The sequence below is a fragment of the Phyllostomus discolor genome, chromosome 10, assembly GCF_004126475.2.
Source record: "Phyllostomus discolor isolate MPI-MPIP mPhyDis1 chromosome 10, mPhyDis1.pri.v3, whole genome shotgun sequence".
In the NCBI taxonomy this organism is placed as follows: Eukaryota; Metazoa; Chordata; class Mammalia; order Chiroptera; family Phyllostomidae; genus Phyllostomus; species Phyllostomus discolor.
The window spans coordinates 94,210,790-94,350,396 of record NC_040912.2 but is presented as its reverse complement, the minus strand read 5'-3'; the positions used below and the strand labels follow the sequence as shown (position 1 = coordinate 94,350,396).

Below are 139,607 nucleotides of genomic sequence, written 5' to 3'. Positions count from 1 at the left end.
GCAGCCCTCGGCCGCGGCGGTCGCTTTAACGGGCGTTACAGAAGCACAGACCTCGTCGAAGGAGGCAGCAAACTGACGGGAAACGGCAAGTGACTAGACAGTCGAATCGTGTTGCCACGTCTCATTGGATTTGCCCAGTGACATGGTTTACTGCCGCCTGGAGTACGGAGCCGCTGCCTCTGGTGGCCACCCCCTTGTGCCCACCCCCCCGCTGACGGCTGGATGAGAACGCCGCGTGACCACTCGGGCACTCGGTTTGAAACCTGCTCCCGAGCCCGCTGCCGTGGGCGCCCTGCGGGGGGCCGGGGGGGGCACTGTTAGAGCTGGGACAAGCGTCCTTCCGTGCCCTGACACCAAGGATGTCGCCGCCACCCCTTCCGCCCCACCCAGCCTCGCCGAGAGACGCGCACCAGAACGAGGGTGGAGACTCCCCGGGCTGAGGGAGAGCTCGCACCCATGGCACCCAGGACCGCGCCCCTCTTCTCAGGGAGAACGGGGCGCACGCAGGGGGCAGGCCCGGGCCGGGACGCAGCGGCGCAGCTGGCTTCCCAACGGGAAGCGCTGAGCTCGAAGGGACCCCGCACAAACCCACCAACACGGGGTCGGGGGCCGGGCGACGGCACGGACGACGGGTGCAGGGACAGAGGCCGACGGTGGGGGGGGGCACCGGGGACCGTCACCCAGGCTCCCTCTCCTCCCCCGCCACGGGGACAGGGCCACCTCAGAGCCTCCACCTCAAGGCCTCGCGGTGCGGGTCACGAGATCTTTGAAGACACTCTGCGTGGGGCATGCAGCACTCCGGGTCCACGCAGATCGTCACGAAAATGTCGTGAGGGGCCAGAGTGCCATGGCGTGTCATGCTCAGTGACACTGGTTAAGAGACCACCCTTAAGAGTAAGGGACACAGCCCTGGTTGGTGTGGCTCAGCGGATTGAGTGCTGGCTTGTGAACCAAAGGGTCACCGGTTTGATTCCTGGTCAGGGCACATGACTGGGTTGTGGGCCAGGCCCCCAGTAGGGGGTGCTCCAGAGGCAACCACCCATTGGTGTTTTTTTCCTTCTTTCTTCCTCTCTTCCCCTCTCTCTAAAAATAAACAAAACTTAGAAAAAGAAGAATCAGGGACACACCTGTGCTGGGGCCCGTCCCATGCAGGCCCACCACGGAGGCGCGTCCCCACTGGCTGTTGGCAGACGCAGAAACCCAGTCTCCACAGGAAGTGAGATTATTTAAATTAGCTCAGTTTGACGGACTGTCCCTTCTGTCCTCATTTAAAGAAGAGGCACATGGTAGCCCCACTCCGTTAATTTTTTAATTTTTAATCTTCACCTGAAGATATGTTTATCGACTTTTTTTCATGTGTTTTCTTTTAGAGTGAGAGGAAGGGAGGGAGGAAGAGAAGGAGAGAAACATTGACATGTGAGAGACACATTCATCAGGTGCCTCTCACACGCCCCCAACAGGGGACCGGGCCCACAACCCGGGCCTGTGCCCTGACTGGGGATTGAACCGGCGACCATCCGGTGCACCAGACAACACCCCAACTGACTGCACCACCCAGCCACCCAGGGGTCCATTCTGTTTAAAACCAGTTCAATCACTTCACACCCAGCTGCTCTGGCCTCAAGCGCATTTGCACCTCGAAGGTGGCGAGTCCTGCACTGAGACGCCGGCAGCCAGGGAGCCGGCATAAACTGCATAAACTCCAAGTTGCTTTGCACAGAGCTGGCGGGGGCCGGGGGGGGGCTCACTGCCCCCTTTCAGGACAGCAGTGGGGGGGGGGTGTTTGCTAGAGGAGGGTGGGGGGGCCAGGGCGTGCGGCTGCCCCGCCTGTCTCAGGGGCTGGGGTGCGGGACCCCAGGGCACCCCCCCCAACGCCACACTGGGCTGGGCCTCTCACAAGTGCCGGGAGGTCCCCGGGAAGCCATGCAGAAGCGGAGGTTGTCCCCGTGTGGGGCGGAGGAGCGGATGCGTGCACCCAAGGGACCAGGAGGGCACGCTCATGGGGGGGGGGATGAGGGGGGAGTCTGGAGCGTCAGCCACCCCCTGGAAGGGGACCGGTGAGCACCCTGGGCGTCTGTCTCCGAGGCCCGAGGAGGTGCGTCCTCCCTCCCTCCCTCCCCACGGCACCACGCAGGGGAGCCCGGCAGGCAGCCACCGGCCCCGCACTTGGGTTCAGGTCCTTCCGGAAAGCCCAGCCCTGAAGGGCCAGGGCATCCGGAGTCAGACGGGAGGACCAGCCTGACATTCAGGGGCTCAGGGTGCGCACCGCAGCCCTGTTGGGCGGGGGGCGGGGGTGGGTGAGTCTGAGCTCCCTTTGCTGCCCCCCTGGCAGCCAAGGAGCGTGGGCTGGAATGCGCACGTGTGAACAATGATGACCTCACTGTACTGGTCAGTGGGGGCGGTAGATGCTGTTGAGTGAGCGTGTGCACTGTGTGGTCGTCACATTCAAGATGACTGAGTGAGCAGAGCAACGAATCTGCATCAGATTTTGCGTGAAGCTTGAACGTTCCTCTGTGGAAACTATTTGGATGACGCAGAAGCCCACAGCTGTGGGCCACTGGCGATTGGCAGCTTCATCGCAACAACACACCTGCTCATGCATCACGTCTTGTGCAGAGATTTTTGGTGAAACACCAAATCACCCAGGTGACTCAGCCCCCCTACAGCCCACATCTGGTGCCCTGTGACTCCCAGCTTTTCCCAAAACTACAATCACCTTTGAAAGGGAAGAGATTTCAGACCATGGATGAATTTCAGGGAAATACGACAGGGCAGCTGATGGAGACTAGGGGAACTGTGTGAGGTCCCAAGGTGCCTGCTCTGAAGGGGGCTGAGGGGTCACTGTCTTGTGTGCAGTGTTTCTTGCGTCTTGTATCTCCTTCAGCAAATGTGTCCATCTTTCCCAGTACACGGCTGGACGCCTTCCGGACAGGCCCCGTACCCAGCCTCACACACTCACACACGTACAGCGGGAAGGAGACAGGACCGCTGGGTGGGGGTGCAGCCAGGCCCTGCCTGTCGGTTCCATCCCTGCGTGGGGTCCCCGGGCGATCCTCCCCAGGTGCCAGGAGGGCTCACGGAGCTCCCCATCGCAGGTGAGGGCGGCCGCGTCTCACCTGGGCCTCGGCAGCTGGGCACTGGGATGGGCGCCCTCCTGGGCGCGGGCCGCCTCCCCGCGGCGGGACCCCTGTCCGGTCCCACGTGTGGCCATGCTCCCTGGCCACTGCTCTGACGCCGCCCGACAACCGTGAGGGCCGCACACGCTGCAGGCGGTCCTGGGCCCTGGGCGTGGACAGAGGACCGGGCGGCGCAGGGAGGAGGAGGAGGATGGGCCGCCGGGGAGATGAAGGCCAAGAGCAGCACCCGTGGGGCCCACATGTCCCTGTCTGTCCCCTGAGCCGAGCCCCGAGGCCCACACCTGCTCTGAATGCCAGCCGGGGGGGGCACAGGGGGCCTGGGAGGCAAGGCCGGCGGGTGGGCAGGGAGAAAGGTCACCAGAAAGGCCCCCACTCCCGGAGACAAGCACGTCCCCGTCGGTGGGGGGTGCCGCCGCCCCTCAGGGGGGCACACCGAACACCCCGAAGGTTTGCCACCACACGGACTCAGCCGCGGCGAGGGCCGGGACCGAGGTCCTGGGTGGGGGGCCGAGGGAGGTCACTTGGGCCTTTGCCTCAGACGGTCACTCAGGGCGGGGGGGGGGGGGGGGGTGCGGGGCCTCCCTGCCCCGTGGTGCAGAGCCGTGCCTGCCCTGCGCGCTGCACCCCAGAGGAAGGCTCTTCCCCGCAAGCCCGGCTGCCCGGCCAGCAGAGGCCTGTGTGGCCGCGAGGCCTCCTCCCCGGCATGGCGGGGGCCAGGAGGCAAGGAGGCCAGCTGCCCAGGGGCTCTCTGGAAGTGGGAGGCTCACCCCTGGGGCCCAGGGGCTGCGCCCTGGCGGGCGGTCCCACGGACACGCCGGGGCGTGGGGACTCGACAACTTGCCGGGCTGGACGGAATCAGAGCGGAACGGAAAGGCCTGGCTGGACGGGAAGAGACGGCGCGGACGGACCCCCGGGGGAAGACGTCCCGGGGCGGTGGGGGGGGGGCCTGGGGAAGAGGAGACCCAAGCCGGGAGCCGGCCCCAGAGACGGGGAGTCCAGAGGCCCCGGAGGTGTGAGCGCTGCAGCCGCGGCCCCGACCTGCTGGCCCGGGGAGACGCAGGGGCCGCAGGGACGGGGGGGCAAGGTCAGGACAGGACGGCCCGGCCGGTAACCCCGCTCCCGGGGCTGCCCCACCCGGCCGGCTCCGACTCCCGGCCCGCGGAGCCCGCCTGACGGCAGAGCCAGGAGGCCATCTAGTGGCGGGGCCGGGCGGGGCCTCGGGGGCCGGGGCGGCGCCTCCCGGGGGTGGGGGCCGGAGGCGGGCAGCCACCTGTCCTCAGCAGGGATGCCGGTGAGAGATGGGGGGCAGGGGTGGGGGGTGGGGACCGCGGGGCGTGGGGCAGAGCCCAGCAGACTGGAGAAGGACCCCGAGGGTGCCCTGGGGTGTGTGGCCGGGTCACGCAGAGGTGGGGTCTGGAGCCTCCGGCCTGCACCCCTGGAAAGGAGGGGGCATCTGGTGTCTGGCGTCCGGGGAAGTGGGGGGGTGGGGAGACGAGAGGAAGGGGCTCCCTCCCCCAGGTGCCTGGCCAGTGCCCTTGCAGCCAAAGCCATAAACAGTGCAGCTTTGCCCAGGCTCCCCACCCCCAGCCCCCCCCCCCCCGAGGGCGGGGACGGGGGAGTCCTCAGACACAGGGGTCAAGGGCGAGGCTTTTGGTGCATCCTCATTTCAGTCCTGAGGATTTCCAGACCCCAGGCCAAGAGCAGCGCCATGCCGGGCGCCCCAAGCCAGGTTCTGGCTCCCCCCACCTCGCACAGGCCGCTGCTGCTGCTGCTGCTGGGGTGGCTGGGGCGAGGTCCCTGCATGCGCCGGGTCGCCGGCCCGGGGCGGGGGCGGGGGGCGGTGGGGCGCGGGACTCCCCTCCACCTCTGCTCACCGGCCGCGGCACCGGGTCCCTGGCCTGGGGCTGCAGGGTTGGGGCTGGCTGCGGCCCTCGGCCTGTGGCTGGGTTGGTCAGGGAGGGAGAGCAAAAAAGTGGGGGGAAGGGAAGGGACTGGGGCGAGGCCAGACGCAGGGCTGCGGCAGGGGAGGGAGAGCCAAAGGCCGGGGGTCCCCAGCGCCACATCTCTGCGTGCTGTGCCCCAGGCAGGCCGGCCCGCCCGGCGGGCCCAGGAAGGCGGGCCCTTCCCGCGTCTGCTCTGACCAGGAGCACCTGGCCCGGACCCCGAGGCCCCTGCACCTGGCAGGCCTTGAGAGCGGCTGGCCCACTGTGCCCAGGGTGGGTGTCCTTCCCAGCATGGCGACTCCCCTCTCCTAGGGCAGAAAAAGTGAGGACGGTGGGGTGGGGGACTGGGGCCCCCCAGGGAGGACTCGGGCCAGGCCCAGCTACGAGGAGGCTCCCGGCAGGCCCCCTTCCTCACCTGCACCGGAGCCCTGGTCTGCCGGCGGGGCCTGCCCGCCTGCGCGGCTGGGCAGGTCCCATTGTGCTGCGGCCCGGGCCTCAGACCGGCCTCTCCTGCTCCACACGGCGGGGCTGGGTCAGGGGACAGCCCTTCATGTCATGGGGGACAGCGCAGGGCCTGGCTGTCTTAGCGCCGGCATCTGCACCCCACCCAGAGGGCCCCGGCTCCGAGGCTGGTCCCAGAGCCATTCCTGCGAGAGTGGGAGAGGAGGGGGCACGTCCTGTGTGTGGTGGGGGGTGGGGGGTCTGACTTTATTGTTCTGCTTGAGTGGGGCTTTTTCTCTGAGAGAGACACGGGGGTAAGAACACCAGGGTTGCCAGCTCTGAGCGCCAGGCCCTCGTCCGTCCACATGCCCCGGCAGCCCCCAGCACCACTCCCCACAGGGACCCCCACCACGGAGAGCCGGCTCCGCAGGACACGGGGGGGGGGGAGCCTGCACCCCATTCTCTGCTCGGGCCTGGCCTGCACTTTGCTCAGATCGATAGGCAGACCGTGGGGGTGGTGTGGGTAGGGCCTTGCCCACTCCCCGCTGCCCCCAGGCACAATGGGCCTCTGCCCACCTCCCCACGGGCACCCGCCAACACCCCCCCACCCCCGCCATTTCTGCAGGCCGGGTGCCGCAGCGCCCAGACCCTCCGGGCCCCGTCCCGGGTCACAGCACCAGCCCCCGAGCACACCACGGCCAGAGGGTCCAAAACCGTGCCCTCACCACAACGCAGCAGGGGCCCTGGAAGCACTCGGAACCTCAGTGCTCTCCATGGTGGTCGGGGCGGGGGGACGCCCCTCCTGTCCGAGGGTGCGGGGCACCCCGCAACACGCACCGGCCCTCTGTGCCCAGCGGGCAGGGGGACCTGGCCTGCACGCTCCCGTCTCGGGGAGCACAGAACCACTGACATGAGACCGGGCAGCCCTGCCCCTCCAGCGCGGGAGAGCAGGCTTGTTGGATGGTCCACGCCGGCTCAGGGGGCAGGGTTCTGGGGGGGGGGTGCATCTAGGCTGGCCCTTGAAAACTTCGGTTGCTTTTCACTGAAGCACCTACCACTCTGGAGGCGGGGAAGGGGGGACAAGAGACCCGCAGAAAGTGGGGTGCTAGCTGGCAGTCCACTCGGCAGCCGCCTCCCCCACGCCCACCCCCGTCTTTGGAAGAGGCGGCTTTCCCCCCTGCCTTTTAACTCGAAGCCTTCAGGTGAAAATAAAGCCCCGGCAGCCACAGGAAAAAAATTCTAGTCTTTTTTAGGGTTAACATCAGAAGAGAAAGAAGCTTGCGTTGCCGCGGCCAATCAGATACGCCCCTGCCAGCTATAATATAGTACTGAAGGCAGGCCCCGCACACACGCTCCCCCGGCTCGCTACCATTGAAAATCAGACGCTTTTTGTCTCTGATTGCCGCCTCCCGCCCCAACTCCGATGTGCGGCGTTATCGGCCACCAGCAGCAGCCTGCCGCTCCAGCCCCCGTCTGGGTGGGGATCGGCCGCGAGTCCCCCGCGCCGGCGGCGGCGGCGGGCAGGGTTCTATAGAAAGAGAAAGAGCCAGGCGGCGGCGGCGGCGGCGGGCGGGCGAGCGAGCGAGCGAGCGAGGGAGCGAGGGAGCCAGCCAGCCAGCCAGCCGGCCGCCCGGCCAGGCAGGGGGAGCGCACACCCAGCCGCCCGCGCACCCGCGCGCACGGACCCGCGCGGGGACGGCGGGGGAGCCGCCGGTGTCCAGGGACGCGATGCCGCTGGTGGGGAGGTGCCTGCTGGCCGCGCTGGTCTCCTCCCTGCTGCTGTGCCCGGCGCTGGCGTGCGGACCCGGCCGGGGCTTCGGGAAGAGGCGGCACCCCAAGAAGCTGACCCCCTTAGCCTACAAGCAGTTCATCCCCAACGTGGCCGAGAAGACCCTGGGAGCCAGCGGACGCTACGAGGGCAAGATCTCGCGGAACTCGGAGCGGTTTAAGGAGCTCACCCCCAATTACAACCCCGACATAATATTTAAGGATGAGGAGAACACCGGAGCCGACCGGCTGATGACTCAGGTAGAAGCCGGGCACCGGGCGGGGAGCGGGGAGCCGGGGGCGAGCGAGGGGGCTCCGGGGCGCCGGCCGGGCTGCTCCAGACGCGGCGTGCGTGCTCTGCGGGCGGATCGCTCCGCGACTTCGCCCCGGCCTTCCCCACCCACCTGCCCGCCAGCCACCCCTCCCTCCCCTTGCAGCGAGTGCAGGTGAACGGTCCAGCCGCAGAAGTTCAGGGTAGGGGCGGGGAGGCCCCCCGAGACGCGGTCCGAGGACGGCCCTGATTTGGTCGCTCCGGCGGGGGTGGCCTTCGCGCCCTGCCTCGGCGCTGGCTGGTCGCCGGGGGAGACCTTCACCGGGGTGGGGGGGGGGGCGGGGGCGTGCGTCTGTCCTTCCCAAGTTTGCGGCGGACGTGGAGGGAAGGGGAAGAAACCTCCTATAAACAAGGACGGGCGCGCAGGTCCCCGGACAGAGGTAGCTTCTGGCATCAGACGCCTGGGCTCCCGGGTTCCCTCCTCTGCGTTGAGCTTTCCCACCCCCCACCCCCCACCTGCCACCGCGCCCCACCGGAGGCCCTCCCCGGGAAGAGCCCGGCGGCCGCTCCGACCACAGGGCTCCAGAGGCTGGGGGCTGGTCCCTGGCCGTGTCACACCGCCCTGCTGCGACCCCGCGGCGGCGGCACTGGTGCCCATCAGGGCGAATGTATCGATATTTCTTTAAGGATGCGCTTTCCTGCTCCCCGCCTGGTACCTGAGGGGAGGGACTTGGAACTTACTGGCGTCGCAGCGGTCCAGCTTTCCACCTGCTCGCCTGGGGACCAGGGAGGGGGCTGCAGCGAGGAACCACAGCAACCGCGCGCCGCGCTCCCTCCCCGCCGCCGCTGGAGACCGCGGGCTGCCAGTCTCCCGGCCCAGGGTGGGTTGTCTGAAACTCCGCGCACGTAGGGCTGAAGCTAGAAATGGATTTCCTGGCGAATATAGGTCAACATCCTTTTTATTGCCCTATTAAAATATTCAAGTCCTACCTTTAGGACTAGGAGCGCACCGCGGCAGCGCGGCTGATGGAGCGGCGCTGAAGGGGCGCGAGGGCCGAAGCGGTGGGGGTGGCGGGACCGAGACGCCACCTCCGGGCCCTCTGCGCCCAGCCTGAGCCCGGCCTGGCTGCGGAGCTCAGCCAGGACAAGGGCAGGCAGCCGGGGAGCCGGGGGAGGAGGGGTGAGGAGGGCAGCAGAGGAGAGGGCCCTTCGCCCTTGCGCTCTCCCTCTCTCATCTGGCCCGACCACCTTAAATCTGGACCTCGAGTGTGGCGGCGCGCGCGCCGGTGCCCAGAGCGGCGCGAGCCGCGGTTAACTTTGCGCAGGCCTCCGACGCACAGCGCGCGCCCGTCGCCTCCGGCGGGCAGTCCTCCAGCTGTCCCGGGCCCCGACCCCGGGCCACCCTGCTCCCCCGGGAGGGAGGGGGCCTTCCCGGGGTCCCTCGGAGACGGGGAGCAGGAAGGAGAGGCTGGAGCAGGCGGGGGGCGGGGACACCAGAGGTCGCCGACCGGGAGGGGTCAGCATCCACCCCCCGGAGTGCGGAGTGCCGACGCCGGAGCCGGGCCCGGGCCTGGCCGCGGGGCTGCGAGCGCGGAGCCGCGCGCCCAGGCAGACGCATTCGGCTCCACTTACTGCGGGCCGATCGATCCCGCGGCTCGGGTTTCAGCGCACAGGGCGGACTGCGGCCGCCCCTCCACGCGCCCTGCGCCGGTCGGCCCCGGATCGGAGCAGGGCCCCGACGGCCCAGGTCGCTGCGCGCGGGCGCGGAGGCCGGTGCCAGGGCGCGGCGCAGGTTCCTCCGGGGCCTGAGTGCCCCGCGGGGGACCCGCGGCCCAGCGCCCCGCACCGCGCCACTCTCGCCGCCGCCGCGTGCGCGGGCAGCATTTGAACTTCTGACCTTCTGTCAACTTCCCTCAGACGAAGAAACGAAAACAAATACTTTTTTTCCTTGGGCAGTGGCTCTTCCCGTTCCCGGGACAAAAGGACGGGGGAGGGGCAGCCACCGTGGGGGTGGGTGGGGAGAGCCAGGCCCGGTTGGGGTCGCAGACCCCCGCAATGTCCCTCAAAATCGTGGGTGGCGAGGGGGCGGCCTGGAAGGTGCCCTTGGTTTATCCCGTCCTGGGCTTCCTTCTCCTCTGATCCTACGAGTGGGGGGGCGGGGCAGTGATGGGGGAGCAGGGGAGGCCGCGGGTGCTGAGGGGCAGGGCTGGGGTGAAGGGGTGAAGCGGGGACCGCCCCCCAGGCCAGAGGATGTTAGGGCTCCTCCGGGGACCCACGCGCCCGCTGGCCCCTCAGTTAGGGCAGCCACCTGGACTCCGGGCTCAGGTGCGAGTCCCTCCTCCCCTGTCTCGCCGTCCCTCCGCGGCTCCGTGCGCCTCCGTCTCTCCAACGTGACTGCGGCCCGAGTCCCTCAACCATGGCAAGATCGTCCCCAGTGGAACTTTGAGAGCGGCTCTGGAACGCAGGAGCTGCTGGTTAATATTAACTCCGCGCGGGGGGAGCGCAGACAGACGCCCTGTCCCCGCAGGCCGCGGGTGCGCGGCCCGGTGCCGGCGGCCGGGGACTCGCAGGGGCCGGGGGGCCGCGAGGGCATCGGCCTGAGACGCCACGATGAGTCGATTTCTGGGTGCGTGGCAGCCCCGGGGCACCGCGCTCAGGTGTGGGTTTAAGGAGTGTTTTCCTGTTTTGACGGGAGGGGTCTGGTTTTCCGGAGTGGGGAAGGAGCTGGGGGGAGTGTGGGTAGGGACTGGGGGGGGGGGTCTCTTTTGAAGTCGAAGCGCCCCTCCTCCGCGCTGGGGAAGCCCTCGGGCCACGGGCAGTGCCGGTCCCTCGCCCTCTCCCTCTCGGGCGCTGGGCGCCCAGGGTCTGCGCAGACGGGGGAGGCGGCGGGAGCTCAGGCGTGGGGAGCCGCTCGGCTTCCGCGACACAAAGCGGCCGAGCGGCCCCGCCGGGCTTCACGGTGGCTGCACAGAGTCGGGCTTGATTCGCGGCACACGACCCAGTGAACTGATGGCCCGCTCCGGCGCAGCGCGTGCTCGCCGCCGCCCGCCCAGGCCGCGCCGGGGGGGCGCCGGGGAGGGCGCGGAGGCGCGGGGCGCGGACTCGGGCCTGCCTCGGCCTGCGTCCTCGCCCGGGTCGTCCACCTCTGGCCCAAGCGGCGCAGCTCGGGACGTGGGGGTGGTCGCGTGTCCTCCCCGCCCCGCCCTCCCCGCGCCCGCCGCTGCGGGAGTCGCCGCGGAGAGCTCCAAGCGCCCCCGGGAGACCGCCGCTGCGGTGGGATGGGGGCGCGGGAGTCCGGGAGTGTGCGTGTCGGCGCTGTGCGCCTGCGCCGCCGGCTCCACATCCCGGCTCTGCACTGACCCTGGTTTACTGATTGATTTTCATGTAAAACGCGTTCAGCCTTCAAGATGACCTCACTCAAACTCTGCCCTTCCGACTTTTTCTTTTCTTTTTCCTTTTCTTTTTCTTTTTTTTAAGCAAAGGACTGTCAGGCCCAGAGAGCTGCCAGCGCTGACCTGTTACCCCGGCCGCCCCTCCCCCACTTGTTGGGTGTTTAACTCTACAACCGTATCACTGGGTTTTATTGCTGCCCCGTCCACAGAGCTTTTCCTCCGGCGCAGTCCGTCCCGTCCCCTCCTGCCTGGGCGCCCCCCTCCACTCTTTCGGAAATGAGCCCCCCCCCCCCACGCGGTTATCAAGGTCCTGGATGCGCCCGCCTCTCCAGCCCAGCGCCCGCCGCCCGCGGGAGGCCAGCGCTGCCCTCTGCAGACCTCACCTTGAAACTGTCGCCCCCTCCCCTCGAGCGGACCTCTCCAGGGGATGCCCCCTCAGAACGCTCTCACTGCCCCCTCTTTGAGGTCCCGCACCCCTAATCAGGATAGGCGTCCAGAGAGTTCTGGCGGGGGGGGGGGCGGGGAGCCCACGAGCACACACTGGACTCAGCTGTTTTCCATGCTCCCTCGCCGGGACGCGCGTTCGTCCGCAGACCCCAGCTCCGCGCGCCGCCGCGGTGTGCGTGCCCCAGGCAGCTCCCCTGCGGGTGTGTGTTGTGGGGGGAGGTGAAGGGCGGCGTCCCGAAGGAGACTCCCCCAGGCGAGGGGCTCCCAGGCCGCAGGCCTTTCTGCTGGCTCCCCATCCCCCACCCTCCCGCCCCACCCCCTCCCTCCCCCGCCCCCCGCCCCCCGCCCCCTCTGAAGTTTGCTCTTCAAACTGGCCGGACACCATTCTGCGCCTCCGCGCCGGGCCGAGAAAACAAGAGGGGGAAGGGAACAGGTTAAGGAAAACAAGAGACACAATCAGAGCAGCCCAGAAGCGCCGGCAGAAGGAGTTCCGCGGGCGAGGAATGCGGCCGCCCAGATAAAGGGTGTTTGTGGTGCGCCCGGGGCCCGCGCGGAGGGTCGTGACTCGCCCCGCCGCCGGGCCTTTCCCGCGGCCGCTCCCCGCCCCTCCCGCCCGGCTATCAGCTCCCCACCGCCTTCCCCACCTTGGGCTCCATTCTCACCTCAGATAGGCGCGGGGCGGGGGGGAGGGTCCGCCGATAAGGCCGGGCTTTTAGCTCTTTGAGAAGCACGGCGTGTTTTGCTCGGTCCCTGCGGAGTCGCACCCTGGGCCTCTCTCTGGCCTCCTGGGGAGGAGGGAGTGCGCCCAGGGAGAAGGGCGGAGCCCCGCACAGGTGCAGGGAAAGGGGGCCGGAGCCAGGGCTGGGGGTGTGGTGGGGGGCACTCTGCAGAGGGAGGGAGGCATGGCCGAAGGTGCCCCAGGTGGGTTCTGCAGCCTGTGTCCACACACACACTCACACACACTCACACTCACACACACACACACACAGAGTTCGCTTGTTTCCGAAAAGTCTCCTCGGCGCCCCAGGCCCGGGTGGGAGCTCTGCGGGGTGGGGCCTGGGAGACCGGCCCTGGGTTCCCGCCTCTGAGGAGCTGCTCCTCCTGCAAGGACACCCCCCCCCCACCCGAGGCCCAAGGCCCAAGGCCACCTCCTCTGAGCCGACTGGGCCCCTTCCGGGCCCCGTCCTCCCCCCTCTCCCTCCGCCGGCCCCTGCCCCCGGGGAGACTCGGTGTGGGCGGGTGCCGAGGTCCCCACCCTCCTCTCCTCTCCACCCCGCAGAGGTGCAAGGACAAGCTGAACGCCCTGGCCATCTCGGTGATGAACCAGTGGCCCGGCGTGAAGCTGCGGGTGACCGAGGGCTGGGACGAGGACGGCCACCACTCGGAGGAGTCGCTGCACTACGAGGGCCGCGCCGTGGACATCACCACGTCCGACCGCGACCGCAGCAAGTACGGCATGCTGGCGCGCCTGGCGGTGGAGGCCGGCTTCGACTGGGTGTACTACGAGTCCAAGGCCCACATCCACTGCTCCGTGAAAGCAGGTGAGTGCCGGGGGCCTGCCCGCGGCCCCCCCCACCTGGGTCCGAGGCACGCCCACGAGGTGGCCCCTGCGTGCCCCTTGGCCCGACTGAAAGCAAAGCCAAAACACGGGGAGGGGGCTGCAGGCCAGGGCAGGGAGGGAGGTGGGTGAGGATGGGGACGGTGCTTTCTGGCGGCCACACACCCTGTGAGGCTCGTCCCTGGCCAGGAACGGCCCTGGGCCCTGAAGGCCGGAGAGGCCTGAGGCCCTCTGAGCCCCGGTGCCCAGGGCGTGCGGCCTCCTGGGCCATCCCCACCCCCGACCCCCGTTTCCGGAGCCCCGCTGCAAGTGGTGGACACAGGGAAGAAAGGGGGAGCGCTGTCCTGGTGCGAGACCGCAGCCCCGAGTGGTCAGCCAGGTCTGGCCTGGGCCTCCCTCTCATTCAGGGCCGAAGGAGCGACGGCCACCAGCCCCCCTGCCTGTCCCAGAACAGGAGGTTCCGTCCAGGCCTAAGCCCCTCGGCCTTGCCCCTCCCCATGCGCGCCTGTGGATTCTAAACTCACTTAACTCGCTGGCTAAGCCTTTGGGGAGAGGCCTGGTGGGAGGCAATAAACCCAGCAGTCGCCACTTCCAACATCTGGACGCCGCAAGCCCAGAAGCCCTGCCCGGCTCGTTAGGAGCCAGCTGGGCCGGCCCGCCGCCCGCAGGCAGGGCCGGGGAAGCGGAGGCTGCAGCTGCGGCCAGGCCATCCCAGCGCGCGCGCGCGCGCGCACCCGCGCGCCACTTCCCCCGGGCCTGCAACGCCGCACGCGGCCGCTGGCGAGGAATCGCTCTGAAAGGAAGGCTTTACGCCCACGCGCGCGAATATCTCAGCTTGGCGACTGTTTGTGCCACGTCTCGGTCTCAGCATAAGTTGGCGCATTTAGCAAAACAGTTCGCGCTGAATTCCGGAGGAACCGCGTCTTCCCCACCCCCCTCCCCGGTCCTGCCTGTTGGTCTTCGAAACTGGGTTTTAGTAGCAGATGTGAGTAGAAACACACTTTTTAAAGTGTCAAGACACACGCTTCGTAGATGAAGGAAATAGTGGCTTCCTTACACAACAGTGAAAGAAAGGAGCGTGGGGGACGGTGGGGAAGGGTCCCAGTCTTGGAGGAAGGGGAGGAGGCGCCCCCGCTTCGCGCGTCTCTGCCAGGGACGGGCTTCTCGCTTCCCCCGGCCCCGCACCCCTGCCCCAGGACTGGGCGCGCCCTGCCCGGCACCTCGCGACTCTGCTCCAGCGCGCGGGTGCGCGCGCGCGGTCCCCCTGGGGCCACCCCTGTTCGCGGGGTCCCCCCAGAGGGGGCGCCCCTGGCGGGGTGGGGTCCCTAGAGGTCTCTTCGCAAATGAGCAGCGGTAATCCGGCCCCAGGACCCTGCCGCGGAGCAGACCCCGGCCGCGCAGAGCCGCTCATTGGCATTCCGCGCACACGGGCCGGGGCGCGGCGCGCTGCGTGTCAAGCAGGGTCGTGCGACTCGACGACTCGGGCTCGTCTGCGTCCAGGGCCGCATTCCGGGGGGCTCCGGCGGGCCTCCCGTGGCCAGGCCCGCACTTCATGCCGGAGAAACCGATGAGAAGATTAAAAACCCTCTGTAATTCCAGCAGGAAGATTCTTTCTCGCGATCTCTATTTGCAAAAAGCCTGATCCCAGAGATTGGAATGCAAAGAAGACTGGGGCCTCCGCGCCCCTCCTCCCGGCCCCCCGCGCGCCGCCCGCTCCGATCATTGTCCTCGGGACAGAGAGCCACCGAGGGCTCGAGAAAGCGCGTCGTCAAGGGGCCTTGAGAACCCGGCGGCTTCCAGCGCTCTAGCAGGTCCCGCCATTTAAAATTCAAATACACATCTTGAGAGCCTGGAAGAGGGGCCTGGCTGTGCAAATAGTGCTGGCGAGGCCCGGGCTTCTGGAGAGCCCGCGTGTGAACGCCGGGGGGCGGGGAGGCGGTGCACCTGAGCAAATAGGGAGGGGGCGGCCGGGAGCCCCAACGGCGAGGGGAGACGTGGAAGTGCCCCCTCTTCCGAGAGCGTCTCCCTTCCAGCGCCGCCGCCGCCGCAACCGCAGTGCGCGGGGCCCTCTGTTGGGTTTTAACGGGACAACCCACACAAGCCCCGGGTTCTCACACCTCGGCCGGTTCTCTGGAATGTTTGTCCAGTTGCTGCAACTGCTGCAGCTGTTTTCACCCCCGCCCCCGGCCCCCAAAACACCGACCCCAGAGGCCCCCTGGCTGGGCGCTGGGGGCAGGCGGGCGAGGGGTCCCCGCGGCGCGGCCGGGTGCGGGAGCGCGGTGGGGGTAGGGAGCGGGGGGTGGGGTGGGGAGCGGGCGGGAAGGCGCCCGGGTGAGCTCAAGGAGGCTTCCCGAGGAATCCAAGTGGAGAGCAAATACCTTGTGAATTCGCGGCGACGTTGGGTGTGTGCTGAGCGGGGGGTGGGGTGGGAGGAAGGAGTGGGGCCGGCCAGCCTTTACCACCGCCCGCCCGACCCTGAAAGAGTCGTGAAGGAATGTGTCTGCGTGTGAAGTTTGTCGCCCAGGCGGCGGGGCTCCGGGAGGGAGGTCCTCGGCCGACCGTCCCCCGACTCTTCCCCGGAGCTGCGCGCGTCCCCGCCTGGGCGCGCGGCAGGCCGAGCGCGCGCCGCGGCCCACACGCGCCTCCGCCTCGGGACTCACCGCCCTGTCCGCTCTTCTTCCCTCCTCCCCGCAGAGAACTCAGTGGCGGCCAAGTCGGGCGGCTGCTTCCCGGGCTCGGCCACGGTGCACCTGGAGCAGGGCGGCACCAAGCTGGTGAAGGACCTGCGCCCCGGGGACCGCGTGCTGGCGGCCGACGACCAGGGCCGGCTGCTCTACAGCGACTTCCTCGCTTTCCTGGACCGCGACGCCGGCGCCAAGAAGCTTTTCTACGTGATCGAGACGCGGGAGCCGCGCGAGCGCCTGCTGCTCACCGCCGCGCACCTGCTCTTCGTGGCGCCGCACAACGACTCGGGCGCGGGGCGGCCGCCGGGGGGCGCGCCGGGGCGCCGGGCGCTCTTCGCCAGCCGCGTGCGGCCCGGACAGCGCGTGTACGTGGTGGCCGAGCGCGGCGGGGACCGCCGGCTGCTGCCGGCCGCCGTGCACAGCGTGACCCTGCGCGAGGAGGCCACGGGCGCGTACGCGCCGCTCACGGCGCAGGGCACCATCCTCATCAACCGGGTGCTGGCGTCGTGCTACGCGGTCATCGAGGAGCACAGCTGGGCGCACCGGGCCTTCGCGCCCTTCCGCCTGGCGCACGCGCTGCTGGCCGCGCTGGCGCCCGCGCGCACGGACCGCGGCGGGGACGGGGGCGGCGGCCGCGCCCCCCAGCCCGCGCCGGGCGCTCCAGGGCCGGCGGACGCGTCGGGCGTCCACTGGTACTCTCAGCTGCTCTACCAAATAGGCACCTGGCTGTTGGACAGCGAGGCCCTCCACCCGCTGGGCATGGCGGTCAAGTCCAGCTGAAGGCCGGGGACGGGGCGGGCGGGGAGCGCGGGGTGGGGGGCGGGGGGTGGGCAACAGCAAGATACAGCAAAAAGACACACGGAAAAAGCGCACGGAATGAGACGTTAATTATAATAATAATTAATAATAATAATAATAATAATAAAGTAGGACAGCCCAAAGTAGACTATAAGGAAACCAAGGCCCCGGGGAAGTTCTGGCATCGCGTTTAGTTCGTTTATTTTTTATTACTTTTTATTTTTTTGGTTATTCTTTTGACGGTTTTCTTCACCTCTCCTGGCTATTTATTTGTTGGGTATGAATAGATGTTTTAAATACTATGAACCGGACCTTCAAGAGCCTTAACGAGTTTGTTTCTCGGATAATTTATTATCGTCGTGTGAACTGCGCTCACAGGGGAGAGATTATTTTGTGAGGCCCAGCGACCTGCTCAGAGTCTATTTTTCTACGTGTTCCGGGCCCTGCCGCCCGGAAAGCCGCGCTCGGCGCTCCCCGCCGCCGCCGCCGCCGCCCGCGCCCCCAGCCGGTGTACACCACGACGCGCTTCGCGGGGGCCCACAAAGTCTATTTTTATACACAGAATTGTAAATTAGATTTTTTGAGAGATCAATACTTAACTGAATTACATTTCATTTTCGAAATAGTGTAAAATATGAAAATATATTATTTTTAATTTAACTAATTTCCAGCGTCACCGCCGTCTCCTCTGGCGTGATCTTTGCTTCGTCGTCGTCACCACTTGGGCCACGTTCTCGGGAGTCAAGACTGTTACACTCTCACACACACCGTTCCCTTCCTCCTCCTCCTCCTCCCCCTCCTCCTCCTCCCCGTCCTTTGTCTTCTTCTGCGTCCCCTTGCCCTTCCTCTTCTTCCTCCTCCTCCTTTCTGGACAAACTGGAAGATCTCTGTTATTTTTAACTTCAAAGAATTTATTAGAAAATGATATTTTTTAAAAGCGCACACAGCGATGAGCCCACGCGGATGGAGCCTGTAGTTTGTACAGAGATAAACAAGGGTGTTTTGCATTAATAATAAATTCAGGATAACTGCTGTAAATTTACTAAACTGTATTTTTGAATATTTTGTAATAGTTTATAGAAATAAAACGTGCCACGCACAGACTGGTCAGTAAGTAAGAACCGAGAACTCCTGTCGCAGCCCTTTTGTTTGTTCCCGGACCCCCCCAAACCCCCCAAACCACCCCCCATTTTAGACCCATTGCTTGCACTGTGAATTCTGGTCCCCACACACGCTGATGTCCATCCCTGCAGACACCCCAGCTCTGTTTGTTTGTCCTGCAGCTGTCTTCCCACACTTCGCAGTGTGGGGGCGCTGTGCTGGGCACTGTTCCCCCCCCCACCAACTATCTAGTGCAGCCTGATGGGTAGGCCTGGAGGTGGAGGAGGAGGAGGAGGAGGCCCAGGGGCTGTCACCTGCAGCTTCCTCTCTGGCTCCTGGTCGTTGTCGGTGGACCTCGCTCCGGGGCCTCGGCTGCCCGGGTTGGAGAGCCGAGTTCCCCGGCCTCATCGGAGGGTCCTTCGCTGCTTTGCCAAGTCTTGGGGGGCCTCTAAGGGGGGTCCCCCAGGAGAAGGCAGGATGCTGATCTGTCTTTCCTCGAGGCCCCCTGGGAGGCCCACACGGAGTGCGCATCCAACTGTGCTCTCCCGCCCGAGCCGCTGAGGCCTCGGGGCCGCGCTGCAGCCTCATGTCTCGCTCGTCTGTCCGGGGTGGCTGCTGAGCATGGACTTTCGTCCCCGGGGCCCAGCTCGGTGTCCATGGGCGCCTGCGTCCGTGGGGCTCGGGGAGGAGACCCTCCATGCTTGCTGCCCCGCCCAGAGGGCCCTGCCCCGGGAGGCCTTGGTGTTGCGGAGGCCGCTGCCACCGGAGCCTCCAGCTTCCAGCCCCGGCGTCTGCACAGCTGGGCTCTGCTGGGGTGGCTCTGCGGGCTGCTCCGGAGACGGCCACAGAGTGGGACCCGCCGGCATGTCTGGAGAAGCTGCTCCGGAGGCTGGGCCTGCGTCCCCGGGGGCGTCTGTGCTGAGGCTCTGGCGTGGCGTGGCTCCTCCAGGGGGCCGGGGCCAAGGGGAGTGGTCCTTGGTTTCCCTGGAGGAGATTTTTCTGGTCCCGTATGTAGGTGGTCGGCAGGTTCAAGGTTAACAGGCCCTGGTGGCGTCGGATGGTTCCCGGCTGCTGATTGCCCCAGCGTGCGGGGAAGCTGGTCGGAGGTAGACCAGAAGCCCGGGCACAGCAGCATCTCGGGCTGCGGTGACCTACCTGACTAATCAGCAGGGCGGCCCGTTGGGTCGGGAGCTGGCAAGGCCCTGAGGTGCCTGTGCCAGTGGCAGAGTCCTGGCCACCAGCCCTGGGCAGGGGCCCTGCGTGGCGCCCCCTGCAGGCCCGGCACAGTGGCCACGTCACACTGGTTACTTACCCAGCACCCCTCCCACCGCCCCGTCCAGCTTTCAGCCTCCCTGGAGAATTCTCTTTTTTATGGGCAGCAGAAGGGAGCCACCTGGCAGAGAAGCCACGCCCGGGGCATGGGGAGGGGGCCCGTTTCGCCCCGTGAGGCCCCCAGTCTCTGTCCGCCTGCCCGGCGCCGGTCCCTCCTGTCAAACACCCGCGTCAGAACGTGCTGGAAACTGCCCCCCTGTCCGAACAATGAAAGGAGTTACAGAGGCTTCTGCGTGTCCCTCCTGTGGCCGAATTCCCGCCCCACGCCGCCGTCGGCGAGCTCTCGCTTCCTGCCACGGGGCCGCCGCCCGGGGACCGTGAGAGGACGGTCTCGCTGAGCCCCCGGGGCTGCAAGTCCTTCTGGGGGGCCGGCCAGGCCAGGGGTCAGGCCAGGGGCGGGGGGGAGGGCTGGAGGCGCCTCATGCCCCCTTTGCCGTCGGTTCACCATCACATGGGAAATGCCGGCGGACGTGCCGAGGAGCCCGGTTAGCCACACGGTTTGGCGAGGACACGGCAGAGCGTCTGCTGGGCCGGCCCGGGTCTCAGTCAGCGGTCTGGGTTTCTGGTGGCTCAGGAAAGGGGTCCCCCCTCAAGAGAGAGCGGCCCACTCTAGGGGGCGCGCGAGCAGCCCAGGGAGGGGGCTTCCCAGCAATGTCTTACCAGCAAACTGCAAAACACCTCGGGAGCCCTGGGGTCTCCCCGCCTCTGATGGGGGAGGCGCGTCCACGGACCCGGCAGAGACGCCGTGGCCCAGATCCGGCCCTGGGCCTGGCTGTGCGAGGCCCGCCGGCTCGGACTGGCTTTGCATGTTCAGCGGCTGGGGAGAAGGCCCGCAGGAGGGCGGCGGCTCGTGCCTGCTGGGACGTAGGTGCGATGGGGCCTCCAGTGCCCATCGGCACAGCTGTGCTGGAGCCCAGGGTCCGAGGGGGCTGCCCAGCTCCTACGGGTGGGGTGGGGTGGGGGGGTGCACTTAGGAGGGGCACCAGGGGCTGCAACCCGAAAACACGGCCCACAGAGTCCGGAGTACTTGCAACCTGGGCCTTTACAGGAAGGCCCGCCCCCTGCATGGCCGCCCTCGAACCTGAACCCCACTGGGCTGCAGGCGGAGCATGGGCAGGGCCAGGGCTCGTGCCGTGGGCACTGTCACAGCACCGGCTGGACTGGACTCGGAAGGACCACCCCTGGATGGCGTGAGTCACTGTGCCGGTGGGGGCACGGGGAGGCCCGGGCGAGGGCCCTCAGGCCTGGCCTTCAGGCTGAACAAGCGGGAGCTAACCCGGAAAGGAGGGGACCCCCGGGCCCGAAACACGGCCAGAGGACCCCTCGGCCTTTATTCTCCCGACCCCGTGAAAACCGTGTGTCTTCGGAGAGAACCTCCTCTTCTCTTCCAGTCGAGCTTTGCATTCTCCAACTCAGAAGGAAACCTTAAAACCTACATTTTCACAAGGAAATGAGCTCCGGGTCCTCCGACGAGGACACGGGGACGTCTCTGGGGGGGTGGGGGGGGTGTTGTGTTCTCAGTGGGCGTCTCTGGTTTCCGGGGTGAGGGTGGCTCTGGTCCCAACCTGGGGAGCTGGTGTAGGTGAGGTTTGATTAGGAGCCCTATGACACCCGGAACCCAAGGAGAAACTCCCCCGACTGCACCGCAGGGCTTGGCTCCGGGGTGGGGTCCTGTGTCCCTCCGCTCTGGGCACCGACCGACCTGCATCCCTGGGGGAGGGGGGTGGGGCGGGGCTGGGGGGACTCCCATGCTCGGGGTCCCAGGGCAGACGCAGGGTTTCTTCCGGAAGCCCTGCAGCCTGCAGGCAGCAAAGCCACCCCCCGTCTCTGAGAGGGAGCCCCACCCCCAGGGCCCTCAGAGTCTGCCACCCTGCAGGCCCACCTCCTCCGAGTCCTAGCTGACACCTTTCAGCAAGCAGGAGCCAGCCCCCCTGCCTCAGCGCCGGGCCCCAGAAGGCAGGAGTCCAGTCCTGGGGGTGGGGGTGCCCACTGGCCGCCTGGGAAAGGGCGTCCGCGGGTCAGCATCAGTGCAGGGGTGAGTCTGGACGGCCCTGCCCGGGGACCTCGAGGTGCCGCCCTGCTGCTGCTGGGGGGGACGGGGGGGGGGCGCCGGTCCCAGGACTGGGTGGTATGGGTGATATCAGAGCCTGGGGCCCCTCGCTCCTGTGTCCCCAAAGTCCGGCGACCCCAAAGGCCTTGCCTGGAACCCCTTCTCTGCTGAGTGTGGCGGGGCCTGTGCTCACACAGCTCCCACTCTGCGTGCTTTCGGGGGGCTCAGCTCTGGGTCCACTGAGAACAGTCTCCTCCTCTGCCTGCCAGGCCCCGGAGGCCCCACGGGCAGGCCATGCCACGGGGAAAGCTGGCAGGAGGCTGCAGGCCTGATGCCGGTCCATGGACCGTGCGGGTCCTCTCCCCGCCCCCGATGCCCCCACCCCACGCAGGTCCAAGGGCCCCGGAGTTTGGCCTACTGTCCCCGAGTCCCCAAGTCCTGCCCCTGGCAGGATAAGCGCCAGGCACGAGAGGCTGCCAGGAGTGGCGGGGCGTGCCTGGGGAGATGCGGAGTCTCGAGCCGGGGCGGGGGGCCATGCTTCCGTTTGCCCCTGGTCCTTGGGCTCAGTCGCCAGAGCGTGCGCCCTTGGGGAGCCGAAGGAGGTGCGCGCCTGGGTGGAGTCCGAGCGCCCTCTGGTGGTCGCGGCGGGACAGCGCGGGCCCGGGCGCGCCCTGGCCAGGACCTGGGCGGGCGCCCCATCCCAGCGAGTGTCCTAACTGCTTCCGCAGAACCGAGGGCCAGGGGCCGCGGGGCACCGGCGGACTGCAGCGCCGAAGGCCTGGCGGGCGCAGCCAGGGTGGGCAGTGCCTCCCGTCCCGCGTTCCCTTAGCCCCCCCAGTGGCCTCGGCCAGCCATGGCAGCCGCACCGGGCCCCGGCCTGCCTGTCTGCGGGAAAGGGAAGCTTTGTTCTCAGAGACGAGCGGGCACAAAAAGGAGAAAGAAAAGCCACGCAGGGGACGCGAAGGCTGCGAGGGCGGCATCGGGAGGCCGCAGCTCTGGGGCGCAGGGGTGCCGGTACGACTTCCCGGGGTGGCGGGCCCGGCAGGAGTGGCTCACCCGGGCCTGGGGCCCGCCTGCCTGGGCCCTTACAGAGCTGGGGGCTCTCGGTGCTCCCCCCCACACACACACCCGCAGGCTCCAGCAGCGTCTGGAAGGAGCACTAGGGGCCTGTGACCCCTCGCTTAGCTGGGTGGCTTTCCTTCCTGGACATGACTTCCCAACACCTCGAGGTGGCAGATGGCCTGTGAGGAGGTTTGTGCTCGTGGGCAGTGGTCTCGGCGGCCTCTCTGGGGTCATGTGCCTCTTGCTCATGGACGCACAGCCCTTCCCAAGAGGCCACAGCGCCCCCCCACCCCACCCCAACCAGGACTGGGCCTGGGGGAGGCATCCCGGCAAGCGGCTGAAGGAGGCTCGAACTCACAGAGAAAGCCCCCTTCGCTGGGGGTCCAGAGGCACAGGTGCTCCGGCCTCACGCCCCTGTCCCCAGGCTGGCCCCAGTGGGGTCCCGGCTGCCACGCAGCCAGGTCCTGGGTGTCTGTGGCCCTGGCCCGGGGCCGGCAGTGCCGGAGGGACAACAATGGAGAGGCAGCCCGGCCCAGGGGTCGGGAAGGTGCCCTGTGGCCCGGCTGCAGGGCAGGGCGTGGCCGGAGCCGGTGCTGGGACAGTGGCCCTCGGGGGGAGGGGCAGCTGGCCGGCCATCGGAGCCCCTTCCTCCTGGCCGCGCCCGAAAGAGCCCAGGACCCCGATCTGAGGCCCCCGCGGGTCCCAGCGCTGCTCTGGGGCCGAGGGTCAGGAGGGGCCCGCCTCTCCACTCTCTCTCTCTCCAAGGGAGACGCTTCGGGAGGAAAAAGAACCTAACAGACGCAGGGCCACTGGCTGCTTTACGTGACCTGCGGGCCCACTGTGAGACGGGGGCTCTTGGCCCGCCTCCGGCTGTGTCACCACGGCCGAATTCCATGGCTGCCTGCCACGTGCTCAGATCAGGAGACCGAGCCGATTTCACATGCCTGCCCCCCACCCGGGCTCCTGGGGGGCGGTGCCAGAGACCCAGCGCTCCCTCAGGGATGAGACGCGGAGGGGGAGGCAGCCTCCTCCACCCAGCACCCGGCACCTCACCTCTCCCCTTCAGGACCGGACCCCCTGCAGCCTACCCCCCCCCCCCGCCCCCACGAGCTGGGTAAAGACCCCGGGAATGGTTCCCCGGGAATGGTTCCCCAGTGCGGGCCCCCAGGCGCGAGCACGGGCAGCCTCACGACCCCTCACCTCCCACACCGGTCCCCTGCTCTGCTCTCTCCCCGCAGGGCTGGAACTGTCCTTCCTCCCCAGGGCCGTGAGTGACCCTGAGGCCGGGCTGGAGGAAGCCGGAAGGAACCTAAGTACTCAGAACCAGGCGTGAGAACACCAAGGGGAAACCGAGTCACGCCTGGAGTTGGCAGAGGTGGGGGGGGGGTGCTGCCCGAGACCTTGCCCAGCAGTGACAGCGTCCCCAGGGCCGGGCAGGTGGCGCCAGAGTGGGGGGGACCAGGCGTCACCAGACCAGAGCCAACGCTCCAGGCATCGGGAAGCTGGTGGCAGGGACGGGGGTGTGCAGCGTCCCCCACCCCCCAGGACTGGGCCTCAGTGAGACAAGGCGAGGCTGGGGTCGGCCACGCCCCACGCAGGGGGGCTCGGGGACTTCGTGGCAGGACTGCATTCGTCCTACATTCTGTATCTTCCCAGGTGAGGAGCACGCCGTCACTGAAGGAATGGACATAATTTCAATTTGTGGAGCTGAGACCCTGCCTGGGGGCCCCCAGCCCCGCAGCCCCCGGGCTGGGCCACCCCACGGCTGTGCACAAGGGCAGGACGGGCAGCGGCGGGGCCTGCGGGTGACAGAGGCCCACCTCCTCTCTTCCGGGTTTTGTCACTGGATGTGAACAAGCCACGCACCCCCGCGGGGCCCCATGCCTGCAGGGGTCTGCGCTGCCTCTGGGACCACTGGTCCCCCGTTCAGGCAACACCTGGACAAAGTGAGGGTGTGTCTGTGTCTGAGGGCCAGAGCAGGCGGCACGGTGTCCCCTGGGTGCCGGGCTCCCCTCGACAGGCGGTGCTGCGAGGCCACCGTCCACTCAGGGGCAGCAGCGGTGCCGTCCACACCCCGCCATCGAGGGCACCCAGGTCCCGTGACAAGAGTGGCAGCTGCCACATGGAGCCCGCAGGGCTGTCTGCGAGAGTTGTCCCCGGGGAGCAGGCCGTACACGTCACCCCTGAGAACACGCTTTGAAGGAACGGGACGGGGGGGACGTGTAGTGGTGACCGCTGTGCCAGGCGAGGTGGGGGCCACGGGGCACTGGGGGGTGGCAGTGGTGAGGACGGCCAGGGTGTCCGTGCACGCACACACGTCGGTATGTTCATGCATGTGTGTCACATGTTTTGGGCACGTGTGTGCACTGCATGTTTGTGTGCATGCAAGTGTGTGCACACGTGTGCATGTGATGTATATGTGTGCGTGCATATGCTGGCACCTTCACAACGCTCTCTGGGTGGAACTTACAGAGTGGCCTCATTCGCCTCCACGACAGTTTAGTAGGCTTGAGCAAAAACACAGTCCTGTATTTTGAAAACGTCTAGGAAGTTTCACGTTACCTTGTTCTGTGTCCCCCCCACGTCTGCCCCAGTGGCCTCGGCCAGCAGTCACTGCCGTGGCCACCACCCCGAGGGCCGCGTGGGCTGCTCACAGGACGGCCTGCAGCGGGGGCGAGTGGCCGTCCCCCGTGGGGCTGCCGGCTCCTCCGGAGGGTCCGGCACCTCTCAGAGGAGTGCCCTGCGGGGCCGGGAGGAAGGCAGAGGCCGGGATGTGCCCACCCGAGGAGGCTCATCTTTCCGCCCTCGAAGCCCGTGCCCATCAGGCACTCCCCAGTGCCCTCACTGTAGGGGCGACCCCCGGGGCTGAGCGAGGGCGCCCTGAGAGCCGGGCTGTGGTCTTGGACCTGCCCGGGGCCCGCGGCGTCCTCACCTGACCCAGCCACGTCCACTCTACGAGCTCGGGCCCTGCGTGTGTTAGGGGGCCTCGGTCCCCCGGCCTGGCCCTGCCGGGCTCCGACCCGCCTGGCCAGCACCAGCGAGGCGGGCGCGGCGGCAGGACGCAGGAACTAGCGGAGCAGAGAGCGGGCGGAGGGAGCGGTGAACGAGTGGGCGGGGATGGGCCGCGCTGCAGGCAGCGCCGCCTGGCCGTCCCTCGAGGGGAGGGAGCGCCCTCTGCTGGGCACCTGCGAGACCCGCGCTCTGGGAAGCGTCCCTCCCACCTCCACCTGCCCCGGGGCCCCATCTCAGGAATCAGCAGAGAAGGGGGGCCCCTGGTCCTCGTGGGAAAGCGAGGGCCCTCCGGTACTCCACCTCCCCGGGGGACCGCAGCCGGACTCAGTCCTGGGGGAGGAAGCAGACGCCTCGGTGCCACTGCGGGGCCGGCCCGGACAAGCCCCGCCGAGGACGGGGAGCGTGCCCGGAGCAGACGCGGGCAGAAGGGGGAACGGACAGGGCCCGCGGGGAGCGGACGTGCGGACAGCAGCCCCCTGGGGACTCTCGCTGGCTGGGATCCTGCGTCCTCAGCAGCAGAACAAGGGAAGTGTCAGCACGCCGGCCTCTGGCCTTGCAAGGACGCCCCACGGTGGCCTCGGGACCCCAGCGCCCCATGAGATCTCGGCGCTTCCCAAAGGCTGGGGCTGCCCGCCCCCAGAGGCGTGGCCGGGACGCTTGCTAAGAATGATGGCAGCCGAGGCAGTGGGGGGAAAGCACCCGGGGCCAGCCACCCGGGAGGAGGTGGCCCTCAGGCGGGCAGTGGCCCAGTGGCCGTGCTGCAGGTGACCCCGGTAGATGGTCCCAGGAGGGCGGCTCTGGGCGGCTCCGCCTCGGGCTCTCCCAGGGGTCTGGGGTCTCGGGAGACAGCGTGAGAGGAAGGTGGCCCCGAGAGCGGCAGCCCTCCCAGGCCGGGGGTGCAGGCCCACCGCCCCCAAGCTGGGGGTCTCCCATCAGTCTCTGCTCTCACCCCGCCTGGTCTCAGGTCTGGGGTCCTGCCCGGCATCACCAGGCCCGGGCACGGGTGTCCCATCGGCGCTTGGTCAGCACACACAGCGGCATTGCCCATCTCAGGCCCCCGTCCACCCTCCAGGCCCTCCAGAGGTCAGGGCTGCTCGGGCTGCCCAGGCCAGTCCACCCGTATGGGTCTCTCTCTGTGGCCTGGAGCACCAGGCCTGCACCCTGAGGGGTCCGACCAGGCTCAGGACTGACCAGAACGTCACCCATGGGCAGTCCACAGGTGGCGCCCAGGGGTGGCCACCGAGCACTTCAGGGAGAGCAGGGAGCTGAGGGCCGCTGGGCCCACCCCCCGTCAGCGCCCTCCCCTCCACGCCCCGTGCACAGCACTTCCCCGGGGCTCCGGCGTGCAGGGCGCCCGGTGAGCACGGCCCTCGTCCCCTCCAGCCCCGACGGGGGGTCACCTTCACCAGGGACGTGCGTGTTTGGACGAGGCCTGTCCGAGGACACACGAAGTGCCCACACGCGCAGACATCGCTCGTGCCCGTGGGGCCAGCGTGGGCCCCAGGCCCCACCCCCGTGCCAGCGTGCACCTGCTCCCAAATCCAGACGCCCGCTCCCGCCCGACCCTGGGGTGCTGCGGGCCACCCTCTGTCTGGGCTCTGCACCATCTGGACGAGAAGCCTGACCCCGGAGCGCCGGAGCGCGGCAGGTGGCCACCTCGAGGCCCTGGCAGGCTCTGGGTCGGGTTCCACCCTCCCACCGAGGCGCACCCCACACTCGGCCTCGGTCTCCCCTCAGCCCCAGGGCAGGGATACTCCCCAAGTGGCGTGTCTGTCCTGGAGGCAACGTGTGGTGTCTGGAGGGCGCTGGCCCCTCGGCTGCCCTGGGGCCGGTGGGCCCCGCCCCCCACCCCAGAATTAGAACACGTGCCAGGCAGGCAACCCGCACGGGGGCCCTGGGCCTCAACCCTGCCACGGGCCACCCACGTCAACTCCAAGTGGTGACCTTGCAGCGAACGCCCCCTCCGAAGGGGGCACGGGGCTCTCTGGTCCCAGGAGAGACGGCGCGTCTCAGTCCCCGGCGCCCACCCAGCTCAGGGACGGGGGGAACTCGCCCCGCACCGCTCTGCCGCTCTCGCGAGAAGCCCCTTCGTGCAGACGAGAGCCGGGATGGGGAGCCGCCCACCACCTGGGTCTTGACGTGGATGCCCCGCAGGACCTGGCCGGGGAGGGCGGCCGGTCACCGCAGGGCGAGGGTGCGCGTGCACGTGCGTGTGAGCGGGGACACCGGCTCCCCGAGCCTTCCCTTCAACCACGCTTCCCGAGCGCTCCGTGCGGAAGCCCGTTTCACACACGGGCGGTGAGTTGGGGGTGCCTGGGGCAGCGGACCGCGCACCCTGCACGTCACACACATAGGTGCGGGGGCTGCCTCCGTGCGTAGGGTCAGGGCACACGTTTCCTTTGAAAAATGCTAAAAACCAACCCTGGCTGGTGTGGCTCGGTGGACTGAACACTGGTCTGTGCAAAGGGTTGCCGGTTCGATTCCCAGTCAGGGCACAGGCTTGGGTTGTGGGCCAGGTCCGAAGTAGGGGGCGTGTGAGAGGCAGCCACACATTTACATTTCTCTCCCTTTCTCCCTCCCTTCCCCCCCTATAAATGAGTAAAATTTAAAAATAAAAATTGTGTATAATGCTTTAAAAACTTGAGAAAGAGAATGCAACCCCCAGCTCCCAGGTCAGGTCGGACCCGCGCGGCCCGCTGTGCGGTGCGGACAGGGCCACCTCCACCCCCGGGGCTGTGCCGTCCTCTGTCCCAGTGGGCGGGAGGCAGGCGGCCGAACCTGAGTGCCGAGAGGAAAAAAGAGCTCCAGAATGAGAGCACAGGCTTCAAGGTGTTTTATTGACACATGGTTCCAATTACAGTACAGCTCGAAACACATTTCCGCACGGCGTCGCACAAGGGTACACAACAACATGGCCCAATGCGTCACTCCTGCTCCCCACGCCTACTCCCGAGGCGGCCGCCGCAGGGCCAGCAGCGGACGCGGGCCCGACAGGCACCCGGCCCGCTCACTAGGACACGCCAAGTCGGTCGACCCAGAGGAAGGACGCAGTCAGCTGGCGGCTCTGAGCGCTCGCCGCGCCCGCAGCTTCGCGCCCGCCTGCGGCGCGCGCTAGGTTAGGAAGGGTCACAGTCAGCCAGAGCAGGGACAAAGGTCGCATGGGCGGGCGGGCAACTCCCAGCAGAACAATAGGGCGTTACTACTAACACTGAACCCACGCACAAGAGGTCCTGCAAGTGGAGGGCAAAACAGAGGGTTAGTGCCGCTGCCGCCACGCCGCCGCCGGGGCCTCCGGAGTCGCACTGCAAAGTAACAGAACCCAAGCGTTATTCTCTCGACCACAGACCTGGAGGGACAAGGCAGGGGGCAGACCTGTCAAAGCGAAGCTGAGAGGCGATCCAGGCGCGAGGTGCGCACCGCACTCCGTCCCGGAGCCCCCAGGGCTCCTCCGCACGCCGGCACTGCGCAGAGGGGCGGGGCCGCCCGGCCACACCGAGGGGGCGGGGTCAGGGGCGGGGCGGGAGAGAGCAGGGAGGGGTGGGGTGCGGGCAGAGTCTAAGGGGACGAGGGGAAGGGGGCCTGGGAGGCCCGAGGCCCTGGCCCCGCCCAGAGCAGCAGCCGGCCGGCCTGGGGCTTCGCTGTCGCCGAACCTGGAAATCAAACGGTGCAGTTAGAGCTCTGGCGTCGGAGTCCTCGCAGAGGAGAGCACGCCGGCCGCGCCTGTGGGGAGCAAAGCGGGTGGTCAAGCCGCAGCAGGGCCAACTGCTCTTCCGTCGGCAGTGTGCGCGCCGGCCGCAGGGCCGGGAGCGGCTCCGTCCTTCCCGCGCGGCGTCCACTGCGTGCCCGTCCACCGGAGAGCAGGCTACAAGCCAGTCGGGCCGAAAGGGGGCGGGGCCAGCCTTCCGGAGCGCACGACACCACTAACTAACTAACTGCGGGACCTACGGGGACAACGCATCTGCCTGCCCACTCTGCAACATGAAAACGTGACAACTGCGTGATGTTCTTTAAGGGGCCTTTTTCTACAAACCTTTTAAAACTAGTAAAATAAGACAAGAACAAACGCCAACATGAGGCCCTGTTCACAGGCTGGTCGGTCCAAGTCCAAGGAAAACGCCTCCTCACTGAGCAGGCTCCCTGCCGGAGCACGGCCCAGGGAGCGGGCCAGGTCTCTAAGCACTCCCCGGGCAAGGCGGGCCCCTGCCCGCCACCAGAAGGTGTACCTGGGATCCAATATGAATCGGTGGGTCCGGCTGTGGTTCCAGGACGCAGAACCACAGCCCTCAGGGGGTGGAAATCAAACAGGTTGCAAAAAACCTTACACGAAAATCCTTAGGATTCAGTAGTACATCAAGGCTACACGCCTTTGTCAAGTTATCTGGAAGTGTCCAAAAGAACACTCCACTCACGAATTTTAAAAACAAGTGAAAAAGTTACCTGAGATGCTCACTAAATAAATAAATAAATAAACAAACTTTCGAAGGACCTCAGCTTCCCCCTCTCAATCTGTGTGGCGCCTCCCTGGGTCTCTGGCCCCCCCGTCGTCGCCCCCCCACCCCCGGCCGTCAGTGAACCCCCGCTGGAGTCCGTCCCTGGGAAGTGTGTCGGGAACCCCCAACACCGAGGTGTGCTCTCCCCGTGGGGGTGGGGCTCTACCTGAGGTGGGGGCTGAGCGCAGCTGGCCCGGGGGCGTCAGGCCCGGCCCAGGAGGGCGCTCCGGTGGCCGCAGCAGCAGCCCAGCACCCCGGCATGCCGACCTCACTGTCCTGGGGCCCGTCAGTCTGCTGGTCTAGGGCGCGCTGAGCTTACCTTCAGCTGAACAGAAACAAGGAACAAAACAGAAGAGAAACAGAAGAACACGGGAGGAGAAGCACAGCTGCCGAAAACGCGCCCCCCGAGCAGGGCTCGCTCACTGCCCCACACGAGCCGCCGCCCCTGCGGGCCCAGGGCAGCCGAGCGCTCCCGGCGACCCTGGCGCTGCCCACCCGCTCGCCCTCCGGCGGGAGCGTCCAGCAGACACTTCCCGAGACGCCGGGCACCCGGTGCCCACACGCCGCTCCGCTCCTGCCCGCTCCCGAGTGGGTGCGCTGGGAGCCGGTCTGCGGCACACCCTCATCACAGCGGCCCCACTCTGTGAGTCTGTCCCCCCCACCCCAGCAGCCCTTCCTCCTGCCCCCGGCCCCCAGCTCTTCCCAGCAACAAGATCTTCTGTTGGCAGAATTACGCAAAACGCTGTCGGGAGAAAGGACCTCTGGGTACAGGACCTGAGCTACCGCAGTTGAGAAACGCTACAGAACCAAGTGTGAACGGTTGTTCCCCAGCACCTTTACAATCACCGAAGGACAGCCCAGTGGCAAACACTCGTGAGGAAGCCCACCCCGCTCGACTCCCCTCCCCTCCCCTCCCCTCCCCAGGGCCGAGGCCACAGGCACCTACTGGATGCTGCCTGTTCAGGCACGGGGACCCTCAACATTTCTTCTGGAAAAAGAGACCAGACTCCTCCTTTAGAAGAACACCAGTATACGGATTGAACAAAGGTGGCCAGACCAACAGTACCGCAAGGTGATGCCCAGGCAGCTGGGCCAAGTCGTTACAAGCACAAACTCAAAACAAGGTAATGCGAAAGGAAAGCACCTCTCGGCTCCACAAATTGCCTGCTGGGTTTACCTTACGAGATACACTCACAGTTACTGGCTTTCAGCTTCTTGAATTTGTGAACAAATAATACACAGGTCAGGATAAATGTATTGACTTACTCCCATCTTTATAAAAATCGAATACACACACGAACACGTCAACAGTTGTGGAACTAGATCCATGAAACTCCCATGAGACAACACAGAAGGACTAGCAAGCAGCGAAGGCGCTGCTGAGTTGAAAGCATATCCAGGGACACGTGGATCTTCAAAGGGCCGTATTTACAGTCTGCGGGGCGCTCCCGCGACCCCTGCACACGCACGAGAGAGAGAGAGAGAACAGAGATAATGGTTGCAACAGATCTTCCCAGAGGGCTCAGCTCTGGTGCCCGGCTCCCCGGGGAAGCGCACCCAGGACGAGGACGGAAGGATCGTGACTTTCTGCTCCTGGTTTCCTCCCTGCAGCTCCTGCCCAGGAAACTCGGCTGTGCCCCGGGTCTGGCAGCGGGCGTGGAGCAGCACAGAGGCGTGCCCCCCGGTGCTCTAGGGGAAGCCCACTGCACCCCGGGGTCTGCACTGCAGGGACCGTGTGTCAAGAGAAAGCCGGCCTGTGTGCACGGTCAGGCATGCGCCTGCTCCTCACAGAGCCCGGGCGGGCTCCGGTCCCTGTGCCACAGCACATGGGGCACACTCCAGAAAGTGGCGACCGCTGGCTTGGCTCACACTAGTGCCCCAGGCGTCCTCGGCGCAGAGCCCACGGGCCTGAGACCCTGCTGGCGCCCAGCGGGGGAAGGGGTCTGGGTCGCTCAGAACTAGTGCTCCGGCCACGCCCCTGCCTCTCAGCCCCGAGGGCTGGGCCGACTCCACCACGTTCCCAGGCGAACGCACCTGCAGGTACTTGGGGGAGGGAGCGGCAAGCCCACGTCAGCGGCTGGCGGGTACGAGGGACCACCGCGTGGGGAACCCCACGGCGCCCCTGGGCAGGGGCCACCAGGGCCCTCTGGAGCGAGGGTGGCAGGCACCCGAGCCGCAGACTGTCCAGGGGACCCTACGAGGCCTACACTTGGCTGCACTGACGTCTCCAGGGACGGCCAGCACCCCCACAGCCCAGGGCTGCCCTCAGCACACAAGGCCACCCGAGAATGAAGGTGACATGGGTCCCACAGGGTTTGGGGACTCCCCTCCAGGGCTGGCCACTGACTTTGAAAAAGGAGAGTGACACATCAACTGTGCAGACGGGATGGCACTAACTCCCACTACCTGCATCTGGCGCCCTCCACTCCCACAGGGGCCCAGCCACACAGGCCTCCGGGTCCCCACGCGGGTGCCCGCTGGGCTGACCGGGGACGGCCAGGGGCAACAAGCTTCTGTTCGCACCAACTCTGTGGGTAACTCGGCCGTGGCGTCCGGGGTACGAAGCACAGCTAGGAAGTCTGGGTCCGCCCTGGCACTGTGGCTCCGGGCTAGGGGCCCCGGGAGGTCCGGTCCTGCCCGGACCCCTCCGCGAGCAGGGGCACAGTAAGGCACTTTGTCAGCGCCGGCCCAGAGTGCGGCTTCCTAAGGCCACTACGAGAACTCGGGTCCCCTTAAAGGGGCCTCCGCAGAATCGCCCAGGCGGGGTCACGGGGGGGGGGGGACACACCAACCTCACCCGGGTCTCGCCATCCCTGTGACGCAGCCCACTCACAGCACACGCCACGGAGAGAGTCGGGCCAGGGCCAGGGCCAGGGCCGCCTTGCTCTCAGGTCTGCTGGAGGACAGTGCCCCGCCCGCTCAGAAGGCCTTCGAAAAAGAAGAAGAAGAAGAAGAAGAAGAAGAAGGAAGAGGAGGGGAAGAAGAAAGGTTAATCAAAGAAACAACCAGCTCTCCAAAGAACGGTGCATGCCAAGAGCCAGTGCCGGGGTCCTGCCACTTTGCGCTGCATTTAGAAAAAGAGAAAACCACCACCCAGGTCTGGTCAAGCTCTGGGCTGCCCCCTCCCTGCCCGGCAGGTGCACTGTGCCCCCCACGGGCAGCGGATGCCCCAAGGGCCGCGGCCAGAGGAGCGCACACAGCTCCTCTGCACTCAGGGCAGCGGGGCAGTGACCACTGGGTCCTCCTCGCCTTATCTGGGAAGTTAAATGGGGCGGGCAGGCCCCTGAGGAACTCAGAATGTGCAGCGGCACGTCCAGACCCTTTACAAGAAGCAGACTGAGCTGCACAGGGCACCCCCCGCCCCGCTCCCCAGGACACTCAGCTGGCAGTCACGGCCACCGTATTTCCGCCTGCGGTCCGGGAGCCTCCACTGAACGGCCTAGCCTGCACTGAAGATAAGTGCAACCATTATCAAGTGTTCTTCTCTGTGAGAAGCTCAGAGAACCTGCCGCTAACCTCCCTCCCTGACCCTGAGTCACGGGGAGCGCTCGGTCGGCCAGACGGCGAGGTCACGAAGAACAATGTCTACATGCATCGTGAGCACTTCGAACACAAAAGAAAACAAGGACTCGAGTTCTCGGGGTGACGACAGAATCTGAAGCCATCTGACACCGAACTGCGGCCCGCCGCGTCCCACAAGTCCGGCTCCCCCGGAATCCACGCTGGCCTGCCCGGCGGCGCTCTGGACGGTCGGCAGGGCGGGGCGGAGACTGCAGCGCGAGCGGCGGGCGCCGGCAGCTCCCTCGAAGAAACTCCTCAGCTTGCGTGTGCGGTGTGAGGTCGGTCCCCTGCCAGAAATCACTCGACAATCAGGGCCACATTTATGTGGGACAGGTCTATCATGTGCCTGCAGGGACGAGAGAGACCGCTGACGTCAGCGCTGCAGGCCAGGGCCGGCTCCCCGGGGCCCGAGGGAGCTGGGGGGCGGGCGGGCCCCGGGCGGGAGCAGCGGCTCCAGGGGAGCGCAGGCCGACAGCAACGCCACGTGCAGAGCAGGACCGAGGGCCCCCCGCCACCCCCCGCCCCCCGGCATGCGGAACAGCAGTGCGTCCGACCCAGAGCAGACGGCAGAGGAGCAGCCCCCGCGCCCAAGCCCCTGCGACCGCGGAGGCCACGGCTACCTGTGGAACTTCTGCTGGAACGCTAGCGCGTGGGCCGGCTCCTTAAACTTGGCGATGGCTTTCCGCTGCTGGGGGAGCATCTGTAGACTCTGGAGAGAACACAGACATGGTAGGTAGCATCACGTCGTGTGGGAAAAAAGACACACGTGCAACACTGGACTTAACACAAAATTCAAGTTCAAACAGACACGTGGGTCCCTCAAACAGCGTCCTTTGGGGAGCCACGCCCCGAGAGCACACGCGCTCCCCAGGCCTGGCGTTCGGGCCTGCCCACGCCTGGCCAGGGCAGCGGGCAGTCTGCCCTCCACGCCGCCTCTGAGCCCAGGGCAGGCGCCCTGGAGAGCGCCCCCTGCTCGCAGGCCTTCCCATCGAGCGACCGTCCGCGGTGTCTGGGGTTTGAACTGCCAGGCTCCTCTCCTACAGGAAAACGCCTCCCAGCCTCAGCGGGTGCCCCTTCCGGGGTGACGCCCCAGCGTGGAATGAGGGCAGAGGGCGGCGTCCGCACCGTCTGCCGCGCGACACAGGAACACGCCTCCGCGAGGGACCAGAGCACCACCCCAAGTCTGCTTCCTGCCTGGTCCCCCTTGTTTGCATTTTGGTGCCTTTCAAAACCAACCAACCAACCAACCAATAAACAAACACTATTTTCTAAACATGACAATGAATTGCAAGACTGTCCCCTTTCAACTATCAAAGTGACGTGCACCGTCCTCAGAAAGCAGCACAGGGAGGACATGAGGCGCCAGCAGCTGCAAGGCTGGCTCACCGCCGCCGCCCTGGAAGGCCCTGGCAACAGGCAGGCCCACGTTCCCCCTGGGGTTCGAAGCCCCTCTGTCCCCACCTCTCACTCACCTGGCTCCCTGGTCGGCCCTTGGCGCCAGGGCAGCCCCAGACGGCCCCAAGGACGAACAGCCGCCCCACTGTAAACCACACACACGGCCAGAACCCTCACGCCGGTTCTTCAGCAGCCCCACGCAGGTGGGGCCATGGGGCCGCCCTGCCCACGACACCTGCTCACGGAGAGCTGCCCTCGCTGCCCACTGCCCGGCCCCCTCCCTACCGGGACGCACACCCCCTGGCCAGGACTGCGAGTCCGTGTGGGCAGACCCACTGGACTCTCTTCCCTCTGGCTGGCAACCCCTCGCACCTTCAGGCATTCCCCACCTAAAGCCAACGACAGTCTCACCTGTTTTAACACAACAGTGGAACTGCTTTGAAGTGGGCCCTTGAGGGGACAGGCCCAGGACCTGACTCTGGGTCTCCCCTGCTGGCAAGGAGGCACCAGGAGCAGCAAGGGCTGTCCCAAAGGGGCCTGAGCAGTAATGGGGAGCCCTTGCGGCAGAGGCCTGGGCAGCCCCGTGCCACACCGATGCCACCAGCTCGATCACAGAAACCACTCCCCCTCTGCCAGCTGTGACAACGAACGCAGACTCGGCCCCGACCCGGCCGCAGCAAACCCCCAGCAGCGTCCGGTCCCCTCCGACCCAGGTGCCGCCTGCGTCTGAGCGCCCCATGCCCACACCCACCATGGGCCACCCTGCCTTCCCCACAGACGGGCCCTTCCTCAGAGCTCCGTGTCCTCGCCCTGTCTCCCACCTGCCCGGGGACGCTGGGGGACAGCCTCCGCCGGCCTGCCTGCGCGAGCACGTCAGGCCCCATGGCACGCCCAGACCGCTCGCAGGCCTGGCGGCCCCTGGCCTCCCTGCTCTCCTTCCCAGAGGCCCTGGGTGTCCGGGGACGCCCACGTCCTCCACGTCACTCGCCGGCCCTTCCCGCTCGCGCCGAGCCAGACTCGGGGCCGGAGGTGCTGTCGCCGGCCCAGGCGCCTTCTGCTCGGACTCTCCAACGGGACCCTCCCTTCCCGGCCGCTCAAGGGGGCCCGTCTGCGCGGACTGGGATGCTTTCTCAGGCTGGCAGCCCAGTGGCCTGCAGCAGCTGCAGGACCGCCGGGAAAGGGAGGCGGACACTGGCAGAGACACGGTGACAATCACAGAACTGGGCACAGACAGGTGGCACCTAAGCACTGGCTGTTACTGCGTGGGGGTCGAGGGGACCCCGAAGTGAGGAGGAACTCCGCACCCTCGGGAGGAAACGGCCTCTTGTCTCTCTGCCAGGGCGTCTCAGCCACCACAGGCGGCACCTTTTCTCAGCACGTCGGGGACCACTCAGCCAACAGGGAAACAAAGGCCACGAAGGAAGGGGCCTCAGAAGTGGTGACTGCCCTGCTCCTGGGGCTGAGTGGCCCCGCCTTCCGGACAGAGCAGGCGGGGAGGGCCAGCGCCTGCAGGAGGGATGGGCCCTGTCCCTGGGGAGCCCTGGGCCTCCGCAAGCCCTGCCCCCACTCCCCCTTCCGTGTGCCTGCAGGCGACAGCCACGGGGTTCCCACTCTCACTGCGCCCTCTCACCTGGAGCCCTGGAACCGCCCTTACCCCCTCCTGCCACTCCTCCCTCCTGGTTGGAAAGGGTACTCATCCCTCCCTGTGTGAACGAGCGTCTGCAGACACGAAGGCCTCTGGGGCGGGCTCTCCGGGGAGGCGTGTGAGCATGGTTCAAGCGGAGACACAATCTGCGGGCAAGGTGCCGCCTCGAGGGCCCCGCGGCTGGGGCGGCACAGTGAGCGTGCACTGCAACTCTGGAACCCGAGGTCCTGGGGAGCAGCGTCCTCCCAGTGCTCGGCCACCGCTGCTGTTGCACCACGTGGGCGCGAGGTGGCGCCACAGCCCAAGGGCTTGGCTGCAGCAGCCAGGGGGAGGCCTCTGCACCCCATCCCTTTCCAGCCTGTTTACATTCACACCGCCACCGCAACACGACGGTGTTGTAAGGACCTTTTTAAAACCTGTGCTCGCCACTCCGACACTGCTGCAGAGGCTGGTTGCACCTGTGTCGCGTGGGCGTGAGAAGCTCAGCATCTGCGACTGAAAGTTTAACGTCAGCTCCCCACTCAGACCCCGCCCCGGGAGCAAGGCTGGCAGCAGCACGGCCCGCAGGGCTCGGCCCTAGGGTGCGCACGGCCCAGCAGGAGCGGTCCTCGGGGACTTCACGGGACCGGGGAACCCCCTGTGCCTCGTTCCAGGGGTGACCGAGGCACCTGAGAACGCCTCCCCCCCCACCCCCCCTCACTGCCATGAGGAGGAGCCATCGCATGACCCAGGGCGGCTTTGGTGGCCTTCGGGTGCGTGCCCTCCCTCAGGCCCCGACGCCCGCTGGGCTCCCTTCCTTGGAACAGCGGGCAGAAAGGCGGGGCTGGGGGGTCACCCCAGAGGCAGGACTCCACAACGCAGAGTTCCAATTCTAAGACGGCCACAAGGAGGCTGGGCGGTGGCAGTGCTGCTATTCGCGGTGACCACCCCCAGCCTCCGTCAACACAGTGGGCGCCGCCAGCACTGGCCGCGGGTCGGGATGCAGCACCCACTCAAGGGTGTGCTGGAGAACCACCAAGGGTGACCCGAGGGTGACCCGAGCCCCCCACCCCCCCCGCCCCAACACAGGCAGCAGGACAGTGGGCTGCAACACCGGTCCTCACAGGAAGCCCCGGTCCTCAGGACTTCCACACCTGGGCTCCCTGCTGACCTGTGATGTGACCCCGAATCCGCAGCCACAGCAGGCCTGAGTCTCAGAGCAGGACGGCCACACCTGCGTGCCCTCCCGAGTCCACTCTTTTCTGGCCCAGGAGTCCCAAAGCCTGGGGCCTGCGTGGGAACCGCTGCGGACTCCCTGGGCTTGGTGCTTCTGATGACAAGGAAGCCGCCCACCCCGCCCACGGACAGCGCACTCTTCAACAGAAGCCAGCGTCCCGGGTCACCTTGTCATCGCTGTGTGCAGCACGGCGGACCCTGCCGCCGCCCTGGGAGGGGCAGAGCGTCTCCACGGCGCCCACACACGCTGCTCCCCGCTCTCGGGAACGCTCCGCAGCAGCACAGGAGACCCGAGACGCACTGGGGAGCAGCTGCCCGGGCCTGCTCCCCGCACCCGGACACGCTCCCCTGGCTCACGCCGCCGCGGCCACAACACGCCCTGAGAGGAGGCGCTGGCGCTCCCGCAGGCTCGTGTCTCCCTCATCACGCGCACGACATGCTCTGCGCCGGGATGTGGGCTGGCGGGGAGGGTGGGCGACGCCCGGGCCGGGAGGGCCGAGACGAAGGAGCGCTGCAGGAAGGCCCGGTGGGCGCCTGCGGGCGCCCCGGCCGACAGGCCCCGAGCAGAGTCCGTCCCACCCACAGCCTGGCAGCAACCCCGGAGCTCTTGGGGTTTTAGCCAGGTTTCAAACCGAGGGGCCGGAACACCGTCCGTGTTGTTCCACGTTTGTGAAGCCGAGCCCGCACCCCACAGCCGTCAGCGTGGGGGGCTGTTTCTGGGAGCTCAGGCCAAGGAGGCTGCAGGCTCCGCAAACTCTGCGTTGCTGCAGACAAACGAGCGTGGGCAGAAAAACACTACTTACACGAGTGCGCGTGCAAACTCTGGAGTAACTTAAGGGTTTCAAAGCATCACTGGTTCCGAAGGAATAATTATTCCACGAAGTTCATACGTGGCATATGGAAACCTCCAAATGACTGAACTCGGAGACCGGAGCCCCGACAGCAGGTGCACACAGGAGCGCCTCTCTTCTGAAGTGCACCACCTTGCCGTGCAGCGACCCACCTCTGCACCCACCAAGACGAGAACTCACGGGACAGAGCGCCAGACACCGCGGGCCGGAGGCCTACCTGGATGGGCCCCACCGACGTGAGCAGGCCCCTCAGCTGGGCGTCGGTGGTGGACGACGACAGGCCTTCCACGGACACGACGCAGGGCTGCGGCTTGCACTCCACCACCCGCAGGTTTTGCTTGTTGGGCATCGGGCGCCCGCGGCCCATCGGCCCCGCTGCTCCCCGGCCTCTCCCGTGCATGAGGACCTGCCAATGACAAGAGCGACCGGTCAGTTGGGAAGCTTTGTGTTTTTCTGCACAACTGCTAAGGCATAAAAGTGAGCAAGTAACTCAGAATCCGTTAAAACGGACCAGGAGCCACACGTTTCCTGCAGCTTCTGCCCCCCCCCCCCCCCGCCCCCTCAGAGGAGAACTGAACGTCTATACAGGAGACACGGCCGCCCGCCCGCGGCATCCCTCCTGCGCCCCGCCGTGCTGGCTGCGAGCACAGGACCCCGGAGCCCGAGGTTCTCCCTCCACACTCCAGGCCTGCTCCGCAGCGGGTGCCGCCGCTGCCACGCGCAGGCCCCAGCAGCCACCGTGCCGCCGACCCAGCGCGCGTGGAGCTGAACCGCCTCCCTGAGCTGGGACTGCACGTTACAGACTGGCGACGACACCCTCTGCAGGGCCCCAAGCTTAGAGCGCCAACATCACCGGAGGGAAACGAGGTCAGAACGAGGGGCGTGGGTGGAGCTTCGTTCAGGACAGCGCCTCTCCCCAGGGTGCCTCGAGGGTGTTCAACACGTGCAATACCAGGTGGCCCCCCTTGGGTTGTCAAATTAAAAAATGGCAACAGCCAACACAACAAAAGCCATTCAGTGCAAATGGAACAGAATTATGCCTATTTTTTGTTGGCTTGGCAAAAACCAGTATTTTTCAGTGTGCCGCAGAATTCCGGTAATCGGTGTGCGGGAGCCACGGGGGGAGAAGGCCGAAGCGCCCGCTCCGGGCAGAGCGGCACGGGCAGTGTGCTTTCCCAAGGCCTCCTCGCCGCACGTCCGCGGGGCGCCCTGACTGCACCCCCAGCGGCTGCACCTGCACACACGGCTTGCTGGGTCTGCCCACCTGTCTCTTGCTGCAAGAACGGAAGACCCCCTCAGCCCACATCGTCACCCGGCTAGGGGGTGGTGCACCAACGCAACACAGACACTGTCCAGACCCAGAGCTGTCTCCACAGCCCACACTACTCCTCAAGTGCCCCGGCACACCACAGGCAGGTGGGCTGGACCAGGTGGTCCCAGAGCTTTCCAGGAGAAACCCAGCGGCTGTTGCTGCCCCCCTGCCCCCGGCCCCTCTCCTCAGACAGGGCACGCGGCACGACTCTGGGCAGGCCGAGCAGGGGCCCCTCTCCAGGGGCAGGGCGGGCCCTCCACCCGTGGGACACAGGGGACAAGGCGCCTCGGCCCCTGGAGAGGGGCTGCAAGCCCAGCTCACAGAAGGAGAACACCCACCCCAGCAGGAGGGGTCGGAGAAGATGAGAGAGGATGATGCCCTGCTGCCCATGGCCCTGCTGCCCACGAGGCAAGGGACGGGCTCAACAGTCAGGGTCGGAGCCATTCCGCTGGGCGGGCGCTTTGCCCACAAGGCCCCGGTGCCCCACCTGCCAGCTGGGGTGCTGAGGAGGAGACAGGCAGCCCGTGGAGTCTGGGGAGCCAGCAGGTGGGGAGAGTGTGCCGGGCTGGGCCGTCCCCAGGGCCCGGCTCTGAGCAGCAGGCAGCCACCACACCCTCGTGGCGGGCGCCGTCCCGGAGCTGAGCCACTAGAAAGTCACAACAGGAGGCGCGCTTCTGCAAGCAACAGGAGAGCCAAGGAAACTGGGGTCCCTTGTCCCCTGGTTTGGGCACTGCCGTGCGCCGGGCACTCCCTCCCGTCAGATCCGCCGGCCGCGCAGGCCGCGGCGCCAAGGGGGCGCAGGCGCACCTTCTTGGCCGGGTGGATCCCCTGGATGCTCCTGATGCCCGGAGGGCCGGCCGAGTGCACGTGGGCCCCGCCCGGCAGGTGCTGGGGCTGCGGGAGGGCCCCTTTGGTCAGCGTCACCTTGCGGGCAGGCTGCTGTCTCACTTCGGGGGGCTGGGGGGGCCTCTGGGGCTGGCCGTCCGGGTGAAAAAAGCCATCGCTCTCTCCTCCCTGCTGAAAGGAACAAGGCAGCAGACTGGTCAGTGTCTGCGTGGCCCGACACCCCGCCCGCCGCACCAGTGAGCGCGCAGCCGAGAGGCAAGCCATCCAACCCCAGGACACGGAACCTGCCTCGGCACCGGAGCCACCAGGACACGTGTCGCCTGACGGTGTCTGGGTTTGAGTGACGCCTTCAAAACGAGAACACTGAGCCCGTGGACTGCCCACTCGGGAGGTCCATAATTCAAGTCAATGCTGCTTAGTTCACGAAACAGCGCTGAACTTGAAACACACTTCATACTTCGTGTGCATTTCCCATGTGCACGAGCGTGCGTGTTCAAACCACAAGAGTCTGCGTAAGCGCCGGTTCTAACCCTCCCCTGCGACTCCACCCTGCGGCAGGCGGGCCACCACATTCTCGCACCCCCGGCTGCAGTGGTGAGCCCAGGCGCGTGTCCAGCCCGCCCTTCCTCAGACACAGCAGGGAGCGCTCGGACTCTCGGACTCGGGGCACAGGGCTCACAGGCTGGGGAGTGCCGTCACCCCCTTCTGCTGAGGCACAGGTGCCGCCCGCACCCCCATGATTTCAGAAGAGGAGCTCGTGTGTTCTAGGAAAAGCTTCCCGAGTACCAGAAACCCCGCCTTCTGCATCTCACTGACGCTCCCCCAGCTCGTGCCCGTGAACACCGCCACGCGTGCAGGAAGCAGCGCACACCAAGCTGCACTGTGGACGTCGGACGCCGAGGGCAGCACACGGACCCTTGGGCTGTGCCCACCGGGCTCCGGCAGTCTCGGGCCGGCGCAGAGGGGCCAGGAAGGACGGGCGGGCACCAGACAGCCAGACCCCGCCCAGCTAAGCTACGTGGTCTCGGCAGAGACGCACACTCGGAGGCGGACCACCTGTGCAGACTCGCGAGCACCACGCTCTGCACAGACCCACCCAGGGACACGGCGATCGGGGCGGGGAACCCTTCCCCGCATAGGCTGCCTGCTCCGCAGCGCTTTCCGGGAGGAGCCTGGTGACCGGGGACACAAGGAGCCCACAGAGTCTTCTGTCTGTTTCCCCCTGAACGCCTCTCTCGGACACAGTTCAGCGAAACACAGGGAAGGAACAGGGGCTGGAGCAAGATGGGTATAAGTAAGATTACTGAAAAGCTGCCCCAACTAATGGGACCTAAGAAAAAAATGGGATGGAACAGCCACACAGAAGGGGAGGCTTGTGGCCCTGGAAGCACGGGGACACAGACAAAGCCGCCCCCTCCTGAGCATGTAGCTGCACAAAAGTGTCCAGCACAAGCACCTCAGGACACAGGACACGGAACAGCGAGTGCAGTGCACGCAGGGCAGCGGGGCGGGGCCCCCAGGGGGCTGGTGAAAGGGCCGTCAGTGGAAGCGGCAAGCTGGGTGAGGGGGGGACCAGGAAGGCCCACAGAGCTGACGGCCTCTGGCCCGAAATCTGAGAACGCGAGTGAGGAAGTCCTGGCAATGGGAGAACCACCGGGGGCCTGGCTCAGGACCCCCAGGACGCCCCCCCGCCCCCCCCCCCCCCGTGCGGGGCCTCCGGGCAGCAGGAGGGAGGAGCCTGGGGGCTGTGCGTGCGGCTGGGACCTGCATGGACCACCAGCCGAGGGACCCAGGGACCCGACCCAAGTCCTCCCGAGGGCCGACTGACTGCTAAGCTGCATGGTGACAGGGTCAAGCCCTAGGAAACCAGGCTGTGAACGAACAAATACTCTGAACTAAGTGAAAATACAACATATCAAAACCCAGGGGATGCAACTACAGCAGTTTATATCAGAAAGGAAAAGACGTGTAAAATCAGTACGTGAGCTTTCATCTGAAGAGGCTAGGAGAAAAAAATAGAAGGAAATAAACAGAGCACAGCGAAAGACAATGACATAGTAAACAGGAAAAGAGAGAGAAATCAATGAAACCAAAAGTTGGGTTTTTGAGACCAACGAAATTAATAACCCTTTAACCAGACTGACCAAGAAGCCGGGACTTCACCGATGACTGAGGTCAGGAAGAGGGCGGAGATGATCAGAACCGGCACTACAAAGATTAAGAGGGGTATCACGAACAACTTCCTACCAACAAACCAGACAATCTAGAAAACCACCACATTCCACAGAAGGTGCAAGGCGCCAAAACCGACTCAGGAAGAGACGCAGGTGCCCGGAGAGGAAGGTCCGGCCCTAGCGGACTCAGCGGACACACCGAAGAGAAACCGCGCCAGCATCTCCTCAACTGACTCGGCGACACGGAGAACGAACTGCACCCCACGGCCACGGAAGACAGATCCCAGGACAGCAAGGCTGGGTCAACGCTAGGAAAAGGGTCAGTTGGGCTGAGCTCGTTCCCTGAGAGCGGACCGGGACCATCCTGCCGGGACAGGCAGTGCTCATCAGGACAGCCGGACGGGGCGGGGGGCTGCTGGCACCTCCTTCACACCCTGGGCGCTGACCCGGAGCCACCCAATGGGAAGCTCGGAGGCGGGACCCAGGCGCAGCCGCTCTGAGGCTCGTCAGCCACGGCACTGTCCAGCAGGGGCCGGGGACGCCAGAGCCAGGTGGGCCCCTCGGCGTCCGGTGACTGCCTCAGCGATGCGTGTCACTGCTGTCCCCACACACGCTCTGGCTGAGAGGCACCCCACCGGTGGAGGGGCCCCCCCCAGTGAAGACGGAGCCCCGGGAAGGCGGGCCCCCGCGGGGTGGTGGTCCACATGAGCAGGCTGCTGGCGGGCACCCCTGGGACTTCTCCCCAAGGCCTTTTCTCCGAGGTGTGGTAGGTTCCGTCCCCAGGTGGGCAGTGACAACCTATGCTAAGAGCACAATTACTCAACAGCTATGAAATTCTCTACGCCAAGAAGTTAGGCACTTTCAAGGATATGTATAACACGTCCCCGTCCTCCTTAAGAGCCAGTGACCCGCCCACCCCACAGTGATTCATCTCAACTCCTGCTGGAATCATGTCCGCACAAGATTCATAAACGCACAACATACGTGTTAAGTCACGCGGTTCTGAAAACTTCTCTCCCTCCCGTGGGCTGACATGTCACAGCGTCCCTGGGCCCCTGAGGCCCCCCACACAGCTCGGCTGCCCACTGGTACCAGTCACGACCTGGCTGTGCCTGCACCCTCAACTCTCTGGGGGAATCTCCCATGTTAAGGGGCTCCCTGGAAACTCACCTGACAAGGTGAGAGTTCAAGGCCACCTGGCACCCGTGCTATCTTGTTAAACGTCTTCAGAGACCCAGGTGTTCAGACCCCAGTAAGTCTGTTTTGTTCACCAAGCCACACCCCGGCGGACACGCAGGCAGCGCAGAGCTGTTCGGCTGTCTGAACACCAGCACGCAGAGCACACTGAACACGGAGGAGCTCCGTGCGTGCCGGCAGGGCCTCGGTGTGCCCGGGCCCAATGCTACACCGAGGCAGGCCTAGGAGTGAAAATCACCAGGTGAGAAGACGGCACCGTGGGGAGCTGCCCGCGGACCCTGCCCAGGAAGGTCAGGGTCTGGGGTCGGCTTGTCTGGCATACCAGGGTGCAGCTTCCCCCCAGCCACCAGCTCTAGGCCATCCAACTCTGACGCCCCGACCACAGGCTTCTGCGTTTAAAAACCCCGATCTAAAGAACAACTGGGCGAGTCCTCACCTCCCTCGGTCGGCCCCACTTTCCCTCCCACTCCCGCTCACAAACCCTGCTCTCCTTAGCCGCTGCGTCCGTCCGGCTCCTTGAGCGACACCGACCTCGCACCCGAGGGCACGGCAGCGCCAACGGCACAGTTACGCCTGCTACACGTCGGGCCGAGACCACGAAGGCCGGCCTCCGGGCGCAGCCGAGGCCCACGCTGCCCGGCAGAGACAGGCCCATCAGCGGGCACGGGCGGCCTGAAGGAAGGGTCTGCACAGACCTCGCGGATGGGAGGGAGCCCCTGCAGGACCCAAGCCGGAAGGCAGGCGCCCTGGAAAGCCAACTGCAAGGTGCACAGAAGGGCCTGCACCAGCCCCAGGGGACCGCTGTTGGCCCATCTGAAGGTGCTCAGTGAGTACAGATATTTGGGTGACAAGTACACAACACCGGTGCCTTTCAAACTGGGAACTGAGAACACAAACACTTAGTCAATGAACACCCTAAAGAAAAGTCTTCTTCATTATTATTTTGAATAACTGTGATCATTTACGTCTGACTGTATTCATGTCAGATATGAGTCCTAAAAAAACAAAGTTCTAAACTTTCATTTTCCTTTCAAGAAAAGTTTACTCTTTCATACAGGTGTGAACCCCACTTAGAGTTCAGAAATACAGGGTAAGAGAACTTCTGGCCAAGACGGAGGCGTAGGCAGACACACTCTGCCGCCTCACACAACCAAAACAAGGACAACAACAAATTTAAAAACAAAAGACAACCAGAACTGCCAGAAAGCAGAACTGTATGGAAGTCCGACAAGCAAGAAGCTGAAGAAGAAACATCCATCCAGACCGGTAGGAGGGCGGAGATGGGTAGGAGGGCGGAGATGGGCAGCCGGGCGGAGAGGACTCGCGGCAAGGAGGCGGCTAGAGGACGGGGCAGTGCCACACTCACGCACAGATAAACTGGGAGGAACAACTGGGGATCGAGACAGACCACACAACCCAGAGTTCCAGTGCGGGAAATAAAGCCTCAACACCTGTGACTGAAAACACCTGTGGGGGTTGAGGCAGCGGGAGAAACTCCCAGCCTCACAGCAGAGTTCGTTGGAGAGACCCACAGGGTCCTAGAATGTGCACCCACCCACCCGGGAGTCAGCACCAGAAGGGCCCCCTTGGCTTGTGGCAAGTGGGGCAGGGACTGAAAGCCGGCAGAGAGCTGAGCAAGCGGCACTGTTCCCTCTGGGACCCCACCCCACATACAGCGTCACAACCCAGCACCTGGGTTGTCCCGCCCTGGTGAACACCTAAGGCTCTGACCCTCACTACGTAACAGGTGCGCTGAGACAAAAAAAAAATGGCCCAAATGAAAGAACACATCAAGGTTCCAGGAAAAATACAACTAGGCGATGCAGAGACAGCCAACCTATCAGACGCAGGGTCCAAAACACTGTTGATCAGGATGCTCACAGAACTGGTGGAGTACGGCTGTAAAACAGAGGAAGAAGTGAGCCTATGGAGAGTGAATTAAAGGAAAATGTACAGGGAATCCACAGTGAAGGGAAGGAAACTGGGACTGAAGTCAACAGTTTGGACCAGAAGGAAGAAATAAACATTCAACCAGAACAGAATGAAGACACAAGAATCCCCCCCCCCCCCCAAAAAAGAGGAAAGGATTAGGAACCTACGGGACAACTTTAAACATTCCAACATCCAAATCACAGGGGTCCGAGAAGAGGAAGAGAAAGGAATTGAAAACTTACTTGAAAACATAATGAACAACTACCCTAATCTGGCAAAGGAAATAGACTTCCAGGAAGTCCAGGAAGCTCAGAGAGTCCCAAAGAAGTTGGACCCAAGGAGGAACACACCAAGGCACATAAGTACATTAGCCAAGATTAAAGATAAGGAGAAAATTTTAAAAGCAGCACAAGAAAAGGAGACAGTCACCTACAAAGGAGTGCCCGTAAGATGATCAGCTGGTTTCTCAAAAGAAACCTTGCAGGCAAGAAGGGGCTGGAAAGAAGTATTCCAAGTCATGAAAGGCAAGGACCTGCATCCAATGTTTCTCTATCCAGCAAAGCTCTCATTTAGAATGGAAGGGCAGATAAAGTGCTTCCCAGATAAGTAAGGTCAAGTTAAAGAAGTTCATCATCACCAAGCCCTTATTATATGAAACGTTAAAGGGACTTATCTAAGAAAAAGAAGATCAAAAACTATGAACAATGAAATGACAACAAACTCACAACTACCAACAACTGAACCTAAAAAACAACTAGAACAAGAACAGAATTACAGAAATGGAGATCACATGGAGGGTTATCAGCGGGGAAGGAGAGGGGGAGAATGGGGAAGAAGGTTCAGGGACTAAGTAGCATAGATGGCAGGTACAAAATACACAGGGAGTGGTTAAGAATAGTATGGGAAATGGAGAAGCCAGAGAAGCTACACGCATGACCCATGGACATGAACTACGATGGGGGATGGGGGGAGTACAGGGTAGAGGAGAACAAAGGGGAGAGAAAATATACAACTGTAATAGCATAATCAATAAAATATATTTCTAAAAAATAAAATAAAGTTCAGAAATACAAGTATCACAAAGCGCCTCTCCACGCTTTTGGGGCTGCCAAAGCTGTGTGCCTTCCAGAGCTGAAAACGACCCACAGAACTCCACAGCAGGCGCCTCCAAGGCCTTGCTGGGGCCCTCACCTCCAGCTAGGAGGGAATTTCACAGTCACTCAGGGGAGCAGCGGAGGAGCTAACGTCTGCCTCACGCCCGCACTGTGACCGAAGGGTTCCAGGGTCTGCAGGACTCTGTCTGCCCTCCTGCCCTCCGCAGGGCAAACACCGTCACCCTCACTTTACAAATGAAAGCCCCAGGCCCTGGTCACCCTGGAAGAGCTGGGCCTGCTGTCCCCTGGAAACAGAAGGTCTCCCCATCATTCAGCTGAATTAAATGAAACACAAGTATAATAACGTGCTTTTGCATCTTTCTGAAACCCATGTGGAGCACTCAAGGCTTAACTATAAGTAACAAATTATCTCATTTTCTAAGAAAAACAAAGTCCCGTCCCCCCCAAACTGAAAGATCAATTCTTACTTTTCGAATTGGCACAAGGAAAAGCCAATTCTTGGGAGAAATGATGAATTCCAGAGCTGCTGCAGCCAACACCAGGAAAGAGTCAGAAGCTGTTCCTTGTGAGGTGTGGCCAGGACCAGACTGCCGCCCCCACTCAGACAGACAGACCCCCCACCCCCCTGCAGCGCGCACGTCTCTCGGGAGTCTTCTAGAACTCGGGCACAGAGCCAGAGCGCCGGGAGGCGTGAATCCAAGAACACCGTCCGTTCAGGTCAGGGACTTCGGAACCCTGCTTCCCGAAGGCCAGGAGACCAACGACCATCTGTGGATGGCGGGTCACGCTCCGGCCCAAAAGCCCCGAGTCCACTCTGAAACGCCCTCCTCTGGGCAGCAGAGGTCACTTCTAAACTCATCCCATGGCAGAGCACTTGGGTGCCACTTTAAATGTCTGTCACACCCTCCGAAACAGACGAGAAAGAACACATTGACCAAACTGGAACTACCGAATTTTTCGGACCATAAGATGCACCTGGGTTTTACAGGTGGCAAATAGGGGGAAAATTTTGAAGCAAAAAAATGTGGTAAAATACTTAATAATGTAAACAACATAGGCCGCCACCCCCCACCCCCAGCAAGCCAGGCAAGCTACATTCGGACTACAAGACACATTCCCCTTTCCTCCCAAATGGGGCCGTGCATCTTATAGTCTGAAAATGTGTTATTTTGTTGTTTTTTTCACAAATGATTATCTTTTATAAAATGTGCCTTTGGAGTAGTGTTCCTTAAGTATAAAGGTACTACCTGAGTTAAGAAAAATTAGAGAATACTTTTTATCAGCTTAATCTTTACAAAAATGCAGTCTGTGGCCACCAACATTAGCAGGACAAATTTATTTATAACGAATGGCTTAAATGTACAGATAAAAAGTCCTATTGACACCACCAGGGCATCTTGCAATTTGACAGATCAAATCTTATTTCCATTCTTAAAGCCCACGAAGAAGAGATATCGCGGACTTGCATTCACTGGTGAGCACATTGATTAATCCCTCTCCATAGAAATCTCAACTCTTGATTACACCCATCAGACGCGCAGCAGCATTATTCTAGACTGACAACACTTTGACAAATTCCCCAACCGTTTTCTCAGCCTTTGTGGCCCTGCTAGCTCGTATTAACCCTGATGAAAAATTAATTTTCCTTATCTTTTTCTAAACCCCAAAGTCCAAATCCGCCAAACTGGCAACTCTTTCTGTAAAGGTATTATGAAAACCTCCGAAAGATTAATTGCATGTCTTCAGGTGACATTAAATTAATTTCTGTGCCATGACAGACACTTGATACTCACACTGAGAGGACAGATAACATTGTCAGGACTCACAGAAGGACAGTGGCTGGGGTCCTGGGCAGCCCCCCGTGAATTCCCCCGATGGGCCCGCGGCCCTGACGGCACTGCGCTCTCGGGGCCTCCGCGCTCACCACGCACACAGGCTCCCGCGCCCACCCCCGCGCCCGGCCTCGCCCTGTCACCTTCTGAAGCGCACTCAGGACCGGGACAGCAGGCAACAGGCGTGCTGTGCAAGGCCCCACACGCCAACACAGGGAGGCCCCGCGCTGTCTCTGGAGGACACGCTCTCACCCAGGCTCCAGGGCTGAGGCTCCCGGGCAAAGGCCCCGAGGACAGCCGCAGCGTGGGGCGAGAACGCTTCCCGTCTGCAGCGTGCACCCGCTCTCCGCAGCCAACCGCCCCCGCCTGCGGCACGCGCGCCAGCGGGTCAACGACGTCCACCGAGAAAGCTTCCGCCACACTCCGGGAGTGGGTGCAGGGACGACGGAAACCCGCCGCCCCCGGTTCGGCCCCAGCCACGCTGCCCTTTCGTCCCCTGAACCCTCCCCAGTGGGCTCTCCGGTCGCTCACGGCCGTCGGGGCTGGCCAGCACCACGGGGCTCAATCACCCTTGTCTAGACGCCCCCCTAGAAGTTTTCTGAATCAGCTGGGGCAGCTCTGTACTCTCACCGGAAACAGAGTGTTACCCTTCATTGAGAAAAAAGTCACACTAGGGGAGAAGCAGCGGCAACAGTAGCTGTCACCAACCACGCCCCAGAGCACAGGGCTCAGAAGCCTCGCTCCGCCTCGGGGCAGCAGCCAGGTGACCCGGACTCCCAGCACCACGGCCCGGAGTCACCCACCCCCCACCCCCACCCCCGCCAGCGGGAGGGAGCAGCCCTCCCGTGGACGCTGTGAGCGCACGGGAGCCTGGGCACACAGCGGCCAGGACACGAGACGGCGTGGGAACCGCAACGGGGACATCTGGATGGGCCTCGGGCGCCCTCTGAAAGGACGGCGGGCACCTGTGAAGGAGAGCCTTCTGTGGGAGGAGGATGTGCTTCCTCACCCCACCCCCCACAGCAACCCGAGGGGCCTCGTTCAAGGCTGCAGACCGAGGGTCGGAAAAGCGAGAGCACTGCTGGGGCCCGAGGACAACTAACAACAGCCAGCCACCCCAGCGCGCCCCCCGCCACAGCCACCGTCTCCCTGGGCCGCCGGCTTCAGCCACGCCCCGTGAGCAGGGGCTCCCAGGGGCACACGACGGGCGGGACCCAACGGGGAGCCCGTGGAGGCAGGGAAGAGCGACTAGGAGCGGTGAAGGCAGACGACCGCGGTCCCGTGGCTGTGAGAGCCGACACCAAGAAAGGAGCCACAGGACGTCCTTTGTGACGCGCTCCTGCGACCCAGAGGAGGGCCGAGGAGGGTAAGACAACGCGAGGAGGGTAAGACAACGTGTCGACACCAACCGGCAGCGCGAGGGCGGACTCCAAGCCCTGCCCGGGACTCAGGCGGCCTCACACCGAACCCAAAGGTCACTCCTTCGGTGCTAAGGAGCGCAGCGGGGCAGACAGGACAGGCCCCAGGACGGCCGCACTGTCACCTCCCGGGCGCAGCATGGCGAGAGGACCCCGAGGAAGCCGTGAGGCCCCTCCAGCCTGTACGCAGAAGTCAGAGCCCAGAGGACAGCTGCCCTGACTGGACCCCCAGCAGGAGCAGGGCCCGGCTCTGTCCCGTCCCTGCCCCTGCCCCGGGAGGCTGCCGGTGCAGAGGGCACTGCGATCAGCAACCTCAGAACTGCGGGGGGGCACCGCCCCCCCCCCCAGCGAACTCCGGGCCGATCTTTCTGGGAACCTCATAAAGACGGTGCAGTGTGTCGTTGTGCAAACAGGGCACAAAGACGCCACAGTAAAACACAAAAAACGGCCTGACAAGGGAATTAATTATGTTAGCAACTGACCACTCTCAGCAGGAACCCGAGACACACAGAGCTCTCTGCGCAGCCGCAACACACCAGCGGCCCTCCCCAACGCCAGGCCCCGGCAGAGCCCCCCTGCCACTGCCGGCCCCGCCCCCCACTGCCCCGGCCCAGGGCCTTAGCGCCACAGCCCACGGGGAAGCGAGGGACCAGAGGGGACAGGAACAAATGGCGGAAGAACTGTGCACAGAAAACTCCCAACTGAACGGCTTCCTTTTGAATCGCCTGGAATGAGCACCACCATGACTATGTTCTCTGAAACACAGTTCCTGCCCACCCCGCCCCCTGCCCGGCGTGGAGAGACGCTGCTTATGCTAGTCCAGAGGAGCACAAGGGGGCCGGCCGCCCCGCTGCCGGAGGGCCTGGTGGGATGGATCCGCATGCGGACCCAGACCTTAGGAGCAGACACAGCTGCAGAGCCACTCTGCGTCTGGCAGACACCGTTTCCGTGCCGGCTTCCTCTGCTGTGCCCTGCGCGCTGCGACGTCACACGGCACGGCTCCAGAATGCCGCCTGATGTAAACAACACTTCTTCCCATTGTCGATAAGGCCAGTAGGAACCTTAGTCAGGGGACACGTTTCCTCCAGAGGAAAGGCGCGGGCTGGTCTGACAGCTGCTCCTGGACAGACAAGCCGCACCCACACCTGGCCCGCCAGTGCCCCCCCCCCACACTCAGCTCTCTCGTCCCACTGACCTCGGGGGCCGTGGGAAGGGCCACTCCCGACCTGGGTCCAGGCCCCCTTCACAACTCCAGAGGAAGGGCGAGACACTGACAAAGTGAGCTGAAAACAAAGTCAAAAGCCAAAGGCCACAGACCCTGGAGACGAACCCCGCCTCCTTGTCTAAAGACAGCACGTGCACAACGGTAAAATAATTTGAGGGACACAGGCCACGAATCACTATAATCAGTATTTCGAATCGCAATGAATGGCGTTGAGAAGAAGCAGATTGAAGTGAAACACAATTATGGGTCTTACTGAATATGGAATTTCCAATTCATACTACCCAATCACAAATTTTCTTATAGCACATGGAAAAACTATCCTCTTCTGTTGTGTATAATGCACACTTTTTGCCCAAATTTCTAAGGGAAAAACAAGAATGCATGTTATACACGGGTTATACTGGTTCTGTATCTATATAAGTATTTTTAATTCTTTCATTTATGCTTCCGTGTTACAAGTGTGAGTCCAGAAAGCAGTAACGACATCCGTATGCAAAATAATACCCTGGAATATGATAACCGGTTTTGTTTCTAAATATAATAAAAATTGAATCTAAAAATTAAGATTTTTTTCCTGAAAGCTTGGGCCAAAAACGTGGGTGTGCATTATCCACGGGAGCACCTTACACACGGCAAGATGCCGGTGCCTTCTCGGTCCCCGGACCTATAGACAGAGCGCTGCACACCGCACCCAGCAAGCGGCACTCCAGGGGTGCTCCCGGCCAGTGCCCCCCAGCCCTGCCTGGGCTGCCTGCTTGGGGGGCCCACGGGCTGCCGGCTGTGGTCTGTCCGGTCACCACCACCACCGGCCGGCTTCTGCTTCCTCCCCCAGCTCACAGACGAGTGCACATGCTGGGAGCGCTGTGACGGCAGACACTCACGTGGGCCGTCCAGCACATGCTTCAGGAGTCCTTGTGGCCACAGCAAGAGAGCCCCCTTCTGTAAGGAGCATGCACCCCACTCCTGCCCTCTGATGGGACCGCCTGCTACACGCACATGCCTACAGGCCCATCCTGGAAGCAGCCACGACCCCGCCTTGCTTGCGGAAAGGGCTCCGGGACACAGACCCGGCGCGAGCTGTCCGCGGACAGCGAGCAGGAAGACCGGCGCGCTCTCCCTTCGTGCCCCAGGGCTCACTGCACCGAAAGCTGCACACAACAAGTTACTCGCTCTGTGGCAGAGGAAATTTTATGCTCACAACTCGCTGGGCAACCACCACACACTGTCTCCAGAAAGAAGCTGACGCTGAGGGCGGTCTGAGCCAGGGGTCCCTACATGGTCGTCCACAGAGACCCACAGACGCCTGGGCCCCGCAGGAGCAGAGTCCAGCCAGAGGGCAGGCCCGCCGTCCTCGGGGCTGCGCAGGGCACCCTGCCCCCCTCCGCTGCACGCCCTCTCCGGAAGGACGCCGCTCCCAGGGAAGGGCGCAGAGACCCCGGAGGCGCGGTGACCTCTCCACTTACCCCGCCTGACAGCTTAATCACCCTGACTTTGGAGCTGATGTGTGGCCCGTCCCCGCCACCGCTGTTGGCCCGGTGCATGACAGTCCTCTTGGCGCTGGGCTTGGCGTCCGGGGGCCGGCCCTGGAGGGACGTCCCTCGGGCAGTCTGTGCTGGGGGTGGCGCGTCCCCGTCCGCAGGCTGTACCTGCAGGACTTTGTGTCTCAAGTGCTTCAGTGGTCTCACCGCCTGTCCCGGGTATGGCATGCTAGCACCAGACGGCACGAAGTTGGGGGTTTTGGGCTGAAGGTTTGGAGGAGCGGCATCCTGGCTCTTCACGAGAAGTCTGTTTTTCACACTCTGCCGGACCGGAGCACCAGGGAAGGGCAGCAAGGGGTTCCCGTTGGTGGGCAACGGGGACGGTGCCACCGGCGGCTCCTCCCGCTCCGGAGGGGCCGCAGGGGCGCAGAGCTGCTGCTGCTGCGCCAGCCTCTCCAGCAGCTCCTTCTTCCGGGCCCCGGCCTGCTGCTGCCGGCGCAGCTCCTTCTGCTTCAGGATCTCCTCCCGCAGGCGCTTCTGCTCCTCAATCTTCAGGCGGTACAGCCTCGTCTCCTCGTCTTCCTCCGGGAACTGGAAGACAGAACACATGCTGTTTACTGGGCGGCGCCGGGCCAGGCAGCCACTCCCGTCATCTCTACCAACTCCGGAAGAGCAAAATTCACAAACCCTTCCTTCAAAATTTGAAAGACACTCTTCAAAATCTGCTTACAGACTTTAAGTATAACTCCTTCCTCTGGGGAGGGAAAAAAATTATGCAGCCAAAGCTAATTTGGAAAATCTTATCAGAATATTATAAAGTGAAAGGATGTGTATTTCCATTCATTTACATGTCTGAATCCAATTAAACCACCCGTTTAAGATATCAAAATACGCTCCGAGTGGCAGTGGCCACAGCAGGGGCCACGCTGTCACACAGCCTTTGTCTGGCTCTGCTCTGACGGGCCAACAAAAGGTGGGTATAAATGACCTGAAAGGGCCTGATTAGAACTATTGATTTTTCGTACAGAATTTCAGTCTGATCTCAAACTCATTTGTCACAGAATAATTGGTTGTAATGAACAGCACAAGTCAATCTCTCTGACCTTGAACTCACGCACTCCTCAGAATCAAAATGCTGCCAATGGCAGCGCTGGAATGTTAATGGTACATAAGGAAAGCTTAGTAGTCAGCCCGGCCATTCTACAGTCTGCCCCCAAAATCTCAGAAAGTCTGGTAACTTTCATCAAAACTGTGAAACCAGGAAAGTTTATTAAAAGTTAAGCATTTGTTAAAAATCACAGTAATTTTCTTTAAAAGCAGTCACAGCTACACTGGATCCACAGACCCTTCACAAATGAATGTAATAAGATTTAATCTATCTAGAGCTCATATATTAATAAACCTTAAGAATTGGGAATTAAGACCAAAATGTAGCTGAAGACCCTGCTGAGGCCCCCAGAGCCCATGCCCTTGACCTACAGGACAGAGCGGGGCCCTCGCCGGGGTCTGCTTGTCATTTTAGAAGCACTTCTGACCAGGTCGATCATCTAACTGCAAGGTCAAGGACAGACACGGAACAGCACACCTGAAGGCAGGTGAGGGCCCCAGGCAGGTGTGACAGGAGGGCAGCGTTCATACGGCGCAGGGCCGGGGTGCTGGGTGTGGCAGGGGAAGCAGCCTGCCGGGGAGCAGAGGTGTGCCCCAGCCCCCAGGAGGGGTTCCAGCGCGTCCCACAACACAGTGGGAAGGTTGGTGAACAGGTGTGTCTTTCATTGTATCATCACCAATCGGGCGAACGTAAGAAAACCAACTGTAAGAAACGTGGAATACGTGTAAGGAGTAAACAGGTTCACTCCCGGTCCGTCCCCGTGCACAGAAGACTGAAGGCAAACAACTGAAGACGGCGCGCAGACTCGGCCCCCGCGAGCCCCCTGTGCGCAGGGAGCGCCGGGCCGCCCCCACGGAGGCCGCCCGCTGCAGGGCCCCGCTGTGGCACTGCCGCCACTGTGTTTAGTCAGACCCTGCTGTCATGGAGGGAAGCGCACTGGCTCAGTGTTTCGGAACCCACTCGGCTTGCAGTGTGAACGACAGCTACGTAAACGGAAAGGGTGCCACTTTCAGCAAAGGTGTCTTTTTATAAACTGCCCCAATCTAGTCGACACATCTACACTATTGTTCCACGTATTGTTTTAAAGCCAGACGCCACCCTTCTTCTCGGAAGAGCTTGACTCTGCGTTCACACGTCTGGTCAGGAGCGTGCGGCCGCCACAGCCCGTAAGAAACCCCGACTCCCCCCCCCGGACTCGACTGGCCGGGAGGCACAGCCGTGCTGCTTGGTCTCTGCACAAGTGACAACACACCGTGACTCGCTGTGCCTCCATCCAAGGAAACTCCTTGCGCCACCGTCCTTCTACAGGAAGGTCACACACAATGCCGACTTATTCCAGGCCACGTGAACTTCATCGGCATCTCGTCCCAGGCGCACACGCCCCGCGGTGAGGACGATCAGGGCTGTGAGCAGGGAAGTGACTCGCTCAGGGCCACGGTGCTGGCAGGGGCGGGCCGCTCCGAGGGCGTCTCTCCCCTGTGCTACGCTGCCCAGCACCCACGGTGCGAGATGAGCCCGTGGCTTGTCTCTGTGCGTCTGGGCAGCGGCCCGGAACTAACCCTCGACTGCCCAGAAGCCTCAGACAAGCACAGCCACTTCTTTTCCGGGTTAGAAAAGAGGCCCCACAACCAGTGGCCTCAGTGGGTCCGTCTCAGCCATGCCCCACTGACACTGAACAAGAGCCCATCACAAGGTTCACGACCAGCACTACTAATGCTGCACCAGCCCTACCAAAACATTAGCAAGTGGCAGAAACTCATTCAAGGTGCAAGTAAGATCTCAAGTGAAAACCACATCGTCCTGACCTGTATTTACCGATCAGTCTTACAACATTTGCACCTACTTAAAAATCAGTAACAATGTAACAATTAAGAATGCCCACCCCCCACCCCTGCAAGACTCCCATTAGAAGGCCGAAAGTCCAAGCAGTCTCATCTCGTCGCGCGCCATGGGAACCGGGCGAGAGTCACAGAGCACCAACGGCGTGTATCGGGGTCAGCTAACTACAGCCCGAGGCTCACCCCGGCCCAGCACCGGGTCCTGTCACACAGTGCCACCGAACACAGCCACTCCCGAGATCTATGCGCTGTACCTAGCTGCACTGGGGGCTAGAAACTGGCTGAGTGTGATGAGAAGCCATCCGCCTCCCCAGTCTGCGCCCCGCCGAGCCCTGGCGCACAGCCTCTGCAGCGCACAGCTCCGGCCGTGTCAGTGCGGGACGCCGCTGTGCCGGCGCCGGGGAGGTCAGAGTGCATGTCTGCTGGACGGGCCAGGAGGCCAAGAGGAAGGCCCAGTGGAGACTCGGGGCAAGGGCCTGGCGAGCGGCCCGCGGGGTCGGAGCGCAGCAGGAGGCACGCACCCGTAAGCCATGCGGCTTCCCGTCGGAGCCAAGCCCCTCTCTGATGACAGCGCCCCTCTCTGATGAGCACCCTGACGACAGCACCTACCTCTGGCTCCGCTTTGGCCTCTTCCTTGGGCTGCTGCCCCCCAGGGCTTCCGGGCTTGGCCTTCATGTCCGCCTTCCCCTGTGTGCTCCTGGGCCCCGGCCCGGGCCTCACGGGTGGCGGCGTGCTGCTGGCCGGCTTCCCGTGAGAGGCCGGTGTGGAGGCGCAGCGGCTGCTGCTCATCTCCATGACGTGTGAGGGCGCGATGGGTAACTCACGCAAGTTACTGTTTCTGGGAGCAGTTGGCTGCAGCTGCTGCAACGGCCGTTTGGTGACGTTCTGAGACGTCGTATTCTATTGCAACGAGAAAGAAATTCCAATTACCACGGGAAACCTGGGAGAGGGACCACAGACAGGCTCGTTGCTAGACACAGACGTCTGAAAGCCACTCTAGCCGGTGAGTGAGGTCTCTCTCAGGGCAGGCACGCCTCCCGTCCGTCAGTGCCATCTGTCCCCGCCCCGTGCAGAGAAGCGCGCCCCGCAGCGGAGCACCAGCACCGCCGAGGGGGCGCTCCCACAGACAGACAGACAGACAGGCTCTCCTGGGTGCAGCTCACACCAGGGCCTGCAGGTGGGGCCTGAGCCTGGGCACAGAGCCAGCAGAGGACCCTGTCTGCAGAGAAGCAGCACCGGCACTGGGTCCTCTGCAGTGCAGGGCGTGGGACAGCACCAAGCACGAGGTCCATGTCCTTAGAAAAGCAACTCCCTGGAGGAGAAAGATGCCGTGAGTTTTATCGGAGAGCAAACACGTGGTCACGTTCATCCTTGGGACTTTTTTAAATTCTCCCCCGAGGATATGTTTATTGTGAGGAAGAGGAAAGGGGGAAGGGAGAGAGAAACAGAAAGAAACATTAATGTGAGGGAGAAACATAGGTTATCTCCTGTACATGACCTACCCGGGGATCGAACTGGCAGACTTTTGGTGAACAGGAAGACGCTCCAACCCACTGAACCACCGGCCACAGCCATCCCTGGGATGCTTAACAGAGACCCGACACCTGGGGGGAGCTCACAGACGTGACGTGGGGGACCTGAACGCTCCAATGCCTCGCAGGGCCAACCCGTCAGGAGACAAGGCTGGGCATGTGGTCTGCCATCGCTTCAACCAAGTGAGACCCAGGGACGGACCACCATCTCCCCCGACCTGGGGGTCCTTTCTTATGTCATCCCGCTTTAGCCTCAGTGTTACTTTAAGAAAGAAGGATGCAGGTATGAATGAGAAAATTTGAGATTAAAAGGAACTACGTGACGTGCTTGAAGCTCAGAGTCACAAAGGACAGCACTACAAGGAAAACCTACGGCACCTGACAGCCCAGAACGCTACCCACCACACGGTTCTTTATAAAAGGGTTACTTCATGGAAAACAGGGCAGGGACACTGGCTACTGTCTCTCATTTTTGAAGCAGCACTGCCCAGTGTGTTTCTGGTCGTGACCAACCCCACTCTTGCCAGCAGGCCCCGTGAGCGCAGCAGCCTCGCAGGTCAGGGGCTGGCACTCCCCCGGGGTAAACCAGGGACCCCAGGGCCTGCAGGGGTGCCCGGCAACGGAGGACTTTCAACACCTGCCCCCGAGCTCCTTTACTGGTCCACTCAAGAGCCCAGGGAGACGGAGACCATCTGCGAGTCAAAGAGCAAGGCACTGGTGCCTGTCGGGTGGCTCTGTAGGTTAAGAGCGTCATCCAGTGCACCAAAAGGTTGCAGGTTCGATTCCCAGTCAGGGCACATAACTGGGTTGTGGGTTCAAGCCCCAGTCAGGGTGCGTACGAGAAGCAACCAATTGATGTTGCTCTTTCTCTTTTCCATTTTCTCTAAAAGCAATAACTGTATCCTGAAGTGAGGATAAAACAAGTAACCGCTGGCAATGGCAAAGGGGTGACCGTTCCCCGGCACTGTTTCTGAAGTTACACGTCTGTCAAACTCGACTTTCACCACTGCAGGAGTGCGCCGGCACACCAAAGGGAGACGCAGAAGCACACCACACGGACAGAGTCCCCGAGGCACAACAGAGGCCACCCATTTCTGTCAACCAGACGACCGATTTCCTAAGCAGGTTTAAACAGGCTTCAAGCGCGCAGGCACTGCAGAACAACGCGCCACATTTGCTTCACTAATTAGCTCAGAGCTGGAGGCGGCTCCAGTCCACGAGCTCCGCCCCCAGCTCTGTGCCCCGAGAGGCACCACCGGCAGGCGGCCGGAGACGAGCAGACACTCACATGCCGCAGCCCCTGCCGCTGGGGGCACTGCGTCCGACCGCTGTTCTGCTGGGGCGGTGCCGCCTGCACGTGAGGCCTGAACTGGGGCTGCGCCACAGGCATCAGAGGCGGAGGGGGCACGGACAGGTGGTGGTGGTGCTGGTGCGGCTGAGGCTGGTGAGGAGGCTGGTGCTGCGGCTGGGGGGGCGGCGGGTGCTGCGGGGGCGGCTGCAGAGGGGGCTGCTGCTGGGGTTGTGGTGGTGGCTGGTGTGGAGGGGGCAGTGGGGGATGCAGGGGTCCCTTTGGTGCCAAAAGAAAGAGAAACAACAGTTCACAAATGCATATACTTGTGACATTCCAATTTAGCCATTCCTTTAAACACCCCAACGCCAGAAAGAAACTCCAAGTGCCACTAATTCACGTCAGATGCTCTGATGAAGGCAGTGTTCTATCTGACCTTAGTTGCTTTAACCCCAAGGTTCCGAGGCTCTGCCCTGAGGAAGCTATTTACTAAGGACGCGAACAGAACCTCTGGGGGTCTCCTGCAGCACTGTCTCTAAGGACGTGTGGGCACAGTCATGCTGTAAAAGCAGCCTAGGCAGCAGGTGCACGTGGTGCAGTGACAGGTGCCGCCCCGACTCCCAGGATCCCCATCGCCACAGGTGCACGTGGTCCCCGGCGGACAGGACCCCACCCGCAGGCCGCCGCAGAGCAGCAGGCTGTGGACGGGTGCCCTGGACGGACGGGGAAACGCGAGCACCCGGTGCCAGTGGTGACTGTTCCAGGCGTCGGGCTTATCTAGTCTCCTCTCTACATCCTGGTCCCCCTGGAGTCCCTCTGCCGTGAGGATGCCGTCACTGTGCCAGTTTCAGCGACGACAGGAGGCCACTCCGCTCTGCGTTCACACCCTGAGCAGCCATCGCTCTCCTCTTGTCACGGGACACGCCCTGTGTGCCCCACACGGCTGGCTGCAGCTCACCGCCACTCTCACTGTGACAGTGCGCGGCAAGTGCAAGGGCTGTATGTTCCGTGAGCAGGGGTCAGGGGCTGAGGCAGCCGGGGGCACGGCCCATCAGCAGAGCGCACTCCACCCCTCCCACAAGGAGGGCTGGACGGCACCCCTTCCTGCGGGAGAAACCTCCCCCGCGGACTGCAGGCATGCCGTCTGACGAAGAGCTTCACTCCTCCTGTACACCGCGCACGACTTCCAGGGGTGGGCAGAGGTGTTATCAAAACATGTCCTCATTACATTAGCCGTACAGCCACTAATACAATTTTAAAATCTTACACAAACTTTTTCATCTCCCCCAAACTGACACTCTTCCATTTCTCCTGTGACTAATAAAGAAATAAACGGCACCGTCGACAGAGCTGTCTGCAGTCAACAGTGCATGTGAAACTAACAGCCTTACTCGCTGAACAACCCATGTGCTCAGCAGGCTAGAATAAAAACGTGACACCCTGTCTTCGGAAACTTGAGACGCACAGCTGCGGCGCCCCCCCCCCCCCCCCGACCCCCGCGAGGACCCTGGCCCCGCATACCTGCAGGCCGGGCTGGGCGTGGGCGGGCAGGAACGGCTGCCCGGGGCCCGGCAGGAAGGGCTGCCGCGGGGGAATGAAAGGCCGCGCGGCCGCGGACCCTGGCTGGCTGAAGTGAAGCAGGCCCACGGGGCCTGGGGGCTGCAGGGTGGGCCTCACAGGCCTGTCTCTGGGGAACACGGGCTGCTGTCCTTGCTGACTGAACGCTGGTCCGGGCTGAGTGAACGGCAAAGGACTGGGCGCGGGCACGGGGTGGCTGTTGCTGAGAAGTGTGGGTGGCGGCGGCGGCGGCGGGGGGCTTCGCTGCTCCAGAAAGAGATGGCTCGGGAAGCGAGGGTCACCTGAAACTGAGAGGCACCGGGACGTCAGCCCCTGGCTGCACAGAAGGCGCGAGTGTCCGAAAAGAGCCCTAGGTCTCCCTCCACTTCTCAACGACAGCTTCACCGGTCACCTTCTCTAACTGCGTTCCTCCTGTGTCGGGGGGGTTCGCGCTTCAGATGCCAGTCCCGTCCAGCTTTAGCACTGGAAATGGCAGGAGGAAGTGCCAGGGCACAAAAACCCGATACTCTCAACAAAATCCCCTGGTGGGAGCTAACTCCAGTCGGAACAAGCGTGTCTGGCACCTCGCCTCCCCAGCTCTGGTCTCACTCCGCGCCACCCTTTACCTCCTAAGAAGAAGGGGTCTCGCTCCTGAGGCGGGGGTGGCGCTCTCCACTGGTCCTGAAGAGGGAGCCGTGGGGGCTGGCTGAAGTTGCTGGGAACGGGCCCAGGGGTGTGCTGCGGGAACTCCGGAGGGCCCTGCGACACACCAGGGAAGGAAGATGAATGGCAGGAGAACGACCCGCAGGATTCCCAGTTCTCCCCTGGGAACATCACGTGACTCACCTCCACGCCCCCTCCACAGGTATGTGCACGCGTCACCCAGTGACTCTGCTGTGAGAGTCACACGTCAAAAAGTGCAGCCTCTAAAAATTAACTCCACATTTTCTATGTCCACAGCACCTCAAGATTATTTTTAAGCTTACTGAAATCTATGCAATTATTGACCTTCTTGCACATTAACCCGAAAAGGAAAATTTCTACTTTTGATGCTCCTGACATTGATCTCAAACATGTTATTCTTTGCTACCTTGACAACACAACCAAAAGCTACAGCTGTGAACCTGCTTTACTTTAAAAGAAGAAATTGAGCCCTGGCTGGTATGGCTCAGTGGACTGAGCACTGGCCTACGAACCAAAGGGTCACAGGTTCGATTCCCAGTCAGGGCATAGGTCTGGGTTGTGGAACAGGTCCCCAGTGGGGGGCGCTTTAAGAGGCAACCACACACTGATGTTTCTCTTCCTCTCTTTCTCCCTTCCTTCCCCTCTCTCTAAAATTGAGTAAATAAAATCTTTAAAAAATGATTCTCTTATAGACAGCATATAGTTGGAGCTCACTGAAAAAAAATTTATACTAAAACAAAAATTAACACTCTGACAAAACAGAAAAATGTGAAATGTTTAAGAAACCACATTACTACAAAAGGAATATTACACAGTTGAATTGCACTGGTTAGGAAAATTTAAACTCTTACAGATTAACATTCTTTTAGTAACACTAGTAGTCTCTACAGAGAGAACTAAAATCATTTCATTTTCCAGTTGGCCTTTCAAGAATTCGAAGATTTAAAAACACACATTTGCTTAAGAAAGCCTCACGTTTTCGTAGGCAGGTAAAGGCCTCACAGTTCTTTTCCCTTCTCCAGAAAGAATTCATTAATTTCACATCATCAAAATAAGTTTTCCTTAATAACACCTCATTCTTTGAAACTCAGCCATTATTTCTCAACTTTTAAAAACCATACTCTGTTCTCATAAAATTCTAATGCATTTTCTGTCATTTTATTACTAATACAACGAGCTGTCCCTCCGACTGGGACATCAGTGTGTAACGTTGCACCCACTTGTGCAAACTGCACTCGCCTGCCCACTCTAAGGGTGTGCCCTGCTCACGGCATTGTAAGAGTGGCGCAAAAGGAACACGAGCGTGAACACACCCGGTAAGGCCCGCAGCTATGACGATGAAATTTCGTCCGAGCACGAACATTCCCACAAACAGCCTCAGGCTCCGGGTGACGCGTGCGGACCAGAAAGGCCGTGGAGACCGCGCGCTCAGTCTCTGCGCGCTCCCGCCGGTGGGCGCGCGGCAATTCTCCCCTCGCCCACGCCTGGCAGCCGGACCGAAGGCATCAATGAACACGCTGAGTAGCACCAGGAACTGAGAGGTGGAGGATGTGTGAGTGAGACTAGGGTGTGCAATCACACTGCCTTCTTAGAAGGCTCCTCCGGCCTAGCAAAGGGACACACCTCCTCACGGCGGCTGAGGCCTGGCCGGTGCGACACTCTCACCCAGACGGCCCTCACCCCCCACGCCCCCACCACGGCAGCCCCGTGCCGGAGCACACACTCCCGTCCGCGCGGCCCTCGCACGCCGCTCCTCGGCAGCTGGGCACCAGGTGCTGGGGACCCTGCCTTCTCTCTGCCACTGCCACCGTCTTGCCCCCGGCTTTAAAAACAGGCCCACTTTGGGTGTGAAGTCAATAAACTAGGCTGCATTTGCACATGTACTTCACCGGGTAACTGAGACAGAACACGTATTAACTGTCTCGGGATTTATTTGTAAAATATAGCATTATCCTATCTTTAGTTCCACGTACCTTTTTTCTCATATATACATGTATTTCAAAACATGTTTTTAAGTCACCTTCAAAAGGTTCTGATGACAACAAATAAGGGGCAGGGAAAAAGAAGTTAAACCCGCCCGTCCTCCGGTTCGCAAGGTCTGGCTGGCCGCCCAGCCTGAGAACATGCCGTCTGACCACGAGGCAGCGACACTCACCCGCAGTAAAACCTCCTCTACTGACACAGCTGTTTCAAACGACTTCAGACTGTCTCAAGGAACACTCGACTGTCCCTCTTCTGGGCGAGGGACGCCAGGAGAGAGTTTCAAACAGGGGAGCACAGAGGGACAGGATGAGAGCCACTGCAACCACTCACAGGGAGAACTGCAAACCCACAGGTCAAAAGCATGCTTCCGGGAGGCCGCGAGGGAGCGCCCCGCAGCCTGAAACCGGCTACCGAGGTAAAAGGCACAAGGACCACTGAAATGTAAATCTGTTAGAAAAGAAAAACTAGGGCCCTGGCTGGCATAGCTCAGTGGATTGAGTGCGGGCTGCGAACCAAAGTGTCGCAGGTTCGATTCCCAGCCAGGGTACATGCCTGGGTTGCAGGCCACGGCCCCCAGCAACCGCACACTGATGTCTCTGTCTCTCTCTCTCCCTTCCCTCTCTAAAAATAAATTTTAAAAAAATCTTAAAAAAAACAAACAACTAGGTAGTTTCCATGAGTTTTTCACTTGCAAATCAGTACAGAGTGACACCTGTCTGGAGACAAATGGCCAGCGACACTTTCGGCCTCTGCTGTGTTCTCAGTGAGGGCGGTCCCCTCCCGCCTCACTGCAGCCGTCACAGCTGGTGGGTGCCCGCCCACACAAGGAGACGGCCGGTCCCGCAGCACGGCGGCGCGTGGGAAGCCCCTCCGCAGCAGCCGTGGGGGACGTGCTTCCGCTGCCATGGGGGCGGTCCACGGGCCGGGCCTGGGGAGCACTGGGTCTGTCTCTCCACGCCCCCAGCATCATCGCAGGGCACAAGAGAGACAGCTCCACTCCTGCGTCCGGTCAGACCTCTCCCTGGAGGCCGAGTGGCACGTCCACCCCCAGGCTGGAAGTGCTGACCAGGCTGCCGCACCGCCAGCCACAGCTCCACTGCTCACGTCTGGTTAACCAGTTGTGGTCTTGCTCACAATGAGAAGACGCTTGCAAGAGGCTCCCGCCTTTCTCCACTGATAAACGTGGTTCTCTTCACTACTTAACACAAGAGGCCCCGCTGGTCCCCGCTGGTCCCCTACTCACAACCCGCATCTTCCCACAATGGCCCAGGGCTCGCCCTGCTCTCCAGGCGGCTGCCACTCCGGGCTCTGCACCACGCCCCGCTCCCTCCCGCAGAGCTCGTGCCCCACCCTCCCACGCCAGGTTTCCTCACAGCAGGGAGGCCGGACGGACTGCGAAAGCGGCCCCTGCCCCGCTGTAAGCAGAAGGTCTGCCAGGTGCCGAGTCTGGCTCTGCCACAGGTGGGGCTGAGCCGGGCACTGTCTCCTCGACTCCCTCGCCCTCTTCTGGAAAAGGGGCCTGCCGAGAGATGAGAACTCGGAGAGACGGACTGGGGTGGTCAGTTTTCAGTAAGACATTCAAGCTGCCTGAGAACTGGGCACATTACTTCTTGGGTCTCTATGCACTTTCAGGTTTCCTGGGAAATTACTTTAAATATTCTTAACTTCTGAAGACATTTTTTGGTATTAAAGGGAAAATACACTGGGATCGCATATCTTGCCCCCGTCCTGTCTCTCACTAACCCACGCGCTGCACACACGGGCACGCAGATGTCAGCGCTCGCACGTACCCAGGGCCTGGCTCTGATTCCCGGCTGGCCTGGCACCCAGAAGGCACCCATCAGCTCCCACAGCCACTGAACAAGTGCCCCAGGCCCGCTCTCCGGCACAGCCCTGAGGCCATGGCGGCCCCCTCTGGGCCTTGGGCCCCCCACCTGTGGAGCAGGGAGAGTGGGCAGTCCCTCTCTCCTGGGAGCAGGTGGAGGAACACAACCACTGTAGTGGACTGGACACTCACTGGGCACTGTCATTTTACAGGGCACTGTGCAGGCAGCACCCCACCCCAAGAGTGACACACCGCTTCTGACAGTCACGTGTCAGCACAGGCCCCTTCCTGCAACCTTTCCTGCACTCAAGCCAGAAGCCTGCACAGACAAGGGGGCGCTCACCCCAGCCCCACTCCCACCTCTGCGTGCCCCCGGCGCTGGCCCATCAGTGTCTCTCACCAGTGCACTGCCACGCTCGGCCGGGCCCCGCACCACAATCGAGAACACCAGCACCTGCTCAGTGGCTGGCTGCCCACAGAGCACAGTGACGGGGAGGAGCTTTGGGAGAACGTGAAAGAAGGGAGGCCAGACAGGGAGGCCGGGCGAACAGCCCGCAGGGTCCAGGGCTGGGGAGCCCTGGCCCATGCCCAGTGCACTGGGGCCGGCAGGCGCCTAGCCTGTCTCTCTGACTCGCCTCTGGGACCGAGGTCGCTGAGCCGGCACCCCTGCAAAGGAAGCCACAGAGGGAGCAGGGACGCAGAGTGCCTCCCTCCCCAGTGGCCCGCACCCCCTTCTGGGCACCAGGTGCGCTCTGAAGGAGGGAGCCAGGAGGAGAGCACAGGACGCAGGGCGGCGCCACCAAGCAGGGCTGGGAGCAGGTGGCTGCCCCGCTGGCCGCAGTCGAACCACGACTCGCACACCTGACACGCGGCACCTGTCTCAGCAGGTAGTGCCTGGGAGTGACTGTTCACTTGCGCACACACAGTGTCATTCGACAGAGTCCATCCTAACAGGAAAGACAGACCAGCAGGGAGACACAGAAGTCTGCAGGGCAGAGAAGGGGCAAGTCCAAGGTCGGAGAGGGTGGCTCTGTCAGACCCAGGAGCGCCTGCCAAGGGGGACAGCGGAACTCAAGGACCTGCGGGCAGAAGCCGGTGCGGCACAGAGGCCGGTGCGAACACTTTAAGCTGTCAGACCCCGAAGGAGCCGCTGTTTTGAAAGAGAAGGACACCCCCCGCAGAGCGGTGGCACTCACAGCTCTGCTGCGTGGTGAACACGGACGCCCCTCCCCCTGCATGCCCGGTGCACGTCCCACTGCTCTCGGGCGGGAGGAGGACAGCGCTGTGCCTGGCCAGAAGCCCCACACCGCAGCTGCAGCAGGGAGCCTGGGCCTGGCTCTGGCCGACAGGACGAGACGGCCTCACCTTCTGCCCTACCCGCCCGCCTCCTCTTTCCCCTGCGATCTGGCAGAAAAAAACGGGGTCCCTGATAATGTCACAGAATGGCCATACCAAGCCAGAACATTTTCACGTAACAATGAAGAAGCCTGGTGTTCAAAGTCACCCCTCACCACGGTTTTTGTGACACGTAGCCTCTACACACCCCAGTGAGCAAAGCCACGCACGACAGTGCGGCCCCACACAGGCAGCGGCCCCACACGGGCAGCGGCAAGCCCAGGCCGAGCGAGTGCTCTGCCTTTAAAGAGAGACCCGACCCCGGTTATGGGCGGAAGGCACGGGACCCAGCGCTCCACAGTGGACAAAGAGCTCAAGGTGCGAGCCATGCATGCAGACTCTGGGTGCATTGAGGGCTCTTTTGTCAGCGGCCCCTGCCTCTGTGGACACCCACCTGTCTTCACACGACGCCGAAGACACCGAGATTCCCCAGCCTGACGCGCTCGGCCTGAGAGGCCCTCTTGGGGGGGGACCACTCGTTATGTAACGGCCACCTTTTCACGGTGTAAAGGGTAATAAATGACCGGCTCCCGCTATCAAATGCAAAATTAGTTTAAGACTGTTAGTGCATTATGAATACCTCAGTTAACAGAAACTTCAGTACTAATGTAATTCTACCTATCGTAAAAGGCCACTTTAATCCTTTCAAATAATTGCTGTTTTGCTTTTCTTTATCTCCTTTAAAAAATCCAAGGTAAGAAATTATTGTTCTCTTTCACATAATTCTTACAGAAATTGTACTTTCACTTTTTTGCATCTCTTGCTAATTACATGATGTTATCTCCACTAATCCTATTGAGGAAGAACTGGTAACTCCCCTTACAAAAAAAGAGGGAAACTTTGCATAAATTGCTTAGCACGAAGTCAATCATATAATGCAGAGAATAAAGAGGCTCTAACAGCTATTATACGACTTATCAGCTCCCCTAAAAGGGTCAGTTGGTCTATTTTAATAAGACTAATTAAATACCTTAACAATATCATTGAAGCTTCGTGAATCTTTCAATAAATTACAACCTTCCTCTACATGTTTTCATTTCTTAATCTCACTTAGAATGCAAAGAACTATATAGGAAACCACAGGCACTTAAGAAGGCCTCTCAGCTAATTCTGATTAAGTGGGTTAAATGAAAAGAATAAAGGCCACCGGTGACCCCTGGTGATGGAAATCGCAGTCCTCTGTGAAAATGCTAATCCTCTTATTCCAGTGTCTCCTCAGACTAACCTCTCTCAGGGGCAGCTCCCACGCTTCCCTGGCAGGCACTTGTACACGCACAGACGCTGCGTGCGCCGTGGAGAAGCGGCACCCGGCACCAGGCAGCGGTTCCCTCGGGGGCGGGAAGCCCACGGGCCCTCCCCGTGCGGCGGGGAGACGGCGGCGGGCACCTGGGCGACGCCCAGCTGCCCTGTGCGCCACAGCATCTTCACGCGGCTCGAAGCGCTGCTTCTGGCACACGCACCGACGCCAACTCACTCACGTTACTTCACAGAAAGGCCCTCTACTCCCGCAGGTCACCCCGCCCGCCCCCCCCCCGTGCCTCCACAACAGCCTGCCCAGAGACGGCCCCCACACAGCCAACGTTTCTCCGTCACCGCCCTGTGATGGTCACAGTCCCACACAGAGACGACTCGACCACAGACCCCCGACTGCTGCCCAGTTCGCCGAGCGGCTGGTCAGCGCTCAGAGGGAAGGGAAGGGCGCAGCACCACGGAGGGACGAGGCCGTCCTGGTCCCACCGTCTGCACGCGGGGCAGCGGGCGCCGGCCCAGGCGGGACACCGGCCTGTGCAGAGCCTGGGTGTGGCGCCCGCTCAGGACCCCTCACGGCCACGGGCCCCTGGCACCCACGCTCTGGGACGGGGCCTGTCACCGGGACTGACTGCAAAGGCGGCAGCGGCTCTGTCGGCTGGGGCACAGTCCTCGGGCTGTCATGCCCTCCACGAGGTCCCCAACAGAGGGCCCCCAGCCCACCCGACCCCCTGCAGACACCCCTGCTCACCAGACCGGGAGACCCAGATGCTCGCAGCGGCTTCACTGACAGCAGCCCCAGGCCAGAAGCGACCCCAGTGTCCAAGCGGGGGACGGACAGACAGGCACGCCCACAGACGCAGTAATGCTTCCCGGTGACAAAGGACACACCACTGACGGGGGCAGCCCCGTGGGCGAGCGAGTCCCAAGTGCACTGCGCTAAGTGGAGCCACAGGACGAGCAGGACACACGCCCCACGGTCCACACGTGTGACAAAGCTCTGGGCCCAGAGCCCAGGGCAGAGGCTGCGGGCCGGGGGGAGGGGCTGACAGTAAAAGGGCTACAGTGAGGCTTGTGGGGGATGGCGCTGCCCCCCCTTAACTGCACTGACACAACCGCACACACCTGCTGAACCCGCAGACTTGTGCACCAGGACCACGTTTCTCAGATCAAAGACGCCTGAGCTTTCGGAAGAGGCGCTTTCAGATGCTTTGTAACAGAACAGGCCTCTGTCGAGGTTTACCTTAGAAACGTGTATCTCAACAGAACCATGGGTCTTCAAAACCCTGGGAAAACGAACAGTAGAAAGCAGCCGGTGTGCTTCGCAGGGCGCGTCCCTAGAACCTCAGGTCTGAGGCTTTGGGAACCCAGGCTGTCGGCGCTTCGCCGGGCGAGCTCCTGACTCCCAGGGGCAGGCTGCACTCGGTGTCAGTGCTCTGCAGGGCGCCACGGGTCCGCCCCGGCAGGGTTTCTGGAAGGCTCTCCCTTCAATGCACGGTTTTCCTTAGCCAGAGCACACAAAACAGACCACCAAACGTGTCACGGTGCAAGTGAACCACTCAGGGACTGAACAGGACCCAGTTTCGTGACTCCCACAGGCCCACCCCGGCCTCCGAGTGACCCGCCCCACCCCACCCACACAGCGTGTGCGAGGGGACCCAAGGCCAGGCGGTGGGGCGCTGTGGTGAGCGAGCTCCGAGTTCCGTCGGTGCCGCACAGCGTGCGGCTGCTCCTCGTCCTGCTGCAGATGGGGACGCACTGACACCGTTCAGTGTGACGGCGTGGTCAAGCACGGTCATCATCACGACCCGTCAGGAACCCGCCTGCAAGTGGAGGTCGGGGGTGACCACGTCACCTCTCCTTTAAATTGCACTCCCTCCATGCAAGACCGACGGCGGAGCCGAAGGGCCTCCCCGAGTTCCCTGCTACCAGCCCCCGATCTGATAAAACGCCCGTCGTGTCGTCCCGCCCCCACTGTCGGTGCTACACACAGTATAGCGACACTGCAGGCAAGTCGTAGCAGCAGGGCGGGTTCAGAAGAGAGACCGCGTCCGGGGCGGAAGGGGGCCGGGCGCACAGCTGCACGGCCCGCCGTCAGAAAGGACGGGTGGGATGCAGCAGTCTCAGCAAACGCAATTTGCACGGAAGGCCACCTAGAACGCATCCAGGAGCTGCCGGTCACCGCGTGCGAGCACACGGACTGCTCAGACCTCCTGCGAGCGCTGGGCCGACACGGGAAACACCAGTGGAAACCTCCCTCACTGGGTCTGCCCCGGGAGTGATGCAGTGGGTGAGGGGATGGATTTGAACAGAAGACTCTTTTTTTAATGTGACTTTTAATTTTAATTTAAACCAAGATCACGATGGAACTACTCAGCAGCCAAACTCCTTAGTACTTAGCTGGCCACTGTTGAAACACCCAGGTCAAGACCCTTTCCCAGTGGGAGGGCCGCTGCACTCAGGCCAGCGGCGCAGGCACGGGGCCCCCAGGTCGGCGACCTCTCCAGGTGACGCTGTCCGGTGTTGTGAATGCAGACCTCGGCGTCACTGCTTGAACGGGTCAGCTTTAAACACAAAACGCCGCCTGCGGACAAATAGGTAACCAGAAAGCCGACAGAAGGAAGGGGCTTTGCGTTGAGAACAGAACCCAGACGGGGCCTCTGTGGAGAGCGGACCCCCAGACCAGCCTGTGAACCGAGCGGCGCTGGGCGCTGGAAACAGAACCCAGACACAGACACCGGGCCCTCTCCGGTCAGGTTAGTTTAACGAGGGCCGGTATCACCACCTAGCCGATCTCTAAGCATGCTAGTTCTGCAAGAACTTCCCAGGTTTTCGTAAGACTGTCACACAAAATGGCGTTTACGAAAGCGAAGTTGGACGCTGTTGCAGAGAAGGGGGGCACCGTAGCACCCCTGATGGCTGGGCCCCGCCGCCTGCCCCGTGTGGGAACCCAGAGGCCCTGCGCTACCTGCCTGCGGCTTCTGCCCCCCGGGCGGGGGGAGCTGTTCCCCGCAGTGTCGAATGCAGGAGTCCACACGTGTGTCCTTGAACACAACAGGTGAGCGAACACTGCACACCCTCTCTGCACTGCTCACTGGGGGGGGGGGGTCCCAGTGAAGAACAGGGGCGCTCACTGCCGTACTCCTGTGTGCGCTTGGTCAGCTGCTCATCTGCCCCCCGGGCACGGGGTGACTGGGACTCCCGGAAGTTTCTCTGCGGACTGCACCCCGGTGCTCACGGAACGAGGTGAAGCTGCCAACAAGAGCACCCCTGTCCCAGGAGCAAGGGAGACTCACTGCAGGGCTCAGGCCGAGACAAACGGGACTCCGGGGACCTCGCCCTGGCTGCCCCAAGCTCCATCAAACTCAGACGTCGGCCTCCTGACCTGCCTTATCAGAGTGTGTGCCTGTGTGTGTGCATGCGTTTTACAGCGCAAGAGTCAGTTTGGGGCCCGTGGACCGAAGGACCAGGACCGAGCCCACAGGCCCCGCCGTCAGGAGGCCGTCCCCAAGGGGCTCTGGAAAGCCACAAGCCCCCGTCCCCCTCCTCCCGCAGCACTGCTCAGAGGAAACGGTCCTGGGGGCCACGGCGGGGCTCCCTGCCCCTCGGGCCCTCTCCGGGGTCTGGGGACCGGTGCTGTGCAGAGCGCCCAGCACGCAGGAGGGACCTGCTAACACAACGCTGCACTCCCCGCGGCGGCAGCCGTTCAACCCCGTCGTTCAGACTCAGGAAAGACTTCGCCCGAGGAGACGACAGAGGGAGACCTGGCATGAGCCCCCCAGCGCGACAGCACGCTGAGGGACGATTTAAAGACGCAGCGCTTCTGCGGCACGTTGGTGGTGTCGGCCCCACGCCCGGCCGTCCCCCCTGAGGAGACCGGCCCCGGAAACAGGCGGAGCGCTGCGTGTCCATGCCCCCGAGCCCCTGGGACCGCTGAAGAAGCGCCTCAGGTCGCCACGCCACACGAGGCAAGTGCGGTGCGACGGTCTCCTGTCACCTGTGCACGCGCCCGGCTCAGAAACGACACCGCCGGACGCCACGCCCCGCAGCGACAGCCCAGAGCAGCCCTGCGCCCTGCGGCGGCCGCCGCTCAGTCTCCGCACAGCACCCTGTTGCTGCCCTCCCGCAGCGAGTCCAGCCCGCGGCCTCCAGTGCGGCCGTCACGTCCGCCCGACGGGGAAACACAGGGGGGTGAAAACGGCAAACGGCGTTCTGCTCTTACGTTAGTAAGTGCATTTTTGCAGAAATCTCAATTACATACAACATTACTGCATGTTTCTCCTCAACTACAATTGCTTTGTCGTGTCAATTTTTTCCTACAGTGTCCGTTTTTGAGGTCCAGTAACGACCTCATGCAGACGCTCGCGGCCCCGGGGAAGAGCGCACACTACAACAGCCAGGGCTCTCCAGGCACTGGCTGCCGCGTGGCAGCACTGGGGCAGCGGCCCGACGCCTGAGCGCTCACGGGCTTGGCCTGGGACGCAGCGATTCATTGAGTGCACCTACTGAGACCAACAGTCTGAATAGGGAACTGTACGAAGTACCACCTGACTTTTAAAACACAGTTAGTTTTTAAAACTTGAGTAATTTAAAGAAAAGATTAGCTAATGTAAGGGAATGAAATCAGTAAAAATCAGTTTTAGAAACCATACTGTAATTCATAAAAAATTATTACAGCCCTGGCTGGCATGGCTCAGTGGATTGAGTGCTGGCCTACACAACAAAAGGTGGCTGGTTCAACACCCGGTCAGGGCACATGCCTGGGCTGCGGGCCGGGTCAGATCCCAAGTAGGGGGTATGCGGAGAGGCAACCGTACATTGATGTTTCTCTCCTCTTTCTCCCTCCCTTATTCTGTGTTTAAAATAAATAAATCTTTTTTAAAAATTACTACAAATCGCCCTGGCTGCATAGCTCAGTGGATCGAGCGCGGGCTGGGAACCAAAGCATCGCAGGTTCAATTTCCAGTCAGGGTACATGCCTGGGTTGCAGGCCATGACCCCCAGCAACTGCACATTGATGTTTCTCTCTCTCCCTCCCTCCCTCCATTCCCTCTCTAAAAATAAATAAATCTTTAAAAAAATTACTACAAATCGAGGAAGTTCCTAAAAAACTCCAAACCTTAAACCCAATACTGATTTCATTTTTGAATAATCATCTTACTATACATCTATATCCATCATTAAAACTGTTTGTTGAACTCCATCTATGAACTTTGATGCTACCGAAGCATCAAAGCTGGAGCCAAATCCAGGCAGTTCATGAAGATCAGGTTGTCTAGCCAAAGCTAAACCACATTTGTTTTATATGCAAATCACATTAAAATTTTATGCTTGGCCCGTTTTCCAGCATTGTTTTTAAAAAGAACATGTCCTCATCAATTCACTAAAACCATGAACCAACTACAAATTGAACCCAAAACCCAAATAAACCAAATTTACTTACACGGACACAACTATTTAATAGATATTTTCCATCTAGTTAAGATATAAGAACGAATATTTAAAAGACAAAACCCTCCTTTTAAAATACAAAATCAACTGCCATTGAGACCCCTGAGGTCTCTTTGAAAGCCAGGCGGGACCTCGCCAGCACTCCCCAGAGCGGCACACCCACACCCACGGGCCCACTGCGCGCCCTCCACCGAAGCAAGGCCCCTCACTAACGTCAGGCAATGATAAAATCCAAACTCATGCTGTGCAAGGTGCAAGGCATGCCACTGATGACTCTGACTCAACCATTTTACAGTTAAACAAAACTAATTCCATTCTCAAAAATCCACTGACCTAAAGCTTTTAACACTTTCCACTGCAAAACTCAAAGTCAATGTGTACACATCCTTAAACTTCCGTTCAGCTGGACACTGCCCCCACCCCCCGACCCATGTGTGGCACTGGTGCCCCCAGCAGTGTGTGCTCAGCGCCTGGGCAGGAGGGCTGCTGCTACTCACGGGGAATCGCTGAGGTCCCACGGCAGGTCTCGGCTGGCTCGGCACGGGCAGCAAGGGCACTGTGGAGAGACACCTGGCGTTACCCACACAGCGCAGGCACCCTGACCAGCAGCCCCTGCAAATCCACGCAGTGCGTCTAGTGTGAAACGCACATGACGTGCACAGCATGCAGCCCGTGAAGTTTCCATCGAGGGAGAGCGGTGAGCAGGGCTTGTCTTCACACAGCAGCTCGGGCAGGAGCCTACATTTCCACAGTGAACTCCCATGGCTGACAGGTGCACCTGAGGGCAGGCACGAGGGGGCGGGCAAGGCCCGGCCCGGCTGGGGGAGGGCCTCCGTCGGCCCACCGGGGCGTCTGCAGCCTGCCCCTCGGGGCTGGGGCCAGGTCTGCAGGCGGGAAGCCGTGCCCGCCTCTCAGAGAACTTAAATAAAACTCATGCTGTGAACGGACCAGCCGGCCGAGCCTTGAACTCTGGATGTCTGACATCGGACATTTTCACCTTCCGTTGTCTCGTGTACTCATCGGACTGGATCAGCTGCAGGGCCTCGCAGCAGACGGAGCAGCGAGCATCTGAGGGACACACGGCACTCGCACCCGAGCCGGCCCATCAGCACCCGATGGTACGCTCATCCTCAAAGAGGGAGCCTGTGCCACCAGCACAAGATGTGCCCACGTTGCCGGCTCTCACCAGACTGTCACCGCACCTTCTGCCGGCCCACGGCCCGGGGAACCGTGGGGCCCTCTGCACCACCGCCCTGCGCTCCACGGCACAGCCTCACGAGGCCTCCGGGCTGCCGGCCCGCTCCGCACTCCGAGTCCTGCACTCGGGCTTCCTCCCGAGTTCTGAAACCCCCCAACCACACCTCTGCCACCCCAAGTCTGTGGCCCCCAGCACCCATGCTCGGGCCCCAGCACCTCAGCCTGTTCCCGTCATGCTCTGACGGAGACCTAGCTGTCCCAAAGGACGACGCTGTTTTCCTCCCCAGCTCTGGTGGCCCCGCTTGGGGGTGGGGGGGCAGGGCAAACACCTTCTTGGCCCTCATGGCTGCCCCTACCCCAGGTGCTCCACGTGAGCTGCCTGTCTCCCCCCTCTCTGACCTCACGGTGAGGGGAGGGGTGTCACAACTCATGGATGAAGGTGGATCTGTACCCCCAGCCAGCACGGGGACTCACGGGGAGCCCTGAGTGGGACCCGGGTGGACACACTCCACAAACACCCCCCCAGGGCATCCTGGACACGCACCGCACTCCCCCCACACCTCTGCTGCCCTCTCGGCTCAGGGCTTCCCACCCAGTCCTACGCGAGGACAGACCCTTTTCGGGGAACGGCGGGCCCGGGAAGCAGCGGGCCGCTGGGGTGCCGGGGAAGGCGCCAGACGCCACACCGTCCTTTGGCCGCAGCAGCCGTGACCTCGCAGCAGCAGGGGGGACACGTACCTTGCACGGGCGTCACCACCGCCCCTTTGAAGTGGGGGTTTATGTGGATGTTCTTGGGCTGCTGAGGAGTCACGGGCGGAGGGGTCATCATCACCCGGGGGGCCTCCATCTGGGGCGGCACGTGCATGCCCTGCGGCGGCGAGGGGTGGTGCGGGGGCTGCAGGGGCAGCAGCGGCTGCAGGGGCTGCTGCTGGAACAGGCTCCGGATGGGCTGCTGCTGGGGTGGGGGCGGGGGCGGCGGGGGCTGAGGCTGTGCTGGAGGAATCAGTCTTGGAGAGTGCGTCTAAAAACCACCAGAAAAGACAGAATCGCAGGAGTCAACATTTAGAAGCAAAGCAAAGACGACTGACGTGGCACAGGCTTACACAGACTAAAGCGTAAAAGCTACAAGTTGGAGCAGAGTTCACAGCAACGAGTTGTACGAGACAGCTCCAACTCAGAGTGAGCTCACACCGACGACGGGCACCAGGCGCTGGGCAGAGCAGCTGTTCGCCTGCACAGTGAGCGTGTGATGGGTCTCAGGGCGAGGAGGCGGCACGGCAGTCCGAAAGACCTTGTGTGGGTTCCCAACGGAAGAGATTCCGTCCACCCCAGCGAAACTGCCCACGGCAAGCCCAGCGCCGCGCTGAGGACCAGACACGAGCCACTGGGCCCGCGCCGCAAGCCCCCTCTGCAATCGCCCCTCCAGAAGGTCGTACTGCAGCTGCCTTCCCACGCAGCTGCGAGCGGAATGGCTGTGCCTGCCTCTCAGATCCCAGCGGACAGAACGTGGAGGACCACAGATGACACTGCTGGACTGTAAGGAGCCTGCAGCCCTTACTCCGATGACTAACCCTCACTTCCAGGCTCAGAGCTCCACGCCCAGGAGAGCCCACTCCCGTCCGCCCTGGCTTTAGGCTCGCAGCACGACCGTGACCTTACCACAACGGGAGGCTGTGTGGGGAGCAGCGCAGGGCGGTGGTCCTTCACGCGGCCCCGCTCGCTGCTCTCTCTCCGCTGGTCCCCCACGCCACGGCACATCAGGGTGCCGCCTCTCCGTCCGCCCCGCCGGGAGCCATAGCGGCCCTGCTTGTGCTGGCGCTCTCTTTCTTCAAACTCAAGCAGTGCGGCTTTGGCCTCCGCTGAGAGCTCTGTTGGAAAAGAGGTGCACACGTCGGAAACACACGGAGAGCGGGAAGGAGGCTGTCAGGGACCACGTGGGGAAGATGCACGGGACAGCGGAACCCGGCACAGCAGCGTGGCCCCCACAACAGACAACTGCACCACGGCAGCGGGCAGGACCCCAGGGCCACTGGCGAGACCTGCTCGGTGAGGGCACACTCTGCCCATGGAACACCAGCGTCTCCTGTGGGAATGCTCACTAGGGACTGCTGACGTCCATACGCAGAGGGCAGCTAAGGTGAGCACACGATTCGGCTGCGGGGCGGGGGCCGCCACGCTCATGCACCCTGATGGCCGCCAGCAATGCTCAGGGCCCGGCTGCCTGGCCCCCCGCCACACATAGCTGTCCCAGTGGCCCTGGTACATGCACTGCTGGTGCACAGGGGCACAGCAACTCAGAGAGTTTATGCAACAAAACAAATTCCGGACTCTTCTGCATTTGAAACAAAACTATTAAGGCAATCACCCCAAAGTCAAACAACTAGAGTGAATTTTATACACAACAGAAAGCATTTACTATTACTGTTTCAAATTTTTAGTTTTCTGAAAAAAATTTTTTTAAAAATCTTTAGCATGTGAAGACCCCTGACAAATGCACGCCCCCTGACAAACAGCCACATCAAAGGGGAGCTCAGTCACCTGAGAAACAGCCCACTGGCACCCACCCACCCGTGTGGGGCACCAGTAGCCCCCGCCCACCCCCACCTGGCCGCGTTGGGGATCTGAAACACAGGGACCCTGCCCTCAGGAAGCCTCGGGGGGATGGGGCACGTCACCCTAAACTCTGAAGAGAAAGGCTGACGGACCCGACGCAGCTCCCTTATTGAGTGCTGGGCTGCGAGCGCCACCTTGCAGGGTGCGCGCACACCGGGAGGCAGCCTCGCGCCCCCCTCCACCTTGGGGGGGTGGGGGGGGCGGTGTAAACGTCACCAGTGTCTCCTCCCTTGGACTCCACAGTCGGCTCCAAACTCTTCCAAAAGCTCTCAGCCCCGTTTCATTTCCTTGAAATGGTTTCTACGGTAACCCCCGCCCCCAATGAATCGAGGCCCCGCTGGAAGGAAAATCTAATTTCTCCTTGACAAGCGCGGCTCCCACCCTCATCTCGACCGCAGGGCTGGCTGGCACGCACTGCTTCTGCGGTGCGTCGGCAGTTCCTCTTCCAGCGGTTCTAAAGTGTCAGGACTAATTTCACTGTCCCCAGTAATAAAATGGTTCCAAATGACATCTTTAATCAGCACGTAAAAATGCTTTCCTCCAATTGAGACAAGCTGTCACAAAAGGTCACCAAAATATGACAGGATGGAAATTACATTTGTAACTTCAGCTGAAATGTTAATTTCCCTCCAAGTGTTTTCTGAACCTCGTCCAGATTCTGAAGTAAAGAGATACAGGTCAGCGTAACGAAGCTTTGCGCCGCACCGTCCCTTTCTGAAGTGCGCTCAAGGAAAACGTGTTTCCACACCGATGACCGCATCACAGTGGGACTAGCACGTAATGGGTAAGTGTTCACAGGGCACACCGTCTGCTCGGCAGAACAGAAGGAGCAAGTCATAGTCCGGTTTTGCATGACACCTGAACCGGGAGGCGAGTGAAAGGCTGCCACTCGAGCCCGCCGCTGTCCGCGCCTGGGCCGAGGTGAGGCAGGCAGGGATGGCGGCCAGGGGCCGCGCAGAGGCAGCGAGGGTCAGGGAAGGGCAACCCAGGAAATCCACCACAGCCTCCAGGGAGCTAGCTGGCCGCAGAGAGAAAGGTGCCTGCTGGGGACCATCTAGTGACTCCTCAGCTCAGAACGTGCGGCTACCCCAGTTTCGACAGCTGGGTGCATCATCTCCCTAAGTGACACAGCAGCACCATGCCCGGCTGACGAGACAGCGGAAACTCCCCCGCCCACCCCCAGCCTGAGACGCGCGCCCCGGCGGGCCTGCTCTGTGACATCAGCGCTCCTCCTGCTCAGCTGAAGGGCACTTCTTAGAAACTTCTACAGTCCTGGACTGGCAACTTTACACCTAACTTGAGGAAAGCCTGGGAAAACCCTGGGCCAAGGTGGAGAAGGAAGAAGCTGTCCGGGGAAGGCGTGGAGAACGCCGGGCCTCCAGAGCGAGCTCCCCATGGGGCTCGCCGCTGCTCGGGGTGCATCTCCAGGCCCAGCGTCCTCTCGGGGAACCACACCTGCCACTCGAAGCTGTGTGCTCGTGTTCTCAACCAAAAATGGGTGCAGATGATGGTTTAAGAAGTGACAAAGGTAGTGACCGAGGGTCAGTGTCTTGGTTGTCATTGGGACCAAGACCAGAGGGTGGTGCAGCCCTCCGGCCTCCTCCCCGGGCCCCTCCGCCTCAGAACAGGACACCACACCCCGAGGCCCTCAGAGCGCAGCTGCGGTGGGGAGCAGCAACACCAGGGTACAGCAGCAATGGGCCTGCGCTGGGCCCCGCCGTCCACCTCTGAAGCAGAAGACCTGGGAGGGGGTCCAGAAACCCGTGCTAACGAGCCCTCCGGGTGCTTCGGTGCTCACTCGTGGCTGAACACCACGGCTCTGTTCTCTGCCGCGGGCGGACGCTGGGAGAAGCCCTGGGGCAGGGGCCAGCCCTGGAAGAGGCGCTCCGGCGACCCGCAGCAGCCTGCTGCCAATCCTGAATGGCAGGGTTTGCGCAGGATGTGGGTCAGTCGATCACACCCACAAATAGGCCACCTCGCATTTTCGCAGAATGACTGGGACGGCACCGCAGCCCGGCGCCAAGCCCACACGGACACCACCCTCCGATGGCCTCTGTGATGCCTGAGAACGCCAGCTGGTCTTCTCATAATAGTGCTGCGGGAGAAGCTGGAATGGGGGTGAGGAAAGATGAGAGACAGGCAAAATAGTTACCCAAAGTTTCCGGAATGTTCCTTCTCTCTCGAGTTACATCCGAGAGCCTAATAATTGTTCCTTCTTTCCTTTCGGTTTTGAAACGTAATCGTCCAGATTCTTCATCCTCATCATCTTCTTCATCTGATTCTTCTCTCGTTTCCTTCTGCAGTTCCAGAGTCTCCACGCCCCCCTACACAGCAGACACACACAACAGGGGGAAGACGGTGAGCTCGTCTCCTCTTGAGCTGAGGGTGGGAGAACGTGAGTTCTTTACGTTTAAGATGTAAAGACGCCTCATGATGTCCTAACATAAGGCCATGTGCAACGCTGAGCTGATTCTAAAACAAAATCATCTCAAACATTAAAAACTAACTTATCGTAAAAAAAAAAAAATTACGTTCCCACGGGTTGCTGATCACACTTCAGAGGGAACGCATGTGAGTCCCCAACCCCCCGCTGGCTGGGCGTCCGACCCAGACTCGAGCCGAGTGAGATATGTCAGCGCAATGAACACTGGGTTCCGGGGGCTCCCTCGCTGGCACATGGCCCACCTCGCCACCACGTCACACACACCAGATGACGGCACACTGCTGCCCACCACACAGGGAACTGTTGGAGGTCTCCCCTTTGTCACCCCCCCAATCCCACACCCACCCGGCGCTGGGTCTGCTGCCACCACGGAGCCAGCCACCCGGCCTCGTTGCGCAGTCCCTGCTGCTCACTGGCACCGGCCCGCGCTTCGCGCCTCACACCGCCATATTGCTGCTCTGCCAAAAGCCCTGCTCCAGTGCCACACCAACTGCCCCTTCCCCACCGACAGCCCCCCACCCCCTGCACCGCACGCATCCTCCCGACGCCTGTCGCCTCCCACCCCGTGCTGGGTCAGACTGCTGGACAGACGCCTGCTGAGTGCCGGTTCTCGGAAATGCTTTTCATAGCGTTAAAAACTGTCTATCTTCACAGCCCGTCATTTTTAAGTGTCCCGCACTCATGACAGAGTGAAAATCGAACTGCTGCACTCGCAGATGCACACGACACGGCACAACGCCGTCGCTGCACCCTCTCCCGGCAGCTGCTGCTCGAGAGGGCCGGCTGCAAGTGCGCATACTTGTTGCCATTCCTCCTACAAGCAGAGACACACCTTCAGGAGCGCAAACCCTGCAAATAAAACGACGAATGTAAACTACAGCTTTCGTTTAGGCCTAGTGACACACGAAGTCCCCCCCCCCCCCAACACTAGCACTGCTCCAGCACTGGCACCGGGCTCCCACCACAGGCGCCGCCTCCTGCCACAGCGCAGACTCCGGCGCTGCAGGGCCGGGGCGGGGCCTGAGCGTCCTTCTGCACCGAGAGCAGCGCGGGTGACGCCCACAGGTGGTGCAGTCCCCGCTCTGAGCAGAAAGGCCACCGAGGAGGAAAAAACTGATGACCGATACAGCAAACTCCATCCCAACAGCCGTCTCTCATCCGACCGTTAGCAGTAAGGACGGTTCAAGGACCCTCCAAACAAGCTGAAGGGACAGCACGACAGCACCAGAACTAAGGTGGTTTACTCAGCGCCTGTACCTCCACCTGAGAGACCGGAAGAGGGCCGAGGAGCCGTGAGTCGTCTCTCTGAAACACACACAGATGACTCTTGAACACGGTGGGGGTTGGGGCACAGATCCTCCGTGTCGCCCAAATACTGAACGTCTTCCCTGCTGTCAAGGCCGAGTCCGAACAGAGGCCTCAAACGTGAGGCCAGTAAGGCAAAAGAAAGAAAAGAAGGGCTGGCAATGAAAGATGGAAGTGGGTTTACTAATGGGTAAAGCTTGGCCCAGCATGGCTGTTGGGCTCTCCCCAGTGTGATCTACGACACAACGCAGTCTTCATCACAATCCAACCGGAGGTGGCGTAGACGCCAGCAAGCCCATGACAGGGCTACCATGGAAACTCGAAGGCCCCAGAAAAGACCAGACAGCCCTCAGAGGCAGAACCCAGCTGGTGGCCTCACACCCCCCGAGGCCATGCCACAGCGATGAAGGCAGTGCCGCACCGGCAGTAGGCGGGAGAGCCCGGAGAGAGACGCAGGTTCACACGGTCAACTGACGCTCAGCACAAGCAGGAGGGCAAGAGGCTCATGGGGGGTGGGAAGGCCTTTGCAGCAGGTAACAGTGCAACAGCTAGCAAACGCACCGGGAAGGATGAACCCCATGCCACACAGACACTCCTCACCTGAGACAGAGCAGGGGCCTAAGCCAGAAACAGCTAATAGTATAAAGCTTCCAGGAGAAAACGGGGGATTTATCTTTGCAACTTTGGGGTAGGCAAAGATTTCTTGGGTCACAAAATCAGTGTTCACAAAAATTAAAATTTTCTGCTTGTGAAAAAATACCTTTAAGAAAGTTAAAACCCAAGCCACAGGCTTAGAGAAAATATTAATTCTGCATGTCTGCAGTGGACTTACACTCAGAACACACGGGTACTGCGAGCTACACAGAGAGCACACAGACTTCGTGGACACGTGTGTACGTGTGTATGCAGGCGTTCTGTGCAGACTACGGACAGTAGGCGGGGACGACTAACAACACCGAATGCCGGGGAACTGAGGCCCTCACACGGGTGGGGGAGAGGAGGACGGTGCGGTCACGCGGAGAGCCCTCTGGGCAGTCTGTGTGGGACTGGACTCGCCGCCAGCTCACCTCGGGAGCGCCCCCCAGCCCCGACCAGGGGGCAGACGCGCCCCGGAGGGTGCGGACAGTGCCTTCCTGCCCTAACTGCTCACACAGGCGGCGGGGCTTTCTCAGCGCTGCTCGGCGTGCCGGCGCACGCCGGGTGCCGTAGCAAACCCTGGCGTGGCGGTCACGCCACGCTGCTGAGAACGGAGCGCGGTGGGGGTCTGACCTCGGAGGTCGGTGCCGGCTCTGCCCCAAACCCCAGGGCCCCGAGGGCCGCTCGCTCGGATGGAGTGAGTGATAAGGAAGGAACCTGAAAAGAAGGCGACCTCGTGGCCCAGGGAGCAGCAAGGCCGGGTCACGCGCGCTCCGACCCCTCTGACAGCAGCAGAGGGCGACAGAAGGAGGGCGACCGGGCTCAACGCAAGAGCATCCTGAGCACCACGGACAAGAAGCAAGCGCCCCGCCCCGCCCCGCCCCGCATGAGACACGGGGAGGTCTGCGTGAGACGCCAGCAGGTAGGACGCCTAGAGGGCGCACGGGAAGAAGGGACCGATCCCAGAGAGAAGAAGGGCCCCTGCAAGTGTCACTAACACGTGACAAGAAGATCTGACCCCAGGGAGGAGCTGCACCCCCGGCCCCTGCTGAAGTGAACTGCGTGCTTACAGGGCCGGCGACAGAGGGCGGCCAGGCCGAGGCATCCGACCGACCTGGCAGCACAGAGGGGCAGCCGTGGTTCCACAGCAAACAGACCTCCAAAGCGTCCGAGCAGGACGAGACAGTCAGACTCCACCCGTCGGCACCCACGAGTCACCGAGAGCGGAGTGCACGCAGCCACTTGGTGCTCCCCAGAGTCCAGCCGACGGCACTGGAACTCGGCCGGCACCGTGGGACTCTTCCAGGGACGCCCGATCTGCTACCCTGCGTGTGCACCGTCAGCCGGAAACTGTTTTCACAGAACAAGGTTTTGTGAAATCTCATTGTTAATTTTCCTTCCTCACCCAAGAACACCACTTCACTGTTTTTAGAGAGAAGAATGAAAGGGAGAAAGAAACATCAACTAGCTGCCTCCCATCCACGCCCAGACTGGGGACTGAACCCACCACCTTTCGGTACAGAACGGGGCTCCAACGGACGAGCCACCCAGCCAGGACTCGCCGTGTTGGTTTTTAAGGCCCTAAATAAACTGACTGCTTAAAGCAAAAACCTTCTGACAAATAATCTCCTTCCTAAGTACAGATCTGTACATCAAATCCGGACTCACTCTCAAGGGCAGGACCAGCAAACGGTCCAGGACGCAGGGACCGTCCCACCTTTGGGTGCAGCCAAGGGAACACCCGGTGGCCCTGCCACAGGCCTCACTCCACCGCTGGAGTCTGCCCCACCGACACACAAGCTGATGGGCAGTGGCAAGATAAGACGCTGCAACTAGGGAATAACTAGGCACGGTTTTAAAAGATCGGGGCTTGGTTTTTGGGAAGCACTCTAAGGGGCGTCCCCCACACAAGAGGGTGCACAAAAGCCACCCCAGGGACCCAGAGAGCGCCTGCCCGCGCTCGTGGGGACGGCCGAGAGCAGCAGCCGCAGGGCTGTCGGAGCACGAGCACCCGGCACACCTCCTGCAGGACCCGCCGACCGAAGCCCCGCACGTTCAGCGCTGCATCCGCCTCACGGAAGACGTTCGGAGAGAATCAAACCTAGAAACGACTACTGAGACGCTGCAACACAATCTGGACTGCACTGTCTAAGGTCCGCGTCCACAGCCCTTGAGAAATTACATGCATCCTCGAATACGTACCTCACTGGTCAAAACCCTGCAGTTTTTGACTTTCTTCTCCAACGGAGCCCCCCCGGAAGGAGAACACAAGGCGCGAGGGCAGAGGCCCCGGCCCGGGGCTCCGCGCCCCTCCCCCACCGCCCCCGCACAAGCCCTGCACTCTGAACACCCCAACGCCCCACCGCGGCCGTGGAGGCACGCTCCTCCCTCGTGAAGCTCGCTGAACGCTTGTTTCTAAAGACAAACCGCTTCTCCTTCCTCTTTCCAAAAGCAACCAGAGGTGACCCCTGAAGATGGTTCACTCTTCACTGGATGCAGAAAACCCCACAAAACCATGCCAATCAAGACGTTCAAATATCCCTGTTCACCTTGAGAACACGTGTGGAGCTGCCGAGGCTGTCAAAGGTGTGCATACTCAAAAAACCACCAAGTATCTGAAAGATGCCACTTTAAAGAAGCACTGTGGCCCAGCCCATGGATACAAGGGTGGGGTTGGCAGGTGTGCCCGGGCCCCACGGGGGGGTGGACACAGGGCTGGTGGCCCAACACGAGTGCTGAGTTTGTGCTGCACACGCTTAAAAGTGCAGAGAGCGGCGCTGCACCGGAGGGTTCAGGTGTAGATTCTCTGAGCACATCCAGGTGAAGAGTGCCCAGGATGCAGCCCAGAACTCACTGAGCTCGCGGGCGCACCCGCCCGCCGCCCGGAGGTGGTCCCACCAAGAAAGAGCACTTGGACCTAACCCAGAAGAGGAAGCCGCACGGAAGACAAAGACGTCCCGGGAGAAACTGAAGAAAGAACTGAGGGCCTGGGAGTAAATTCGGCATAAAATACACACTAATAAAAGTAAAAGCAGGAACAAGATCTCTTTTCGTGATGAATCGCTACAGACAGAGGAGCAGCCCATCACTAGTGCCTCTTTGTCCACTGGTACCTCAGAAAAGAGCACCACTATGGAAACCACCTCTCTGAAATGCAGATCAGCACAATCTCACCTCCCGATCACAGACAGCAAACCCCTTGGCCGTCCCCTAACGCGACCTCCCATCTCTCTATTCCAGTTTGGACAGGTCTCCTGCGGGAAGGGTGAATGAGCAGGACATCAATCACTGTGGGATATTAGCACCGCCAAGATGTCTTTAGCAGGTCAATAATCTTTTCACCTGCGGAGGACTTTATCAGATCCTGTCTAACGCTGGATGAAAGCTCCGCATTAAGTACTGCTAACAATCGACAGAGTGTCTCGGCCACACAAAGCCGCTCGCTTCCTCGGGGGCACACTCTTCAAGGTCACCATTCCTGCGGCCTTCCAGAGTGACAAAGGAGCATCGCCTCCAGCCGAACAAGCTGTCAACACAAACTTTGTCATAGCTCAGATAAAGAAACTGGCAGACAGTGATAATCGGGTCTAATTTCACTCCCTCCCGAGGGAGGGGCGAGATCTCTAACCCATCTGGAACCAGCGGCAGGCAGCCCGTCGTCCACGGCGGACAAAGGGGAGGACTCACCGTGAACTCGTCCAGAGGCTCGTTGATCTCGATGTCCAGCACCTCGTCGTTGTACAGCGGCTCCTCCTCGGGCTCCTCCACGTACTCCATGTGGTCTTCGGCCAGCTCGGCCTCCTGGCCCTCGTACTGGCCTTCCTCCGGGTACTCGTGAGCGTACAGCGCAGACCCGTCGGCCTTGGGGTAGCCCAAGTCGTCCTCTCCTTGCTCATACTCGGACTCCTGCTCTCCGGCCTGGCCATGCGTGTGGTCGGACAGCTCGTAGGATGTGACCATGCCAGAGGTGGTTTTCAGACTGACTGTGACGCCCTGAGAACTACAGAGGACAGACACCCAGAGAGAGGAGCCAGTCAGAGTGGAGGTCGGGACTAAGTCCGAGCAGTGGTAGACGATGAGCCTTGAAGGGGGGAGGGCTGTTTCAGCTCTTGTGAATACACATGGACTCCACCAATGGCCAAGCTGGCGTCCCATGCCCCGATGAGACAGCACCCCCCCCTCCCCGATCTGCAGGTTCTCTGACCAAGAGCAGCAGACTGACCAGACCAGAGAGCAGGTCTGACCAGCAGAAGCTCAGGACTGAAAGCAGAAAGCAGAGAGAGTGTATTTCACTCTGACCACCAGAATGGAAAGGATGGCATCTGCTTTCTTTCTTTTTTTTTTTTAAATAACATTTTATTTATTTATTTTTAGAGAGGGAAGGGAGGGAGATAGAGAGAGAAACATCAACGTGCAGTTGCTGGGGGTCATGGCCTGCAACCCAGGCATGTGCCCTGGCTGGGAATCGAACCTGTGACATTTTGGTTCGCAGCCCGCGCTCAATCCACTGAGCTACGCCAGCCAGGGCTAGCATCTGCTTTCTAATATTTCAAAGTAAAAAGTAGGAGCATTGCTCTTTAAACAAAAAACCATAGATGGAATTTTTTTAATCTATGGTGCAAATTATATAAAAATATTGAAAAGGGAAGTAAAACTACCATTCAATATTCAAATACATAAAGTTTACCGTAGTTACAAACACAAAAAATATTACTTCATTATTTCTGAGTAACATACAGGGGGTTTTAAAACTGCAAAAAAAAATCATATTCTACCTATTAAGTCACAAAAGCCAAATACCACCTGGCTGGTGCAACTCAGTGGACTGAGTACGGGCCTGAGAACCAAAGTGTGGTGGTTCAGTTCCCAGTCAGGGCACAGGCCTGGGCTGTGGGCTGGGTCCCCAGTAGAGGGTGTGTGAGAGGCAACCACACACTGATGTTTCCCTCTCCCTTCCTTCCCTTCTCTCTGAAAATAATTTTTTTATAAAGTGAATACCAACAGTAAGACATAAGGTAACACCTAAAATGCAAGATTTTGCAGAAATCTAAGTCCTACACATTAAGTACCTAATATTAACAAAACATTAAATGCACCTCACAGACATGTGGCTTAAAAACTGGACAAGTGTGTTTCAAGGGCAGCCCACGGTGTGATGGTGTCTGGAGGCGGAGGCTTCTGGAGGTGCTGCAGGCGTGAGGGTGGAGTTTCGTGATGGGATCAGTGCCCCATCATCAAAGGAACCCCAGAGGGCCCTCACCCCTGCTGCCCCGTGCGAGCCCGGCGAGAAGGTGCCCCCTGAGCACGAGGAAGCAGGTCCTCGCCAGAACCCGACCAGCCCCGCACCGTGAGAGGGAAAGCCTGCCGTTTACGAGCCGCCCAGGCTGCGGTGTCGTCACGGCAGCGCAGGCGGACCACAGCAATTGTATTCAGACGTCCAGCTGGAGTCTGAAGTAGAAACCGAAGGCATGTCCGCAGTGGCAATTCCCAGACGGCAAACAGCCAGGTGTGACTCACACCTAGGGAACACAAGTCCGGATGGGGGGCGGCGGCGGTGGCAGCAGTGCCCAGCTCGGGAGCGCAGCGGGCAGAGGGGCTCCCCTGCGCCCTCCGGTCACCGCTACAGGCCGGGCCGTTGAGCGCGCGGCCAGCAAGGGTCTCACAGGGCCGCTCTGAGCAGGAGGCCGTGCGGGGCTCTCCCACTGCAGCCGCGCTGGTGTTCCACTCACAGTGCGGCCCGAGGCTGCAGGGCACACCACACGAAGCTGTCCCTAGTAGAGGCACGGATTTCAAACAGTCCTTATCACCTCAGCTAAAGAAAGAACACTTTTAAGAAGTTAACAGTGAGTACCTGAAATTTTCTTCATCTTCATTATCACTCTGTAAAAGATCATCGTTCAGCTCTTCATCCGACAAATCAGACTGATTCTAATTAAAATAAGAAATCTCATTAATGCATGTCACTTCCATAAAAAGACGTGTTACAAAAGTGCAAAATCATGTTGACTGGATTGTTTCCAACCTTGCTGTGAAAACATTTGCTATTCAGGAAGTTTTGTCGGTTGCTACAAGCAGCGACAAAATCAAGAAATCCTACCCAGAGCGCACTGGCTAGCCACCCCAGGCTAGTTTTTAGATGCAAAGTCAAGTAAGTGCAGAAGCAACAAGCATAATGATCATACTTATTCTAATTCTAACCAAAAAGGGGGGGAGGGGTAAGTTTTTGATGACATCCCACAAAAATGTTTGCCATGCACCTACACAAACAAAATGGTATTCTTAAGACTTTACTAAATTTAACAATTTTAGTACCCAAAATCTAAAGGCTTTTTAAAGAGAAAGAAAAGGAGGAGAACTCTGGAAGCGAACAGACTTTAGACAGCCAGGGCGTCTAAAGTCTGACAGAGGCATCCCAGCGACTCCGCCAACTGGTGAAATTTCTATGGGTCCAGGTTTTAAGTAAAATACTCACCGGTATCTTGGACAGGGAGAAGGGGCCAGGTCACACTTTCCTTCCCTACGTAAAATTATTTCTATGGGATGTGCAAATTACCACTGCCCCTCTAAAAGACAATCAAGGCCCTGCTCCCACACAAACACTGGGGCGGGGGAAGACTTGGTTTGCTGCTTGAAGGTGAAGGAAACAAAGCAGTCTTTTCCTGGCATCTTTATAGCTTATAAAAACAGGCTCCCTCATACCCGTCTGTATAGTCTCCATTACAGTATTTTGATGTAAACCAAAAACCTATCATAACTTTTTCCGTCCTCACTGGAGTACATGCTGAGGCACCGGAGAGAGAGGAAGGAGGAGAGAGAGAGGAACCTCCACCAGCTGTCCAATCAGAGTGCGCCCCGAGCTGACACTGAACCCGCAGCCCAGGCCTGCGCCTTGACGGGGCATCGAACCCCCAGCCTTTCCGTGTGCAGGTTGTATGACAGCCAACCGAGTCCCCCAACCAGAGCAAAAGCACGTCAGTCTCAGTGTAGTTCTGATCGGCCCAAGGGCCCCACCCAATCGCGGACACTAGATATTTAAGACAAGACCCAGGTGCGGTAGCTCGTTCACCTGGAGGGAGGCCGGCGCTGCGGAAACGAAGCAAAGTGCTCAACAGCCCCAATGAAGCTCCCCAGCTGCCCGCACACTGGCCTCCCGGCTGGGCCGGCTCCAAGCGACAGGACCGCATCAGCAGGTGTGAACGGGGTCTGCCCTGGGCGACGTGAGGTCTGGCTGCCCAATCCGTTAGCTCGAGAAACCGCTTTCAAGAAATCTTTATAAATTAACCCTCAGTGAAAGCCAAATTTCATTCAGTCAGAGGCTGCTTCCTCGAGTTTTTCAGCTGAACTTTTCTTTGTCAAAAATCGGTGCACTAACAAATTACTCGCCAAGCAAAACAGGAACACGCTTGGTCGTGGACCCCACAGTAGCAAGCATCAGAAATTCTGAGCTCTGCAGATTCAGCCGCGTCGTTCCTGAACCTGACGAGTTCACAGACAGGGCAGACAACGGTCCCCATGTCCACTGTACTGATAGGGCTGGCACGGAGAACCAGACTCAATCCTGGGGCCCCAAACTCACTTCCCACTGCCTCCCAAAGAACTGGGGTGAGGGAGAAGCCAGGGCAGGTTCTGCTCAGGATGGTCTGCCAGAGAGCAAGGCACACAGAGCCCAACAGAGTAAGAGGCAGCCGCCCGGAGCGCTGGGGAAGCCCTTCTCCCAGGCTCACCAGACAGCTAGCCACGCCTCCCACAGTGGGGGGGGGGGGGGGGGACGGCAAGGAAGAGAAAGAGCGGTTCTCTCCAGGGGGTCCCCAGGACTCCCAGGAATGCAGGAGCCTCCTGGGGCAGCAGGGGTGCACGCACGGGGGCAGGTGTCCGAGCCCGGTAGAACCCGGATCCAGGGCCAGCCGCTGCAGAAGGAAATCTTTGTAAGATTTATCTTTATCTTTATAAGGAGCGCCAGGTGGAGGCCCAGCCAGGCCGGAGCCTGCCACCCCACCTCCGTGCTCTTCCACAAGCTCCCACTGGGTCAGGCCGGCCTGCCGCAGCAGGCCTCCGCAATCTCTCCATTTCTGTCCCGCGTGTAAAACTCGACCCCAATCCCTCCCTTCTTGACACAGAGGGACCTGTCCTCAAGCTGTCCCTGTCCGTCTGACATGTTCGCTACACGCGGCACGTGGTTTTGAGTGGAAGGAGAAGCCATTACCCGCTCTGGGCCGCCTGCGGCCCAGAAATCTCTCTCCAGACGACAAAGTTACATCTCTACACCTTTCGTGGGAGCCCGAGTGGGGAAAAGGCGGCGGTCAGGCTGCCGGCGCCCCCGCCACCGGGGGTCCGCTCGCAGACCTGCGATGAACGCGCTAGGAGGCGCCTGGCCCGACGGCCAACCTCGTCAGCAGTCAGACGGAGAGCAAACCAACCGGACATCGCTTTCCATCTGCCACACAATGAAGACTGTTTTTAGGTGACATCGAAGCTGGGAACGAGAAGGTGAAAGACACCCACCCACGGGTGCCGGGAGCGGGGAATCTTCCCGGGAGGCAGCCTGGCAACAGGAGCCAGGCAGCTAAAACCCGTGCGCCCTCAGGCCAGAGACTCCGCTTCATGGAAACCGCCCGAGGAGAGACTCTCCGGTCACGGCCACACTTGTGCGGTAAACGCCGCCACGGTGCCTGCTCACGTCCCGGAGCGTCACTGCACCATCTGAGGCTCGCGTGGGGATAACGCGGGGATGGGGCGTGCATGTGTGCGTGAAGATGAGGCCTTCGACTAAACCTTGCTGACGCAGGTGACGAGTGCATGGGGTCCTGTGACACTGTTCCCTCCTCTTCTGTACAGGCTTTAAATTTCCACTGAAAAGGTTTCTCGCCCCCCAAAAGTCACAAGCAATTAGCTGGAAACAACCCCAATACACATATAAACAACTAGGTATACCACACTGTACACAAACAAGGAAATAATATGTAGCCATTATAAAGTACTTTGAAGTAACATTTAGGAACAACAGGCATTGATACAACGATACATTTAAAAGAAACAACGTTTTATGTATATTTTTAAGCACAGAAACAGGATAAAAGGAGCCCTAGTCAGGTGGCTCAGTTGGTTGGAGCATCGACCTGCACACCGAAAGGCTGTGAGTTTGATCCCCGGCTGCCGTGTGGACGGGAGGAAAATGACAGATGTTCCTCCTCCTCTCTCGCCCTCCCGCCCTCTTCCCGTGTCTGCAATCAATGAACTGTAGAAGGAAAGAAAACGGGGCAAAACCCCGGTCACGAGGGTTCGCCCCTGTTTCTTCATCACTTGTTTTTGTATTGCTGAACCCTAACTCTTCCAAGGTACAAGGTATCCATTTCACCTCGGAAAGCAGGGGAGAGAGGAATGCCAGTCGCTGTTAAAACTAAACGAGCCGCTGCGCCGCCCATGGTGGAAGAGCCTGGCAGAGAGGACGGGGCCGGGGAGCCGCCTCTCCGACCGCACACAGGCAGGATGGCCCTGGTGCCCTCAGCACCCCACACGGGTGGCATCCGCACGCCAGGGCATGCAGGGTCAGGGGGGCTCCCTTGTGGCTTTTCACCTCCCGGCCTGCTGTATCCCCCCGACTTTCGTGAGACCAAATGGGTCTGCAGGCAACTAAAGTAATTCTTATTCAGAGTCACAGGTGCTGGCAGAGCCCCTTGAGGGAGAAAAGGTCAGGGACGGCCAATCCTAAGCCACTTGCTAGACAGGGTGCAGTAAGAAACAGGACACAGGCAGGAAAGTGACTTCAAAAGGACCCCATGGCACACCCACCTCCCAGAGACAGTGCTGATAGTGCAGCACAGCAAGTTACAAGAAAATGGTACGCCTGTGCTTCTCCTAGTATGAGTTCCTCAGCAACTAGACTACAGACGAGATTACAAGGAAAACCTAATCAAATCTGACAAATGGCCCCGGCTGGCGTAGCTCAGCGGATTGAGCGCTGGCTGCAAACCAAAACGTCACAGATTCGATTCCCAGTCAGGGCACATGCCTGGGTTGCAGGCCACGGCCCCCTGTAACCCCACATTGATGTTTCTCTCTCTTTCTCCTTCCCTTCCCTCTCTAAAAATAAATGAATAAATTAAAAATCTGACAAATGATGTGGCCCGATCACCTGAAAGTGTAAGCTTGAGTATAAATGTTGACAGTAAGAAGCCACCACAACCTTACAACTTCAAAATACTAAGCATGAAGAACTATCGTGTCAATTACACTTCAATTCAAACAAGAACTACCTAGCCCCGGCTGGTGTGGCCCAATGGACTGAGCGCCAGCCTGGGAACCAAAAGGGTCACCGGTTTGATTCCTAATCAGGGCACGTGCCTGGGCTGTGGGCAGGACCTCTAGTTGGAGGTGTGCTGCAAGAGGCAGCCAACTCATGTTTCTCTCCCTCTCTCGAAATAATTAATTAAAAATAAAACAGCTATCGATATGTAATGAGAATTGCAAGTGTTTTTCACACTGTTAATAATAAAATGAAAAATTATTATTTCACTTTAATCTTTGGCTTTTTATTTCTATTTTTAACGTATGTTTTATTATGTTCAAACTATTTTGGCAGAGTGATACACACACAATATACAAATAGATACACATTAATGATAACAGCCTTAAAGTTTCTAGTTAATCAGAAAAGTTGGGAGAACTCACACTAGGTTTCAGACCCTCGTCATAAATACCAGACTGTCTGCATGTCTGAGCACGTTTCCCTACCAGCTCATCTGCGAACACTCCCAAACAGTGAGTTCCAGAGCCAGTGTGCCCAACACTAGCCCCGAATGCTAGATGCCTTCAAGGCAGGTCGTGGCTGCATGGCTGTCACCTTCTCAAACCTGCTGGAACGCTGTGGATGGTGCAGGAACTACTAAAGAATGTACTGCCTGAGGTGTACGTTATCAGAGAATTTACTAACAGCTCTTCGTGCGCTTAAAAAAAATTCAGTTTACCAAATTTTAATCTACACCCAACTTTCTAGTAATGCATCCCAGGCAGAAGGTGCACGAGTGTTCCTATATTCTAAACGTAATTAAATGACTACCGTTCACCGGTCTCAGGAAGACCCGTATTTCTTACCTTTTTGCCAGAGAGCAAATCTTCCCCGAGCAAGTCGTCTTCCAGTTCGCTGGGGAGAAACAGAGACGCACGGCGTGTCATGATGATGCACTGGGAAGTCTGTGGGTGGCTGGGGAGTCTGCCCAGGGCTTTCGGGCTCGGGCACTTGCGTGTTGTGCTTGCTATACTTCCCTTTATTAACGAGGAGAACTTGTTTTCAAACACACAGGGAACCCAGGTCTGGAGTCCGAGAGGCTTTGCTACAGGAGGTGGCTCTGGCAGGCCTCTAAGCTTAGTTTCCCATTAAACAGGAGAGTTAAAAACCAAAACTGCTGAGAGCGTCGACACTCAACAAAATGCAAACTCTGAAGCAATGGAAACGTGACGAAACACCGCTGAAGGGGACAGGCACGTGAGTCAGAGTGACCGAGGGCCGCCCGCGTGTCGGCGCCCACAGCCTTCCGCGGCACGGCCACGCTCTGAAAGGGGGCGGCGGGCACCGTCCCAGGACGGGGACCCCGAGGGACCGGGTGCCGGCCAGAGCCTCTGCGCCCTCCTCGCAGACGCGCGCTCTCACACGGCAGCGAGCGCACACGACGCCGTGCGGGAGGAGACGGGACACTCGCTCACGTCCCTGACAGAGACCTGCTGAGGGCCGTGTGCTGGGCAGGGGACACGGGCCAGACTCGGAGGGGATCTCTATCAGCACAAACATGTCCCCGGCTGCAGAGAATCCCTAAAATCAATAAAAAGAAGAGACACCCCCAAAACCCACCCAGGTATGAAAGAGCACGGACAGAGGGGTGCACCCCAAGGAGCAGACGGCGGAGACACGCTGCGCAGTCACTCGGCGCGCGTCCGTCTCGGACACGAGGCTCCGGACACGAGGCTGCTTCCCGGGCTCCCGGCTCTGCGTCGGCCTTCCAGGCCAGGGAGACGCCCCGGGAGCAGCCGACTGGGCGAGGGCTGGGAGCAGCCGCCCCGACGCGGGGGGACGCCCGCTTCCCGGCAGGAGCCGGGCCCGTCTCCCGGCGGTGTGCCGCCGCTGCTCTGCGGTCGGGGCTGCTCGCCTTCAGAGCAGACTTCCCCTTCGCAGGCCAAGGTCCCTTTCCCACTTTCCATGCAGCTTGTGACATAGTGAGACGTGTGTGCAGGGGAATCCTCCCCACCTGACAACGCCGCCACCCCGGCTCTGGCTCATGGACTCTGCCAGTCCACGCCCGTCCACCCCTGCTCGAGCCCCTGGCCGAAACTCACTGCTACCTGAACTGACACCCGCCACTCCCGGGGACTGTCCGCACACTCTGAGTGCATGTGTGTGTGTGTGTGGGTATGCGTGCGTGCACACACACGCATCTAAACAGATACAGCACATCCTCATCTTCACTAGGAACCAGGGCAATGCACACTTAAATGGTAGCAAGACACCACTGTGTGCACGTCAGAATGGCAAAAGCTTTGGAGTCCACTAAATACCGGGAAGGACGTGGACAACAGGGACCCTGGCAGGGAACCCCGACAATGCCAAGTGCCCGCCAAGCCCGGCCTGTCAACGCAGAGACAGTGAGATGAGACAGCCAGTGCCCGCTGGCCGCCCTGCGCAAACACAGCCGCTCCCCAAGCACCCGCCCTCGCGCCCCAGCCCACTCGGGAAGAACGCAGGGCGGCGGCCACACTGTGTGCAGAGAAGGCCTCTGCCGAGCCCCACGGCAGCAGGAGACACACCAGCGTGGACGTGAGCCTGCAGGGGCGTACCTGTCCCAGTCCTCGTCCGCAGCCCTCCTCCTCCAGGACCGCTCCGCTCCGGGCTTGTCGAGCTGGTCGAAGTCATCATCTGCGAGAGAGGCCGCCAGAGTCAGTCTTCCCAAGGCAGAGGCCGCCCCACACCCTCGACACCGACGCCACCTTTCTCTGGGGGGTTTCTGGGATGACACTGTCCACGCGTAACTCTTACAAATACTTTTGCCATTTTTAACATTTGAAAACTTTAAAGTACATAGCTACCTGAAGAAAATCAATTTACTAAACAGTACTAGGCATGAGAGTCCGCTGAGAAAACCCAGTTACATTTCTTCTACAGCTACCGGAAAGAAAGAACTGCTGATCTGGCTGACAGCTGTGACCCTCTTTCTAATTGTTACGCTTTTCCAAATGAGTCAGGGAGGAGGAAGACCCTCGCTAGGAAGTGTGAGGGTGACATAGGAGCTGTGTGACAACAGGGACACGACACAAGCCACACACACAGAGAACACCTGGGGCGCCAAAACCCACCCCCGCCACGCGGTTGAAAATCCATGTGTAACTGTGGCCTCTGACAAAACTCAACAGTTACCCCCCCCCCCCAAGCCCATGGAGACGGATCCGGAAACCCTGCGGACACCGAAATCCAGGGAGGCTCAGGCCCCCGTGGGAGACGGCCCAGCACAGCACGCACAGCCTGCCCTCTGCCCCTGCTGTCTCCCAACCACGGGTCAGAGAACTGCTTTCCGTTCGTGGCTGGCTGAGTCTGCAGACCAGAACCTGAGGACATAGACTGCCAACTACGTATTTACTGAAACATATCTGTACATAAGTGGACCTGTGAGGTTCAAACCCAAGTTGTTCCAGGATCAATTAGACTTTAAAATTCTTTAGTAGCACCCTGGCCGGGTAGCACCCTCAGTTGGTTGGAGCATCGTCCATACACCAGTAGGCTGTAGGCTCCCCAGTCAGGGCACACACAGGCTGCAGGTTCAATCCCCAGTCACGGCGCATATGGGAAGCGACTAACCAGTGTGCTCTCTCACAGTGATGCTCTTCTCTCCACCACCCACCCTCACAAAATCAGTAAACATACCTTCAGGTGAGGACTTAAAAAAAAGCAAAAAGAATTCTCTAGTAGTCACATTTAAAAAGTAAAAAGCATGAAACTTTAACAATTAAAATTTTAAAAACGTATTATTTAACCTAGGATATCCAAAAAAACATGGTAGTATGTAATCAGTACAAAAACACAAATAAGATATTTTACATTTTCTCCACACTACGTATGTATTTTGCACACACACCACACCTCATACCATTTCTAAATTTACTTTCATTACCCTAAAATCAGAGACTCGGAATCAAAGGTGTGCCCCTCAGACACACACGCGTGGCAGCTCGGAGGCCTCGGAAGCAGCAGCGCCCAGAGAGCCTGCCCCAGAGCGCCCCCCTGAGGGCGGCCAGGCCAGACTGTGCGGGGGCCGCCCTCTCATTCCTGGCTGGGGCTGCGGGTGCTCTCTGAAGCCCCAAGGACGGAGGACGGAGGCGTGCTTGCCAAGCTGCACTCCCAGCAGGCGGGAGCGGAGCAGCCGCACCGCCCGCCGCCCAGGAAACTGGTCAGTTCCCGCTAATGGGGTGACTGTTGAAGGTCTCTGGAACTGGTCCTAAGGGCCTGCATCAATCAGAAAAGAATCACCCGAGAAATTACGCGATTCAGGTGCACTACAGAGATGAAAACAAACCGCAGAGGACAAATTCTAAAGAAACCATGATTAAAGAACTGGAGGGAGGCACGATGACAATGGAGCATCGGACAGACGATCTAAACCACGGGGGGCAAACACAAGGCCCACAGCCCGAACCCGGCCTCCACCTTGTTGTATCCGCCCGGCACCTTGTTTCCACCCGGCGGCAGTGCCGAGCTCCCCGCCTCCAGTTAAGGAGCAGTTACACTGATACAGCCCTAAAACTACATTCAGCCCTTGGAAGGCAACTGTGAAGCTGATGTGGCTGCTGGTGGAAATGAGTTTGACACCCCTGATCTAAATAAACAAATCATTAAAAAATAACAAAAAGAAATTCTGGAACTGAAAAGGAACTGCAATGAAAACCTCAACAGCGGGCCCCCCAGTAGACAAACTGGCAGAAGGACCCGTGAATGTGAGAACAGACGGACAGAGACGGCCAACCCCAACAAGGCACACCGCACCACGCTGCAGTGCGCACGCCTGGCCGTAAAGCGGTTCTCAACCAACTTCAAAAGGTCCCCATCGTACAAAGCATAGTCTCTGGGGGAAAAGAAAATCAACAAAAAATCAATAATGAAACAAAAACTGGAACATTTATATTCACATTAAACAGCAAACACTTCATCAACCAACAGGCCAAACAAGAAATAACTAGGGAAATAAAAAAATACTTTCAGACACAGGATGCAGCAAAACTGATCCTTAGAGGGCAATCTGTGACTGTAAACTTTTTCCTGTTAAATGGAAGCAATTAGTTCAACTCCTTTTTAAATCTGCGGGTCAAACAAAATACGCCTCTGGACTGTTCTGACAAGTCGCCAAACCTGCGAGAAAAGCAAACAGAATCAACCCTTATCTTCACCGCTCTCCACTCTGCCTCCTGCTGGGCTTGCGGTCAAAGCCGCATTCCTCACACTGACTTCCTCAAGGGTCTCCGTGTTACTTCTCCTTCCCCCACCAGGTCCCACACCTCCTGACACAGGAGGATCCCGTGTAAGAACACACCAACAAAGAGTTCTGCTCACAGCTTGTCACACTGATACTCAGTGAAGAAGTCAGCACTTAGTCACAATCACCCTTGGCAGACACGGCTGATAAATTACGACACCCAGTTCCGCTGAGGCCAGGAAATCCGTATGCCAGGCCAGCTCACAGCAATCACGTACAAACATTGCTCAAAAGTATACAACCTTTGGCCCCACCCCGATCTGACCGAGCAGGCTCTTTTTGTCTGTCTGTCTGTTTGTTTGTTGTTTAGAGCCACCCAGCAAGTCCAGCAGACAGCTAGGGCTGGGGATCGCGCACCCCGGCCCAGCCCTGGCCCTCAGAGCGCAAGCTCCCGAGGGGGCTTCCCTGCCGTCTCGGCACATAAACACTTCCTGAAGGGAGGTCAGGCCCACGAAAATCAGAACTAGAAGCCGGATCTTGCCAAAACAATTCAAACACACACTTCTCCATAGAGAGAGACCCCCCATCCCCCCTCACACACAGAACATGTCCAAAAGCAGGGGCTACGACACAATTCCAGAACAAGGGAATGCAAGGCAAGCAACGAGAGCTGCGACTAGAACTGAGGTCACGAACCCCGCAGCTTTCATTACCCAGCAGGTGCTGCCTGGGCCTCACACATCCCAGGCGTCAGCGCCCACCCTCAGCCCCCGGGGTGCACAAGGTGACAGAAACCTCTCCCTAGAGGAGGTCACACTCTACCAGGAAGAGACACACTGACCCCAGTGCACACGGACATGACCCACTTTACTGGGAATGCCAAAGCAGGGGGTACAGAAGAGGGAGGCGAGGGTGGCGGCTGCCTCATGCAGGGGTAGCCCACCCTGCCAGCAAATGCGGAAGGGGACTCCCCCCGACAGAGGGCGGTGGGGGGTGTTTCTCAGCGTGGGAGCTGGCTGACCCCGTGCAGGTGTGCGCACTGGCCGGAAGGTGACCCCAGAGGAGGTAATGAAGGCCGGAGCAGCTCCTGGGAGCCAGGGCCTCAAAGGCAAAAGACTGGAGCCTGAGCTCAGGGGAAAACCCACGGAAGCAGGGGGGACCAGGTGCTGGTGAAAAGGCGAGCGGACACCGCTTCTCTGAAGAAGAAAGCCATCTCGCTTCCTGACACCCAGTAAACAGGGAAAAACTGCAGACATAACTCGGTGAGATATCGCTCCAGCACCAGGCAGGAAGAGATTTCCCAGAAGAAGTGAACAGCAGTGGTGGTGAGGGCAGCCATGTGCATGCAGCGATCGCAAGACCCCCCACTGACGCAAAAGCAAGAGCGTGCACGCTCCCCCACCCGGGGTGCAGAAGGTAAAACGGACGGGGGGAGGGCCGTGACATGGAACTCAGACGAGAGCCCAGGCCACCCCCCACTCCGAGGACACCCGCAGCAGTCCCCCCACCCCGTCCGCTGCCCTCCAGAGCACCAACAGGCCCTCCCTCTTCACCCCTCCCACGGAGCAGAAGTGCCGGAACACACTGCCCGAGTGAGCCGGGGGTTCGAGGAAGGGAGGTGCGCCCCTGAAGACCCGGGGAAGGCTAGCTCAGCAGCACAGAGCGGCCGGCACCCTTGTCTGCAGGCTCTCCCATACCCTTGCACTAAATGTTGTTTTAATAAGGGTGTCAGTTAAGAATCTAAAATGAACCCAACTCTTTCTCCGGGATGTCTCACGATTTGTGCATCTTCTTGAGGAACCTGGACCTTGCATTAGAATCTTACAGAATATTAACTTGGAACAGGGTTCTAGCAATTGCCCAGTCCAAGGGTCAGCAAACTAACCCCGGGCCACTGCCCATGTGCGTACATGGGACTGGAACGCGGCGTGCCAGTTCAACTGCCAGGCGTCTAGAGCTGCGTTCAAGCCTCGCGGGCAGGGGGGCGGCACCGACGCCAGGGCACACGCGGAGCCTGCTTCGCGCCTGTACCACGTCTGCCGGTCCGCGCTCTCCTCCAGCGCTGCCCACCTCTGTCCTCTCCTGGCACGCGCAAAGTAACTACGGTCCTGAAGTTCTGCGCACACCAGAAAAGAGTGTTTTTGGCCGATCTGACAAAAGTAAGTTTAATCTTGATTTACCAAAATAATAGTAACAGCAGCCTACCCTTTTTGCTCCAAAATGACTTTTTCAAGAGCCAGGTGCCTATATTTGTGTATAAGGATTTCTGGGACCAAGGAGTAACCTTATTATGCAACATGACCGGTAAGGTGCAACCCTATCATGTGACCTACATACACAGGTACAGTTCAACCAGGGCACCCACTCCGGACAGACAGCTACTGTGCCGGCTGCTGTCATGTTTCAGTTTGACAGTCCCAAGGGGAAGAGGTCCCTGCGCCTGACTGAGGGAACAGGCAGGTGCCGCGTGCCTTGAACACTCGGCCAGCACACCGGCTGACAACCACCGCTGCGGTGTGAGGCTCTCGGCCTTCCTCCGCGGGCCTCACAGGATGCTCGTGTATTCTGAATCGCTACCAGGGTCAAAATTCCGTACTTCACTGGAGAGGACACCCAGAGCCTTTATCTAAGTAGTAACTAGGAAAAAGGGTCAGGGCAACAACCAAGCTCTTGGGAAGTGAGCACATCGGCCCTACAGTGCAACGCTCAATTCTGAGTGGCCGAGCAAACTTTCAGACGATCTCACCCACATACCATGCTGCTGAAAAAATAATTTCCAGGCATTGTTTTCACACCTCGCACAGGGCCCTGGACAGACCCTGCGCAGTGCGAGCGTGGTTTATGCCGCTGCACACCGGGTCCCTGTCTGCGCGGCAGCAGACCCACCTCTTCCTGTGCAGGAGAGACGGGTCCCGGAGGGCCCTGAGGGCGGCAGGGCTTTGCCTCCACAGGAAGCTGCCAGGCTGACCCCAAGCTGCCTGTCCTCCTGGGCAGCTGCAAAGGGCGAAGTCTGAGCCCGGCCCACTGGGTGTTCCCATCGTGACTGAGAGTCTAGAGGTTTCTTTGCACACGAGTCTAGGCTCTCCGTTTTGAAAACAAACCCTTCTAAAATACTGAAGGTCGGCTGCTGAACTGTTAGGGGGGAGAAACGCCAAAGACGGGAGCAGGCCCCCCCACCATCTCCCCCCCCCCCCCCCAGGCACGGTCACAGAGGAGCCTGCAGTGGCCGCCGCACTCACCGTGCAGAGCTGGGCCCCGCACTTCCCGGGGCTCTGCACCTGCAGCCCAGGGGGTGACGGGCGCACGGGGGCCATGGCTGATGGATAAAACCCAAATAATGCCGGCACCACTGAAAATGGGGACAGGGGCTCCATCTCCCTTCAACAAGCCAGCACTTTCACGCTGGCCTTTCTCATTTAACCCATCCCAAGTCCTCCTTTCACGGAGGTGCAAACCGCAGTCACACAGCAAACCCAGTTCCGACTCAGGTCTACCCAGGGTCTCGGCTCTGCAGAGCTCCTGAACTGATTTAGGAAGCAGTCTTGGTAACACAGCCTCTGACTTCCTACACTGAAAGGCTGCCGGGCAGCCAGGACCCCCCCCCCCCTTCCCCGTGCACAGGGGACCGCCACATGGAAGGGACACCTGCTGAATCTCAAGGGCAGAGTCACTCTGGAGTGCAGGCTGCGGTCTGGTGGCCTGCAGGATGAGTGCTCTCTTTCGCTTAGGTTCCTTTTGTTAATCCACTCAGTTGCCAACGTTTTAAAAATAGAATTCATGTAAGTATAGAGTTCCACTTTCTCTCAAAAACAGGAGGAAGACGTCAAAAGGCCTTGAACAATGGGCCCACGTTTGCCGTAGCGGATGGGCTGCAGGTCAACGGCCCTGGCCAGAGAGGAGGAAAACTCGAGCAGCAGCCTCGGCGAGGGCAGGCCTCCAGGGCCAGGGCCCCACTCAGCACCCGGAGAGCAGCCGCAGGTGCCTCCCCAGGCCGCAGCCCCGATCCCTGCCCTTCTCCCGTCTTGGCTGTCCTGTCTTTCACCCGACCTCACGAACTACCAAGGTACCTACGCTTCCAAACAATCTCAAGGAACTGCTGCACCAGTCTTAAGCTTTTTATGTAAATGAGGCATCGAAATCCAGCAATGAGTTTCAAAAGCCGAGAACAGAGAAAATGAAAGGCAGAAAAACAATAATGAGGAGAATTCCCAGAACTGAAGCATTTCCAGACTAGGGAGCATGTCCACCAAACGCTCAGCACAATGGAGACAGAAAGACTGCCAGGGGCAGCAGGAGCTGCGGCGGGGGGCCATCACCCGACCCCTCCAGGGCGGACCTGAAGACAGGGCACTGTCCCAGAAAGCGCCACAACTCATGCCAGGAAGCCACCCTACCTCCTGAAGAACAGGACAGCACACGCGCACGCACAAGTGCAAAGGAAGACAAGTACAAAAGTCTCGTCCAATCACGAGTGAATCCTAGTACGAAATCAACGACACAGGAACAACAATAAAAGTGGAGAACAAGGTCTCAGACCCAAGAATGCAGGGCTGGTTCAGCACTGGGAATCTACGAATCTGCTGCGCTGCATCCAAAGGGGAAAGAAGGGGGCCTCATAAAGCACCACAATAAATGCAGACAGCGCATCTGCTAAAATTAAAAATCCCAACTAAAAAAAACAAACTTTCTTGGCCCTGACTGGTGTGGCTCAGTTGTTCAGAGTATCATCCCATAATCAAAAGGTCACAGGTTCGATTCCCAGTCAGGGTGTGTTTGGGAGGCAACCAACTGACACTTCTCTCTCTCGTATCAGTGTTTCTCTTTCTCCCTTCCCTTCTCTAATGGGAAAAAAATGTCCTCAGGTGAGGATAAAAATAAAAACTTTCTTAGCTAACCAAAAGTATCAGAAAACCACAGAAATACCATACTCAACAGCAAAATATTAAAAGAATAGTCATTAAACTCAGGAGACAAGGGCAAGACAAAGACGCCTGCCGTCACCATTATTCGACATTACACCGGAGGGCTCGACAACGCACGCTTCCAGGACAAGGAGTGCAAGAAAAAGGAACGAGATAGAAATATTAGAAGAGACTGCAGATAGGACTGTGACTAGAAAATCTAAAGCACCAAACTATTAAAACAAAATTCTAATAAGCCAGTTGTCTATAATTCAATTACAAAAAATAAAAAACTTTTCTATAGATCAGTAACAAATTTGAGAATAGGAGAAACAAAGCTACACCATATCTGACAATGAAAACAAGTACGAAACATGTAGGAACTTAAAGAACAAAAAATGGAAGGAGTGTGAAAGGAAAGCTGTGGCAACGGCAGTGCCCCTGGGGCGCGAGTCTGGTGCTCTGTCCAGTGAGCGTGCGGCACGGAGCAGGCCAGCCGTGAGCCCCCGGTAGGTGACTGACAGACCAAGAAAAACCACCCGACACATTCTTACTGCTGATGGAGGAGCCCATTGGGGAAAAATACTGATCATCCCCAAATTACGTTAATAAACCAAATGTGATCCTAATAAAAATTTCAGAATTTTTTATGGAAGATAAATAACGATTTTGAAGTTCACTTTTTGAAAAATGCACAGGGCTAATTAAAAACTTCCCTAAAAGAAAACTCTGTTTATTTCACATATACACAATGAAGCAACAATTTTTTAAAATTATGAATGGGAATTTATTATAAAGGTGGAGAACATGGAGAATTCAGTAAATCATATCAGAACTGTCAGAGGTCCCAAATTCACACCATCCCAAAATAAAATCCCATGTGAATAAAAGCTAAAAAATATTTTAAAAATAAAACAAAGAAACACAGAATATTACAGGATCGAGAAGCTTTTAGCATGGCAACGTCACTATGAAAAAAATTACCAGGAATACAGGAAAAGCCCTGGCTGGTGCGGCTCAGCGGACTGAGCGCCGGCCTGTGAACCAAAGGGTCGCTGGTCCCACTCCCGTCAGGGCACAGGCTGGGCTGCGGGCCGGGTCCCCGGTGCGGGGCACGAGAGAAGCGACCACGCGCTGATGTTCCTCTCCCTCACCCGCTCCCTTCCCCTGTCTAAAAATAAGCACAATCCGTAAAAAACATATAGAAAGAACTCTTTAAACATAAGAAAAAGATCAACTGCTCAATAGAAAAAAATCAATAAGCAAGCAAAAAATAAACACAATGCATGAAAAAAGATTTAATTTTTCACCAGAGACTGGAAAACAAATACGTTACCACACTGGGGCTCTTTCTCTGTCTCAAGATGATCAGAAATATGTAGAAGTCCCACCCCGGCTGGTGCGGCCGGGCGGGCCGGGCGTCGTCCCAGTCGGGGCCACAGGCCTGGGTTGGGGGCCGCGGCCCGGTGGGGGGCGCGCGGCAGGCGAGCCAGCAGTGCTGCTCTCCCTCCGCCCCCCCCCCCCCCCCCCGTGAAGGTGAGTCAGTCAAGCCCTTTAAAACGCATTTTAAAAGTGTCTGGGAGCGGGCGCCTCCTCCACCACCAACGGGGAGGACCAAGCGGCCCCAGTCTTCCGGCGGGCCGCACAACCGCCGCTAAGACTGCAAGCTGTGACTCTCCGCGCAGCGCTCCCACGCGAGGGGGGATCCCTCCGCCGGGGCCGCGGGCTGGGACGCGGGGCAACTTCCGGCGCCGCCTTTCCACGGCTCTGCCCGAGCCGGAAGGCCCAGCGGGGAGGCAGGCCCCAGCCCCGCTGCCGGCGTGGACGCGGAAGCTCCAAGACCGGAAGCCTCCGGGCCGGAAGCTCTGGGGCCGAGGCCACTCAGCTGCGGAGGGGCCGCTGGCAGACGCCGCCCGCCCAGATGCCTGCTGGACAGGCGTCCCCGCTGCCGGGACGGCGGGGCCTGGGTGCAGGCCCCAGGGGCACCGCGGCCCTCGGGGTGACCGGCCCCGGGGTGGGCCAGGATGAAAACAGGGCAACGACCGAACAGCAGCACACGCGGAAGCGGGCGTCGGAAGCAGAGCGGGGGCCGGAGACAGACAGACAGACAGACGGCGCGGGCGGTGGACGTACTGGACCCAGAACGAAAGCTCGAGCGAGCGGCCGGGGCCGGGCGTCGGCGGGGCCTGCGCCAGGAAGAACGCGGGAACCTGAAGGACCCCACGCCGCCCGGGCTCGGGCTTCCCGCGGACACCAGAGAGCTTTGCTTTCCGTGTCTCGCGTCCGGCAGCGCGAGACCGGGAGGCCGCGTCCCGAAGCCGCTGGCCCTGGCCTTTGGGAAACCCCGCTGTCCACGCGAAAGCGGCACACAGGCCACCACCCAATGAAAAACACCGTAAACCCACAGGAACGCGCGCACACCCCGGAGGCCGCCCGCGGCCCCACTCGGGGCAGGGCGCAGCCCCCGGTGGGCACGCGCGGGCCGCCTGAGGCCCTCTCTCCCCCTCGCGTCCCTTCCCCCCAAAAAAGAAAAAATAAAGCCGTGCTGACCCAGGGGCTCCCAGACCAAAACCTGAGAACGAAAACAAACAAGGCAAGAATCAATACACACGCAGCACGACGACCGCCCCCCGCGCCGCCCACAGCTCACCGAGGAGGAAGGCAAACCCCGGGCTTCTCGGTGGGACTCGAGAAGCCCGGCAGGCCCAACACGGGGAACAGCGACGTGACAAGCAGGTGGCCCACGGCCCGCCCGGCCACCGAGCGACGTTTCGGCGGCGGTCTCCGCGCAGAGGCCTCGACACTCACTCCGGCCCGGTGACCAGGCCACGGCAGGCCCCGGGCCGGACACCCGGGGGAGGGGGGGGGTCTCCCGGTTCCCATGACGACCGCTCCCCGCGGACGCTCGCGGCCACTCGCCTCCGCGCGTCCCGTGTCGGACTCGAGGCTCAGGCCAGGAGTCCCTCTCGAGTCGTCCTCCGCGTTTAGAAAAGGGGGGGACACGGGCTCCGTCCACACGACGCGCCTCCGCCAGAAGGTGACTTTGCGAGCCGCGCGAGTCGGGTGTCCCGTCAAAATCACTTCCGCTCGGGGGCCGAGGCCAACGGCCCGCGGACGCGGCCCCGTCCTCGGCACCTGTGTGTGCCCGCTCCGCGTCACGTGAAACGCCGCCGTGAGCCGCCCACAGGTCTGCATCAGACCGGCGTGGACTCACGTGGAAGCGCGGCCGGCCGAGATGACCTCTCGGGAACGCCGCCGTGTCAGCGGGTCCCCTCCCGACGGCGGGCCTTTCATTCCGGGCTGCACACCCGCCCCGACGCGTCAGCGAACCCCCGCCCGGCGGCGACCACCCCCGCCCGCCCCGGGCCCGGGCCCGGGCGGCCCGCCCCCAGCCGCCACCGCTCCCGGGCCGTGCGCTCCGAGCGGATGCTTCGGCGGGGGCCCGCGGCAGCGCACGGGGACGCGGCCGGGGCGCGGCGGGCAGGGCCCGGCGGCCGCTCACGTACCTGCGGCGCCCGCTCCTCCGCCCGCTCCTAGCGCGGCCGCCATGCTGCTGCTCCGCCCGGCTTCGGCCGCGCCGCGCCGCGCCGGCTGCGGGGCAGCGGGCGGCGGGCCAAGACGCGGGACGCGGCGAGCGAGGCAGCGGGTGGCGGCCACTCAGCCGGGCTCCTCCGCAGGAAAACAACAAACTACTGCAACATGGCCGCCGCTTCGCCGCCGCCGCCGCGGTGCACGCCGGGAGGAGGGCGGCCGGAAGGCGCCTCAGCGGCCCGCCCCTCGGAGCCCGCCGCGCCTCCGCGCCTGCTTTCAGAGGCCGAGGCCGAGCGAGGCAGGGAGAGGGGCGGCCGGCCACCCTGCCCGGCTCCACAGACCCAGACGTTTGACGCGGACACGGAGCGGCCGCGGCCGTACTTGGGCCCCAGGCTCTGTCGGTCGCAAGCGCTTTTCAGCAGCCGGCGCCGTGCTTTACGGCCGGCGGCTCTCCCGCGGGCAGCGGGAGCGAGCAGGCCGCGCGTACGGAGCAGGGACGGACTTTAGTTTCTGTGTTGGGACAGTGAGGCGAGGAGCGCGCGGAGCGGGAGTGTCAGCGGCGCGGACTGACGAGGGGCGGGAGCGCGCGCCCGGGCGGCGTCGGCGCCGAGCGTGGGCGCGCGACCGCAGGCCGCGCATGCGCACTGCCGGGGTGTGCGGTCGGGCAGGTGGACGCGGCGGGGCAGGTGCGCGGGCCCCGGTGCGCCCAGCCCGCTTCTCAGTGCTGCCCTGAGACCCGCTTAACGGAGTTCATTTCTTCCTTTTTATTGAGTTTGCTGGGGTGACACCGGTTAACAAAAGTTATACAGGCTCCAGGTGCGCAATTGCACAGCGCACCATGTGTACGCTGTGCTGTGTGTTCACCACCCCACGCCAAGTCTCCATCCGTCACCACTTATGCCTCGCGTGCCCACTTCCACGGCCACCACCACGCTGTTGTCCGTGTTCACGAGGTTTTTTTTCTTCCCAGTTTTGCTCCACCCCAGCACCCCCCTCCACAGCTGCCATCCTGCTCTCTATATGAGTCTGGTCTCTCTCTTGCTTGTCAGTTCAGTTTGCTCATTAGATTCCACACGTGAGTGAAATCGTATAATAGTTCCCGCTGTCCGTAACCGGCTTAGCACAATGTTCTCCAGGTCCATCCATGCTGTCGCAAAGAGTAAAATATCCCTTTTTTTTTTGTTTACGGCTGAGTAGTATTCCATTGTGTGAGTGTACCACAGCTTTTACTGATGGACAGCAAGGTTGAAATAAGAGCCAGAGTGTTCATTTCTGAGCAGCAAGAAGGGCACCAAAGGAGACACTCATAAGTGACGGGAGTAAAGGGTATTGGGGACGAGACGGTGACTTGGAAAGGCTGGGGGCTACTTGGGACCCTGTGTCCTAAGAAGGCGGGTCTGGGTTCTCTGCAGCTGGGGGCGGGGCGGGGGCTGAATGTACCTGGATCTTCAGATACACACAGGCTGCAAGCGTTGCTTCCGTGACAGTGGGTGTGCGGTGACGGGGAAAGGAAAGGGCTGTTTTGTAACTGGAAAAGACACCGGCATTTAGGCTGCCTGTCACTACCAAATCCAATAAGCAACGACAGCGATTGAATCTTTTATAGGCGCTTTATTCAGATGGCCGGCAATCCGAGAAGATGGCGGGTTCATACCCTAACAAACCATCCTCCCCTTTCTTTCCTGGACAGATCTTTTATAAGGGGGTTGGGGAGGACAAACGGGTCGGCAAAAGCCTTGAAATTCAACAGCTGTCTCCAAGGGGGAGGGGTAGTCGCCTGCTTCTTCCCGGTACAGATGTCTCCTGGCGGTAATCTCTAGCCAGTGCCCCAGGAGGTCGGCTGCTTTTCCCAGGCGCCAGGATGGGCCTCATCTGTAGTTTCTGAAACAGAAGCTTAACATACACATTACCTGCTAGATTTATGGCTATTTATCTTAAGCTAAAATTTTCCAAGTCTTGAGTCCTCTATCAGTTCCAGGCAGAAAGAAGGCTGACAGAGGCTCCCAGGTGTCCGCTGGCTTGTGTGGTCGGTGGCTGGAAGCGGCACCTGTGGCGGCTGGAGTGTCAGTGAGAAAGGCGCTCACTCACGATGAGCGGGAAGGGTGTGCGAGGGCCAGAAGGCGTTTTTCTGAAGCCGTAGGGAGTAGGGAACGGTGCTAATAACAGAAGTTACAATGTAAGAGTTATGTTTAGAAACACGGCGGGACAAAAGCACAGCATGGGGAGGCATGAACTGGAGTCACTCACGCCAGTTAATAACACTCCAGTGGCAATCCTAGTAACAATGGCAACATTCCCTGCGGGAGATGGGTTCCTGGATGGGCAGGTGAGGAAACAGTGTAATCATATGTTAATAGTAGCAACGAGTGAACAAACGGAAAACTCAGACACAGACGGCAGTATGGTGGGTACCAGAGGTAGGGGGGGCATAGAAAAAGGTAAAGGGGTCAAGTACATGGTGATGGGAGGAGATGTGACTTTGGATGGCCAACCTACAGTGCAACGCGTGATGTATTATACAACTGTGCACTTGAAACCTGCATAATTTTATTAACCCGTGTCACCCCAACAAATTCAGTTTTTAATAAAACATTAAAGGAAAAGTTTAAACGTTTAAACTTTACTTTTGAAACTCAGTCTTTCTCCAACATTGGACCTGGATGGATTGGGTCACGGGCAAGCAGCTCCAAACCCAGCACATCAATTTGCAGGGCGAGTGGTGGAAACATCGCAAGGTGTTTCAGAAAACAGAGCACCATGATCCCCAGAAAACCTAATGGTAGAATCTTGGTGACCAAAAGAATTTTACTTTAAAACCTTTTCAACTTTTATGCATTTAACGTTTTTCATAATAAAATGTTTAAAAAACATTCCTTGTGTAATAACTAATGTAATACTCATCTAAAACATAAACCCCCCCCCAAAAAGTCTAAAAACACTTTCATTTGATTCAGCTGCATGTAATCACTGCAAAAAAGTGTGTGAGTGTGTGTGTGTGTGTGTGCGCGTGCACGCTGGGCAAGCAATCTCAAATAACTGTCTCCATTGCAGAGCGCATGAACACACCCAGACTTAAAACAAATTCCCAAAGATGAAACAATCTCGCAGATACTTTGTAGCTACATAGTACTTCAGGAAAGACAAGTGTCTCAGTTGTAAACCACCAGAAACTAAATTTCTCTAGGACAAGAGTCTCCACACTGTTTTGATCCAACGCCCATGGGAAACCCGTCTGAGCTTGGGCACCAAATACGGCAAGGTCTTGACTCTGAGTACAGGTTTACCAGACCCATTCTTTCCCTCTGCTTGACAAATAGCACTTCCGGCTGGCTTCCTTCCTTGTCCTAGAAAGCTGATAAAGGTGGATGGTCAACTGTTATAAAATAATATTGTATCACAAACGCCCTCTGAGTGGGAAACACCTTCTGGTTTGACAGGCATGAATGCCCTCCAGACACCTGTCAGGAGGCTGTACCCTTAGGCTCTTTTCACAGCGTGCGGAGATCTAATAATACACTCAGGTAACTACTAGAAGGCAGACCGGTTGCCAAGGGCAAGGGCCTTCTAAGCCAGAGCAACTCCTACACCCCAATCTTCTCGCACCTGAGCTCATGCATGGGGGCGGGGCTCACGCCCACCTGTGTGGACTGCAGCAAAGCCTGCCGGAGGCGGCCCTGATCCCATCATGGGGTGCTCCTCCATCTCCCTAAGGGAAGCTGCTGCCAGGGGTGACATTGTATGAGTGTAAATGCTAGACCTGAGTGAATGCTCACAGTCTCATCCATGACCTGAAAATCTAACAGCTTGGCTTTGTGTTTTAGTTAAAAGCGAATACAGAAACTTTCTTCCTCTGTCAACACGACAGGCTCAATCTGGAAACCCTCGGGCCCCTCCCTCCCACTGCCAAACAGATTCTGCGGAAATCATCTGGCGTCGTTGCAGTACCGAGTTCCAGAGATGAAAACTCCAAGGGAGCAAGAGAGAAAGAAAAAACCCCAACCCTGAGTGGTAAGTAGCGAGCTTGCAGGAAGGGCAGGTTTCCCCGAGGGAAGGCCCCTCCGTCAGCGCTGCAGAGGGGAAGGACATTCTCGGCCCCTGCTGGGGGGAGAGACGTTCAGCACAGGCTCCCGGACCAAGCCCGAGACTCTGGAAGGACTCCTTCAAGTGATGCTCCCACGTATTTCACAGTTTAAGGCCAACCAAGCCCTGGCTGGTGTGGCCCCGTGGATTGAGTGCTGGCCTGTGAACTGGAAGGCCGCCGGTTCGATTCCCAGTCAAGGCCCGTGCCTGGGCCTTGTTGCAATTCCTGTCCCAGGGCAAGGACGAGAGATAACAGATGGATTCTCACATGTCAGTCTTTCTCTCCCTCCCCCTCTCTGTAGTAATAAATAAATAAAGTCTTTTTTAAAAATTGGCGTCCAAATTGTGTCCATCAAAAAAAGAAAAGAAAACAGTCTCATGTGCCTGCAGGTCTGCTGGGCGAGCGCTTGGGCGCCAGGCACCGGGGCAGGTGGGAAGCGAACAGTCGGGTAAGAACTTGTGTGGAGGGGAGGCCCCAAGCTCCCCTGGAGGCAGACCAACCAGGCAGCTGAAAACACGCGGGTCAGAGGGGCACGAGCCCAGCTCACAGGGAGCCTGGGGAGACGCCAACCCTGCCTGCCGGGCTGTGGGCTGTCGTCGGTCGGTCGGGGAGGGCGCCTGCGGAAGGCGGCCCAGGAGGTGAGCTCTGCAGAGCTCTGTAAGCGAGTGGACGGAGGGATGGGTGGGGCAGACAGTCCCCACTTCTCAACCCTGTGCACCAGTAAGTTTTAACACCTAAAAATAAGTTATTGAGAGGGGGGACTGCGGGCTGCGTGGTGGAGGCGTGAAGGCTGCAGCATTGGGGGCAGAGCACACGGCCCCCCTGAGGTGTGCATGCCCCAGGACCAGGGGACCTAGAGAGACAGGAGCCCGGGCTCAGGTAGTCTTCCGGGCTGGGGACGGAGCGGCTCGAGTACGTCTCTGTCCACACACTGTGCTCTCGTCAGGCGGGACTCTAGTTCCGGCCTCCCTTCTGCATTTCCACCAGGGTTTCTTTCCTGTGTCTCAGGCAGGTGGACGCCTCAGGACACCGCCCAGCTGGCCCGCCCTGGAGGGGTGCGCCCCGGGTTTCCCTTGTAATTACTGAGTATCTGGTGGGGAGGAGCTCGGAGACCATGAAACATTTTGCGCTGATTCCCAGGCGCGAGGACCCTGGCCTGAGCTGGCGGCAGTGGTGCGGGGGGCCCACCCACGCCTTAGAAGTCCACGTTCACTCCTGGCAATCCCGCTTGTAGGGAAGGACCTCCACTGTTCCCCACTTACGTGCACATTCGGTTGTTTGTGTGCGTCAGTAAGGATCGTGGATTCTTGTTTACTCCGTGCGTTAGAGTCCATTATCACGCTCCAGCTGTCACAGACTTGGCCCCTGGAAGCCCCCCGAGGCGGAGCTGGCATCCCTTCACCTTCAGCTGCAGGGGACGCGGTGAGGCAAACATTCTTGCCCCCCGCCCCCCGCCCCCGCCAGTTCATACGCCGGCAGCGGAACCCCTGGGGGGTGTGAGGAGAGGGGACCTCTAGGGGCTGATTAGGTTACGTGGGGCCACGAGAGCGGAGTCCAGGCAGTGAGATTGATGTCCTTACAGGAGACGAGGCCAGCGCTCCAGTTCGGCCAGGTGAGCACACCGGGAAGGGTCCGGCAGAGCCCCGACCTTGCTCTCAGGCCTGCGACCAGCAAACGCCAGCCAGGAGAGCCGCCCCGGGTGACAGCAGCCAAATCATGGTTGTTTTCCAAAATTCCCCGGGCAGCTCCTTTCCTTGCCACGTCGCTCTGCTGTTTCTCCGGAAGACAGCCTGGGTTGTGTTTCTGTTTGTAGCGCGTCGAGGCTCTTCCCCCACCTTGACCGATTGGTTCATGTAAGGGAAGTGCTAACTGGGTCAGAGCCACAGGAAGGGTGGACCCCAGGGGGCCCTCCCCCTCCCTGATCCCCATTGCCACTCCCTTATCCCTCCACCCCCCTCCAATGCCCCTCCTAGGTAACAATCTCATTCTGTTCTGGCTTCCCCTTCCTCCCTTCCTTTCTTCCTTCCTTCCTTCCTTCCCTCCCTCCCTCCCTCCCTCCCTTCCTCCTTTCCTCCCTCTGTCTCTCCCTCTTTCCCTCCCTCCACCCCAGGGTGCCCTCACCCTCAGCCCCATCCTGACCCCGCTGCACAGCCCCGCGTTGTCCGGACGGCCCTCCACCACAGGCCCGGGCCCTACTTAGCTGTGAAACCACAGCGTGGAGGGCGGATCGGAGAGGGTTACTGCAATAGCAATGAGGACGTGTAAGGTGTCCCTGAGCCGTGTCCACACCCGGGGTCGGGGGAGGTGTCTGCAGAGCAGAGCAGGGCGGCAGGCACTTGGGGCAGGCAATAGTGGGGCTCCTGTCACCCCTGCACTTGGGGAGCTCAAAACAGCCATGCGGGAAGGGCTGGGCCAGTGTCTGGGGCTCCCAGGTGATCTCAGGGTGCGAGGATGAGCAGGGGAGCCCCGGTGGGTTCTGCTCTCAGGCTTGAAGCCAGCTGCCCGCGCACCTAGTGGCCAGAAGCTGAGCCGCCCGCAGCCTCCCTGGGAAGGGCCAGTCGCCCACGGTGGCCCTGAGGGTCCTCCCGGCCGAAGGCTCAGGGTGTGGAGGCTGGAGAGGGGGGTCTGTCCTTTCTGTCTCGCCTTGAGCGCAGCAGAGCAGACGGGAGGGAGAAGCAGGGGACTCGGGCCTCCTCTGTGGATTCACTGAAAATTTATGAAACCCAATCCTCTTCGAGTATCTCCTCCTTGATTGTATTTGGCCTCATTGTAGATTGTTTTCATTTGGTCTAAGATGAGAAGATAAGATATCTTTGTTTTTATTGTAGGGAAATGGCAGTGTGAACCCCGCAGAAGGCGGTGACATCGTCCATCAGGAAGGCCGGGTGGGCACAGCCGGCTTCCCTCGAACCCGCCCCGTGGCCCCACACAGGCTACATCCCTCTGCTCCACCTCATCTGTGGATCCCCGTGGGTGCTGACGGGCCAGCCTCTGGGGCTGCGGAGAGCATTGGGTGAGTTCATGCACTCAGACTGTACTTGGCATTGGGGAAGGATTGCTCAGGGCCGGCAGCTTGATCACTCTCACCACCACCACCACCACCACCACCACCATCACCACCACCACCACAGCCATGGAACTTTGTGCATGACATTAAACATGTAGCGTGATTCACTGCTTTGTGTGGGCGGTTCTCTGAGTTCTCACAAATACCTAGAGCTGCCCACCCACCGGGTCAACCGAGACGCAGGCTAGTTCCAAACCTCCCCAAGTTCCTGCCCCAACCCCAGCCCTCGGCAACCACTGCTCTGGTTTTGTTTTTGGTCGTTTGTTTGTTTGTTTGTTTGTTTGTTTGTTTTCCTGTATTCCCTCTTTTCTAGGGTGCCATGCGCATGGAATCACAGAAACGGACGCAGACACTGTGGCATCTCCTAAACCTGGCTTGGTCCACACAGCACCGCGCCGCTGGGCGGCTCCCCGTGGAGCGGCGTTTCCCTGCGAAGACCAACCAACCGGGTTTCGTTCTGCGCTCACCGGCCGGCCGACTGGGGGCGCGTCAGTGGCCCGAGGCTGGGAGTGACTGGCGACACACATTCTTCACGGCCAGGTGTTTGGGCGAGCGCGCGTTTTCACTCCCCCGGGCAAAGAGGAGCGGAATTGCGGGGGCGCGCGCCTTTAACTAACGGCAGGAGCGGCCGCGCCGGCTTCCCAGGGGCGGCGCTGCAGCGGCGGCGGCGCCGAGGTGAGAGATGCGGTGCCCTGAATCCTCACCAGCACTTGCTGCCGCGGTGCTTTCATGTTTGTAGCCGCTCTCGCAGACGGTAGTGCTGTTTCCTTTTCGTTTCTTTCCTGTGCGTTTCCTTGACGACTAAAGACGTTGTGCACCATCCCTTGTGACTATTGGCCGCCCATCCGTCTTGGTTCAGACCTTTTGCCTATTTTTATTTCGATTTTTTATTTTTTTTTGTAGTTTAAAGAGCTTTATGAATGCAATAAATGAACTTTGTACACATTTATTTATATATGTAAATAACAGCTAGCGAGTGACTTCAGAACGTTGCAGACCTCGTTAGAGCCTGGTCCCCAAACACCTGTTTGAAAAAAGCGACGTGGTCTTCACAGAGTCCTCCCAGTGTGGAACTCGGGTTCCCTGGCACATGCAGGTTTCGCTGTTCAAGAAGCCAGAACTCGGTGTAGAAAAGCAGGCTGTCTTCCGTCTGCTTTGCAGCACCTAAACATTTTCTCACGGAAATGTCGCCATGGCCACCGATGCCCCGGATAAACCTCCAGGCAGCTCACACCAAGTCGCTTCAGCGTATCCAGAGGCAGCCGAGGGGCAGGGGGACCAACGCTCTCTAGGGAGGCCAGCAAGCAGGCTAAAGCTGTTGCCTGTTTTTCAGTTGGCTTGTTTGCTCCTGGGTGTCAAGTTCTGAGCATCGTTTTTAGATGGTGGATGCACGTCTTTACTGCCTGTGGGTTTCACACATTCCTCCCATCAGTGGTTCGTCTTTTCCTATTTGTCAGTGTCTCTCAAAGAGCACTTCTTTTTTTAAAGATTTTATTTATTTATTTTCAGAGAGGGAAGGGAGGGAGAAAGAGAGAGAGAGAGAAAAACATCAATGTGTGGTTGCTGGGGGTCATGGCCTGCAACCCAGGCCTGTGCCCTGACTGGGAATCGAACCTGCGACACTTTGGTTCACAGCCCACGGTCAACCCACTGAGCTACACCAGCAAGGGCTCAAAGAGCACTTCTAATTCTGATACAGCCTAATTCATCTGCTCTTTCTTTCATGGGTCATGGTTTTGGTATCCTCAGTAATCTTTGTCTCAGCCAAAGTCACAGAGGTTTTCTTCTAGGTGTGTTATGATTTTAGGGTTTTTTTTTTTTTTTACCTTAAAGTCTATATTATCCACTCTAAGTTTGTATTTGTTATGGTGCAAGTTATGGGTCAAGGTTCCTTTTTTCATTACATTTGTTTTCTGATACTAAAGGTAATGCACGCTCGTTGTAGAAAACTTGAAATAGAGAAAAGAACCAAGTTATCCACAATGTGGATGGTAGGGACGATCGCTCTCAACTTCCTGGGTCCCCTTCCGGTGTGTGGTGTATTCTGACTGTCCCTAGCTGAGCCCCAGCTAGAGATGAAATTTATAGCTCCCTCTATCCACACGCTACTTCATGATAAGCCCTGTTCATACATTCTCAGTCAATATATTTCTTAAACAAAGTCTCTTTTAAAAGTGTTCCTTATTGGCCGGTGTGGCTCAGTGGATTGAGCGCCCGCCTGCATGAGCAGAAGGGTTGCTGGTTTGATTCCCAGTCAGGGCACATGCCTGGGTCCCCAGTAGGGGGCGTGTGAGAGGCAACCACACATTGGTGTTTCTCTCCCTCTCTTTCTCCTTCCCTTGCACTCTCTCTAAAAATAAATAAATAACATCTTTTTAAAAAAAGAGTTTTCCTTATCACTGAAATAAACATGCTTATTGCATATAGCCAAAGAATATAAGGCAGCAAAAGAATTGCATGAAAAATGTCCTTAATCATACTATTCAGAGACAACTTGCCTGTCTCCCTTCACCTGCTTCTCTGTGAAGGTGTGCGCAGGCGTCATTTTATTGGTGGGTGATCCATAATCCTATGACTGTTTTGTGATGCAGTTAACTATTCTGGTGGTGATACTTATTCACACATCCTGTGTTTTTCTGTTAAACGTAACACTGGAAAAAGCAACCTCGTCCACATGTATTTGGATTTGAGTTGTTCTTTTTTTTTTTAATTAGAAACCTAAGAGGCTCACTCATAAGTCAAAGGCTGTGGACATTTGTTTTTAATCCTTACTGGAGGATATGCTTATTGGTTTTAGAGACAGAGCAGCAGAGAGACAGAGAGACAGAGAGAGAGAGACACTGATCAGTAGCCTCCTGTATGTGCCCCAACCAGGGATTGAACCCGCAACCCAGGTGTGTGCCCTGACCAGGGATCGAACCCTTACACTTTTGGCGCTCAGGATGATGCTCCAACCAACTGTGTCCCCCCGCCAGAGCAGCTCTTTTAAATGCTCCCAAACCACTGGCTACACTAACACTAGCTCCTCCCTCGGAAGGGTTGGACCGGCTTGTCCTCCCTCACGCAGAACTTGCGATTTACACATCCTTCATGTGCGATAATTTGATCGGGGACCCGAGAGCTCCCAGTGTAGGCCTCCGCGGGCAACCGCTTGCTATTGAGGTCAGATGTGTTCTCCATTGTTGATGCTCCCGCGTGATGGCCCCTTTTACGATCTGTCTGTGCGTCCTTTTATCTGCAAAGGTAGTATCTTTATTTCTGGCATATTCACCTTCAGGAAAAAAAAATCACCAAGTCCTGTCAGCCTGACATCTCTTCCTGCTTAGTATAATGTGCCGAAGAGATAAGGAAAATGTATTTCTATCAATCTTGGCGTTGCGGGCCCCTCGAGTTCTTGAAAAACAAGAAAAACAAAGTAGGATTTTTGACCTTTGAATTTTCAACGACCATGCCAAGCTTCCGAGACAATTAAGACGTAAATATTCTTTATGTGGGATCTCGTCCTTCTTGGCCCGTGATTGATACAACGCCGGGTGCCGCCGGAGCGGGGGGTGCACGATGGAGCCGTCTCCAAGGAAGCAAACGCTAACAAGATGGGTTGTCAAATACGTTTAGAGAGGAAACAACAATGAGAGGATGTAATTTGCCTTTCTTAGACGCCCTGGAATACCCCGGCAGGCACCCACCGTCGCCGGCTCTCCCTCGCGGTGGCTGTCATGTCAGAGCGCGCCTTGGGGACGCGGCCTCGGCACTGCCTGGGGATGCCTCCCCTACAAAGGGCCCGTTTTGGAACGTGGGCTGCCATCGCGTTTGAAGATTGAAGCCTGTTTCATGTTTCTGGGTCATGTATGACACATTTGGTGAATCTGTGTTTTTCAAGCCTGGTTAACTGGATTAATAATTGAATAAAAGTTTCCACACTGGCCAGGTCCACAAATGGAGTCTCTAATCTTGTTTCTGAACATTGCCAAACACTTTGGTGGTGGTGATGACGATGAGGAGGAGGAAGAGAAGGAGGAAGGAGGAGAAAAGGTAGGGCATCAAGAGAGCTTATTCATTCAGCCCTGGCTTGTTGAGCTCAGTTGGTTGGAGTGTCATCCCGTGCACCAAAAGGTTGTGAGTTCAATCCCTGGTCAGAGCACACACCTAGGTTGTGAGTTCGATCCTCAGTCACAGGCAACCGGTCGATATTTTTCTCTCTTGTCTCTCTCTCTCCCTTCCTCTCTCTCCAAAAATCCACAAACATATCCTTGGGTAAAGATTAAAAACAGAGAGAGAGCTTGTTGATATTATCGGAAGGGCCCTTGAGTAGCAACATGGCTGTCGTCCTTTGGGGAGTGTCCAGAAAGTGGAACCCCTGAGACGGCCCCCACATCGAGTGCTGGCTCCATTCTGCTTCTTCTGTCAACGCCAGGCAAAGCGGGGTGGGAGGGGGCCGCGTGCAAACCGGGCTCCCTGGGCCACTGTCTTCAGGGAAACAAGATTGCCAACCTCCACACCCACGGGGGCGGGTCATCGAAAAACTGGAACCTGCTGGGTTGCATCCCTAAGGGATGTTTCCATTTGGAAAGAGATACTTTATGTTTCCTCTAAATATCAGCTCTATTTGTTCATTTAAAATAACCAAGCCAGCCCTGGCTGGCGTAGCTCAGTGGATTGAGCTCGGGCTGTGAACCAAAGCATCGCAGGTTCGATTCCCAGTCAGGGCACATGCAGGCCATGACCCCCAGCAACCGCACATTGATGTTTCTCTCTCTCTCTCTCTCTCTCCCCCCCCTTCCCTCTCTAAAAATAAATAAATAAAATCTTAAAAAAAAAAGCCCCCGGTCCATCAAACAGGCATACAAACCGGAAACGAGCTGTGGACACCGCAGAGCCACCTGAGCCTGGCGATGCGACGTCTGCGTGTTTTGAGAGCACAGGGAGCCCTTCTGGAGGGCTGGGCCACCAGGTAGGCTCGTGGGTGCTGCGGTGCTGCTGGGCGCACCTGGGTTCGCAGGTGTGGCGCCCCAGAAGCTCACCGAGAGAGGCCCTCTCCCTGGCTGTGGAGTGACGCCTCTCCTGAGCAGGAGGGACCGAGAGGCCCGCGGAACGCTGTAGCCCTCACAGAGCATGTTCGCTGCCATGAAGGAGCAGTCACGACAGGGAGGTGGAAACCTGCCTGCCTGGTGCAGCGATGACCCGGGCGCCTCCCCCTGCAGGAGAGGCGGCTCTGCCGGCACCACCGGCCGGGAGGAAGCTGCGATCCTGGCAGTGACCGGAAGGCGTGCGTCCACGTTTCGACCTGCAAGACGGTCCGGCTGGTTTCCGCGCAGCGCCACATCCTTGAGGCGGCCGGCCGCAGACACGCCCCCGGCCGTCTCCCTGGGCTCCCCGGGAGTTTACTGGTCGCGCCGGACAAAAGACAGAACGAGGCAAAATTACTCCGACAAGCACGCCGTTCCTCTCCAGGCAGCGCCGCACCTTTACAGTCTGATTAAAACGCGCTGCAGCAAATGAAACCGCTTTTGGTTTAGCGGCGGCCCCGGACGTGGAGATCCCGCGGGAAAACCCTCCACGGATTCCACCCCCCCCCCCCCACCCCGCACCGAGGTTCTCGGTTTCAGGAACTCACGTGGCAGAGTCGGAAAACCGGGGCTGGGACACCTCCAGCCGGGATTCTTCCCTGATCGTTCCTCCGCTGCCCTTTGCAGCCGTTGTTGCGATTTGTATAACTGTCTGTAACTGAGCTCTAGTCCCTGCCTCCTGATTCTCCTCCTCCTAGGTTCGACACACTGGGGGACCTCCAGCAGCCGCTCCAAGGGTCTCAGCTTCCCAGCGGCCAAGGAAGTGGGCGGAGGTTGTGGGAGTGACCAGAGCAGAGAGGGCAAGTGGGGACCGAGCGCCCAGCCTGGGGCCTGGCTCGGGGAAGCAGCCAGGAGCTGAGGCTACAGGTGCCGTGCAAACCCAGCTGCTCCTCCCCTCCCCCCCCACCCCACCCCCCGCCGCTATCTCTGGGTGGTGACTTCTGTCCCCAACCTTCTGTTCACATTACCGGATGCCACAGATTCAGCCAGCGTCGAGGAGACCTCTCGTTCGGGGGCATGGCGCAGCACCGGTTCGAAGAAACAGAAACAGCCCGTGAGCCTGGCCATCCTCCCTGGAGGGAAATCAGTGTGGACATTGTTGGAATCTCCTGGCCCGCCTGCCCCCTCGGGCAGGACAGCGAGACCCAACAGTGACACTCCCCTGTCCCCTGACCCTCCCGAGAGCAACAGCTGCTGCTCTTTGGGTCTGGGAGGGGCCCGGAAGTGGGGCAGCGTCGGCAGGAATGGTCACTGGCTCACGTCCCTCCTTTGGGTCTGCGGAGCCTGCCCCTCAGGGCCCACAGACCCTCGGGCCCCCCAGGGGCTGTCAGCAGCCCCAGCCGGCGACCCTTGGTTTCCTGCAAAACAAACAGTGCTCGCATCAGAGGTTGTGGCTCGGTCACATTCTTCCCCTTCCGGGGCTGTCTGCTGAACGGGTTGCTGGAAGAGGAGTCTGAGTTCAGGGCTATAAATCACACAGCTTCTTGCAAATGTGTTTTCATTGGGGCGCTTTATAAACCTAGCGGATTTTTTTTTTTTTAGAAAGAGAGGGAGAGACACATCAGTGTGTGGTTGCCTCTTGTGCGCCCCCTACTGGGGACCTGGCCTGCAACCCAGGCCTGTGCCCCGACTGGGAATTGAACTGGTGACTCTGGTTCTCAGGCCAGCACTCAGTCCGGTGAAAGCTGATGTGTCTTTCTGAAAAGCAGTCCAAGAGCGTGAACACCGTTCCACGTGGTCATTGCTCACGGCGAGGGGAAGAGTGCAGACTCGAGGCGCGGCCTCCCCGGGGAACCGAAGCTCACTCCTGGCGGAGGGTGCCCAGCCCCAGGGCGGACACGCTGCAGGCTCGGCCCTCTGCCTTTCCACGCGTGAAAATTACGTGTGTAGGGTGCATGGCCCCTGAGGTATTGGCCAGTCCCCAAATTTTATTAAAAAGAAAAAACACCTGGCCAAGCCTGCAAAAAACAGAAAATCTGAACAGATTGACTACTGGCAAAGAAATTGAACCACTAATCAAAAAACCTCCCAACAAACAAAAGTCCAGGCCCAGATGGCTTCGTGGGTGAGTTCTATCAAGCAGTTAAAGAGGAATTAATACCCATTCTGCTCAAATTATCCCAAAAAGCCGAGGAGGAAGGAGTGCATCCAGACTCATTCTGTAAGGCCAGCTCACCCCGATACCCCAGCCAAGAACACACAGAAAAAGAACCACAGGCGGATGTCCCCAGTGAGCACAGATGCCAAAATTCTCAACATAATGTGGGCACACAGGCCCTGGCCAGGCGGCTTGGTTGGTCAGAGCGTTGTCCCGGAACGCCAAGGTCGTGGGTTCAAGCCCCAGTCAGAACACATGCAGGAATCAGCCAGTGAATGCCTCAGCAGGTGGAACAAGAAATCTCCTTCTCTCTTGTTCTCCCAACCTCCTCTCTCTCTCTCTAAAAATCAATGTAAAATTTTTTAAAAATGTGAGGGAACTGAATTCTGCAAGTCTCACCCCGAGATGCCAAGAAATTGTTGCGGCTCGAGCCACGACTGCAAACCACGGAGCTCAGCCTCGAAGGAGATGATTCCGGAAGCTGGAGACTCCAGGGGCGGGCGCTGCCGGGGGCCAGGGCAGAGGGGCTGCCCCCCCGGGGGAGGCCTTGGGGAGTGACTGGCTTCTCAGCTGCCTGCCCGGGGTTACTCGGATGATGGTAAAAGAATACATAGGGTCCCCCCTCCGAAGAAATGCACACGGAACACCCGCAGCCTGAAACGTCAAACAATCAACCGAGAGAGAGGGTGAGCCCCCTAGGGGGGACACCGAGGGGTCCTGTGGCAGGGGGGAGAGTCAGCTGCAGGGCCTGGGTCCCCACCTGGCGCGCCTGCAGCTGCGCGTCCTCTCTCCGGAGCCCAGCACGGTCGCGGCGGAGGGCGACTGACCCTGGCCTGTCACGTGGAGGAGCTTTTCTTCCCCACTCGCTCCTGGACACACCCGGCAGGCCCAGTCTCTGGGAAACACTATCCCGACACACTGGGCCGTGGCGATGTCCGGATAACCTGCAGAATGCAAATGTGGTATCGTTGATGATCCTTCTGCACACGCTTCCCCTGGCGTGAGCCCCTTAAACGCCCCCGGCTCCAGGCACGCAGGGCTCCGAGCTCCCGCCGCAGCTGAGATCGGAGCTGGGGGGCGGAGCCGGTCACTGCCTGCTCCCGGGAGGCCTGGGGGGGACAGCTAGCGGTGCCTGGCGGTGGCTCGCTGGTTTGGCCGGAATCTGTCCCCGAGGTCACAGTCACTGCGGTAGGGTGGCTCCCAGGACGTGGCAAATGATGACGGCAGCGAAGGGTCCCAAGAGGGACCCGTAGTGCCACGTGGCTTTCAGCTCAAGGGGGACTGGTGACGTGTTAGAGCCGGAAATGCCTATGGAGCCCATTGTGTAACGTTCCCTGTTTTATCGTCGGGAAGGCGCATCCTGCAGACGCTGTCAACTGCTCAGGGCGGTCGGTTGCTCAGAGACCCTCTTTCTTGAGCGTCTGCCCCGTACCCGGACCCAGGGAGCCGTGACGGCCGGCCCATCCCCAGTGGCGCCTCTCAGAGGCCCAGGTGGATGATGGGTAGGCCCTCAGGGCTGGGGGGGGGGGACGCTGCGCTGGGGGCCATGCATGGAAGCTGGGCTCAGACTCAGGTCCGAGGGCAGGCGAGTGCTCCAGGAAGGCTTCCTGGAGGTGGTGATGCTGCAGTCGAGTCCGGAAGGACCAGGAACACTCGGGAGAACAAAGGAGGGCCTGGGAAGGGGGGACCAGCCCCTCGGATCGAGGGGACAACCCGCACAAGGAGATGCGTGAGTCTGCAGGAGCGTGACGCACTGACTGGAAGTAAGGCACCTGGACCACGTGACACGGAGAGAGAGGCAGGCGGTCGGGTCCCGTGGAGGACTGGGAGACATCCTCTGGGACACGTGGGCGCGCTGGTGGGGTCCCGGCACGTGGTCCTTGAGTCTCGCTGGGTCGGAGTCTCTAGGGAGAGCGCCCGGAGCCCTCGGGGGCAGGCCGGCCCGACTCCAGGGCGCGGGAATCCCAGGATGACACTCAGTGACCTGGCGATCCAAGGAGGAAGGACGAGGACAGCGGGGCAGAGGGCGGATGTGACACCCACAGTCCCGGTGGCTCGACTGGGGGGGGAGGGTGTGGCTGTGCCCCCCAGGCCTCGGTGCTGCCTGTGGCTGCCCCCCCACGACCCCTCCCCCTCCCTCTCGGAGCCCTGGAGCCTCATCCAATAGATGGGTCCCAGGGCCCCAGTCCCCCCAGGGCCAGCGGGCGGCACGCCACCTTAGGAACACAGCCTCAGGCGCGACGGCCACAGAGACAGAGTTCCAGTCGGACCAGCGATAACATCGAGGCCTCAGTGTGCGCTTCAGCTCCAGGCCCAGAGAACCGGAGAAACCAGCCTAAGGGAGGCCATGCCCAAGGTCAGGACCAGATGCAAGGATCCTCGGCCCCCACCCCGGCGCTGACCAATCCGAGGGGACCACGGTCCTGACGGCCGGCGACCACGGCTCCCTGGGACACCAGGACTGACGGTTCTCCCTGGGTACCCACCCCCTGGAGGCCCTGGGCCGGGTCTCTGAGCCCGAGCTCACCTGTGACTCGGGGCTCGGGCCGTTTTCTGAGGATAAACCCTCACTTCCTTTGCGGTGCGCTCCTGCACGTATCTTATCGGGCTTCGCTATGCCCCGCGGAAGGAACCCTTCCGTCTGGTGACAATCCGTCTGTTTCCCCGAGGGCAGGGACAGAGCCTGAAGCAGTGACACCCCGTCGCAGCGAACAGTGACCCCCAAACTTGGTTGCAACACTCTTCTCCACTCAGAGGTGCCAGGCTCAGGTTCCTGGAAGGACATTGAAAAAGCGTTTCCCCACTGCACTGCCCTGACAGCCGTGTGCCTCCTGCACCCAAACTCTGCCCTTCCGCCGCAGCTGGGTGGGGAGGGTGGCCAGGGAGGGGGGTGGTGAACCCAGAGGAGCCCCAGGCTCAGCTGCTTTTCCTGCTGGGATTTCCATGAGACCCGTTGAGGAAAGATGCATGGCTGACTTTTTCAGGCGGCATCCTGTTACAATGCAAATGGGATCACTCCTCTGAGGCCACGTCCTGTACTCCGCCTGTGGGGTGGGTGGGGATCCGGTGGGTGGTGTCCAGGGCACAGTGGGGAACGGGTTGGGGGAGGGGCAGGCACGAGGGCCTGGAAAGGAGACCAGTAGGGCGGGGGTGGGGGAGGACGGGGACCATCGGGAGCTTCTGGCGGGGAGGGACTTCTCCTGGGGGGCCCTGTCCAGGGCAAACTAGAGGACAAGACCCACAGGAGAGGGTCTGCACCCAGGGCTCTGCAGCCCGAGCCCCCCGTGGCTCACGGGGGCTGTGGCCACCCGCCCTGGGGGCAGGAATGTGGGGACAGTGGTAGGCCGGGGGGGGGACAAAGGTGGGAGACCGGGACGGGAGTGGGGGACGCCGACCGGTGCCAGAACTGAGGACCGGATGGCAGTTGGAAAGTGGGGAAAGGGTTAGAGATGGAAGGGGGGCGGAAGGGCGGTGACCAGCCGGAGGAGGCAGCCTCACACACCTGGATGGGAGCAGGTGCGGCCCCTGCCAGGGCGGGGCTGGTCTCCGGGGCAACGAGGCAGTAGCCAGGCCCTGGGCTGCCACTCCCTGCGGGGCTCGCGCTGGACCGACTGGCGAGAGGAAGCCGGCCGGAGGAATGGCGCCCACACTTCTGTGTGCGGTCCTGCTGGCGCTGCTGGTGGGGCCGGCGCCCGCCCGGGACCCCGAGCTGTACTGTGGAGGTGAGTGCCGGCACACGCAGGTGGGGGCCGGGGGTGCAGCACGGACCAGTCCCTCACCACGGGGGACAGCCGCTGGACAGGTCAGCCCGCCCCGGGGACCCCAAACAAACACGAGCCCCCTGGGGTCCGCCTCAGCCCCGCCGGCCCAGGCTGGCCCTGCGTTCAGAGCTCGTGGGAGCTGCTGGGCGTCGGCAGGGACTGAGTTTCCTCCGTGGCCGGGTCTGGAGTCCGCAGACGTATTGTCACCGTGAGCCTCGCCTCTGGGGCGCTGGCGGGGGGGGGGGGGGGCGACAGGCCGGCCCATCCGCCCTGGGGCACTTTGGTGAGCCCTGGGTGCTCCCAGCGAGTGGGGCTGCGCCCCCGGGCTTTCTGGCTGCCCATGTGCCCTTTGAACCATGGAACCCGCAGGTGGGTTCGGGTCGTTTAGAGGACGAAGGGCAGAAAGGGCATCCTTCCGTGTCCCCTGGGGACCCGGGTGGGATTCGTGCGGCCCGGGTGGCGGGGGCAGGCACGCATCACAAGGGAGGCACTCCAGCAGCTCTGCGGCCCTCGGTCCCTGGGGCGGGGACAGGCCGGTCCTGCTGTCCGCCTCCCCACACCCAGCAGGCAGTTGGAGGCCGCTGGTCTGACTCTCCCTTCGGCCTGCCTGGCTCTGGGGTGGGGGCTGTGTGGGGCCAGGGGGCTGGGGACAGGGTGGGGTGGGGAAGGCGGGGCGGGAGCCCACCGGGATCGTGGGAGGCACGGTGGAGAGGGGGCACAGAGCGAGACTGGGGAGGGAGAGCCGGCTGGTGGTGTCTATAGAGGAAGCGTGTGTGTGTGTGTGTGTGTGTGTGTGTGAGAGAGAGAGAGAGAGAGAGAGAGAGAGAGATTTTAAATGGACATGTAACTGGGGCTCTCAGAGTTTCTACTCACGGTGAGTCTGAACACAGCAGGGCGGGACTCGGCACTCCAGGTGAGTGCGAAAGTCAGCCTCGGAGAGGGGGTGGGCAGCCAGGCAGTCGGCCTGCGGGGTGGGAGTGTGGCTGTGAGACGGGGGCCCTACGCGGGGGAACTGGGCACGGAAGGGGTGAGGGTGGTTCGGGGGGGGATATCGATTTATTGTGTTGTTCCAGTTATTTATGCATTCGTTGGTCGATTCTTTTTGTTTTAAAGATGTTATTTATGTGTCTTAAGGGAGGGAGAAAGAGAGGGAAAGAAACATCACTGTGTGGTTGCCTCTTGAGCGCCCCCTACTGGGGACCCAGCTGCAACCCAGGCCTGTGCCCTGACTGGGAATCGAACCGGTGACTGATTTGCAGGCCAGCACTCAGTCCACTGAGCCACACCAGCCAGGGCTCATGGGTTGAGTCTTGCATGCACCTCGACTGGGGATTGAACCCTCAACTTTGACACGTCCGAACGGTGCTCTAACCAACTGAGCTGTCTGGCCAGGGCCCTGCGCTTCTTTCTACTGGGAGGAAACTCACTTAGGGGCACCTGGGCGGGGCCGTCCCCTCCTGCTTGGTTGGCCCCGAGTCTCTGTCGCACGAACGGCCTTGAAACAGCGCGTGCCTGAGGCTGCTCTGTGTCCCGACAAAAGTCTCCGGGTTCTGCCTTAAAAGAAGCCGAATTCAGAGAAGTCGCCCCCCAGGGTGGGGGGTAGGAGGGCGCTGCCCGCCCGCCCTTGTGTGAGGAGGGACACTGGCCGTCACATGCACGGAGGTGGCATTCTGTGCCACTCGCCCCAACCACCATGGTCTCTTCCCCGAGAGAGCGGCTGTCCGCAGAGTGGCCTGCCCGGGCCTCGGCGCCTATCCTGGAATTCTGGGGTGGGTGGCCTTTCCTCGGAGACCCGGCTGTGGGTGAGGCTGTTCCGGGGTGGCCGGGTGGGAGCAGCCATGGGCAGCGGTGGCTGGCACCACGGCCGAACTCGAACCCGGTACTTCCATCCCACTGGCGGATGCCGTGGTGCCGCGACGCAGCAGCGGGGGCCCGGGAGGGCGTTGCTAAGCACCCGGAGCTTCACTCTCTGCCTCGGTGCCCCAGCCTCTGCACGTGAGGCTCTGCTGATGAGCTTGGGTGGCCCGAGCCGAAACACCCGGTCACCCAGGACGTGAACACGGGGACAGTGGAGGCCGTGGCTCTCTCTGGGGCAGCCCGGAGTCGCGGAACCCACAGCCGGTCTGTGCGGGGCTCACCCCCCGAGGAAGGAGCTGCCCCCCTTTACACAGGGGCCTGCCGTTCTGAGACTCTGGGGGCCGCACCCCACCCTTGTGCTCCCCGGCGGGGCTGAGCCCCGTGCGCCTGCTGGACTCTTCCTTCCCTTCCTCCTGGCTGGGCCCAGGGAGGGACGGAGGCAGCGGAAGTGGACCACGTGTCCCGTCTCCGCCGGCCTGTCCGTGGGCGAGGGCCCCTGTTCCCGGCGGGGAAGAGCTGCCCCGGTCTGCTCGGGACCGCGGAGGGATCTGAGCCGTGTCCTTGCGCTCTCGGGCGCTTCCACGCAGCAGCCCCAAGGCCCCCCTGCAACCCGGCTGCTCAGCACGGCCCGTCCGGCCCTCCGTGACCTGGCGTCGCTTCGGGGTGCGGTCACTTAAAAAGCTAGTTGCCTGGTTGTCCAAGGTGTTGTCCTCGCTGACGGGAAGTCCCCAGGCCGCAGGACCTGTGTCTCATAGACGCGACCTCTGGGTCTGGCCCCTGGCCCTGGAGGACCCCCGGAGCAGGTATGAACAGGCCCTCGCCCGAGGCCGCCCGCGTGGGACTGGCTGGCACCCCCCAGGCCCCGCTCTCTCCCCCTCAGAATCCACTGCTGCCCGAGGACCGCGCCCCCCCTCTCCCAGTCCGGCCATCAGCCCGTCCTGGCCAGCACCCCCTCACAGACAGACCCGCCGAGGAAGCTGACGAAGGTGTGGCTTCCAGGCGGGGTCCGGGCGCTCCCGAAACCCACGCCCCTGGTGGCTGCGCCGGCGGGGGGCAGCGGGCCTGCCCGTGGGGAGCAGCGCCCCACGGAGCCCCTGCCCCGCCGCCCCCAGCCCTCTCCCCGCTCTGACTCCCTTGGGGGCGGGGTAAGAGGGGCGACTCCTCCTGGGCGCACGCAGAAAGCCCTGCTCTGTCCTCCAGCGCCGGCCACTGGTCCTCGCACAGACACCTCCTCGGCCTCGTCCGTCCGGGGGCGCCCGGCCCGCAGACCCGCAGACCCGCAGACCCGCAGGCAGACGGTGCCGCGAGGGCTCGCTCTCCGGCCCTGCCACCGCGCCTGGGCCCTCCCCCTGGCCGGCCGCTCTGCCTGCACCGTTGTCCACCTGCAGGTCAGCCCCGCCGTCCGTGTGAGGACGACACAGGCTATTGATTTAATGACAGCCGTCGCCGCTAGGAACGGACCGAATGTTTTCATTACGCTGAAAACGCTGTAGCAGGCTCATCCGGGATCGGGCCGGGGTGCGGACCCGCCGGGCTCCGGTCGTGGTCCCTGAAGGAGGGTGGCTTGCAGGGGACCTGCTGGGACCAGCGCTGCCCACGCTGCATCTTCGCTGCTCCCTGAGGAGACCAGAGACCATCGCTGTGGCATCGGCGTAGGCCACCCCCCTTCACGGGAAGGACGTGGAATCATTTGGGGTCTTCCTGCACAGCCGCCCTCCCCGTGTTGTTATATAGGCAGGCTGCCGGGTCTAACACAGCCAAACCACAAAAAAGGCAAACCAGCATCTGCCATCCACCTCCGGCCTCTAAGCTCCAAATTCTAGGGGTTTTTAAAATTTGCTCTTATTGATTCTAGAGAGAGGGGAAAGGAGACAGAGAGAGAAACACTGGCCTGTTGTTCCGCTCATTCACACACTCGTTGTTTGATCGCTGTATGTGACCTGAGCGGGGATCGAACCCACAACCTTGGTGTATTGGGACGACGCTCTAACTGACTGAGCTACCCAGCCGGGGCTGAGTTCTAAATTGTTCTTAGTTGATTGGGACGTACACTTCAAAATGAGTGTGTGAGACTCGGGGGCAGTGGTGAGGGCACCCCGTGGGCCCTCCTGACCCTCACTCACACCCCACGGCAGCCCCCCCAGAGAGCTCTCCACCCGGCGACCCCACGGCCTCTGAGCAAAGCAGGGCGGCTGTGCACAGGAGGGAGTGCGCAGGGAGGAAGTCCTGCAGGCAGGCGCCCTGGGCTGCGACCAAGGACGCGGACACAGGACAGGGGCCGTTCTAAGACCGGCGGCTCCGGCGTTTCGGGAAGGCGCCGAGTCATGGCAAGCCAGGAGCGCACCTGTGCAGGAGGAGATGCCACACGACCCCTGCTCCCCGAAAGTGTCGTTATAATAAATCCGCATCGGGAGCGCGCCCACCCCCAGTGGCTGGTCGGGGAACTTCAGGGGAGGCCTCGTGAGCGGTAACTTAAAAGGAACGGAGCTGCTTGCACGGGTGCAGTGGAACCCCGCCAAAGCCAGCCCGGAATCACCTGCCCTGTGAGCACAGGATCCCTGCAGCCACCGAGGGCCCCTCTCGGCCGGAGTCCGCCGCCCCCGTGCCCCTGGGAGCGTGCTATCACTTAGCCCGTCTGCACGCCCTCTCTCTCTCTCTCCTTGCTACAGACTCTCTGCGTTCGGCTCCACTCCTTGCTCACAGCCACTGAGAACCTGGTGACCTGTGCCCGCCTGCGGCAGGCTGAACCGACAAGGAGACCCCTCCAAGGGCCCCCCGCCCCGGCCCCGAGCCTTGGCAAAGTGGGGGAGGGGTGCAGAGCCCGGTTCTCGCTCCCCCCCCCACCCACGCTCCTCACGGGACCCGGTCCCCCGGAAGGGCAGATGGCAAGCACCTGAGGAAGTGCAGCAGGAACACCTTTAGAATGACCGGACGGGAACGGCCCGGACAAAAGGAGATGCCGTGTGCGTTGGGCTTCCAGTACCTAAGGGAGGCCCCCCGGGGACCCTTCTGTGGGTGTCAGTGCCCGGAACCGTCCCCTGTGGACGCGTCCACACACGTCCCACGGAGCAGACGGCCCGGCCGAGTCTAGTTACTCCCTCCCTGGGGGACAGAAGGCCTTGCTTGCCCCCAGCGCCCGCCAAGGGTGGCTGGGCGAGGCGGGAGAGAAACGGACCATTCCTGGAAAACAAACGTCCCCCCCGCCGGCCCCCCCAAGGTCGCTTCCCCTCCCTGAAGGGCAGGGAGGGTCCGAGTGAGCAGGGGCTGTCTGTTCGGAGGGGACGGACAAACAACCACGTCCGAGCTCATCCTCGCCCGCCGTCCGCCTCCCCTCCTCACCTCCCATCCAGGGCGTCCCGTCCCCGGGTCGCGCGCCTGAGCTCTTCCCCCGCCAGCGGCTCCGGTTCCAGACCTGGGGGATGGAATGTGGGTTAAAACTCGATGGGGAGCCGCCGGCGCGGACGGGTTGCCGTGGTGATGGGCTGGGGAGGGGGGCACAGTCCGAGGGGTGTGGGTATTTGCAGAGCCTCTGGGCTGGGCTTTGTCTGAGCACCAGCTGGTGGGCTCCTCTCTCCAGCCCCCCACTGCCCCCACCTGCTGCCTCCCGAACCCCTCTGCCCGGTGCGGAGATTAGCAGAGTGGGGTGTTTCCTGGGGTGTCTTGCAGGCACACCCTTGCTAACAGAACCCCGACTCTGCCCCACGGTGGGGGGGGGGGGTGGCCTCGGGCTTCCTAGGACAGGTCGTGCCCTTCCTGGCCCAGGAGGGGGCGCCTTGCGGCTCCCAGCCAAATGCTGGCACCTCCTTCTGGCCAATGACGGTGGGGGGGCGTCTGCCGGGGGCACCTGAGACACTGTCCCCTCTACCCAGGAGCACTCAGGGGAGGAAGTGCTCACCTGTGACCCTAGAGGCAGGAGTCTGAGCTTTTGCAGCTCAGCACCTTGGACAACGCCTCACGCCAGTGCAGCCAGAGCCAAAAGCTTGCAAGGGAGGGGGGCCGGTTGGACGTGCTGACACCTGGCCGTACCCTGTTCCCCTTGTTGCCAAACTGGGACCCCCCAAACGTCACATGTCCAAGGCCTGCCCTTTTATATCTGGGAATACAGTCATATTTGGGAGTAAGGTCTTTAAACAGGTAATTAAGTTAAAATGAGGTCTTTGGGGACCCTGACCGTAATGAGGATGAGGGTTGCCATCAATAACCAATGAATTATAATCAATATCTCACAATCCAATGTGCCCGGCCTCCTTGTGAGAAGAGGACATGCAGACCCCGACACGGGCACACACAGGGTCGACGACGGGAGGGCCAGGGAGGAGGGAGGGGTGTGCACAGCAGGGAGACAGGCCTCCCGACGAAACCAGCCCCGCCAGCGCCTGGACCTTGGACTTCGGCCTCCGGAACTGTGAGAAAATCCAGCTCTGTCGTTTGAGCTGCCCGATCCACAGGGCTTGGTGATGGCCGCCCCCGGAACCTAAGACATTGCTGAGGCCCGTACAGGCTTAGGAAGCAAGGTGACATTGTTCCTGACTCGGAACGGCTTCAACAATAAGGAGAAAATTTGTAGGATGGCACATGAGAGGCAGCAGGCCCAGCAGCCAAGGTGGCCTCGGGCAGTAGGCGCTGTCACCAGGGACCCAGGTTTCTCCATCCTCCTGCCCCTTCCCGCCAGCTTCCTGGTAGAGCCTCGGGCTGGCTCCTCACGGTGCCAGGGTGGCTGCCACAGCTCCGGCTGCCTCCCACAGGTGGCCCTGTGCAGAGGCAGGGGTGAGGCACTGGAATGTCCCCACACGCCTGTGTTGTGTACGGGAGGGAAGCCCTCCCGTCTCGCCTCCTTGGCCACAAAATGCGAACCTCGTCTCGTCTCACCTTACTCGAAACGCTGCCGCCGTTCCACGTGGCTGAGACGGAAGCCAGACTTCCTCAGCCCCCCCTCCCCCCGTGGAGCTCTGCCTGCCCACCCCTGCCCTCCCTCAGCCGCACCACACTCTCTGTTCCTGATGCCCTTCCAGCCCCTTCTCCACTCCCCACCGCGGCATCCTGGCGTGGGCTGTTCCCTCTCCTGAGGACCGAGGCCCCTCCCGTCCACCAGGCAGATGCGTGCCCACCCTCGGGTCTTTGCTGTCCCTTTTCCCGGGGCCCTCCTTCCTCCCCGACGAGGCCTCCCCCACCGGGAGCCTTCCACGGGGCCTGCTTACCCCCGGGCTCAGCGGGAGGCTGTCGTCCCCTGTTAACCAACCGGCGTGCCCCCACCACTGCTAACCCCCGAGACGCCGTGGCGGTTCACTGGCCCTCCTTCCTCTTCACGGGGCCTGCGGCACCCCGACTGGCACCCTGAGTCGGGGCTTAAACATCTGTGGAGTCGCCGAACAACTAAGATGCGACCGTGCCCTCGGTTAACGCGGGAAGACGGCTGTGCTGCAAAGCGCGGGGGATTTGGGAGGCTGAGCGGTGCGTCTGTCTTGAAACATTTGCAACAACCTGACGTGCTCAGATGGAAAAGGAAACTATGATGCAGCAGCCACTTGACGGTATATTATGTATCGATTTTTATAATCGTCAGGATAATACGGAAGGTACTCGTGAAACTGAGCAAGAAAATGAGGGACAGCCCGGGGTGTTCCAGCAACGTCTCTGCCCGTCTCGCTTTCTCCCCTGGGCGCATGCCCCTCCCCTCCCCGCCCCTGGATGGCTCTGTGTCCCAGCCTGGCCACCCCGCTTATGCTCAGAGCCTGGACTCCAACGCCACTCCCCTGGGTGGCTGCCTGAGGCCCGACCATGTGCCGTCCTGTAACTGCCCTGGGCACCCCCCCCCTCAGCTGGGCTCTCAGCTTGTTCACGTCCTCGTCTCAGCTGGGCCGTGACCCCCGGGGGCCGGCTGCCTTCCTCGCTGCCCCATCTCTGTCACCGGGCCTGGAGCTGGCACCAGGGGAGGGGAGTGTGGCCGAGGGGCTCACACCACAGAAGTTCATTCCCGCAAGGTTCTCAGGGCCCCGAGTCCCCCGCCAGGTGTCATCAGCAGGGCGAGGCTCCCTCTGGGACCTCCGGGGACCCACACCCCTGCCTCTTCCAGCTTCTAGGGGGGCCGGCGTGGCCAGGCTTGCAGACACGTCCCTTCGGGCTCTGCCTCTCTGTCCCACGGTGCTTCCCCTGGTGTGTCATGTCTGCACATGCCCTCCCACTGTGGGTGTCTGTCTGTCTGCGGGTCTCTTCTCTTCCTGTAAGGACACCAGTCACCGTGATCAGGGTCTCACGGAAGTGTGACCATCTGCAAAGACCCTCATCCAGATAAGGTCACCTTCCCAGGTCCCAGGGGTGAGGACAAGGACTTCCCTTTCTCGGGGACACAGCTCCGCCCCCAGCGTGAGGAAGCGGGGGAGGGAGGGAAGACGGGACGCTATCGGGGATGTGAGGCTGAGCGTCCCTTCCTGACCCCGAGCCACTGCCTGAGCCCGCCTGGCTGGCACACCAGCACCCATGCCTTGTCACCAGGTCCTGACGGGGACCCGGAAGGCTGCGCACAGCCAGGCACGCGGGCCCAGGCCCCTGGTCGAGACCCTCCAGGCCCAGAGCTGGCTCTCTGTCTCAGCAGCTCCCCAGGAGGGCCCAGGGGCCACCAGTGGCTGGAGGACAGACTGGGGCATGCCGTCTCTGTGCCACGCTGGCTCCCGCTTACAACATCCCTGCCCTTGCTGACCGCTGACCAGTGGGCGGCTGCCACCTCCCAGGTGGGTCAGGGCGGGGACTTCTGCCGCTGGGACTTCCTGCACCTGCTCACCTCCTCCACTTGGACACTGGGCTGTCACCGGCCTCTTGAGCAGGTGCGCAGCAGAGGGTGGGGGGGGTGTGTGTGTGGGAGTGCCACCTGGGTGATGGCACGAGGCAGGGCTGGGAAGAGACCTTCTGTGACAGCCACTGCAGCCACCTCCCCATTTCCAAGTTTCCCTGAGGGGAGGAGGGACACAGGATACACAGAGAGAGAGAGAGAGAGAGACCCAGAGAGAGAGGGACAGAGAGACAGGTGGGGGAGACACACAGGCCGTCAGGGAGGAGGGCCCACCCTCTGGCAGGCAGCCTGACCCGCCAGCTCCCCCTCCTCCCTGGGAGGCCCCCCTGCTCTGCCCACTCTAATAAACTCCCGGTGGCTGGAACGAAGAAAGATCCAGATTAACATTTAAATTGACGCCGGTCAAGAAACCTGGAGGCCGGGGTTGCTGGCGTGACTGCTAACTTGCTCTGTGACCTGGGGCGGAGATTTAAAATGATCTTTCCTCATCAAGCTGCCCCCCCCGTGGGCCCCCCCCCCCCACCCATGGGAGGCCAGGGTGGCAGACCCACAGGGCTTCACCCCTCCCAGCCTGTCTACCCTCCGTGGGGTGGGGTCAGTTTTTTACCTGAGCCGCCCCGCTGAACCAGAGAGCATGGCCTCTCTCCCCCGGGGGGCTGGGGCCCGGGCAGCTGGTGCCAGAGCAGAGCAAAGGACCTCCAACCACCACCTCCCCTCCAGCGGAGCCTGGGAACATTGATGACTGCCATGCACTGAGTCGCCACAGGGGAACCTCGTCTGGGAGCCCCCAGACCTAGGGGCTGAGCTGGTGGCGCCCCGGGGCGCCCCCGAGCCTGCTGGCTCCACCCGGAGAGCAGGTGGCGCCCTGACGTGCAGGTTCTGAGACTCGGGTCTGCAGGCACAGCTGACAGACGCTCGGGACCCAGGTTCCGGGGCGGCCACCAGGTCATGCATGTCAGGCATTCCAAGAGCCAGGGCGCTCTCGGGGGTGGGGAGGGGGCCGCTGAGGGGCCGTATGTGGTTCCACGCCCACGCTGACCCTTCCTTCTCTGCTCCGAGGGACCGGTCCCGCTGCCCTCCCCTCGTGCAGCAGGACTTGAGGATGTCGGGACCGTCCACAAAACCCCACCGTTTCCTCCCCCACCCGCGTCCGGCCCGGACAGCAGCCCCTGCTCTGGGCTGTGTCCCAGGATGGCCCTCGGCTGGGAACGGTCACCCTCGCTGTCCCCCCAGGAGGCCTCCTCGCCCAGCCAGGTGCCCCAGGCGCGTGCTCTCCCCATCAGCCTGGCCCCCACGGGCGGGCTCTGCCTGGCTGGTCGGGGCCCCCCAATGAGAGAGGTGACGTGGGACCGTCTCTCCTGACTCCGGCCCTGGGGACAGAGGGTCCCACTGGTCTGGGTGGGCAGTGAGTGCCGTGCTGAGCGGTCTCACGGTGGCGGGGGGGGGGGGGATCCCTCTCCAGGGGGCATCCTTCTTTCACCTGCCTCACTGGCCACACCCTGGTCCTGATGGCCCGAGCCCATCCCTGTCCGGGCTGCCACCCTGGGGCGACACAACTCCCCCTTCAGGAAGGTTCCAGAGCACCCAGGACATGTGGCTCTGGAGAGCTCTGTGGCTGCGGCTGGCTGTGGGGAGCTGGGGAGGAGGTGTGTTCTCCGAGTGTGTGGGTACGGGTTCCCATCCTGGGGGTGCAGGGGACCAGCTGTGGGGTGGCGTGAGGCTCTGCCGCCACAGACAGTGCAGTGTGGGTGGTCCAGGCTGTGGGCAGTCAGACGCCGCCGCTGGCAGTGACCTTGGAGAGACAGGCTGCTTTCCCGGGAGCCCGGGGGCCCGGGGGGATGGGGCGTCCTCCTGAGACTCACCGTTCCATCACAGGGGATCACGGTGCCCAGCCACAGTCCCGTCCCCCCGGACTGAGGGTCACCCGGCCAGTAAGGGACAGAGTCAGGCCAGCTGCCGGGCCCTGCATCCAGGTGCTGAAGTGGTGGCCCTGGCCACCGGCCTCTGTGGACACACTCCCGGGCGGGTCAGCAGGCCCGTCCCCGTCCAGATGCTAGGCATCTTGGGGTTACGCTGTTCTCACAAAGGGGCTCCCATGTGCAGTGCTGGTTGGGGGAGGGGGTGGGTCAGAACACACGCACGCCTCAGTTCCACCCCCCACCGCCCCTCGTGCACGGCCCCTCGTGCACAGCCGGGGCAGAGACAGTGAGCCCCAAATCAGCTTCCCCTACGGCCAACAGCTGCGCTTCTCTCCCTGTGGGTGAGGACTCTCCGCGGGGCCTCGGGGCCGGGGGCCGGGGGCGGGGGGCAGGGCCGCCCACCTGCCCACCAGAGCTGCGTTCCGGAGGTCCCTGCCGTTTTCAACCCCGCGACACCGCATCTTTGGGAGCAGAGCCGCCTCGGGTGTGACGGGTGCAACCCCAAGTGGGTCTCCAAGAGGCAGAGCACAGCACCCTCAACTCTTTAAAAAAAGCAGATTTCTAATGAAAAAGGCAAGCGTACACGGTTTACAGAAACACAAAGGGGCCCTGACAGGTGTGGCCCTGTGGGTTGGGCGTCGTCCCACAGAGCCAAAGGGTCGCCGGTTCGACTCCCAGTCGGGGCACATGCCTGGGTTGCAGGCCAGGCCCCCAGTAGGGGGCGCGTGGGTGAGGGGCAGCCGATCCACGTTTCTCTTGTACACCAGTGTTTCCCTCCCTCTCTCCCTCCCTCTCTCAGAATAAGTAAATAACATCTTAGGAACAAAACAAAGGGTGTGAGGGGAGCAGAAGCAGGAGCCCCTGCCCGGCTGTCTCTGGGAACTGCGGGGGTCCCCGGGGGTCCCGGGTCCCGCGGCCGTGGCCCGGAGGTGACGGGCGGTGCCTTGTGCCCCGTGCAGCCTGCAGGGCGCTCATGGACGAGGTGGAGCACGACGTCACCAAGGCCCGGCAGTCGAAGACCGAGGCGGGCTCCTTCCGCACCGAGCCCGACGGGACCCGGGAGAGGACAAAGGTAGCAGGCGGTGAGCGCTGTGCGGGCCTAATTGCGGATGTGGGCAATTACCAGCCATCCAGCCAAACAGCGGTTGGTCTCGGTCTTGTAGCCTGTCCCCCGTGCAGGGTGTCAGCTCTAAATTGCTTCGGGGCCCTGGGGGACCGCAAGTAATCTTTAAGCTTGAAATTGAAGTCTCTCTCCCAGCACCTAAATTTGGTGTCTCGTCAAGTGGGAAGACACGGGGGCACCGTTGCTCGTCGGGATAAAAATAGCCCTTCCGTGGCCGCCGGGCGAGGCCGGCGGGGTGCCCACAGTGGCCGCGGGGGCCGCCCCCTCAGCCTCCCCTCGAGACCCGCAGAGATTCCCCGCGAGGTCGGGAGGCGAGATGCGCCGACAGGACCAGCTCAGGTGTTTGTCCCAGGGGACGGGATGAGAGTCTTCCTCCAGGGGACAGGTCGGAGGAGTGAGGAGCGGCGGGGTGGGGCCCCCGTGAATTCGGGCTCCTGCGTCTCCCCCCCACACAGCAGTAGGGCAGGGAGGACCCAGAGCAGGTGAGCCAGGGCCGATGTCATCATCTGAGGCGACACGTCCCGGGGAGAGGCACCCCCCGGTATCGCCCATCCCGCTCGGAGCTCAGCAGCAATCGGCTCTGGGCTTCCTCCCGTCTTGTCCCAGCCGGGCCGTCTGCTTTCCCACCGCTTTCCGGAACCGCGTGCCCTTCGGCGGGGCCGGGAGTGAGGCCCGGCCTCCCCTTGCAGGAGGCCAAGCGTGATGCTTGGAGTCCTCTGGGCCGGGAGGACGTAAGGGCGGTCCTCTCCAGGTTGGGTGAGGGTGGGGAGCGCGGGGGTCTCTCCTCAGCTCCCCGTCCCCCCGGAGTTATTCACAAGGACCAGCCGTTGAAATCGCTCACTCATGGGCTCCATGGCAGACCTCATGGACTGCATCTCCAGGGGTCCCCGTGGTCACAGCAACCAGCAGGGAAGGGGCAGCCCTGGTCCCTGACCCAAGCCGCGGGGACCCCCGGGCCAGGCAGGGCCAGGAGGGTGTGTGGGCAGGCCAGCGCGGCTCCAGGAGTGCGTGGAGGAGAGGGGCTGGGGGCTGCGGATGGCAGCACGGGGCAGGGGCGGGACGAGGATCCCTGAGGAAGGGTCCCCGGGGTGGGGGGGGGCGGTGGTCCTTTCTTGAGGACCAGCCGTAGGACGGGGAGCCTTTGATGACTGCCATGTCCTGGCGGCAAGAGGCCTAGTGGACTCGATGCCTGTTTTCGGATGAAAATGTGCAGAGCCGGTTAAGTGGGCGGCCCCGGGGGCGGGGGCCTCTGTCCTCCGTGTGGCTCTGGGGTCGGGCTGGAACGCCCCTCTCCTGCCCCCGGCCAAGTCCCAGCGGAGCGATTCGGTGGCTCCTGCTCTTTCAAGAGCCCACGACCTTCCCCCAGGAAACTGCTGGAACAGCCGGCTCCCACCTGCTCGGAACTCTCCCCCCTGCTGTCCCTCAGCCCCCGAGGCCCTCTGTTCTGGGGCCGGCGGGCTACTCCAAAAACTCGGGACTCGGGGGGCTGGCCGAGTAGGTCAGGGCCTTTGTGCCGCCTTGGCTGTGGGCAGGGGAGTGAGGAGGGGCCCAGCCCGCGGAGCTGATCCAAAGGCAGTTCTGTCCTGTTGCCGCGCACACCAGCCCGCGTGGGCTCTGCTCGGTGGTGGTCGGACAAAGAAACCCCTGGTCCGGGCGCTGCCTGGCCAGCAGAGGCCTGCCTGCCAGGAACACGGCTGGCTGGAAGGGACAATGCCCACCCCCCTGCCCATCTCTGCTGCCCCTTCCCCTCTTCCTCCTGTTTCCCTGGGGACGGAAGGAAGCCCTCCTCTACCCATGGGTCCTCCCAGTTCGGGCAGGCCGCATCCCCCGCGTCTGTCTGGTGCGGGGGCAGGTGTGGGAGGGCGGGTGGCCAGGAGGGACGCGTGACCTGCTGCTCCGGGCCCGGCCTTGCCCGGTGAGGAGGCCGGAGGGGCTGCTGTTGTGTGTGTGTGTGTGCTCTGCCCCAGAGCACACGCGGGCGGAAGTGGCTGCTGCCCCAGCTGCCCGTGTCCGGGTACAGGGCCTGGGAGGACACAGGCGCAATGGGGACAGACACCCAAGGGGCCCACGGGCCCTCCGACTGCTGCCCGCCTCCTGCCCTTGCCCCATCCTCTCTCTCTCCCCCTCTCGAACTTGCTCTCCTCTGCACACCTGCCGCCAGCCAGCAGCACTGCGGCCTGTCGGGGACTCACTGGCCCAGCCCCTTCTGTGCCCCCCTCATGCACCCTGGCAGGAACCTGGGGGTCCCCCGGCACTCAGACACCCCCCTCCCCCGGGGCCAGCGGAGCCTCAAGCCCGGATGGCAGGACTACTGTGTTCTTCTGTACCCGAGGCCGGAGTCCCGCCCTCTCTCCGTGCCCAGCCAGCCCCCACCGCCCCCGCTCGAGGGGCCGACTCTCTGAGACCCGCCCCCCACCCCGGGCTGTGTGGGGGATCTGGGTCGGCGCCACTGGCCAGCAGCCCAGGCTGCCACCACCCCCTACAGCCAAGTCCTCTTCCTCCTCAGCCTGGGAGGGCTCCGGAGAGGCCAGGGTGGAAGTGCAAGCTTGGAGACACGAGCAAGCATGTGCACGGTGTGTGCGCATGCACGTGTGTGTGTGTGTGTGTGTGCACACAGGCCATCGGGGGCTGTCTGTGGCCCTGGGGAACAGCATGTTTTTCCTGCCGGCTGCTGCCACCAGGCTGCTCGCTGGCCTGGGGGCCCCTGGCCCAGAGATCCCTGTGGGGCCTTGTGCTGTTCCCGACAGGGCCAGCAGGGGGACCTGGTCCCCAGGGCTCCAGTCCTAGCTGGGGCCTCTTCACGGCCCTCAGCCCCCTCCCTGCCCCGCCCCAGACCACAGGGATTAAAAATTCATGCGGTCCCCAGGGGATGTGGGGCGGAGAGATGAGCTGAGAGTCAAAAGGGAAGGAGGTGGGTTTTAATCCTCTTGGTGGGTGTGGGGGCCGGGAAGGACAGAGGAGTGGAGCTGGGAAGTCTGTCCCACGGACTGAGGCCTGAAGGACAGACAGCCGGCCCCTGGGAGCAGGTAATCACACACCGCTCAGGAGAAAGCGGGCGGGCCCTGCAGGGACGGGCCTTGTGGTCAGGGGGCTCGGGCTTCCGCCACGAGGGACGGGGGGCGCGGGGTGAGCCGTGGGTCCTGGGGGTAGTGGCCAGGGTGCCTGGCGGTCCTCCCCGTCCTCAAGCCTGGGCCTGTCTCTGCCCGGCTCTGAGCTGGGGGGTCTGCTGCTGCGCCCACCCCCTCACCCACCCGGAAAGCACACTTCAAAACGTGGCGAACAAACCTCCGTTTTGCCTTAGGAATCCTTTTGGAACCGGCACCAGCGTTTCCCCGCTTTCTCTAAGGGGCGCGTTCCAGGACTGACCAGAGAGCATTTATTTCATTCGTCCGCTGTCTGAAAGCGAGCCAGGCCCAGGGGGCGTGGGCGGGAGGCTGAGAGGCACAAGGCCCTCTGTCTGGGGTTCAGGGGGTCGGGGTGACTGCCATCAGGCAAAGCTGGGAGACCCGGCTTCTGTGGTCACTGTGTGTGGGGCGTGCCGGTGGCCAGCTCACCGCACCCCTTATTCCGCGTGCTTCCTTCCGAGTCCCTCCAACGGCGGTCCCAGGTCCCTGGAGGTGTCCTGCCGTCCTTTATCTGAAAGTACGCAAGCCGGCTCTGACAGAGCCACTGCGGGATTTCTGCGGGTCCTTCCGTGGTACAGGGGCAGGAGTGTTGCTCGTTTTCCGGCAGCAGACGGAGGGAGGAAATGAGTTCCCGGTCTGATCCGAGAGATGAATTCCGTTCGTGTCGCGCTCCAAAGGGCCTGCCCGTGGGTCCACGAGCCTAGCCACCACCCGTTTCCGTGCTGGGGGGACAGTGTCCAGTTTGTAGCAATAAAAGGCTTCCCCCACACACACAAATTCCCTTCAGTTAGATTAAAAAAAATTTCCAGCAGCATTTTTGGGAGAAGGTAGAGGCCACACCGTATTTTAAAGCAGTGGCACACAGAGGCGTCCTGGTTCCAAAACAGTGAAGAATTCCTACTTGAAAGAACAACAATAATAATAAAAAAAAAGAACCCCCCCCCCGCCCCCGCAGTGGGAGACGCAGCCTCCAAGAGCCTGCACACGATGGACTCTCCTCTGCAGACGAGCAGACCAGACAGTCTTTGGCACAGACCGCCTACAGGAAAGCACCATCAGGCGGCACTTTCGGGGCCAGATGTCTGTTTTCCCCTAAATCTCAGGCTCCTTTTCCCTCTGAGTCTCCCGCAGGATGCGGGCCCAGGCCCCCGCCGGGGCCTCGTTCCGAACGGGTGCTGACTCGAGGCCTGCTCGGTGCACCCGAGCTGTCAGCATGCCGCACGCTGGCGGGCGGGTCCTCGGACCGTCCCTCAAAACCCACGGCGGACGAGCGGGGCGCCGGATCTGTCCCCGCCTCCAAGGCGTCTCCAGGAACTGTGTCCCCACCATCACCCAGGGCCCGGGCGTCCTGCCGGGGCGTCCCTGCTACCGTCTGCTCGCTGGATGGAGCCCCCCAAGGCTCCACTGGGCGGTTCTGAGGACAGGCAACTATTTAAAAAATTATCTGAATGTGGGGCACACCTCCACGGGGCAAGGAAGTGACCCGCCCTGTACACGGCTGACGGACAGGCTGGGGGGCAGGATCTAAGCAGCCGGCTGAACATCCGGGCCGCCAGCAGCAGGCGGCCAGCGGGCCCGCAGGGGGCTGCGGCTCGGGCAAACCCTCTCCGGCGGTCCAGACCTGTTGTTGACCTCTGAATGTTGTCCCACAGTTAAATGCCACGACTGTCTACTGACCTCCACAGCGAGTTCACACAATTTCAAGGGGAAGAGATCCGTTGACTTGAGCTTAGCAGGAAGCACCAAGGCAGCGTATGGACACCATTCCCTGATTTTCAACTTTGGAAAATAAACATTGGCGCCAGCCAGGTAGCTCAGTGGGTCAGAGCGTCGTCCCCGTAGGCCAAGGTTGCGGGTTCGATCCCCAGTCGGGGCGCACACAAGAATCAACCAGTGGGTGCATCGATAAGTGGAGCAACAAGCTGATGTCTCTCTCTCTCTCTCCCCCCGCCCCAACATCAATTAAAAAGTAATAAACACTGAACGTAGAGGAAGGCAGAGAAGATTAATAGTCAAGAACCTCAGCCCAGTGCTTTTCTTCTTGGAAGAGTCTCTCTA

The 139,607-nt window shown here is 60.9% G+C and overlaps 2 protein-coding genes across 3 annotated transcripts; one reads left to right on the top strand and one right to left on the bottom strand.

Annotated features, from left to right (window-relative positions):
* Positions 1–7,160: 7,160 nt before the first annotated feature.
* On the top strand, positions 7,161–16,907 carry SHH (sonic hedgehog signaling molecule). The gene is made up of 3 exons (XM_028525845.2): positions 7,161–7,549; positions 12,678–12,939; positions 15,651–16,907. The coding sequence occupies exons 1-3, from the start codon at positions 7,250–7,252 to the stop codon at positions 16,418–16,420; spliced, it is 1,332 nt and encodes a 443-aa protein (XP_028381646.1). The 5' UTR covers positions 7,161–7,249; the 3' UTR covers positions 16,421–16,907.
* A 6,676-nt stretch (positions 16,908–23,583) lies between these two features.
* On the bottom strand, positions 23,584–105,491 carry RBM33 (RNA binding motif protein 33). Of its 2 annotated transcripts, none has more exons than XM_036011068.1 (19): positions 104,641–105,491; positions 93,610–93,688; positions 91,876–91,924; positions 86,636–86,712; positions 84,472–84,784; positions 78,553–78,724; positions 75,447–75,655; positions 74,526–74,808; positions 73,088–73,146; positions 60,631–60,763; positions 59,969–60,312; positions 58,448–58,726; positions 56,237–56,527; positions 52,667–53,272; positions 40,272–40,481; positions 38,370–38,558; positions 33,667–33,755; positions 32,129–33,392; positions 23,584–23,594 (listed from the first exon to the last, which is right to left on the bottom strand). In XM_036011068.1, the coding sequence occupies exons 1-18, from the start codon at positions 104,681–104,683 to the stop codon at positions 33,344–33,346; spliced, it is 3,474 nt and encodes a 1,157-aa protein (XP_035866961.1). In that variant the 5' UTR covers positions 104,684–105,491; the 3' UTR covers positions 23,584–23,594; positions 32,129–33,343. The 2 variants fall into 2 exon arrangements, with proteins under 2 accessions (XP_035866961.1, XP_035866962.1); XM_036011069.1 differs by having other exon boundaries at positions 40,272–40,478.
* Between the last annotated feature and the right edge of the window lie 34,116 nt (positions 105,492–139,607).

Coding starts and splice junctions, on each gene's coding strand:
- SHH (XM_028525845.2), top strand. CDS start 7,250: ATGCCGCTGGTGGGGAGGTGCCTGCTGGCCGCGCTGGTCTCCTCCCTG. Junction 7,550..12,677: donor CCGACCGGCTGATGACTCAG/GTAGAAGCCGGG, acceptor TCCACCCCGCAG/AGGTGCAAGGACAAGCTGAA. Junction 12,940..15,650: donor CCACTGCTCCGTGAAAGCAG/GTGAGTGCCGGG, acceptor TCCTCCCCGCAG/AGAACTCAGTGGCGGCCAAG.
- RBM33 (XM_036011068.1), bottom strand. CDS start 104,683: ATGGCGGCCGCGCTAGGAGCGGGCGGAGGAGCGGGCGCCGCAG. Junction 75,656..78,552: donor GAACATTCCGGAAACTTTGG/GTAACTATTTTG, acceptor CTTTTCCAACAG/AGCTCTCAGCGGAGGCCAAA. Junction 38,559..40,271: donor GGATCCACCCGGCCAAGAAG/GTGCGCCTGCGC, acceptor TGTCATTGGCAG/GTCCTCATGCACGGGAGAGG.